This window comes from Plecotus auritus, assembly GCF_963455305.1.
Source record: "Plecotus auritus genome assembly, chromosome: 1".
NCBI classification, from domain to species: Eukaryota; Metazoa; Chordata; class Mammalia; order Chiroptera; family Vespertilionidae; genus Plecotus; species Plecotus auritus.
The window spans coordinates 177227057-177351017 of NC_137770.1; the positions used below are offsets into that span (position 1 = coordinate 177227057).

Here is a 123961-nt window from a genome sequence, read left to right on the forward strand (position 1 = left end):
AGTTCACTATGTTCCCCACTGCAGGTTCTCTCTTTTTGTGTGTGTGTGTGTGTGTGTGTGTGTGTGTTTTAAATATATTTTTAATTGAATTTATAGAGGAAGGAAGAGGGAAAGTGAGATAGAAACATCAGTGATGAGAGAGAATCATTGATTGGTTGTCTCCTGCACGCCTCCTCCTGGGTATGGAGCCCAAAACCCGGGCATATGCCCTGACTGGACATTGAGCTGTGACCTCCTGGTTCATAGCTGGACACTCAATCACTGAGCCACACCAGCCGGGCCTCACTGCAGATTCTCTTAAGGGGACATTGGAGTGGCCACACATCCATGGCCACACATGTAGCTTAACATAAATGAATATAACTCAAAGTATGTATGCTTTCAATGATGTTGCATATAGACTCTTGCACAAATATCTGCATTGTAAGCTTTATTGCTAATTATAAAATAAACATCATATTTCAGAAACCATTGAACATGTGAGTGATTTAGATAGAGAAAAACAGAGGCCTTTGATAAACTCCTAAGACTCTCAAGACTTCCAAGGAAGAAAGAAAGCCATTTCGCACACTTCCCTTCCCAGTCTTAAAGCATCTCCAGACTATGCCCAGTGCTTCAGCTCTCAGGTAACACTTTTAACAGCACCTCTCCTATGGAGGATGAGGTTTGAAAATAGATTATTCAACTTTCCCCCACCTCTCTTAACTTTACAGAGTAAGTTCCATGCTTCAATTAGATTTTGCTGGGTTGTTCAGGTACAACAGCAACGTGTTCCCTATTGAAGTAACACTCAACAACTTGGGAAAACTCAAATATTCAAGTCAGCCTTAGGGAACAGCAGGCTTTCTCTGGCCCATTTGTGTGTGTGCTTGTGCTAGACATATGAATAGTAAGAGGTTTTGAGTAAGGAAGATGTATTGAAAATGCATATTTTATTTGTTTTCTTTGGTTGGTTTGTTTTCTGATAATATTCCAAGGGGAGAATGGGGGCCGTGTGCTAGTTGGGGCTGCTATAATAGAATACCATGGACAGGATGGCTTAGACAATAAACATGTTTCTCATAGTTCTAGTATGGGTGCCAGCATGGTCAGGGTCTTGGTGAGCACTGTCTTCCCAATTTACAGCTGATGGCAGCCCTCTAGCTGTATCCTCACATGGCAGAGAGAGTGAGCTAGCTCTCCGGTCTCTTCTTATAAAGATACGAATCCCACCATGATGGCCCCACCCACATAACATCATCAAAACCTAATTACCTCCCAAAGGCCCCATCACCAAATAGCATCACATTGAAGGTGTGGGGAAGGAAGAAACTTCTAGGTTCTCCTAGCTGGCCTAATAATCAAGGTGACAGAAGAAAGATTAACATAAGAAAATATGTTTAATTGCATGCATATACTGTATATGGGAACCCCGCCTATCTCAGAAAGTCGGAAGCCCCACATACACAAGATGCTCAGAGACATAAAGGAAAATGAGGCCTAGATGACATTCTGAGCTAAGGTTGAGGTAAGAGGCCTTGAGGCTTCAGAGGGGAGGAAGGCCATTCACAAGACTGTAAGAAAAGCAGAGGTTCAGTAATTAGACATGTGCCTTACCTATAAGTAGCTCATAAAAAGTTATATATGATGATAACTCTGTTTATGGGCAAGGCCCCTAATTTAAATTCTTTAAGGGAGAGGTAAAAGTTTTGGTCTTGAGGACAAAATAAAAGGTGGGGAGGGTACATATTAAACCTGACAAGCTTAGGGGAAGCCTGCATGGTGGCCTTACAAACTCAGAGACCTAAGTAACCTCATAGGATGATCTGAAATTAAACTTTGTAACCAGAAACAGTTCTTGGAGGGTAGTCATGTCCTAGGGTGGTATTTTTCCCTAACAAAGGTCAATCTTCACCTAAACTGTGCCTGTCTATTGTCTTTTTGCATCTAAGATAACATACCTGATAACATACCTTTGGAATATCAAAGTAATTTCCTTTTTGGGGGGACCCTCAAAGCATAATCACTGAACCGAAGCAGAAACCACAAATCCCCTCATTGTTATTATCATGTTAGTTGTTAACTGTTAACTATCCTATGTCCACAAATGTAAAAGAAGTATATATGTTTGTTTTACTTATTTTTTCTTTTTTAAAATATAATTGATTTCAAAGAGGGAGAGAGAGAGAAACATCAATGATGAGAGAGAACCATCGATTGGCTGCCTCCCACATGCCGCCCACTGGGGATTGAGCCCACAACCGGAATGTGTCCCCGGCCGGAATAGAACCTGGGACCCCTCAGTCTGCAGACCAACACCCTATTCACTGAGCCAAACCAGCCAGGGCCGTTTTACTTCTTATCCAATCCCAGAGATTTTCCTGCTTTGCTTCTTCCCACCTCCCTAATCTATCACCAATGGATTTCATGTAACCCCCTTATGTCTTCCCCTATGATTCTGATGTATAAAGTAAGTGTTAAAACTGCCACTTTCTGGAGCTTTTTCTCAACCTGTTGAGATTTTGCTTCTCTTCAATTGCCTTCAGTTTGGCTCAGATAAACTCATAAAAATTCTTACAGGTTTTGCTCAGTCTCAATTGCCTTCAGCTCAAATTATTCACATGCCAAAGTGGCACCTCATGGGGAGGCCTATTGTGAATCCCTTCAGTGGTTAGGGTTTCAACATGTGAATTTTGAGGGGAAACAACATTTAGTTCATAGCAGGTAGGAGCAACAGAATAGAAGAGGCATGGGAAGTCTTAATGCTCTTACAGATTCTCTTAGAGAGGAAAGCAAGCCTAGGCCAAACACAAAGCAAATGCTTTCATCATCAGCCCTTGGATTGCCAGGGTTACTACTTGGTGGTTGTTTTTTGTTTTGGTTTTTCACACATAGAAGCCGGAAGTGTAAGTAAATGAATAAGGAAGGCCAAAAGGGGTGTATCTGAATACTTGGTAAAGGGGTGAAGGCTGTGACAAATTGGGGAGAATTTGACCCATTTACACAGGACAGCAGCTATTCAGCTCCAGCCTTGTGAGAACTTAGTTTTGTCACAGCCTCTGTTGTGTAACGGTAATAGAGTAATGTAGTTTTTATGTGAAGCCGCCTTACGATTAAATGTTGGTTTAAAATATATATAAAACACTTTCAGGCCAAGCAAACACGGCTAAAACCCAGTTTTATTTCACAAGCCACTGAATTTCAGCCTCTCTCCTACTGTGTTGCCTTTCCCAGAGATAGTTGTATTGTAATGGCTTGTAAACCTTTAAAGGGAAAAGCTCTGGTAAGTTAGATTTTCAGACTAAAGAAAAGGGAGTATATTTGGACATTGTGCCTTCCCAGTGCACCCTAAATCTCAAATGTACACTACTGCCCATTCTAACGAGGTCTAAGACTAATCTTGGTTGGAAAGCATAGTCTAAATAAGCCCTTTGGCTTTCTACACAAATCACATACATCTTCCGTTATAGTTTTATTTCATCACATGTAAGAAAGCATGCAGTTATTATTTTTGGTAAGAACATCAATTTTATTTAAAAAGTAAAGCTCTTGGTTTAAAGGCGCTTTTGCCCAGTTGCTATATTTTAAGAATATCAAGCCTCCCAGGTTTGCCCTAGACCTCACATTTGGCTGGTCATGGACTATCTGTGCTGTCAGTCACCACCCCTAATCTAAAAGGTAACAGTATAAAGGAAAAAGTAATTATCAGTTCAAGGCCTGATTCTATGGCTTAAATGCTTGGATGGCTCCCAAAAATTCCCCTGGGAACCACAGGCACAGAAATGCTAGAGCATCTCATCTCTTCTGTTGAAAAGTGAAAATAGGGCACTTATCACCATGGTTACAGAGTTCTGTGGGTAGTCTTGGTCCCTTACTAACCAAAGAGATCAGTTAAGTGACCAACGGGGAATCTGAACTGCAGCTGCACAGACAAGCTGGTTACAGCAGAGGAGCGCAGGCAACCTCAGGCGTCTTGGAACTGACACATATTCCTTCACCGAACAGGTCCACACAAGGAAAACATATTTTAAGCATGTTTTCCAATATTCATATTATAAAAATCAATGTGAATTTGGGCTCGTTTTTTACATTAACTAGAAGATACAAGTATCCATTAAAAATCTGTATAGAGAAGCCCTGGCCAGGTAGCTCAGTTGGTTAGAGCATCATCCCTACAGGCCAAGGCTGCAGGTTCAATCTCTGGTCAGGGCGCATACAAGAGTCAACCAATAGATGCATAAATAAGCGCAACAACAAACCGATGTTTCTCTTTCTCTCAAATCAATAAATAAAATTTTTTTTAATTTGCATTAACATTTGGGGGGATGGGGAAATTTTCCCTTTTTTCTCTCTTAGTTCTTCTGGTTGCTCCAATAATCAAATTGACATGAGACAGATAAAAAGAAGAAAATAACCAACTGTAATTATGTGTGTACATGTAGGGGTTTCATAAGAATATGGGGGACCCAGGACAAATCCAGCAGTCTCATCTTAAACTCGGGAGGAAAAGGGGTAGTGGTTTGTGACTTCAGAGGGGAGGAAAGAAATTCACATGGAGATGGGAGAGCAAATGTTTGGTAAACAAATGTTTGCTGGACCATCCTTAATGATGGGACACCTGAGAGAACTTTGATCAAAGGGGCTTGCTAGGTTCCTCCTTGTCACACACTATTCATTTTAACTATAGTTGTCTGTGATCATAGCTTCCTTCCCAGTAGAATGTATCCATATCCTCAAGGATTTTGTGGATAGAAAAAGCATCTCATGCAATAACTTCGTATAGTCTCTCATGCAAGAATGGGTTTGATTAATCACTTTTCGGAATTCTGAGACTCAAAGATTTGTTTGACTCTCATGCATTTTGCTTTTTAGATCCTTTAATGTATGCCCCTGAATATAGCTCAACGAAAGTGGAGATTATTTTTAAAAAGACTTACAAAAAATATCCTTTGGAAAGAAATTAATTATGATATCTATAACGTAGTCTTAGGAAGAGATATGTAAATAATAATAATAATAATAATAATAATAATAATAATAATAATGCTCTAGTATAAAAAGAGGGGGCATACAGAAAAACAGCTAAAAGGAACCCAAGGAGAGTCAGAAATGGTGTTGTGCAGTGTTACCAGGGTAACAGTAAATATTTCCTACCTTCCTCCTACACCAGCACTGCTGCACCATGAAATTTAGACAATATTTAATCACAGTTGCATTCACCACTGATCACCAATACACAAAACCCAGCAGCTTCTTGGGCCATGGAAGCTCAAAGCAAAAAGAATCCTCAAGAATTATGGCACCAGGACTTCACTCATAGCCATGTAATAATTTCCTGCTAATTCAATAAGAGACAACGATTGAATTTAATTTGAGGGGAAAAGACATGTCTGGTTTTAACCATAGCTCCAGCTACTATGCTAATCATTCACATAGATGATCTATTACAGCAAAAAACATCCTATTTTCCTATTCTACTTATGACAGCCCTAGAGAAGCTAAATAATGTTCTTAAAATCACAGAGCTGGTAAGTGGCCCAAATCAGATTGGACACATAACTTCTAATTCCAAAGATTATGCTCTTGATTAAGGAGAACTACCAATATAAGGAGAATGTCAAGTGCAAGCTGAGTAAGACAAGCAGTAAGTTCCATAGTTTTTGGAAGAGATAGCCCCCCTGTCTGGGCTCAAGGGTCAAGGACATCTTCATCGTGGGAGAAGGTAGCACTTGATCTGAGTCTTGTGTACTGGACAAGTTGAGAGATGAAGAAAGCCTATTCCAGGTCTGAATTTAATAGCAAACATGAAAAGATCTAAATCTGTAACTGATTTAGATGTACATTTGTAAATAATTATTCATTCAATAAATGTATTGTGCATCTATTATGTGTAAGGAGCTATGCTGGAGATACAGTGAACAAGAAGGTAATGTGAGGGAAACGACATTTCTTTAAAAATTGTTTTAAGTGTCCCTGCCTTACAGGGTGAGTAGGATGAACAATACAACTATAGCAAGTAGTTAATGGGGGAAAAATAATACAAAGCTGTCAAAAATCATGAAGTAATAACGTTGTAATTGTGATGACCAACCTGTTTCTATGTCATATTTAAATTATTAAATATAAAACAATTTTGAAGTGGCTTACAAAGATACCATGCTGCACAGAATGGAATGTAAGAACATATGGAAATTGGAGTAAAGAAAAACAAATATTTTTTTTAAAAAAAATTGAAAAATAAATAAATAAATAAAATGACATGAAGCTGGGGTAAGGTCAGTCAAAAAAAATCAAATACCTGCTGTAAAGGGCTGTAAATTTGAGTCTATAGTTCCTTACAGTCAATACTCCCCTCCCCAAAGAAAAACCCCACATGTTATATGAGTCTATAACACAAAACAAACCATTTAATTAAGAAAATAAAAATGAATTTCTGGTAGTAGGAGTAACAAAACAGATAACATTATTGATTATCATATGCAACTATGGGCTTAATTAATTTAAGTGCATTTTCTCATTTGATGATCACAATAACCTCATGAGATAGGTACTATTATAGTCTCAATTTTACAGAGAAGAAAATGGGAGTTAAGAAGTCCAGAATATTTCCCAAAGCACATAACCAGTAAGTGGGGCGGGCAAACTCATGCCCAGGAACTTCACCACTAGGTTATATCTGAAATAACTTTTCCCCGTAAGTCTTCAAGAAAATAAACCAAGCAATGTAGAAAAGTGTATCTCGAACTTCAATGCACATAGAAACCACCTGGGGATCTTAAAATGCAGCTTCTGATTCAGTAGATATGGGGTGGGCCTTGACATTCTGTATTTCCAACTTGCTCCTGGGAGACACTCATGCAGCTGACTCAGACCACCTGTGATTAGCCCAGCTGTGGCAAACGATATCCCTCTGGTTTCTTGAGGTTCTATCTGATAGCATCCCTCAAAGGAAGTGAATGGCATAAAACTAAAGCATCTCTTTGTAAAAGCAAAACTATACAAGGAATGTAGCTCTGGAACGACTTGGCCAAACTAAGGAAATTAAAGTATCTAGAGGGGAAAAACATGTATTCTGTTAATATATACCTATGCTCATCCTATGTATGTAAGTGCCACAAAATTGTAACTAGTCACATAAATTGCAACTAGAGACAGTTACTGATGACTAGATCTCAATGAGGTGGGCGTTAAGTGCTAATTACTCACATGGCACTGGTTTACTGCAAGAAAGTAAAAAAAGGCCAAAGCATAGGGATATTCAGAGGGAAAAGACCTCCTATTTTCATGCCTAGAAAACAGATTTGTCTAACATAACTGCTACATGGCAGCATCCAAGATAAAGAACTTCTTATTTCAATTAACAAAAGATGGGAAGGAGCTTCTGAGACTGCAACTTCAGAGCCCACAATTTTTTAACAAAACTGCATATGTTCAATCATTATTTTGCTCTTAATTTAGAATTTGTTGCCAAGGAAACATCAATATCTAAGCACATTCGAGGTAAATCTTTCTTCTTCCTGTTTTTGAAGTGAATTGTCTAGCAAGATAGCAAGTTATAGAGTTCAGTTAATCCAGTATCTAGTTGGGTTTAATCCTAATCACCATGTCCTTGCATCAGCTGGACCTCCTTATGCCTCAGTTTCTTTACCTTTAAGGTAACTATGATTATACTCTTGTACTCTCTGGTAATTTAATTCTGGGACATGGTCGCTTTATCTGATGTATAGTTTGCCATCTCATTATGCATGATCAAGAATCAGTAGATTCAAAGTCTCCTGTGAAATTACCCTGGGAAGGAAGGGGACCAAGAAATTCCATTTTATCCTTCAATAATGCAAAGCCAATGCTTGCCTTGCCCAAAGGAACTGGAGCAACGTGAAAGAAAAATGAAGTTTTTAAAAATCCTGTTCCTACTAATATTATATAGTTCTCAGTTTCTATATTACATATGGTTTCTCAGTTTCATGGTGCTTCAGAACTCAGAGCCAAGGAAAGCCCGAAACCTGGGTATGTGCCCTGACCAGGAATCAACCAGCAGCCTTTCAGTGCACAGGGCTATGCCCAACCAACTGGGCCATACTGGTCTGGGCTTTAAAAATTATTTCATAATTTCTATAGAGAGAGTAGAAGGACTGTAATATCTCTATAAGCAGTGTTATTCAATTTTTATTGATAATTTAGAAAGGCTGCTTTCAGCTTCACAACTCATTATTGTTAATTTTATATAAATTTTTATGATTGTGGTCAATATTGAGAAGGCTTTTATCAAGTTGTGTTTTTTTTAACATGGGTACTTTAGAATTTAGAAGAATTTTCTACCAGTTGCATCTAATTTAGTACATTCCCTCTGAGAATTTGGCCACACCACAAAGCTCACCTCCAGGAAATCATAGACAGGCTCCTTTTGGGGACCCTAAAGTAAGTACATGTTGCATTGTGTACCAAACCCCTCACCCCAAACAATTCCTAATGATGCACTCCCCATTATTATTCATCAGAGAAATGGAAATTAAAACCAGAATAAGATACCACTTCACAAACTAGAAGAGCTTAAAGTTAGATTGACAAAGCCAAGTGTTCACAGAGATGGGGAGAAACTGGAACTCTCAAAAATTGATGGTGGGAAGTGTAAAATGGCCCAACCACTTTGCAAAAAATACTTGTCACAACTACCTAAACTAAACGTAGGTATACTTATATTTCCCAGCAATTCCATTCCTGGGTGTATGTACAAAAGCAATAAGTGCTTGTATCCAACAAAAGAGATGTACAGGAATGGTTATAGGTACTTTTTTCATAATATCCAGAAAAATGGAAACAACCTGAAATCCCATCACAAGCAGAAAGGATATATTATGCTATAATCACAGAATGAAATAGTGTACAAAATGGGAATGAACTAACTTCCACTGCAGGCAACAACAAGGATAAATCTCACAAATAGCACATGTGAAGGAGTCCAGACACAACAGACTGTATACTATAGTATTTACAAATTTACAAATGAATACGACAGCATTAACAACACCAGTCCATAATGATAGAAGTCAGGAGAGTAGTTACTGGGGGATGGGTGAGGGGGTTTGACTAGGAAGAAATGTTGGAAATCTACTTCTTCATCTGAGCAGTGGCTTCCAAGGTGATATATATGAAAAATTCATTGAGCTCTTGACTTGAGATTTGTATATCATAAATGTTGTGTCATACTTTAACATAAAATATTTTTTATATTGACATCAATGCAGACTTGCCTTGAAAAGAAAAAGAATCAATACATCAAAGCAGCTAGCCCTAGCCAGCTTGGCTCAGTGGATAGAGCATCGGCTTTAAGACCAAAGGGTCCTGGGTTCGATTCCAGTCAAGGATAGTACCTTGATTACAGGCTCCTCCCCAGCCCGGACCCTAGTCAGGGCGTGTGCTGGAGGCAACCAATTGATGTGTTTCTCTCACATCGATATTTCTCTCTGTCTTTCCCTCTCTCATCCACTCTCTCTAAAAATCCCTGGGAAAATATCCTCAGTGAGGATTCATAAAAGGAAATACATCAAAGCAGCTAAACAGGAAACTTGAGTCTCAGCCACTGTGCCCTGGAAAGAACGTAGGGGAAGAAGGAAGGAGGACAGCAGAACCTGGGGCATCTCAGAGCAACGAATATGTTTAAGTTGTTTCTCTGTGTCTTCATCCCTCCCGCCCACCATTTCTTTTTCTTATTTCTTGCTTTTCCCCCTCAAATCTTCCCTAACTACAGAAAGAAAAGTAGAAGCAGAGCTATGGAGTCAGGGAAACCTGGTGCATCACCCTGTGTGGTTTTATGAAGCAAGGTTAGGCTTCTCCCAGAATGGGTTGGCAGGTCATCACGCCCTAACACTGGAGTCCTGTGAAAGTCTAAATGAAGGGGTTTGATAGTGAGTCCCCTGAGGTCTTTCTGATTATAATTATGCTTTTTCAATTATTTTGATTACGATATTTCAGCAACAAAGAACTTTCAGAAGGCATATTAGCAACCTAAATCAATGTTTATAGAAGATAACTGAAGGAATTTTTTAAAATAAAGTTAACACCATTTAGTGGTTATTCTATGGCATATCTCATAATGACACATTTGGGTCATCAGTGTAAACCAGGGTCTGAAATGCAACACAGTAAAGTGGATATCTCAAAGGTAAAAAATGCTCATTTGCATGAGGATTGAAAGTTATTTTCTAGTATTATGCGGAGTGCATGTGGCTCAGGGTAAAATTTGCAATGTTATATCTCAAATGACATAGATTGAAATAAAAATGATGTCTTCTGGGAAAATGTAAGAAAATTTGAAGTGGCTCTAGGGATGATAAAAATACTTCAAAGGTTCAAGGGAAAAATTCAGCTTACCGATTTTGGATTTTCTACATTGAAGAGTTCTAAATTGCTTCCTAAAATATGAAAGCAGAAAGAAAAACTTTGATCACTTTATCTACACCCTGAAAAGTTTATGTGTTCACATTTGGACAAAGAAGAGACTGACTATGATCCAGGCATCTTGCATATGCGTATACTTGGCACTCCAACTTAAAAGTGAAACAAGTAGTTTAAACACAGCTTAAGTATTTTATCGAATTCTAGTTTGACCCTTTTGTCATCTTCACATCATGTTTCTGATTTCACAGGAGAGAACTGTACTATAATATGAAGGCAACAAATCTAATTATGTTTAAGATTAAAAACACCTCTTTGGAAGAATAGGAATATGTGTCTTATGCTAAAAAAAAAAAAATAATAATAATACAGTTAGAAAATGTGACTGAGGGGAGTCCTCACTATGTACCAGTAATCAACCCAAGTCCCTGCTCTTTGAATGTGTTGTTAGGAAGGAGATATGAATAGTTTGAGGGAGTAAAGTTAGTAGAACTAGGTAAGTGGTTCAAACCACAGTCCACCACTCACTCCCCGATTCTGCACATATTACGTAACTTCTCTGCACCTTTGTTTCCACATCTGTAAAATAGGAATAACACCACTAACCTCGTAAGGCTTTTATAACTAACAAATGCTAAAATACTTCTAAAGCAGTTAGGAAAATGCCTTACACATGGCAGTACTCCATAAGTGTGAGCCCTTCTACTTGATTCTCTTCCCTTTTGTTGACAACATTCACAGCCTTTTTATTTTTCCCCATAGAGGGCTTTTTGTAACACAAAAAGCGAATACAAAAAAATACCACAGAAACTTAATAGAGCAGAAAATGGAAACGTAGAGACATGGAAACGAGTTTATTTAAGCAGAACACCGCATGTCATCGTTTAGGCTAATGACGACTTTAGCTCCTTCCGTGGATCCACAGGTGCCAACTAACACATCAAAGGAGCCAAATCTCTTAGGCGACAGGTTTATTTCCTCCGTTCCTCCCACCCCTTCATGCAGTGCTCACTGACTTGAAACTTAGCTGAGGTGAGCAGTAATGAAACTCAAATCAAATACTCCTCAGTCCAGAAGAGGTCAAACTCAGATCCCTGGCAAACATATAAGCAACACCTCACTTAAAAGATTTTGAACAGCGAATCGATGGCACAGCAGCATAAACTATAACTAGAGCAGCTTCCATTAAAAGTGCCACAAGCATTGCAAGGACCCGTGGACCACTGAGAGCAAAACGTCCTTGTGTTCCAGCAAGAGCATTCAGGACACTCGTCTGGTTTATAAAAACTCCCCATTCTTTTAGTTGGCAAGGGCCTGCTTTTAGTCCAAATAACATTCTCCAGGAATTACTGGGCCTCTTGAATCCCCTGCCTTGAGCAACATTAAGGAGCAGCTCTAGGTCCCTGGGAGAGGTGGGTTAGTCGTGTAAGGAAAGAGGAAACCGAAAGCACCTGCTTGTCCACGTGTTTAGGCTACGAGCCAGGTTAACACCTGGTTAGACTCATTGTAAGATACTGAGGGAAACACATGCCATTTCATCTGGGTTCCATCATGGATGTCTTCCTAATAAAAGCATAGCTACTCAAAGAAATAGCCCTAACAACGACAGAGTCCAGATGGATTCTTTTGCCCCATTTTGGGGAGTTGTTCCAGCCAAGATTATTAGGTAATGTCTGAGACGCCCCTTTCTCGCCAGCAAATTCTGTGTTTTGTTTTGGGAGTGGTAACTGGAGAGGGGCTCCATTTAATCTGCCCACTGTCAGCTGTAAAACTGCCAACCATCAGTTGTAAAAGAAAACATATCGTCTGTGCCATTTTGACTTGGCTGCCTCACGATGGTTATTTCAAATTTTCATTACCAAGTAATGCGTGCAACCAACATCCCTGAGTGCTATACATTATTATTGCCAAGACTCACCCATTCTGCAGCCGCTCACGGAGACACCCTCTTTCTGAACTTTGTCTTACCCTCCCTCAGCTTGGAATAGATTAAGGGAGGGAGTTGGAAGAGGGAATTGTGCACATCACTTGGTGGTGGAATATATGTCAATTTCATTACTTTAAAAAAAAATAAGCTGAAAGTGTCATGGTTTATTTTGGGGGCCCTATCAAAATGTCTCTGACTCAAAATAGCTGCCTGAAAATGTCACAGACTGTGAACTGTTCAAAAACATTAAGAAAAACTTCCCCAGAGAAAGCAATAGTATTTCTCTGGATGACCATGAGTAATCACAAAAGGGTTAGTCCAAGATGCTAGAGGCATTTGTATCCAAAGAGACCTATCTGCCTGTATGCTCACATGTTCTATTCTGCGTATAAGAAAATACCATAAGGATGTGAAAGACGGTGCTCCAGGAAGCCTTAGAAATTCACCAGGGACTTCAAGGATCATGAAATGACCTGACCTTTCATCTCAGGCTCACAGAATGCCTTAAGAATGTCATCAGTGGGCCCAGCCAGCATGGCTCAGTGGTTGAGTGTCAACCTATGAACCAGGAGGTCTGGTCGATTTCCGGTCAGGTCACATGCCCAGGTTGTGGGCTCAATCCCCAGTAGGGGGCATGCAGAAGGTAGCCAATCAATGATTCTCTCTCATCATTAATGTTTCAATCTCTCTCCCTCTTCCTTCCTCTCTGAAATCAAGACAATATATACAAATATTTTTTTAAATAAATCAGTGGGATCTATGCACATATATGAATCTTGGATTCCTTTGCTTTGTTACTATTATCATAACTCATAGCAATACAAGTACATAAAAGGAAAGAGCAGGAAGTGAGCTACATAGCATATGCTTTCGTCTGCCAATTCCAGATAATACATGGGATCAGGTTTAGAAGGAATGACATATCCGCTGAAAGGGAAAAGACAGCTAATTTCATTACTCTGCTTCCAAGGGCCTAGTCGTGTTTTTCAGTTTTCCTGCTGCAACGTTAAAGGGGATGGTCCTGCTGGGAGGCTCGTCTGAAAAAGAAAGGAAAATAAAAAGGTCCCCAATAAAAAGGTGATGGCAAGTGCAGCGGAGTATGCAATAAAAAACAAGCAAACAATCTGTGAAAAAGCATCCCCTTAATAAAACCAAGGTCAGTGCCAATAAAAATATGTAACCATTATTGGAAACCAATACATTCAACTTTTCACATACCCACGCAAATGTTAATAAGCCTCTTTCATTAAAAATGCTTCTCTTACTTGAAACAAGTATAGCACTTTTAAAAAACTAATTACTCATCTGCTCCAAATGTATTCATCAGCTTTTACAGATATTAGTATAATTATACTCTTTTCTCCAAAATACAGAGGAAATCAAAATATAAGAAAGCACTATCTGGGAATGTTAAGAATTCAATAAGGTTTTACCTCATCCTTAAGCATTATTTCCAGTTGCTGATATATACATGTAGTATACCAGTGCTATCCAATAGAACTTTCTCCAAAGATAGAAATATTCTATATCTGCACTATCCAATACAGTAGCCACTAGCTATTGAATACTTAAAATCTAAAGAGTGCAACTAAGGAAGCTAATTTTTAATTTATTTAAATTTATATAGCCGCATGTGGCTAATGGACATCATAGTAGACAGTATAGATTATATAGCTATTGCCTTGTTATTTTGCAATTCTTTTCACATTAACTATGACTGATTAGGGGAAAAAATGTTGTCAGAAGTATAAGAAAATATACAAAAGTTTGCTATCTTTAGTGCATAAAAGTTTTGGAAAATGAGTAAGAAAATAACAAAATCCAGTGGGGGGAAATGGACAAACTGAATAAATAGACAATTCTCAAAAAAATTAAAATTGCGATAGATATTTAGAAAAAATCTTCAATTCACAATTGATATCAATGAAAAAATTTAAATGAAGACATCTTCAAGTTGGCAAGGCTAACAAATGGTTACAAACAATATTGATAAGTTTATAAGCGTTTATACTAGAGCATGGACAGTCTTTTTGGTCAGTTTGTCAATATGCATCCAAAGCTTTAGGAATGGCCCTTGTCTGACCTGGTCATTTCATTGTTTGTGGGGGTTTTGTTGTTAATTCTTACCCGAGGATATTTTTCCATTGATTTTTTTCTTTTTTTTTAAGAGAGAGAGAGTGGAAGGGAGACAAGGAGGGAGAGTGAGACACATCGATTGGTTGACTCCTGCATGCGCCCTGATGAGGGCTGGAGATTGAACCTGCCACCGGGTACATGCCCTTGACCAGGAATCGAACCCACCAGCCTTCGATGTGCAGGCCAACGCTCTAACCACTTAACACAACGGCCAGGGCATTTTGTGGGTTTTTTTGGTAAGGAAATAATCAGATATACAAAAAGATGTATATAAAAGGCTCTTCCCAACAGCTCATTGTGATAGTAAGATACTAGGAAAAGTACTTGAAGTTTATGTTTATAAAATAGTGAAAACATCTTTAAGGCATATTATTCATATGTTAATTGAAAAAAGTCTGAAAGAGTATTTATTAAAATGTCAAAACTCATTTTTACTGTGCTATGGGATACAGGCAATTTTTTTCAATGATTTTCACAGTAGGCATACATTATTTTGTAATTCAAAAGCCATAAATTCTATTTTTAAAATATGCACAGGGAAATCTTGCCTTTGTAACACTTTCCCCACCCGATCCCCAACACTGGAAGGCATCACTGAAAGGTGGAAAGATTTTTCAAGCCGGTCCCATGTGACGTCTTGACTTATAAAATGTTGTCTCAAGCAGCACTTCTAAACTTTAATGCACATACTGGCCACCCTAGAATCTTGTTAAAGTGAAGATTCTGCTTCAGGAGGGCTGGGTAAGGGCCTCAGCGGCTGCGTTCCTAACCAGTGTCTGCCTGGCAAGGCTAATGCTGCGGGTGATGGCCCTACACTCCCAGTTGCAAGGGTTTCAGCCAATTATCAATCAGCAACCACAGTTTGCCACTCTGGAGCCATGCCACTCCCTTCCCAACTCTCAAAGGTATTTCTTCTGTTGACAGATTAGCTTCATCAGAATACCCACTTTAAGCTTTGTGTTGGCTTAACATGGCTTCCTCTGCTGGTTTGCATTTACTTTATAAATCACTGCAGACTTCTAGTGTTTGACCTTGCTACACATTACAGCCACCTGGGGAGCTTTTACGGCTCAATGTAGTCAATATTAATTCTGACATGACCAGCCATGCTTGTCAACCACTATTCTACAGAGAAGGAGAACATCTGAGAAAGATGAGGTCACCAATACATGAGCAATAGCAGACATAGCTGTGCTCACTTTCCTGTCAGATACCAAACCCTTCCCAGGATCATAAGGGACCCCGCACATCAGCATTATATAATAGAAACATAATGCAAACCATGTGTTATTTTTAAATTCCTGATAGCCACATTAAAAGTTTTAAAACAGCCTGGCTGGCATGGCTCAGTGGTTGAGCGTCGACCTATGAACAAGGAGGTCATGGTTCAATTCTCGGTCAGGGCACATGCCTGGGTTGTGGCTCAGTCCTCAGTGGGGGGTGAGCAGAAGGCAGCCAGTCAATGATTCTCTCTCACCATTGATGTTTCTTTCTCTCTCATCCTCTCCCTTCCTTTCTGAAATCAATAAAATATATATATTTTTAAAAAGAATTTTGAGCTATAAAATTGTGAATGGCCCATAGAATGCAATTTACTAAATGAGTCCCTGTTCTTACAAACTAGAGTAATCTCATCCTTTGACAGTTGAAAATGTATATAATTTACATTTTTACAGTCAGTGATCCATAGTTCATTTTCATCTTTGGGGGGATTGGCAGTTTCCACAGGCTTTAGCTAGGGTGCTGTGTCCCTGTTGGCTTGGAATAGCAGGAGGCATTTGTTTGTTTATAGAGGTTCTCCAGATAGAAATTACTGGTCTGGTAGGGGAGCAAGGTTGTTCTGAATGAAAAGAAAATCCATAATTTGGGTCTATTTGGGGAGAGATGCTGAAAATTTTGTCCTAATGAAGGATGAAATCATGTATTTATTTCTATTCTTTAACCTCTAGTCAGTTATTCTTACTTTCTCAAACTGCAAATATAAAATGAAATATTCTTCTGTGAGGACTCATCAGGCCAATGGTACACAATCAGAATCAAGAAAACTGTCTGAGTTCCTGTTCTTAGGGGAAATGGTTTTAGTTTTTGCCCACTGAGTATGATGTTGGCTGTGGGTTTGTCATAATGGCTTTTATTATGTTGAGGTATGATCCTTCTATTCCCACCTTGCTGAGAGTTTTTATCAAAAATGGATGTTGGATTTTGTCAAATTCTTTTTCTGCATCAATTGATATGACTATGTTGTTTTTATCTCTCAATTTGTTTATGTGATGTATCACATTTATTGACTTGTGGATATTGTACCATCCTTGCATCCCTGGGATAAATACTACTTGGTCATGGTGTATGATCTTTCTGGTATACTTCTGAATCCAATTTGCTAGAATTTTGTTGAGGATTTTGGCATCTATGTTCATGAGGGATACTGGCCTGTAATTCTCTTTCATTGTATTGTCTTTATCTGGTTTTGGTATTAGGGTAATGCTAGCTTCATAGAATGAGCTTGGCAGTGTTCCTTCCTCTTGAATTTTTTGGCATAGTCTGAGGAGGATAGGTTTAAGTTCTTCCTTGAATGTTTGGTAAAACCCCTGTGAAGCCATCTGGCCCCAGGCTTTTGTTTGCTGGAAGCTTTTTGATGACTGCTTCAATTTCTTCCATAGTTACTGGCCTATTGAGCTGTTTAGATTCTTACTGATTGAGTTTTGGAAGGTTGTATTTTTCTAGGAATATGTCCATTTCCTCCAGGTTGTCCAGTTTGTTGGAATAGAATTGTTCATAGTATTTTTTAACAATCCTTTGTATTTCAGTGGTGTCTGTTGTTATTTCTCCTCTTTCATTTCTGATTTTGTTTATTTGGGTCCTCTCTCTTTGCTTCTTGGTAAGCCTGGCTAGAGGTTCATCAATCTTCTTTATCCTTTCAAAGAACCAGCTCTTGGTTTTGTTTATCTTTGTGTTTTTTTTTTTGGTTGGGTTTTTTTGTTTGTTTTTTTTTTTTTTGTCTCTATGTCGTTTATCTCCACTCTGATCTTTATTATTTCCTTCCTTCTGCTTACACTGGGCTTCTCTTGTTGCTCTCTTTCTAACTCTTTGAGTTGTAGGGTTAGGTAATTTATTACCATTGTTTCTTGTTTTTTGCAGTAGTCTTGTAGAGCTATGAACTTCCCTCTCAAGACTACTTTTGCTGTGTCCCATAGATTTTGGATTGTTGTGATTTCATTGTCGTTTGTTGCCACGATGTGTTTTATTTCTTCTTTGATCTCTCTGGTAACCCAGTCATTGTTTAATAGCATGCTATTTAGTCTCCAGGTGTTTGATTTTTTTGGATTGTTTTTATTGTAGTTGATTTCCAGTTTTATGCCATTGTGATTTGAGAAGATGCTTGATATGATTTCTATCTTCTTGAAGTTGAAGAGACTTTGCCTGTGACCCAATATATGGTCTATCTTTGAAAATGACCCATGTGCACTTGAGAAGAATGTATATTCTGTGGCTTTGGGGTGAAATGTTCTGAAGATGTCAATTAATTCCATCTGATCTAGTGAATCATTTAGGATTGATGTTTCTTTGCTGATTTTTGTTTAGAGGATTTGTCCAATGGTGATAGTGGGGTATTAAAGTCTCCTACTATGATTGTATTGCTGTCAATCTCTCCCTTGATATCCTCCAGGAGTTTTTTTATGTATTTGGGTGCTCCTGTTTTTGGTGCATATATGTTTACCAGAGTTATTTCTTCTTGTTGGATTGCTCCCTTTAGTATTATTAAGTGGCCTTCCTTATCTCTTGTTATGTCCTTTACTTTGAGATCTAATTTGTCAGATATAAGTATTGCTACCCCAGCTTTTTTTTTCATTTCCATTCCCCTGGAAGACCTTTTTCCATCCCTTCACCCTCAGTCTGTGTGTGTCTTTTATTCTGAGGTGGGTTTCTTGTAGACAGCAGATATATGGGTCATGTTTTCTTATCCAATCCATTAATCTATGTCTTTTGATTGGGGCTTTAATCCATTTACATTTAAAGTTATTATTGATAGGTACTTGTTTGTCACCATTTTTATTCTTTACCCCTGTGTTCCTTCTTCACTTCCTATTTCTTTTTTTTCTTTTTCTTTTTTCTTTTTTTTTTTACAGCAGACCCTTTAGCATTTCTTGCATTGCTGGTTTGGTGGTAATAAATTCCCTTAGTCCTTTTTTGTCTGTGAAGCTCCTGATTCCACCTTCAATTTCGATTGATAGCCTTGCTGGGTATAGTATTCTTGGGTTCAGTCCCTTGCTTTGCATCACTTTGTATATTTCATTCCATTCCCTTCTGGCCTGGTGTGTTTCTGTTGAGAAATCAGTTGATATTCTAATAGGAGATCCCTTGTAGGTAAGTTTCTGTCTCTCTCTGGCAGCCTTTAAGATTCTTACTTTGTTGTTGGTGTTCACCAATCTAATTATGATGTGTCTTGGTGTCAGTCTTTTGTGGTTCAACTTGTTTGGGACTCTATGTACTTCTTGCACTTGCATAGTTTTTTTCTTGCCAATATCAGGGAAGTTTTCTGTCATTTCTTCTAGCAGGTTTTCTATTCCTTGCTTCTCTTCCTCTCCTTCTAGTACCCCTATTATGTGAATGTTGTTTCATTTTGTGTTGTCCCAAAGCTCCCTTAGGCTCTCCTCTTGCTTTTTAAGTCTTTTTTTCAGTTGCTGCTGTGTTTGTGTGTTTTTTCCTACCTTGTCTTCTAATTCGCTGATGCGGTCCTCAGCCTCTTCTAGTCTACTCTTTAAGCCTTCCGTTGTGTTCTTTATTGCAGCTATGTTGTTCTTCATCTCCTCTTGGTTTCTTTTCATGTTGGTGACTTTCTCATTCAGCTCCTTATAGTTCTTATTGAGTTGTGTGTATTTGTCATCCAGCCTTTTAAACATCCTTATAACCATTACTCTGAATTCTTTCTCTGATATGCTGCTAACCTCAATTTCATTTAACTCCTTTTCTGGTGATTCCTCTTTTTCTTTAATTTGGGGATTGCTTTTTTGTCTTCCCATGTTTTGCTGTAACGTTTTAATTGTAGGTCCAATTGGTTTGATACTCAGGTTCTTTTGGAGATGGTGCTAATGGTGTGATCTCTCAGGTCTCCTGGGCTTGGTAATCTAGTGTAGCTCCCTACTTGAGCTATCTGGGTTCTCTTGATGTAGCCCTGTGAGCTGGAAAGGTACAACTGCAGTGTCTAGAAGTCAGCAGCCAGGGAGGGGGGTGTCCCAATTTTTGCTGTCTTGCACCCTTGATTGAAATCACGCGTGTCCAGTGGGGACACACAGTGGCACCCAGGAACCGTCTGTGGGGGTGATGGGTCCCAGGAGGCCTGCATTCTGGAAGGCGTGACTGTGGTGTCCAGAGTTCTGTAGTTGTGTGGTGGGCAGACTCAGCTTTTGCTGCTGCACCTGTGGTGGATATGTGCACGCTCCCAGTGGAGGCTCACAGGGGCACCCACTGTGCATTTGCCAGCGAAGGGCACTGAAGTACTCTGAAAGGCCCTGGCACTGAAGCAGTGTAATTGAGGTGTTTGTGTGCAGGTATACAGGATGAATGAATTCAGAATTTCTACTGCCAGGGAGAGTGTGTCCCTGTTTGTCCAAGATCACACCCAGCAAGGACTCACAGCAGCTCCCACAAGTGCCCTGTGGATAGATGGGCTCAAGGTGCCTGCCCATTGGAAATGTGAGTGCGGACTGGCGGTGCGTTTGGTGCAGAGCTCTGATGCACTTTGAGAGGCCCTGGTGCTGAAGTTAAGCAGCTGGGGTGTATGTGGGCAGTTATTCAGGAGGAGGAAGTTCAGAATTTCTACTGCGGGGCAGCGAGACCTTGTCTAGGCAGAATCACACCCAGCAGGGGCTCAAAGCAGCTCCCCAGAGAACCCTGTGGATATATGGGCTCAGGGTGCCTGCCTTTTGGAAATGTGCGCATCTGTGGTGGTGAGTTTGCCAGCGCAGAGCTCTGATGCACTTTGAGGGGTCCTGGCACTGAAGTTACACAGCTGGGGTGTCTGCGGGCAGTTATTCAGGCATAGAAAATTCAGAATTTCTACTGCAGAGCAACGCACTCTTGTCTGTACAGAATCACACCCACCAGGGGCTCCCCGTGGCTCCCAGGCGCTGCCTACATTGTGGTCTGCCCTGGATGCCTGCGCTCGGCTGGAAATGCGCGAAAGTGGTGTCTGGAGTTCTGCCGCTGGGGAGGGGGAAGATGCACTTACTGGTGCCAGAGCAAGAGATGCACCTTTGGAGGTAGAGGTCCCAGGGTTCATGGTTCTGCAGCTGGGATAGTAGGATTTTGGCTGGAGTGGCTGCTGGGTTGTGGGCAGTGTCAAAGTCCTGTCTGGGTAGTGGTGCTGATGAGTTCCTAAAAAAGGCTGCTGTCCCGTTCAAGATGGCATGGGCTCCGTGCCCAAGTCCTGCAGTCCAGGGAGTGCCCATAGCGGTAGTAGTCTCTCCTTGTCCAAGAGAGCCTGGTCTGCCAGCCCCTGCTGTTCCTGAGAGATTTAACTATCCCTTACTCACTCACACACACACCACACACTCTCCTTTCATACCCTCACTCACTCACTTCCTCTCCCTCACCTCTGTCCTGCCAGCCGTCATCTTTCTTAATTTCAGGAATTGACTTCTATACCTCTATCACCCATGCCCGATTTGAAGAATTGAATGCTGACCTTTGCCGTGGCAACCTGGACCCTGTAGAGAAAGCCCTCAGGGATGCCAAGCTTGATAAGTCCCAGATCCATGATATTGTCCTGTTGAGTGGCTCTACCCACATCTCCAAGATTCAGAAACTTCTACAGGACTTCTTCAATGGAAAAGGGTTGAATAAGAGCATCAACCCTGATGAGGCTGTCACTTATGGTGCAGCTGTCCAGGCAGCCATTCTCTCTGCAGACAAATCTGAAAATGTCCAAGATCTGCTGCTGCTGGACGTCACGCCTCTTTCCCTTGGCACTGAGACGGCTGGAAGCGTCATGATGGTGCTCATCAAGCACAACACCACCATCCCCACCAACCAGACGCAGACCTTTACCACCTACTCCAACGACCAGCCGGGCGTGCTCATCCAGGTTTATGAAGGTGAGCGTGCCATGACCAAGAATAACAACCTGCTTGCCAAGTTTGAACTCACAGGCATACCTCCTGCACCTCATGGTGTCCCCCAGATTGAAGTCACTTTTGATGTTGATGTCAATGGCATCCTCAATGTCTCTGCTGTGGATAAGAGTACAGGAAAAGAGAACAAGATTACCATCACTAACGACAAGGGTCATCTGAGCAAGGAAGACATTGAGCACATGGTCCAAGAAGCTGAGAAGTACAAAGCGGAAGATGAGAAGCACCGGCACAAGATGTCTTCCAAGAATTCACTTGAAGCCTATGTATTCAACATGAAAGCAACTGTTGAAGATGAAAAACTTCAAGGCAAGATCAATGATGAGGACAAACAGAAGATTCTTGACAAGTGCAATGAAATCATCAACTGACTTGATAAGAACCAGACTGCAGAAAGGAAGAATTTGAACATCAGCAGAAAGAGTTGGAAAAAGTCTGCAACCCCATCATTACCAAGCTATACCAGAGTGCAGGAGACATGCCAGGAGGAGTAAATGTATTAACCACTTTTTATATGGGTGCTTGTTTAAAAGAGGCATTTGAAACCAACTGTTTCACTTTTAAAAGTATGAAAATTTCAAACATATAGAAAAATAAATTAGATATATACCTACGCATCCACCAGACATATTTGGTAGGCTTATATTTTGCCATATTTGCTCCAGATTTTTAAAAAAGAAGTAAAGCATTATAAAAATAAAAACATATCTATCCTCATCTCTTCTCTCTCTTCCCAAAGTTAACCATTAAGTCTGCATCTTAAGTGCAATAATCTAATGAATGTTTTTAAGGGATAATAGACTCAAGTTAGCTGTATCAACAAGGATAAATCTTAAACATAAATGGTAAGGGGAAAAAAGGAAGTCCCAAGTTATTTTAGCATTTCACATAGTTGAATGAAAATAAGATTTAATTACAGTAGAATTGCTAAGGCTAATCAAAACATCAAATTGCTTTACTCTTGGTTGGAATTTTTTTCAACCCCTGTGGTTATGTTTATATCAAGAATAATGATAAGCCAGAGATTATTTTAAAATTGCAGTTTATTCGGTACAAATCTGTTAAAACATGAACTTCATTAAGAGGAAAGCATCATTTTAAGAGGACCTTGTGATGAGAAAACTGGAATAATTTCTGGTTTAGGGCATATGCCTGATTACTTAATATTTCTGTCACTAACTACGGTCAATTCTATAAATTTGAGGCCATAATTTGTGCCAGCCTCCGTGGTTACAAAGATAATGGTATAATCTAGACCTTGCTCTTCAACATTTCAAAGTTGTGGAGCAGAGATATAAGCAAATTGCAAAACAGCATGATAAGCAATTTCATAACCACCCAGAATGTTCAAAGTTCCAGGGAGAGAGGATAGTATCTGATTCTACCTAGTGGATTTGTTCCAAAGGTGCTGTCACTGATATGACCAACAACATTCTTTGGCCTAGAGAACAGTTCACACACATAATTGCAAAGCTCTTTTTTTAACTGGTCTTTGAGGCACAGAGAAGAGTGCTGCATTGGACATAAAATGCTGTTGTCCCAAGTAGAGCTTAGACAATTGTCCCTTCAGCTTCATGTTATCTATAATGACAAAAGCATAATATGGTAATTAGACCAGATGGCCGAACAGCAGAACGACTGTCCGGACGACCTCCCAGATGACCTTCTGGACAAAGCCCGAGCTGCGAGGGCCGAGCCCCTTGCAAGAGTTTTGTGCATCAGGCCTCTAGTAGATAAGTAAGTAGGTGAACTCTGAGATTTTGTGTAAGCAAAGTGAATACTTTTCATATAAGTTTACTTGCCTTCATAAAGAAATAAAGAACCAAAGAAATGGTTAAGCCTGAGTGTTTTTATGCTCAGTTTGATGAAGAGTGCAGTCATGGAAAAATATAATAAGGTAGTAAACTGGGGAAAACTTAGTAAGGCCTGTTTGTTCAGATTCTTGGCAGTGTCCCTCAGTCTTGAAGATAAGGATGGTCCTTTCCTACAGGTATAGAAAGAGCATCTCTTGCTCTCACTTGTTTGGCTCAGTGGATAGAGTGTTGGCCTGCAGACTGAAGGGTCTCAAGTTCGATTCCAGTCAAGGGCACATGCCCGGATTGCGGGCTTGATACCCAGTAGGAAGCATGCAGGAGGCCGCCAGTCAGTGATTCTCTCTCATCATTAATGTTTCTATCTCTCTCTCCCTTCCTCTCTCTGAAATCAATAAAAAATATATATAAAAAAAAGAGCATCTCTCACATGAGGGTCTTATGACCAACTTCAGGGGAGAAGGGTGGTAAGAAGTCAGAGTAACCTTTTCACTTCTGCCATTTTCTCACTCTTTCAGCTTAAAATATTCAATATGCCAAGGTGCTATATTTTGGGGTAGCTTATCCTGAACGTCACCAATGCTAATTGCTCATTTCTTGAACCCTCTCTTCTCTTGATATATATGAGATTGTCTTCTCTTGCTACGCCATACATGTCCATGTTCCCTAAGGTTTCATCATCCAACCTTCTCTAACTTCAGTCAGGCACATTCCTCCTGTGACCTCAATTCACATGGCTTCAGATATCAATGTGTGAATGACACCCAAATATCTATTTCCAGAGCAAATAATCTCTTTTGTGCTCCAATTCAAATCTCCTCTTAGATATCCCACAGGCAAATAACATTCAACTTGTCCAAAATTAAATCCCCTATCTTCTCCCCCACAACTCACCCATCCTCACTCCCCCAAATAATTCCAAGTCCTGTCTAATCAGACTCCCGACGTCTTTCATACATTCACATTTCTCCTTCCCCACTGTCACAGACTTAATTCAGCCACCACCTTCTCACCTGAATTATTCAGCAGCCTTGAGCTTCTCCCAGGCCCAGCCTTGAGCCTTCCTATTCATCCCATAGACTGCAGCCAGGGATTAGATGACCCTCCTTTCTTTCAGACTAACACATACTCACCTGCATTGCAGTATCAATGATACTGAACCCCCCACCCCCCCAAAAAAAAAAAACAAAAAAAACACACGCACACACACTTATACTCACATTTTATAAATTTCAGGAAAAGATGTTTTGTTTTTCCAGTTTATTTTTGTATCCCTACTGCCCAGCTAACTGCTTCATACACTGTAGCTCCATTAATATTTAAATGGATGAATTTGAGTGGACTTAATTTATGACACTTATAGATTATCCCTACTATCCTTAGCTTCAGTTCTTAAGGAGAACCAGTATAGAACATTTAAGTATTTATTGAGAGATAGTTTAAAAACACATAATACATTGGGAATTTATAAAACCAAATTAGCTTAACTAAACATCAGCTGAGATAACAGTTTTTAATTTGGTTTTGCGGTGCTGCAGAGGTTATTAGTCCAAGCTGACAATCAGGCTCATGAGTCACAAATATGCTTTAATCTGACACTATGTTTGCTCAGCTTTATGGAGGGAAACAGGACAGGAGATACAGTAGTTACAGCCTCCACCTCTCATTGGGAGGTGGAGCCAATCTCACCCACAGCTCATAGGGCTGCCACAGAGCAGGAAGTGTGTGTGGTCATAGGCCACAGTGCAGCCACCCTTGATTTTCCACCTGTCCTCTAAACTCTTCATCATGTCAGCCTAAAGCCTGCCCTCCAACTCAGACCTCCAGCCCAGGAGAAGAGAAGAGTCATGCACCAAGAAGCATTAATCAGAGGACACCAAACGTCTCAGCACCAAAGCTGGTATCTAGAACATAATAGAACAATCCTTTCCATTTTAGGAATACAAGTACTTCAAATCTAGAATTCTGTAGTTAATCTAAGTATAAAGTAAGTGTGCTGACATTTTCATTTGCAGATACGCAAACATCCCAAAGTTAACCTCTCATGGAATCTTACAGGAACCTACTAACTAGAGGGCAGGCTCCCCTTAAATGAGAGAGTAAACCAAGGAGGAGGGAGTCTAGGGGTCCAAGAAGGAGGGACCCAGAGTAGGAGGAAGGTGAAGGAAATTTCCAGGATGATGTGATGGAAAATCCCAGGAAGGCAGCTGAGGAGAAATGGAGAGGATAAATATTCGAGACTGGAGCAACAGGATAGAAGATGTGTCTTCAAGAATATGGAGAAACTGTGAGGTTACCCAAAGTATTAGAATATGTTAAAAGAAAGTCAATACTTTATGAAACAACACAGGATGAATTGGACATGGCACATAGAAAACTAAGCAAATATAAAAATGAAATTATAGTTCTTTAGAAAACAAAAGTGCAGAAGAGAGTAACTAAAATCATATTGGTGAGGTTCAGGACAGGGTACCCCCAAATATGGCACTTTGGTATATTGAGTATCTTAAGCTGAAAGAGTTTGAGAGAACAGTAGAAGCAGGAAGGTCTCTCTGACCTTCTCCCATTTTTCTCCCCTGAAACAGGTCCCAAGACCCTCACGTAGAGGAGCCCTTCCTATACCCACAGGAAAGGACCATTCTTACCTTCATGACCCAGAATCTGAATGAACGGGCTTATATTCTTTGTCCTACCATTTTCAACTGTCCACTCTTCATCAAACTTAGCATAAAAACAATCAGGTTGAACCATTCCTTCAGGTCATTTCCTTATGAAGGCTCTTGTATCACTAACACTTGCATTAAATAATTTGTATGCTTTTCTCTTGTTACTCAATCTTTGTCAATTTCATTTTCAGACCCAACCAAGGACGCTGAGAGGACCAAGGAGAACGTTTTCCTCCCCTGCAATGTACTACATGGGTAAACCATGGACAATATTTAAATGATCATAATAATGAAAACTGCATATTGATTTATCAAAAAATGAAGCTGAAGCTATACCGGAAGAGGAGAGGGTCACTTCGGGTCATTTGAGGAGCAGGAGGGCAGGGTTTAAAAATAAGGAATTGACCACTAGAATATAAAATTGAACAAAATTGCATTAAGTCAATTTATTTCCAAATATGGCAGGAAACGCCAAGAAAAGAAGCTGAACGTATTTTTTCTGAAGAGTAATAATCAGGGGAAGGGAGCTGGAGAAGCTTGTTCTTTCTAAATTATAATCTTTGTGAAATACATGGCTTTTTAAACCATGTATGTGCATAGTTTTGAAATAAAAATTTGGTTTAAAAAGTAGAAGAAACATGACTGCTTTATCTTCAGAAATTCAAATTTAATTTATGGATAATAACAAATCAATATGTCTTGGATGGTTGACCTAAGAAAGTAAGTATAAAACAGGTTTAAATTTCCTGCTGGCACATACAGGGGTGGGGGGAAAGTAGGTTTGCAGTTGTTCATAAAAGAAATAGTACACTAGTTAATAAATAATGCAAGAATACATTGTTTCCTGGTCTCACAACTGTAGACCCACTTTTGCCCTAGCCTGGACTAAAGGCATAATTCTTTATAGCGAGCAATACCATTAGAATACATTGTGAGAGGTGATATTCACATCTTTTTTTTTTCTAATATATTTTTATTGATTTCAGAGAGGAAGGGAGAGAGAGAGAGATATAGAAACATCCATAATGAGAGAGAATTGTTGATCGGCTGCCTCCCACACGTTCCACCCCAGGGATCGAGCCTACAACCCGGGCATGTGCCATGACTGGGAATCGAACCACAACCTCCTGGTTTATAGGTAGGTTGATGCTCAATGACTGAGCAACACTGAATACCATCTTGAATACCATCACTGTATAACTGTTCTGCCAAAATTAAATGGTTCAGCTAGCTGCAGACTCCTACTTGCCCCCAGCAGTCCTCCTCCTGGTCTGCCACATGCACCAATTTAGGTGTGAGCAGAAAATGAAAATTTTCATCATTCATTGTCATCATGGCGTGTTTGTCACAATTGTTTCAATTTAATCTCACAGATATAGCATTGAGAACTAACAGGGTGCTGGCATTTAGTTAACTCTGCTGTAGATGCCAAGCAGAACTTTGGCATCATAAGAGCCATAGATATATTGCTGAGGACTTTCTACTGTACCACCCTGGTAAGCTTTAAATGGTTGCAAACTACAGATATTTTGGAGACATTATCAATTTTAAAGTGCTTAGAACTCAAAGGTCTCTTGCTGAATTATTAATGACTGGCATTTTATAGAGACAAGGTAGTCTTATAAATGTATCAGCACTCTGCATGGGAGTGGGAGGATGTGGAGCCTCTGCCTGTCTTTTGTTATCAATGTATTTTCATGTGGCTGGTGATAATTCAGCCAAAGCAAATAGGAAACCTTGGACATAACAACAAAAAACAAAAAGCAATCTGCTTCCTTTCACAAGCCAGGGCCACCCATATCATTCAACTTATAAGAGGGAGTCACACTCACTTTACATTTTTATTTGGATTCAGCTATAATTACTGGGCAGTGAACTAATGACACAGAGCCCATTAAGGGAGGACAGATCCCTAGGAGTCGGCTATTTATCTTGTTGCCATAGGAAAGAACTCTCTGCTAGGGGAGAGAATCAGGACCATCCTGGGTATGTCCAGCGAGTTTTCAGTTACCTGGACTTATCAATGGAAGTCTTTTCCATATGGGAAACAAAGACGACAGTTCAATTTTGTTGTTTGAAGTCATGAAAAATTGAATATCTTAAGTTTCAACATGGGGACAGGAGAATTTTTAAAATCTTCCATATAATGCCTCCGGAATACACAAGATATTGATAATCGCGGTTGCCTCTAAGGAGGATTGGGTGGGTGGAGGTTAAGAATGATAAGGTTTGGGCCTAGTAATAGGAGGTTAGGGGCTTTCGTCTTACTACATAACTCTTGAATTTTACACCATGTGCATAAATTACCATTTTTTAAAAACTAACTATTAAAAACACTGTACTGAGAACTAACAGGGTGCTGTGAGTATGTATCTATAGTCTTGTAATCTTAATTGCTCTTGCTCAGACATCAGTGTTGCCTGTTAGACCAGCAATCACAATACTTTCTGTTCAAGAATATTCTGTAAAACTTATGTTCTACAATAATATATTCCATGGCTTTTCTTTTGAGTACATCATAGCTTCTCCCTACCTCCCTTTGGTTTCTGGTGTGTGTGTGTGTGTGTGTGTGTGTTCACAGCTGGAAGCTGAATTATTATGCTCCCTGAAAGTCCATCTAGTTTCATTTCTTTGGGGGATATCAGATGTGCCATGTCCATTAGCCATCAAGTAAGAGAAAAGAAATGTAGAAAACAGAGTGGTAATATTTAAATGGAGCTATAGAGAGTGTCAACGTAGAAATGTTCAAACCTGTAGCGAATTTTTATGAGTTTATATGAGCCAGACAGATGACAATTGCCCGGAAGTAAAATCTCGACAGATTGAGAAAATGCTGCAGAAAATGGCAGTTTTACCACTTATTTTATACATAAGATTCAAAGGGAAATACGTAAGGGGGTTACATGAAACTCATTGGTGATAGATTAGGGAGGTGGGAGAAAGCAAAACTGGGGATAGGGAGGGGAGGGGGTGTGACCTCTGGGATTGGATAAGAAAGTAAACCATAGAAGAATAGACAGGTACTTTTTTTACATTTGTGTTGGTATAGGATAGTTAACAGTCAACAATTAACACAATAACAGTAACAGTGAGGGGATATGTGGTCTGTGCTCTGATGTGTGGTTGTGCCCTGAGGGGTGAGTTGGGAGATTACTCTGATATTCTAAAGGTATGCTATCCTAGATACAAAAAGACAATAGGCAGGCTCAGTTAAGGGAAAGACTGACCTTTGTCAGGGAAGATACTAGCCTAGGACATGACTACTTGCTATGGCCTGCTTTTAGTTAGGAAGTTTTAATTTCAGACCATCCTATTAAGTCTCTGAGTTTGTAAGGCCTGCCATGCAGGCCTCCCCTGAGCTTGTCAGGTTTAGTATGTGGCCCCTTTTTCATCCACTTTTTCTTCCTTAAGGAGCTTAAAGTTGTAGTTGCAATAATGTCTAAAATAACAGTTAATTTGCACTTTTTAATCTATTGATAAACATATTTTCTTTACTTGGTCATCACAAAACTATTCAGAGTCTCCCTTCCACCACCTCTGCAGCCCCATCACCTTTATTTACCTGTATTTAAATAATCCACTCTCTAATGCATTAAGGCAGAATATGTTAAAATGTAAAATGTGAGTGAGCCGAGAACACTACCAAGCAAGTCTGATAGTAGGACTTTATTCTTCTCATGCAGAATTTCAGACTTTTAAAGTTGTAAATTTTTAACACCAAACTTAAACTAATTTTCAAAAATAGAAACAACTGAAATTGATACTTGTTCTCTATTTTTCCAGCTAAGTTTGTATAAATTGGACTGTGTTTACATGATTCCTAGCAGCTGGCTTTAAAAAATAAAAAAAATGCAGAGCTAGCTATCAGGTATCAAAAATTATTTTGACTAAATTTTAATGAACTTTTTGTTTTGTGAGTTGTTTTTAAATAAATGAAGTAGTAAATTCAGGAAGTCCAAATTTGTGTGAACATATAAATTTTGAGAATTTTTTTCATGTGTATAATCTTGAATAATTCTATCTACAAAAACTGAAATATTTTATATAAACTCTTAAATATGGAGCACTGTGGAAAAACAGTGTGGTTCCTATTTTAAGTAATTATGATCCACAATTATTAGAGATTTTCCTCTCTCAGTTCTGTCTCGTGTCCTGGGTTGAGCACTTACCTCCCATGTATTCCATGAGTCCGGAGCGTGCGCCTTGTACTTCCAGGGCAGACGCACTGCCACAGCGCTTATGTCACTTGCCTGGGATCTTCTTTTCTGCTTTTGGGCCATGAAGGGTTTCATCTTTCTCTTCCCTACTTGGCTTCTCTGTTCTACCAGTGCTCACTGGACTAGCAGAGGACTTTTGTTTGTTGTGTTTGACCTAGCAGGGATTCTCTAGGGGTCTTTTATTCTTCCTTTCCCCTTCTCTCCCTTTCTCTTTCCTTTCATCTCACCCATCCACCTCCCCCACCCCCGCTTCAATGGGCAGCTGGTTTTGCTCTTCTGATTTATGCCTGAGGTAAAGCAGCTGCCTTTTAAAGATAAGAACCAGAGAGCAGAGATATCAAACTGACACAAGAATAACAGAGGAAAGACAAAAGGCCCCTTGCCCTAAAAATAGCTTTGTCATTAGCTTTTTTTTTTTATGTTGAGCACCAAGATTTATTTCCCCTTGTGCCTCTGTTTGAATAAACCAGTCAGTCAAACTACCTCCACCTGAAGAAAAATGAAAAGCAAGTCCTTGACTCCAGGCTGCTATTACCAAATATGAGGAGGTGAAAAGTGGCTAATTTGAATCCTCTTTGTTTTTAGTAACTGTTAAAATGGTAGTACTACCATGAAAATGAATTGTTTGGGGGCCAAAAAGAAAGTATCTGTGTATATAAAAGCCTAAGCGACTGAACTACTGAATGACTGGTCACTATGACACACACTGACCACCAGGGGGCAGACGCTCAATGTAGGAGCTGCCCCCTGGTGGTCATTGCACTCTCACAGCAGGAGTGCCTCTCAGTTGACCGACCCGTCCCGGTGGCCCACCAGACCGGCAGCAGCCACTCACTCCCTCAGTAGTCCTGCAGGTCCAATCTCCGGAGAACAAGCCAGGCACCATGGCTGCTTCCCCTCCATAGATGCTCCGCAAGGAAGAAGTGATATAAAAGCAGCTGCCATAAACAACATAAACTGATGAACAAAAACAGATCCAGAGACAGAGAAACATCAATCAGATGCTCAAACCTCAGAGGGAAGGCAGGGGAGGATGGGGGTAAGGGGGAGAGATCAACCAAAAGACTTGTATGCATGCATATAAGCCTAACCAACGGACACAGACACCAGGGGGTTGAGGGCATGAATGGGAGTGGGGTGGGGTGGGGGGGCAATGAGGGGATAAGGACACATATATAATACCTTAATCAATAAAGAAAAAAAAGCGGCCACCAGGCGGCTCCTGACAACAGGCATGCACGTCAGTGGTACGGATCCAGATCCCGGGCCAACAAGGGTGTCCCACCGCCCTCCTGGAGAGCCGATCGCATCCCAGCCAGGCGCCAGACACAGGGCTCATGGCTGGTGAGCACCGCTGTGGCAGAGCAAGCCTCTCCCAATCAGGACTGACTGGGCGCAAGCCCGCAGCAGGCGCAGGGGGACCGGGATGAGCCGAGTGGCAGGCAGCTTGGGACTGCCGGTTTTGGCCCAATCCCTGCAGGCCATGCCGAGGGACCCCACCTGTGCACAAATTGGTGCACCAGGCCTCTCGTAGGAGGATAAAAAGACAAATCAGAAGAAAATGGAACTATGAACACCAAAGGAAATTGGAAGCAAAGTAAAGTAAGCTAAAAATTATGAAGCAAGTGTAATACATAGATTATATTGATAAAGTTAACGCATATATTGGGACCCACAAAAAGGAGGCCATCCCAATGGCCTGGCCAAGTCATAAATCTAACCTCAATCAGCCTGCACTTACAGGAAATCCAACCTACACCAGTCACAATCCTCCCCCTCAGTTCAGTCAGCTGACCTTCCCCTAGAACAGCAGTGGCCAACCTTCGGACCTCACGGACCACCAGTGGCCCGCGGACCACCGGTTGGCAACTGCTGCCCTAGATAACAGGACCTGCTGGCCTTACAAGGCAATCCCGGCCTCCTAGCCAACCATGCTGTTCCCGCAGTGCCTCTTCTAAGCCTCTAAAACATTCCTCCCCAAACCCCGCAGGAGCAGTGCTGCACTGCTTGTGAGGCTCCACAAGCCATTGATTATTTTCCCTTGAATAATGAACGTGAAACCTGTTTCTAAATTATTTATTTTTGTTATTTGACAACATATGTATGTTTATATGTGTGTATGCTATATGTATGTTTATATTTACACATGTGTGTGTGTGTGATGCATATTTGGGCATAGAGGAATAAGACAGTGATGGACAACTCCATTCACTGAGCAAGAGAAACCCTGTGACTCAAAAGCAAAGGCGAGGTGGCAGCTGCCACTGCCCCCTGTATTTTTCCTCCAGGGAGCAGTGGCCCTGGAAAAGGCAGATATTCAGTTGTGTTTTGTTTCTCTGAATATCCTCAAGGGTAAAGTTACATCACAAATGTACATGTAGCAAGAACTGGCCTCACTCCTCTATCTGTAAAGCATAATGTAATGAAGAGAGAGGCGAACACACACTCTGCGTAGGGGTTCAGTGCCTGGGCTTTGGCGTCAGACAGTCAGAGTTAAGACAGTCTGCCAGGTACTATGTCGTGAACTAAGACCTTGCTACTCAGTATGGTCAGTAAGCCCACCGTGTTGGCCTATACCTGAGAACTCGTTAAAAATGCAGAATCTCAAGTCTCACCCCAGACCTATAAATCAGAATTTACTTATTAACAAAACTCCCAGGTGATTCTTTTCATAGAAAAGTTTGAGAAACATTGGTCTAGGAGGGTGAGTTACCTAATCTGTGCATGTCCCAGTTTCCTCCTTTATAAAACGGACACACCAGCACTTACTCCCAGACATGCAGACATAGCGAGTGTCCAGTAACTGTTAATAAGGACAAGTCATCAAATATGGCTCAGGATTCTGGGATTGAATTCTATACACCAGTGCAGGTACGATTAAATGTAACTAAAGTTGGGTTTTCATTTTAAATGTTAACTGACTTTCCCCCAATGAAATGGTCATTTAAAATTGAGTAGTTTCAAAATGTCCATCCATACTAATCGCCTAGGGAAGCAAGTCATTTTACTTTTCTAGAAATCATGGATTGTTTGTTTGTTTGTTTTTAATCTGGGCATAAGAGCAGGTCAGCTAAGCTCCTTTCTAATTCTAAATTTTTATTTTAAGGTATTTACTATAAAAACCAACATTTATTAATTCATTTGGAATGTCACAAATTAGATATAATGATAGTATAATTCTTAGTCTTTCTAATTTATGAGTATTTTACCTTTGAGGGAAAGGAAAAGAACCAAAAAGGAAAGATGACCAGAGTTAAGAGGCAAAACCTACAGGAGGGACTGAGAGATCGTGTGGATTTCTGATTTCTTTTCTATAAATCTATGCTAAGACTGCATTCAGTGAAATATGTTAAGCCAGATATTTTTTAAGCATCATGGTGCATAAAAGTCATGTGAGCCTCTTGTTTAAAAATGCTAATTCCAAGGATCCCACCTCTTGAGATTCTGATCTGGAAAGTCTGAAGAATGAAGCCCCAGAATCTGTATTTATAACAAACACGATCCTCGTCCTGACACTGACCAGTCCTGACACTGACCAGTCGGTGGAGATCACAGCCCTGGAGGAGCACTCCTAAAAAAAACTGATGAATATTCTGCTGAAAACCTCCCCCGACACCCCCTTAAGATTCCCTCCTGTGAGAAAGAGATAAAGCCTCCAGACAAAGGACCCAGCACATTCTGTCCCTTTGGGGAGCAGCCCCTGCCATTCCCTTTCTCCTCTTCATCCCTCACGTTTTCCCCACAAAAGGCATGCATCTCCTGAACTCTAAGGAACCCCATGAGACTTGCACCCAGGGGAGCAATGGGCAGTGGCAGGTCATCGAAAGCTAGTGCCCTGAACCTGTTCCCAAGGCCTCCTTTTCCCTGACTTCGCGGAGAGCTAAGGCAGCCCAGCCTAGGCTCTCCTGTCGCCTCTTCAATACCAAGCCCTTTCTTGTTTCACTGTCCGCAGCTTTAACAAACGTTCCCTCATAGTCACCTGGACCCGTGCTGTGAAATCTTTCCCGCACGAAGTCAAGAACCCACACACTACCGGCCGGCCCCAGGCAGACCCACTCAGGGTCAGGTCCCCTTTCCAGTAACAGTATAATATAAACACTTTTTTTTTACTCACAAATACATACTCATAGGCACTCCACACTGTTGCATATAGATAGAACTGTCATTTGGAAAATATATATATGAGTTTCAACTTTGATATAAGTTCTATGTTGAGCATAATAAGCAGCAGTTAAAAAAATTAATGTCTAGCCCTAGCCAGTTTGGCTCAGTGGATAGAGCGTCGGCCTGTGGACTGAAAGGTCCCAGGTTCGATTCCGGTCAAGGGCATGTACCTTGGTTGCGGGCACAACACCAGTAGGAGGTGTGCAGGAGGCAGCTGATGGATGTTTCTCTCTCATCAATGTTTCTAACTCTCTATCCCTCTCCCTTCCTCTCTGTAAAAAGTCAATAAAATATGTTTTAAAAAAAAAATTAATGTCTATGTTTCTTTTTGTCCCTAACTACAAAATAGGACTAACCTAAATTATTCTTATAAGGATCACTGAAGTATTTCAGAAACGCTAAAGCAATTTTATTTATTTATTTATTTATTTATTTATTTATTTATTTATTTATAAATGTATTTTTATTGATTTCAGAAAGGAAGGGAGAGGAAGAGAGAGCTAGAAACAGCAATGATGAGAGAGAATCATTGACTGGCTGCCTCCTGCACACCCCCTACTGGGGGTTGAGCCCGAAACCCAGGCATGAGCCCTTAACCGGAATCGAACCGGGGACCCTTCAGTCCGCAGGCCAATGCTCTATCCACTGAGCCAAACCAGCTAGGGCTCTAAAGCAGTTTTAAATATAATGTTGATGATAATATTTCTTCAGCTCACGATTCTTCTCACTTTTATAAAGTCCTTGAGGGCAGGGACTGTATCTTTTAAATTGAACAGCTATTGTTTGTGCTTGCCTAATATTCCTTCCCCCTTTTGTTTGGTAACAGAATCCTGATTTTCCTTTGGGAAATCTCTGTTCTTGCATTTTCAGTCCACGTGGCTAGAGGGGAGGAAAGTGGCTTGAGTTTGGGTCTAGCCACCTGCTTGTGACTGGCCTAACAAATCTGGTACTTCACTCCTTTTTCAGGAATTTGTAAGTGACCCAAGACTGGCCAATGGGAGTCAGCCCCAGAAGTTTTGCTGAAACCATTGGGAAAGAGAAATCTCCTCTTCCTGAAGTAGCAAAGCCCTCAGTTAATATACTCTGGAGTCATGTTCACCATCACAAAAGAAAGACTAGGTGAAAAAGAAGCCAATGTAGAAGAAAACAGAGCCAAGAAATTCGGGGCCCTGAGTTAATCACACTTAGATTTCTTCCAACAGAAGAACCTCTCTCTTCCTCTCTCTTTCTCCCTCTTTCCTACCAAAACCATTACCTACCATGCAGTTGGAGGTTTTCAACAAATGTTCATTAATTTATATGCAAATGAAATAAAACTCCTTAGTCACAGATAACAAGGCAGGGAGGTTGTTCACTTTCATCATTGCAATGTTTTGGTGATTTGTTTAAAAAAATGCATAACACATACGTGCATATAACTGACAGGGTTTTAAATTCAATCAGCAGAACACCCAAAAACATTTTGTATAACTACTAGACATTAAAATTAGTCACATCCTAAGTTATCATTCTCCTTTGTACAATTCGCCAAATAATTGACTCACTTGTTAACAGAAGGCACTCAGCTTGAAGGATGAGTCACAACCCACTTAAAGTCTCAGAACTCGGCTCTCTGTCCTCTCACTCCTTATTGTTTTTGAGATCTCAAACCCGTTACTTACCTTTTACTCCTGCATCTGTGAGAATCCGCTAGAAAAGGGGTTCTCTAAGTAGGTAGATCTGAAGTTTCCCTCTTTGTTCATATAGATTTTTTAAAATTAAAAGGATGGCTGCAAGTGAACAATTCTTTATTCTTTTAACATGCTGCCATCATGTGGTTGCTTTGCTCATTCACATTCAAATGTTCCAAGAACAATGGTTATTCATCAAGGTGCAGAGGAGGAAACTACCAAAGAAAATGGATGCGAATGGGATACCTTCTTCCCTTAAACTTAGTGCAGAGTACGGTAACAAATATGTACAAGTTGCCAAAGTTGTGGATGATACCTGTAATTTGCCAAAACGCCAGCTGAAATGTGCTGGGAACCTAAGAAGACTTAGACGAAGTGCCAAGGAGACTTCCTCCGAGGGAAGTGTCTACTGTCTCAGACTTCAGTCTGTTTTTAAAATCCGAAGGCTGTAATTTTAATAAAGCTATCTAATAAAATGTAACAGTATTTTCTTATACTACAACCCCTTCCAACATAGCTGCCATCTCCATTTTAATTCTGAGGTCCTGGAGGCCAACGGAGAATTTGCCATAGGGTCTCAATAACGTAAAAGCAAAAGCAAGACTCGTTGCTCATAATTTGGTATAAAAATACCTCGGACTTTTAGAGCTTCCTGTGGAAGCCTACACTGTTTTTTTTTTTTTATTTGTGTGTTTCTTTTCTTTTCCTTTTTTTTTTTTTTTTTTTTTTTTTTTTTTTTTTTACTCTTGTGAGACAGATTAGGCAGATACATTAAAAAAGTTTCCATAAAAATTTTCTGACTCTCATATATTTCTCTATTGCATTTTGCTTTATGGACAGGTGTTCAAAACTATGATTTCATTTGATTGTATGAATCCATGTGAAAATACTCATGAGTTTTGAGGTTTTGTATATGATGGCCCATAATCAAAGAGTCAGTAAAATTAGTAGGATTCAGTTTTACTGCAATATTGTCAAATTGTTTTCAGAATAAATTTTAGCACCTAGAGAGAATTAGAGAAGTTGTGCGTTTTTAAATCACAAAATATATATAGTTTTTTTTGGTGCTGCATACAGGACAAAAACTACCAGATTCTACTTGCATTTAATTACCTAGATTATGTCTGCAGATTATTCTTTTAAAACATTACAACCATGGTTTGTATACTGAGAGGTCTTCTTGGGCCTGCCCATATTTGGAAACGCCATTACCTCAGACTCTTGACCCTCAGACTGCTTTCTTCCCAAATTAGAAGCCAAGACAGTCCTTTATAGTCTCCTTTTCTCCTCTCCTAGACACAAATTTTATTAAGATTAGCAACCAGATTGGCACTGATGTGTCTTCCTCAAAATTTTGAGGTCCTCACCCATAGTAGCTCAAAATGAGACCTTATTTGGAAATAAGGTCTTTACAAAGATAAGCAAGTGAAAATTCCGTCATTTGTATGGGCCCTAATTCAATACACCTGGTGCTGTCCTTATAAAAATGATAAATTCGGACACAGAGACACATACAAGGGAAGACAATATGTAGACATGGGGAGAAGATAGCCATCTATAAGCCAAGGAGAGAAGCGTGGAATGGATCCTTCCCTTGCTGACTTCAGAAAGAAGCAACCTTGCTGAAGCCTTGATCTTGGCCTTCTTGTCTCCTAAACTATGGACATTAAATTTTGTTATTGTTTAAGCCACCCACTCAGTGGTACTTTGTGACAGCAGCTCCAACAAACTGATACATTTAGCCCGAGGGAAAGAGGTTCTATTAACTTTTCTTCAGGCCATGTGTCTATCTATGGCTAGCCCTAACTTAATTGTTGTAATACTAGAAAATATAAAAACAATAAACTTATTCCCATTCAAAAAATAGTGTGTTAAATAATTTTTTATTAAAAGTAAGCTAGTGAAAAAAGATTGTATAATTTAAAAAACAGATGAATGGATTAAAAATTGGAACTTCCAGGAACAAATTTTAGCTTTGGGGGCTAATTCTCCAACTGCACCCTTTTATATCCTGTCCCACCCAAACCTCTGATCAGGTTATGTGACTAGAGGACCAATTATTTTCCTCCTTAGCCCTTAGTATTTCAGGCCAAGAGAAATAGTGGTTTATCAGTCTTGATTCTCAAGTATCAGTCTTACAAAGACCTCTGCCAGGAGAAGAAGAAAATCAGTTGAGAAATACTGATGACAACTGTCAATATTTTTGGCCACACAGAATCAAAACACCCTTCAAATTATAAAGCCTCCTCATCCTGTGAGGCAGAAGATGAAAATGCCTGGTACTGGTTTCCAGAACTTCCTTCCAGTGAGAGCATAAACACCTGACCCAACAAACCAGACATACCCAAACTGACCAAAGCAGATGTTTGGGTCCAAAGAAGCAGGGATTGCTCCAAATCTACGCGAGGTGAGCCAATAGCCGTCACATCCAGTGTTTGGGGTAACAGGAGCAGCTGTGCTCCAGCAGCCCTCAGCGTCTAGTATCAGTAGTGATCAAGCCACCGAGGATAGCGCTCAACAACTGTGATGGATTCATGATTGTGTAATGTGACTCTAACCACAATTCAGAGATGAATAGCCTGGTTACCTGCCTGCAAAGGTTCTAGAGTCACTGCATTTCTGTGTAAATCATCCATAGTTCTGTTGCTTCCAACTATGAACTCTGACGTAAAGAACATGGGATTTTTAATTTATCTTTTTTTTTTTAAGAGAAACTTTTTTTAAAATATATTTTTTTATTGAATTCAGAGAGGAAAAGAGAGGGAGAGAGAGATAGAAACATAAACGATGAGAGAGAATCATTGATCTGTTGTCTCCTGCAGGCCTCCTGCATGCCTCCTGCATGCCTCCTGCATGCCTCCTATGGGAGACCAAGCCTGCAACCCAGGCATGTGCCCTTGACCAGAATCAAACCTGGGACCCTTCAATCCACAGGCTGACGCCCTATCCACTAAGCCAAACTGGCTAATTTATCTTTTAATAAATATAGAATTCTCTAATTATTTTTCTTTTTACACAATACGAAAAGGGATTCCAACATTTACTCTAAATGTATATTTAAATTCTTCAGGAATAGTTAAGAGAGAGAAGGGCCAGAGGCAAATAGAAAAAGGAAGATAGAAAATGAAATGCAGAAGGAAAGGTGATCATTAAAAATTCATCTGAAGTTTTAAAAAAATATTTTAAGATTAAAAACCTGTCTTGACATAGGATGGGGGGTTGGAAGATGGCGGCTGGCAGGAAGGAGGTGAGGGAGAGGATGTGAGGGAGTGAGTGGGGGAAGGAGAGTGTGTGGATGTGTGTGGTGTGTGTGTGAGTGAGTGAGGGACAGTTAAATCTGGCAGGAGTAGCAGAGGCTGGCAGACCAGACTCTCCTTGACAGGGAGAGACTACCACCGCTGCGGGCACTCCCCCGGCTGCAGGACTTGGGCATGGACCCCATGGCGTCTTGAAGGGGAGAGCAGCCTCTTCTAGAAACTCATCAAAAGCACCACCCAGACAGGCCTTGGACGCTGCCCACGACCTGGCAGCCACTCCACCAAAAATCCTGCTGCCCCACCCACAGACCCGCAGACCCTGGGACCTCCACCTCCAGAGGTGCACCACTCGGCAGCAGTAAGTGTGACTTCCCCCCTCCCCAGCTATAGACCTACAGACGCCACAGTCCCACGTTTCCAGCACACAGGCCTCCTGACCCCACCGCTCCACAGGCTGCTCTTGAGCCCCTGCTGGGCACGCTCTTATACAAACAAGGGCATACTGCCCCAGCAGTAGAAATTCGGAATTCCCCCTTCCTGGATACCTGCCCACAGACACCTTGGTTGCGCCGCTTCAGTGCCAGGGCCCCTCAGAGTGCGTGAGTGCGCTGTGCTGGCAAACACACTGTGGGTGCCTCTTTAAGCTCCCACTGGGTGCTCGCAAAGCCAACCAAGGGCACAAGGACCCTGGCTGTAGAATTTCAGACTTCCCCCACTCCCAGCTGCCTGCCCACAGACAACTCAGTCAAAGCCTCTCTGAGTTACTCCTGGCAAACAGCCCCTGGGTACATCTGTGAACCGCCACTGGGTGTGCGCATATCCAACCATGGAAGCAGCAGCAAAAACTGAGTCTTCTTACCCCACAGCTGCAGAACTCTGGACACCACAGTGGTGCCTTTCCGGAGCGCAGGCCTCCTGAGCCCCACCACCCTGACAGATGGCTCCTGGGTGCCTCTATGAGCCCCCACTGGGCACATGTGATTTCAACCAAGGGCACAAGGCAGCAAAAATTGGGACATCCCCCTCCCTCCCTGCCTGTTGACCTATGGACACCGTGGTTGCGCCTTTCCAGCATGCAGGCCTACTGAGCCCGCTGCCCCTATAAGTGGCTCCTGGGAGCCTCCTTGAGCCCTGGCTGGGCATGCTTATATTCAAACAAGGGTTCACAGCCCAGCAGTAGAAATTTGGACTTCCCCCTTCCCGGCTGCCTACCCACAAGACACCATGGTCTCATGGTTTCAGCATGCAGGCCCCCTGAGGCCACCGCCCCAGCAAGTGACTCCTGGGTGCCTCTGTGAGCTGCTACTAGGCACACTCCTATCCAACCAAAGTCTCAAGACCCCAGCAGCAGAAACTCAGACTTTCTCCTCAGCTGCTGACCTCTGATCACTGCAGTTGCACAGATCCAGTGAGCAAGCCCCCTGAGCCTGCTGCCCCGGCAGGTGGCCCCTGGGTGCTTCTCTGAGCTGCCGCAAGGCACAACCCTGGCCACTGGCATCCAGTCCTTGCAGTAGGAACACTCTAGCACAAGGGCCCCTCGAGCCCACTGCCCCAGCAGACAGCTCCCGGGCACCTCTGCAAGCAGCCATTGGGGGTGCATATCCAATCAAGGGCACACATACCCCTGAAGCAGAAACTGGGACGTCTCCCTCCACGAGGCCAGTGGCACACCACAATCACTCCAATCCAGTGTGTGGGCCCCACGAGCACACACCCCTTGCAGACAGCTCCTAGGTCCCTCTGTGTGCTGCCATCAGGCATGTGTCTCTCCAACCAAGGGAGCATGGCTCCCTCAGTAGGATCCACGACATCCCCCTCCCAGCTATCTACCTCTGGACAACCTGGTGAGTTACTCAGGACTTGCCTCCCTGGACAAGGCCACATTGTTTCAGCCACAGACCTTGAGATTCTCACAACCCCAGTGCTGGATCCTGAACCCCTTCGAGATTCAGAGAGGGAAATCACTTTGGCCAGAGTACCACTGCCTCAACCACAGACTATGAGACACTTGCTCCCCACTGTCACAAGCTCTAGGCCCTCATAGTGAGTTTCAGAGTGACACTAATCTAGCAAGAATCACCGGCCAAAGTCACAGTACCTGGGCCTCAGGCCCTGAGACTCCTTCTTCCCAGTCCATGGACTCTGGGAACCCACAGTGGGCACATACCAGTGAGACCTCAAACAACCTTTTCCACAAGAGCTGGAACCACAATCACATACAAAACAGCTTGCACAATGAAACTGGGGGTGAGTCACATTGCCAACCTGTGACGAGACTTCATCCATGAATAAGAAACTAACATTTAAGATCCAACTACATCAAGAGAATGCAAATAGAGCTCAAGTAGGGAGCTCCGCTAGATGACCAAGTCCAGGAGACCTGAGAGATCACACCAGTAGCACCACCCCCAAAAGAACCTGGGTAGCAAAGCAGTTGGATCTAGGACACAGAAACAATAAAAATGTTACAGCAAAACATGGGGAGACAAAAAACAATCCCCAAAGGAAAGCAAAAGCAGAATCACCAGAAAAGAGGTTAAATGAAATGGAGGCAAGTAACATGTCAGAGAAAGAATTCAGAGTAATGGTTATAAGGATGCTCAAACAATTGGATGACAAATATACACAACTCAATGAGAATTATAAGGAGCTGAATGAGAATGTCACCATCATGAAAAGGAACCAAGAGGAAATGAAGAATGACATAGCTGCAATAAAGGAAAAAACACACAAACACAGCAGCAACTGGAAAGAAGACTTAAAAAGCAAGAGGAGAGCCTAAGGGAGCTTTCGGACAACACAAAACAAAACAATATCCACATAACAGGAGTACCAGAAAGAGAGGAAATGGAGCAAGGAATAGAAAACCTGTTTGAAGAAATAATGACAGAAAACTTCCCAGATATTGGTAAGAAAAAAACTACACAAGTCCAAGAAGCACATAGAGTCCCAAACAAGATGAACCCAAAAATACCAACACCAAGACACATCATAAATGAATTGGCAAATATCAATGACAAAGTAAGAATTTTAAAGGCTGCCAGAGAGAGACAGAAAATTACCTACAAGGAATCTCCCATTAGAACAACTGATTTCTCAACACACCAGGCCAGAAGGGAATGGAATGAAATATACAAAGTGATGCAAAACAAAGGACTGGATCCAAGAATACTATACCCAGCAAGGCTATCATTTAAAATTGAAGGTGGAATCAGGTGCTTCACAGACAAAAAAAGGGCTAAGAGAGTTTATTACCACAAAGCCAGCAATGCAGGAAATGCTAAAGGGACTGCTGTAAAAAGGAAAAACAGAAAGGCAAGAAGAAACACAAACATTAAGAATAAAAATGATGACAAAAAAGCACTTATCAATAATAACATTAAACATAAATGGATTAAATGCTCCAATCAAAAGACATAGGGTAGCTGAATGGATAAGAAAACATGACCCATATATATGCTGTCTGCAAGAGACCCACCTCAGAACAAAGAATTCATACAGACCAATAGTGAAGGAATGGAAAAAAATTTTTCAGGCAAATGGAAATGAGAAAAAAGCTGGGGTTGCAATACTTATATCTGACAAAATAGACATCAAAGTAAAGGCCATAAAAAGAGATAAGGCCACTACATAATACTAAAGGGAGCAATTCAACAAGAAGATATAACTCTGCTAAACATATATGCACCCAATACAGGAGCACCCCAATACATAAAACAACTTCTGGAAGATATCAAGGGAGAGAGCAATAGCAATACAGTCATAGTAGGGGACTTTAATACCCCACTGACACCATTGGATATATCCTCTAAACAAAAAATCAGCAAAGAAACAGCAATCCTAAATGACTCACTAGATCAGATAGATTTAATTTACATCTTTAGAACATTTCACCCCAAAGCTACAGAATATACATTCTTCTCAAGTGCACATGGCACATCTTCAAAGATAGACCACATATTAGGACACAAGCAAAATCTCTTCAAATTCAAGAAGATAGAAATCATAACAAGCATCTTCTTAGATCACAAGAGCATAAAACTAGAAATCAACGACAATAAAAACAATGAAAAAAATCAAACACTTGGAGGCTAAATAGCATGCTATTAAACAATGATTGGGTTACCAAAGAGATCAAAGAAGAAATAAAAAGCATCCTGTAAACAAATGATACTGAAAAAACAATAATCCAAAATCTATGGGACACAATGAAAGCAGTCCTGAGAGGGAAGTTCATAACTGTACAGGCCTATCTCAAAAAAACAAGAAGAAATGGTAATAAATTATCTATCCTGCAACTTAAAGAATTAGAATGAGAGCAACAAGAAAAGCCCACAGTAACCAGAAGGAAGGAGATAATAAAGATCAGAGCAGAAATAAACAACATAGAGACCAAAAAAAAAAAAAAACAACACAATACAAAAGATCAACAAAACCAAGAGCTGGTTCTTTGGAAGGATAAACAAGATTGATGAACCTCTAGCCAGGCTCACCAAGAAACAAAGAGGACCCAAATAAACAAAATCAGAAATGAAAGAGGTGAAGTAACAACTGACCCCATAGATATACAAAGGATTGTAAAAAACAAACAAACAAAAAAAAAAACTATGAACAACTCTACTTCAACAAATTGGACAACCTTGATGAAATGGACACATTCCTAGAAAAATACAAGCATCCAAAACTCAATCAGGAAGAATCATAAAACCTGAATAGTCTGATAACTACTGATGAAATTGAAACAGTAATCAAAAAAGCTTCCAACAAACAAAAGTCCTGGACCAGATGGTTTCACAGGGGAATTTTACCAATCATCTAAAGAAGAACTAAAACCAATCCTTCTCAGACTATTCCAAAAATTCAAGAGGAAAGCACACTTCCAAGCTCTTTCTATGAAGCCACATTACCCTAATCCCAAAATCAGATAAAGACACCACAAAGAAAGAGAATTACAGGTCAATATCCCTCATGAACATAGATGCTAAAATCCTCAACAAAGTTCTAGCAAATCAAATCCAGCATTACATTAGAAAGATCATACACCATGACCAAGTGGTATTTATTCCAGGGATTCAAGGCTGGTACAATATCCACAAATCAATAAACATGATACATCACATAAACAAATTGAGAGACAAAAATCACATAATCATATCAATTGATGCAGAAAAGGTATTTGACAAAGTCCAACACCCTCTTCTGATAAAAACACACAGCAAAGTGGGAATAGAAGGATCATACCTCAACATAATAAAAGCCTTATATGACAAACCTACAGCCAACATTGTACTCAATGGGCAAAAACTAAAACCATTTCCCCTAAAAGCAGGAACAAGACATGGATGCCCACTTTCACCACTCCTGTTCAACATAGTACTGGAAGTGCTAGTCACAGCAATCAGACAAGTATAAGAAATAAATGACATCCAAATTGGAAAAGAAGTAAAATTGTCATTATTTGCAGATGACATGATACTATACATATAAAACCCTAAAGACTCCATCAAAAAATTATTAGACTTTATAAATGAATTTAGCAATGTATCAGGATACAAAATTAATGCCAAGAAATCTATGGCATTTTTATACACCAATAGTGAATTTATAGAAAGGGAGATTAAAAAAACAATCCCATTTACCATTGCATGAAAGAAATTAAGATACCTAGGAATAAACTTAACTAAGGAGGTAAAAGACCTCTACTCAAAAAGCTACAGGATGTTGAAAAAAGAAATAGAGGAAGACATAAACAGATGGAAGAACATACCGTGTTCATGGATTGGTAGAGTCAACATCATTAAAATGTCCATACTACCTAAAGCAATCTATAGATTCAATGCACTCCCCATTAAAATACCAACAACATATTTCACAGACCTAGAACGAACTCTCCAAAAATTCATCTGGAATAAGAAAAGACCCCGAATAGCTGCAGGGATCCTGAGAAAAACGAACAAAGTAGGAGGGATCTCAATACCAGATATCAAGCTGTATTACAAAGCCACTGCTGGATGCTAAGTACAGTAGTTAGCATAATAAATGTGAGAAGTTCATCAGAAGGCTGATGGACACCTTCAGCAGGGCTGAAGATCTGCATATTATTACCTGCTGCCAAACAGCTGAGAGCAATTCCCCTAACCTGATAATTTTTTATTGTTTACCAAACCTTACCTTTGATATGTGTATCTGCTTTGCTAAAAGGCAAAATGTGTAAATAAAATGCCGTGGGTGTGGACATTCGGAGAGCTTAGTCACTAGAGCTAAGTTTCCGTCTGGCTCCCCCAATATGCCCCCCAAATTTATATTTCATATCTAGTCTTTATCCATTTATGCACAGCCCTTCTCCAGATTCCTGAACCCTTGCTGCAAAAATACTGCAGCAAGCCACTGTTCTCAAAACTGCCTGGTACTGGCACAAAAACAGACATATAGACTAATGGAATAGAATAAATAACCCAGAAATCAACCCAAACCATTATGCTCAATTAATATTTGACAAAGAAGGCAAGAGCATACAATGGAGTCAAGACAGTCTCTTCAATAAATGGTGTTGGGAAAATTGGACAGATACATGCAAAAAAAAAATGAAACTAGACCACCAACTTATAAAATACACAAAAATAAACTCAAAATGGATAAAGGACTTAAACATAAGACGGGAAACCATAAAAATATTAGAGGAACCCACAGGCAGCAACATTTCAGATATATGACGAAGCAATATCTTCACTGATACAGCTCCTAGGGCAATGGAAACTAAAGAGAAAATAAACAAATGGGACTACATCAAAATAAAAAGCTTCTGCACAGCAAAAGAAACCACCAACAAAACAACAAGAGAGCCCACTGCATGGGAGAACATATTTGCCAATGTTATCACCGATAAGGGTTTAATCTCCAACATTTACAGGGAACTCATACAACTTAACAAAAGGAAGATAAATAACCCAATCAAAAAATGGGCAATGGACCTAAATAGAAACTTTTCAAAAGAAGACATAAGGAAGGCCAAGAGACATATGAAAACATGCTCAAAGACACCAATCATCTGAGAGATGCAAATCAAAATGACAATGAGGTACTATCTCACACCTGTCAGAATGGCTATCATCAACAAATGACAAGTGCTGGTGAGGATGCGGAAAAAAAAGAACCCTGGTGCACTGCTGGTGGGAATGCAGACTGGTGCAGCCACTGTGGAGAACAGTATGGAGTCTCCTCAAAAAACTAAAAATGGAACTCCCATTTGACCCAGTGATCCCACTTCTAGGAATATATCCCAAGAAACTAGAAACACCAATCAGAAAGGATATATGCACCCCTATGTTCATAGCGGCACAATTTACCATAGCTAAGATTTGGAAACAGCCTAAGTGCCCATCAGCAGATGAGTGGATTAGAAAACTGTGATACATCTACACAATGGAATACTATGCTACTGTGAAAAGGAAGGAACTCCTACCATTTGCAACAGCATGGATGGAGAGCATTATGCTAAGCGAAGTAAGTTAGTCAGAGAAAGATAAATATCACATGATCTCACTCATTTGTGGATTATAATGATCAGCATAAACTGATGAACAAAAACAGATCTGGAGACAAAGAAGCATCAATCAGATGCTCAAACCTCAGAGGGAATGTAGGGGAGGGTGGGGGTAAGTGGGAGAGATCAAAGAAAGGACTTGTATGCATGCATATAAGCATAACCAATGGATGGAGACACGAAGGGTTGAGGACATGAACAGGTGTGGGGTGGGGGTGGGGTAGGGGCAATGGGGGAATAAGGACACATATGTAATACCTTAATAAAGGAAGAAAAAACCTTCTGTCTTGATTTCTGACAATTACTTAGCTATTATTTTATATAATTTTAAAAATCTGTGTCAAATGTGTCTTTAAGTTACCTAAATACTATAAACATTGGCAAGTGATATTAACATATAATTAAACACATCAAAAGATGGTCAACCTCACTCACAATTTAAAACAACAGTGAGATACTGCCTTTCATCTGTCAAATTGGCAAAACCAGAAAAGTTTGATGATACACTGTGTTGGAATGAGTGTAAGAAAACGGGCCCTCCACCTGTGGGAATATAAATTGGTCTTTTTTATGGAGGGAAATTCAGAATCAACCATCAAGATTACGCATGCTTCTGTCCTTTGACCCACCATTTCTATTTTTAGGAATAGGTACTGTAGATAGATACATGCACAAAACTACAAAAATAAAAAGATATTAATTGCAACTGTAATATACATTTTACTAAGTCAATGCTGATATAGCCAAACAATGAAATGTTATGAAGCTGTTAAAATAAACCAGGAAGCTCTCCAAATGCTGCAATGGCAATCAGAGCCAAGACTTATTCAGAAGTACTGGTAGGAGGAAAAAAATGCATAGCATGTTACCATTAGGGAAAAAACAATAATTATAATTATCTCTGTATTTATTACTATGCTTGTGTTTATATGCTGTATATAGCTAGCATATTTCTAGAAGTTCTCATTTTTTAAAAAACTGCTAATACAAGTAGGGATTGCTTCTGAATAAGGAAAATAAGTGTCCAGGAAATAGGGCAAACAGGTAGATTAGACAGTATATATGCCTTTTTCCACATTTTGAATTTTATGTTTCTGCATTATCTACTTAAAAACGTTCAATAGTCAACTATATATCTCATAGTATTTGTGTAATACTATTTGTTTTTAAAGCTCTATCATTGCCATAGCACTAAATTATATTTATTATTTTGATATTTTTATTGATTTCAGAAAGGGAGAGAGAGAAAAAGAAAGAGAGAGAGAGAGAGAGAAACATCAATGATGAGAGAGAATCATTGATCAGCTGCCTCCTGCACGCTCCCTTCTGGGGATTGAAAGAGGCTGATGCTCTATCCACTGAGCCAAACTGGCTAGGGCTTATTTTGATTTTTTTAAATAAAATTTTAAAATTGTGTTTTAAATGATATTGATAATATATGCACACATCATACTACTGTAATTTTAATGTCTTCAGTATTTACTATAAATAATAAATAATTTCAAGGGAAATGTGCTATTTCCATCATTCCAGATCCAGATTTTTCTATGGGTAAGTGAAATTTCTAGAGACCAGGAGTTGGCAAACACTTTCTCTGAAGGTCCAGATAGCAAATTCTTGAGACTTTATGTGCCATATGGTCTCTGATATAAATAGTCAACTCTGCCTTTGTAGCTCATCATGGGCTGAGTTCCAATAAAACTTTATTTACAAAAGCAGATTGTGGGTCATAGTTGCCGACTCATACTATACACAATAAGAACTAATAACAATTAGAGAACAAAGTCATGAATGTGGACTATAACTGGAAGGGTAGGCAATGAATAAAATGTATTCTTCGCAGTAGAAACGGAATGTGTCAAGACACAGACATAGGACTGTGCATTAGTAGAACCTCCAAACAGGTCTCCATGGGGAAAGAATTCACTTGGGCCTGGGGCTAAGAAATTTGGAGGATGTATAGATGAATGTTATAAGTCATGGTGGGCAGATTATTAATGGTCCTGAAAGTCTGTTTGGTGGAGCAGTGTGAGGCAGAAATCAGCATAATGGGGCTGACATGCATCAGGTGTCAGAGCGCACAAGGAATGAGAAAGGCATCCACATTGGGAGAGGGATGGTCCCGTTTGGGTATCAGAGTATGAGAAGAATGAGGTGAGCATCCATGCGGGAAGATGAGCCTAGAGGGAGCTGTCAGTTCCCACGTGGAGTGAGGAGAGCCCCATGCTAGGCAACTTGGAGCCCAAAAGAGTGAGGTTGACATGCTTGAGGGAGAGCAACCTGACATCAGGTGTCAGCGCCAGAGCAGAGTGAGAAGGGTTTTCACGTGGGGTGGGATGGAGGGAGGATGTTAGAGCCTGAACAGGCTAAGGAAGGTGTTACACAAGGGAAATACGTGGGCGGGAGTGTCAGAGCCTAAGCAGAGTGAAGAGAGCATCAACCTTGCTGAGCAGCCCATGCAGGAAGTCAGTGTTTGAGGCGGGCATCCCTGCGTGGGGACCACTTGGTATGGGGTTTCAGAGCCAGAGTGGGTTGAGGAGGGAGTCCACATGGGAAGAAGACTCAGCTTGAGGTGTCAGAGTTCATGCAGGAAAAAGAGGCCATCTGTATAAGAAGAGGCCCAGTGCAGAGTACTGAAGCCCAAGGGAGGTGAGGAAGTCATCTGTGCACGGAAATGCCCTGGAGTGATATAAGCGCCTGAGTGAGGAAGGTGCATAGCAGTGGGGGTGCCTAGCCCAGTGCAGGGAATCAAAGCCTGAGCATGAGGCGGGGCTGGGAAGCTTCCACACTGGAGAGGGGCTGCAGTAAACAGACCAAATACATATGAAAAGGGAGAAAACCAGATTGAATTCTCTGTTGCTTAATTGGAATCGAAGGTATCAATGTAACCTCATGAATTTTAATATTGTAGATATATGTAGACATTAATGTAGTTGTAAATGTATAGTATGCATGTATGCATATGTATGTGTACATATATTCCCTACCTCTAACCACTGATAGGGCCTTGCAGCAGGGACCACCCTCAATCTCACCCGTCTCCAGTAACAATGAGTACTCCAAGCACCCAGAAGATCAGGGCTCATACATCTGTTTCCCCTCAAAAAGGAGCAAGAACTCCTTGAAGAAATGACTGACTTAGAGGATAGGATGCACAAAGTACAAGACTGGGTATCTTGTGCACCCAAATAAGGAAGTGGTCCAGAATAATTAGTGTCAAGGTCCTAAAATTCAAAGATAAACTGATGGTTATTTCAGACTGAGATGAAAATGACCTGGTGACTAAATGCAATTCGTATTTCTGAACTAGATCCATTGGCAACAAAAGACATATTAAGGAAACAATTACATAAGCAAAGAAACTTGAATGAGGTCTGTCAACTTGATATAGATTTGATGATAGTGGTGTAGGAATGGTGATTTCCTGGTTTTGATGGCTATCCTGTGGTTATACAGGAGAATAACTATGTTTGTAAAGAATATACTCCAAAGTATTTGCAAGTGATGAGTATTAGGTCAACTATACTATCTAATGGTTTCAGCCCTAAACTTTAGGGGAAAAAGAGTACTGTACTTGTAACTTTTCTGTAAATCTAAGATTATTTCAAAAAAAATTTAGAAAGTGTTTGTGTGTATTTTAATACTTATCTCTTTCATGACTCAACTATCACTTTCTCAGTGAAGTCTTCCATGACAATCCTGTTAAAACTTCAACCTTAGCTCAGCACTCCCTATTCCTCTATCCTGACTTATTTTGTTCATAGGGCTTATCCTCAGATATAATACAATCTATATAATTTTGTATTTGTTTTTTATCTGTGTCCCTACTCACGTCCATCCCACTGCCAGCATGTAAGTCCCTTGAAGGCAAGGCTCTGTTTCGGTCCCTATTGTAACCATGTCTAGAACAGAGGCTGGTATATAGCGGGTATTTAATATTCATTAGGTTACTGAATGCAGTTCGTTGTTCAGGGACAGAGTCTGTTTTTGCTGTATAAATTGGTGGCTCTTTTGGTCTTCAAAAACCAGAAGGCATTTTGTTCCACTAAGTTTTGGTCTAAGTATGTTAAATAAGATAGGGGGCTAAGGATCCTTAAAACTCAACTAACTCCCTCATTCCAACTTCTAATTTTAAAAATTCCAAAAGTGTTCTAGTATGAGTAGATATGAATAAAGCAATAAAAGAGATCTCACAAGTTTGTAATAAAATATATTGCCATATCTCACATGTTTACATGTGGTTCATTTAAAAGTCATGCATAGTATTTTGTACATGAATGGATAAATTGATAAAGAAAATGTGGCATAATCTGACGCTGAACACCAGGACTAAAGGGCAATAATTCAAGGATTAAGGAAACAATTACATAAGCAAAGTGCCTCTTGGCATCTAGGACAGCATGAGGCCAACATTTTGAGAATCTCCACCTTAGGTTTGAGAGTGCAGATCTAGATTAAAGCAATAAACCCCAAAGTGTACATGATTATGGAATAGAGACAGGACAAGAGAAGAACAAAAAATAAAATAAAATGAAGAAAATGTGGTATATACACACAGTGTAATATTATTGAGCCTTAAAAAAGAAGGAATCCTGCAATATGTGACAACATGGAGGGACTTTGCAGACATTATGCTAAGTGAAGTAAGCCAGTCACATACTGTATGATCCCACTTACGTGAGATGCCTAAAATTATCAAACTTACGGAAGCAGAGAGCAGAGCAGTGAATGCCAGGGGCAGGGGGCAAGGGAAAGGGGGAGTTGCCAAACAATGTGTATAAAGTTTAAGTTATGCAACATTAATAAATCTAGAGATCTGCTCTACAACATTATGTTTATGGTCAACATTATTGTATTGTACACTTAAAAATCTGTAAAAGGGGTAAATCTCATGTTAAGTTTTACCCACAATAACATGAAAATGAAAACGTTAAAAAAATGCATACATATCTTGCTTTTATTCAGATTTTACCACATAATCATTGATATATATATATATATATATCTTCCTGAATATAATTATTTCTTAATATGCCACACACCACTCTTAATTAAATAAAAACATTGCCTTTGTAATATTTATGAATTTACCTTGTATTGAAAATGACTGTTGAATATATTTTGAGTCATAAAATTAGACCATTATGCATACTTAAGCCTATTTTGAGTAAAGTTGTTATAAAAAGTATAATTTAATTACAAATTAACATCAATAATTTATGGGGAGCATTTGAGATCTTGCTCCCCAGCTTATGTTATCAGTTTGGCTCAAATAAACTCTTATAAAAATCCGGTATAGGTTTGGACATTTCTTATGTCAACATTTACTTGGCATAGTCAACAGGATTCTGAAGAAGCCCACCCAAGACCACCCTGTGGGCCCAGCCCCGATGCTAGGTACAAGCAAGGGCCCACCAGCTCAGCTCCCTGCTCCACATCTGATGACTTGGGTGAGTCTCTCTCAGAACCCCAGGCCTCCTTGCTTTAAATAACAGGCCATGACTTTATTTGAGCTGTTCTTAGATAGAAAATCCTCCAGGTGGATAAGGGTTGAGATAATCCAGGAGGAAATAAATGGGTTGCTGCTTTTAATTTTGGCTTTTAATTGGATTGCTTACTGAGAGTCTGAAGAAAATCTTTGCTGGTTAAATGAGAGACTGAACTCTCATTAGTTCCAAAAGAGAAAGGACACTTGCTTCCCCGACCCGAATAGCCAATGTGGTGAAGAGAGTCCTTCAGATTCCAGAATTTGGAGCTGGAGTTGTGGAGATGGGTGCTGGGAGTCGTCCAGTGCGGTAATGAAGCAGATCCCAGAGAAGCCAGCAGGAACTCCAGGGAGAAGGGCAGGGTGCCCGAAATGGTTGCACCCCAAGAGTGGGGCCTGTGCCTTGGAAAGTGTCATGGTTGTGTCAGCGTCTGGTAAGAAAAGAAAAGAATGTTTGTGGGGCTGTGGCCAGTGTGGTTCAGGTGATTGGAGCGTCGTCCCCTACCCCTAATTTTAGCATGCATGCTTAGTAAAAGCTGGCTCTAAAGTTTGTCTCTCAATGCTTCCAAAAGAGGATTTGGATATGGATATTTATATAAATGGATCAACCTGTGATGTCATTTAGGTGTCAACCCAATTCTCTGAGGAATTAAAAATGGTTCTCCTTATTTTAAAAGATGGGAGGACATTTGGAACGTGACATAAATTTTAAATGCTTCCAGGGCAAAATTTGGATTCGATTTTTCTTTTATAAACTAGTGAGTTTTTCTCATGGCTAAAGGGTCTTTGTGTTTTGTCTGTCTGTGCATGTCTATATATGTACAGGGATAAGCAAAATTAGCTTTACAGTTGTTCATATGGAAAATAATACAATAATTAATAAACAATAATATAAGAGTAAACTCTGTTTCAGGTACTCAAAACTGTAAACCTACCTTTGCCAGCCCTTTATGGTTGTAAATGTAAGATAATTTTTTTACCACCAAATGGCATTCTTAAAATTAACTTAAAGACAAGTGCTTGTGAGGATTGGATATTCTATAATTCTCAGAAATGTAAAAACTAATTAAAATGCTTTTCAAGTTCACATTGTCTAAGATTAATCCTCAGTAAATAAAAGTTAGCTTAAGTTTGTTGGTTTAGGTAAAACAGACCTGTCTTTATTTTGCCTGGGTTTTACCAAGTAAATCCATGTTAATAATTGACTTTTATGTCTATGAAAAATGTTTCTAGAGGTTATAAAATGTCTTTATAAAATGCCCAAGCTAAAGAATGCTAATTGATTACTTCTTAGTTTTCATTAGACTGAGGTTTAAAGGGTTAAAACCTCAATATATGTAGGAAAAATTTTGTGATGTCTCAGAATGGTTCCTGGGACCCCTTGAAAGATTTGAAATTGCATGGGAAGCATTGTAAAATAAGTGACGAAAACTTGTAGGGTACATTGTATAGGTAAACAATGGTTGGAAATTAAACAAATAGGCTTATGGGAAATCCAAGATGGCCCCTTGGTTCTTCCCTACTCCCTGGCACCCCATTTTCGGTTTTTGCATTCCTTCGTGCATCACAGTGCATTTAAGCTGGACTTAGATGAAGGAACTTATGAGCTGACATTATTGAAATGTCACTGTTGTCATTATTGAAAACCTTACACTATTGTTAAGGTTTGATAGAGTCACTTCAAGAAAATGCCAAGTTGTAAATGAGCTCCCAGGAGACAAAGGCTGTAAAGATTATTGACTGCCACCCGGAGATTTTTTTTTTTTTTTTTTTTTGAACGAACATCAAATAAAAGCACTCTCCAACCTCCTTGGAAGGTACTTTATCAGATGCTTAAAAAAAGCTGCAGTACTGTTACACTGCAGATCATTTGAGATCTTACTCCCTAGCATATATCAGCAGTTCTGGCTCAAATAAAATCTTACAAAAATTAAAAAAATAATAATAATTTATAGACACTTAAAAATTTATTGGTGAGTAGATAAGTATTTTTAATCCATTATCTCAAATATTTGGGACATTTCAAAATATCCACATTTGCCTTCTACCATATAACTCTAAGAAAATAGAGATTTGACTTTGTTTCTTATGTCCTAGAAATATACTTCTTTGTTTAGAAATAGGGCTCTTTGTTGTTGCATCAAATATCTACAAGGCAAGTCTGAAACCAGGGCAATGCAATAGTTTCTTACATGACAAAATATTGTTTCCCAGTAGAGACTAGTGTACACTTTTTTGCTTTGTGTGTGTGTTTCATTTGTGGTTTTATCAGCTCACAAAGTAGCTGATAATGATAATCACCACAGTTGCACATGGTAGCTGAAGAAAAATTTTTATTATGTAAGTCATATAACTATTGAATATGTAAGTCTAGATAGAACATCAGTTAATTCTTTATATTACTATCCAGATTTAAATGTTGCTTTAATAGTCAGGATAAATCGCAGTATAAATAATGGCAATGCAATTTTAAGTATTTTGTAAAATCTTATGGGATATCAATACTTTATCATATAAAAACCCATTACAACACTTGAAGATGACATGTAAAATTCATGATTCCTTATCAAATCTAAGTATTACTTTAAGAGTTCTATTAAAAATATAGATATTATATGGACACATATGTAATACCTTAATCAATAAAAAATCAATTAAAAATATAGGTATTATTGCTGCAGCAGAGTGAAGCTTTGCCCCATTCAAATGAATTTTAAAAACTATCAAAAAGTTTCAATGAATCACAAAATGTCTAATTTGACAAACTGTCAACATATATTAAATGAAAATATTTATCATAAGTATTTTTCTAAAATGAAAATAAGAAAAACAATTATTACAGAGTAAGTATATAATAACTTATTAATTGCATATATCTTTATACTACCCAAACATCACTGGCCTATTCACAGAAGGCCAGACATGCCAACCATAATTAAAATCAGTCATCCTTTACATTTTCTGAGTTAGAGTTATGTAAAAACAACATAGCTCTTCACACTTCTATTTTTGTCATTGTAAATGTAATTTTTCAATGTAGGAGGATAATGCATATATTTATTTAACAATGTTAGATTAATTTTTAACATGTAAATATTCAGAAATATAGTATATAAGCCTCCACAAATGCAAGGGCTGACTTATTAAAAGTTGTTACATAAATGTCTAAAGCAGGTACTGTTTCATTCTCAAGAAACTAAGAATTTATGTATTATTTACCTGCCCCATTTATAGTTTGTCAGCAGATAGAGTTTGTGATGCTGAAGAGATGACCATTGAAAACTGCAAAACAAAGCAAAAATGTAGCAATCCTATATAACAAAAGTGTAATATGCAAATCGACTGAACAGCGGAATGAATGGTCGGCAGGGAGGGGGGCCCAGAGCAGGTGGTGCCAGGCCAGCCAAGGCGCGTGCCAGCGGGCAGAGGTAGGAGACAGCCATGGGGTAGGGGGGACTGTGGCGACCAGTGGCAGGGCGATGGGGGCCAGTGCCATCCCCTGATTGCCCACTCAATCACCTCCTGCAAAGGGAGGCCACAGGCGGTGGAGGCGGTGGGGCGATTCGGAGTGGGGCCAGCAGCTCACTGTCCCCAGATCGGCCCGGCTGGGTCACCTCCTGTAAAGGGAGGCCACCAGCAGCAGTGGTGCAATGGGGGGTGGGGCCGGCTGCTCACCGCCCGCACCATCCCCTGATTGGCCCGCCAGTCACCTCCCGCAGAGGGAGGCCAGACTGCGACTTAGACATACCTTGGACATAGTACAAGCCATTAGTTGGACATACTTTGAGGGTTCACAGACTGAGAGGGCGCAGGCCAGGCTAAGGGACCCTCCCCCCTCCTGAGTGCACGAATTTTTGTGCACCAGGCCTCTAGTAGGGATAATAATAAAAATTGGTTACTCATTGTTATTGACTTCTGTATTGTCTTATTTCCTGTCCTTCTGAAACAGTATATTTCTTGGAGCTTTATTATAACTAACTAGAGGCCAATGCACAAAATTTGTGCAAGGGCCTTGGCCCCTGCTGCTGCCACGGCCACCTCTGCCTCAGCCCCCGCCCACCACTGCCACGGCCGGGGGCCTCTGCCGCCTCTGCCGTGGCCCCTGCCTGCTGCAGCTTTGTCCAGAAGGAAGGACGTCCAGTCTAATTAGCATATTATACTTTCACTATTATAGATAGACATAACTATAGATACTAATAGAATTATTAGCTACATTATATCATATTAGACATTATTATTATGTCAGCGTTAAAAAAGACTAACAGAACTATTAGTGAATAATAGATTTATTGTATCATATCTATTCTGTCAATATTTATATATTGACAATGCTTAGTCCTATTGAATATTTTAAATAAGTTGGTGCTTGAGATGACAGCTTTGATGTCTAGGTGCTTTTGAGACTCCCTGGTTCTTAAAGTATACCAGCATTTCTAAATGTGAATTATTCTAGACACTTACATAATAAAAACATATTTGAGACAGACTTTATTATTTAAACTAGTGGCCCAGTGCACAAATTCATGCACATTGAAATGAAATTAATTAGAAGAAATATTTTAATATTGCTATTCGCCCTTTCTCTATAATAGAAGTGTCAACTATATTAATGATCGACAATGACAGATTGAAACACACGCATGCGATTGGCACCAGCAAGAGTTTTATATATATCGTGCATGCACGAGTCAACTTAGCCTTTTATAGATATAGAATAAACTTGCTTAATTAGACCTGCTTTCTGATTTAGCTTAACTTTTTCCAACCCAGTGAAGCACCTCAACTTCCTCTTTCAGGTAATTGTCAGCAACATAGCAGTAAATATCAACATGAAGCAGATTGTTATTGTAAATCACACAGGGAGAACAAAGGGTAAAATATTTAACTGCAGCAGTGTTTGACTATATTCTGCACAGTGAGAAAACCTGAAGTCATTTTCAAGGTCCACCATTTCTTACTTCTTTTCAGTCAGGTCAAGTTTCTAAGCGTTCTAAATCTCCATTTTCCAGCTAATGAAAAGAAGATAGAATTCCACCCAGTCTCCTATCTATCTACTCCAAGACTTCTGTAAGAATCAAATGAGATGAGGCATGGGAAAACACTTCACAGACATTTGGTTAAAGTGTGAAATGTCTGCACCTGGCTATAAAGCAAGTCGTGTTCCTGGGCTGAAGAAACTTCAAGGAGGCTAATCGCTAGGGAGAGGAAGCTGGGTGTTACTACGTGACATCATTACCCGGACAAACACTTAGCATATTAGCCTTTTATATATATACTAGAGGCCCGGTGCATGAAATTCGTGCATGGGGGTGTGTGTCCCTCAGCCCAGCCTGCACCCTCTCCAATCCAGGACTGCTGGCTCCCAATTGCTTGCCTGCCTGCCTTCCTGATTGCCCCTAACCTCTTCTGCCTGCCAGCCTGCTCACCCCCTAACCACTCCCCTGCCAGCCTGACTGATGCCTAACTGCTCCCCTGCCAGCCTGTTTGCCCCTAACTGCCCTCCCCTGCAGGCCTGGTTCCCCCCAACTGCTCTCCCTGGCAGGCCTGGGTCCCCCCCAATTGCCCTTCCCTGCAGGCCCAGTCGCCCCCAACTTCCTTCCTCTGCCGGCCTGGTCACCCCTAACTGCCCTCTCCTGCTGCCCTGATCACCCACAACTGCACTCCCTTGCAGGCCTGGTCCCTCCCAACTGCCCTCCCCTGCTGGCCATCTTGTGGTGGCCATCTTGTGTCCACATAGGGGCAGCCATCTTTGACCACATGGGGCAGCCATCTTTTGTGTTGGAGTGATGGTCAATTTGCATATTAATCTTTTATTAGATAGGATAGAGGCCTGGTGCATGTGTGGGGGCCAGCTGGTTTGCCCTGAAGGGTGTCCCAGATCAGAGTGAGGGTTCCCTTGGGGCGTGGGGTGGCCTGGGTGAGGGGCCTGTGGTGGTTTGTAGGCTGGCCATGCCCCCCAGTGACCCAAGCTGAAGCCCTGATATCTGGGATTTATTTATCTTCTATAATTGAAACTTTGTAGCCATGAGCGGAACCAAGCCTCCTGCTCACTCCTTGGCCGCAGCCATTTTTGTTCGGATTTATTTATCTTCTTTAATTGAAACTTTGTAGCCTTGAGTGGAGGCCAAGGCAGGCCAGGGCTGCGGGAGCTTGGCTTTCTCCATCGCTGGGGGCAACTCAAACCTCCTGCTCTCTCCAGCTCTGTGGCCACAACCATTTTTGTTGGGATTTATTTATCTTCTATAATTGAAACTTTGTAGCCTTGAGTGGAGGCCTGGGCCGGCCAGGGCGGGCAGGAAACTTGGCTTCCTCCATCACCGGGGGCAACTCAAGCCTCCTGCTCGCTCCGTGGCTGCAGCCATCTTGGTTGGGTTAATTTGCATACTTGCTCCTGATTGGCTGGTGGGCGTGGCTTGTGGGTGTAGTGGAGTGATGGTTAATTTGCATATTACTCTTTTATTAGATAGTATATACATTTTTATACTACTTTATTGCCCCATCTCTTTCTTCCCCAGAGTCCTCCTTCTATGTCAAGTAAATTTTCTACGGTTTCCTTGCAATATATGTATTGCCTATTTTGAAGACTTTCCTGTAGGTGAATTATAACTTCTCAATACAAGCAATTTCCATACAGGGTGTATTATCAGCAAGAAGTGTTTCCACTGGAGGTGAGGGGGTGTGGGGAGAATGGAGGCAGGAAGCTGGAGACTATGTTTAGGGAAAAATCTAAAGAAAAGGGGGAACCTAGCAGTTGATGGGGAACTTGGGAAAGAGGGAAGATAGCTGTGATCTGAAGAAATTTAGGGAAAGAAGAGAGATGTGTAAAGGGTGTTTTATGGTTTTCAAGATGATTTGCTACTTAAACTCATTCCCCTTCACTTTATAGTCTTTTTTTTTTGACAGATAACTGTTTTGTTTTTATTTCATAATCATAAACTTAACTCTGCAATCCAGCTAGACTGGGAAAGGGTAAGGAAATTATGGAACCCAATGAACTGTGGCAAGAGCACGAAGATTATACAACATTCCAAGCAAATCAGGGTGAAGGGGTGCTCTCCTGAGCTGCAGAAGGAATGGTTTGGTGGTTAAGATAAAACACAAGTCAAATTTATTGGAGTTGTCCACAGTCAGCAATGGAGATCTTCTTGCTGGTCTTGCCATTCCTGGACCCAGAGCGCTCCATGGCTGTCACAATATCCATGCTATCTTTCACCTGGCCGAAGACCACATGCTTGCCATCCAACCACTCAGTCTTGGCAGTGCAGATGAAAAACCGGGAAGCATTTGTGTTAGGCCCAGCATTTGCCATGGACAAGATGCCAGGATCTGTATGTTTCAGGATGAAGTTCGCATCCTCAAATTTCTGCCCATAGATGGACTTGCTGCCTGTGCCATTATGGTGTGTGATGTCTTCACCCTGGCACATAAATCCTGGAATAATTCTGTGAAAGCAGGAACCTTTCTAACCAAATGCTTTCTCCCCAGTGCTCAGAGCACAGAAGTTTTCTGCTGTCTTTGGAACTTTGTCTGCAAACAGCTCGAAGGAGACGCAGCCCAAGGGCTTGCCATCGATGGCGATGGCGAAGAACACGGTGGGGTTCACCATGGCTGGTCACGGGCGGCTTCGGGGCAGCAGCGTCTGCAAAGCCCACTTTATAGTCTTAAAGTGAGTTTGACATGTAGGTTATAGTCTTTTCTAGTATCACTGGAAATAAACATTTATCTAGTAAGGTACAAAAAAAAAAATCAACTACTTACTGTTTGAAATCATCTTTATATACAAGTTATCCATGGAAATGGGTGGAGAAAACAGAGGGCTTAGGACCATGCCCTGGGAAGCTGTCACTTTGAAACTGCTACCTTGAAGTCAGGTAGTGAAGGGGCAATACAAGGGGAGAAGGCAATAGAGGGAGAGAAGGAGCAGCAATGTGGTATCCTGGGAATCAAGAAAAGAGTGTTGGAGCCAAGAGTGCTCGTGCAGCTGAGAGGTAGAAGGCGGAAGACTGGCCCTGGGGTCTGGCTACATGACAAGAACATTTTTGGAGGCCTGATGGGAATGAAAGCCAGATATAAGTTGGTTGAAGAGAAACTTGGAGGTAAAAAAATGACGACCATCTGTGTAGCAAAGCCTTATGAGGAGGTTTTCAGGGAAGGAGGGCAAAGAAAATGTGGCTACTGGAAGGAAGCCTGTGGGAGGAAGGGGAGCTCTGTGTTAGCCACAAGGGGTGCAAAGCAGGAGAAGGTGGGTGCATATGCAGGAGGGACTATGTTGACATTGGTAGAAAGAGCATTTCTAAAATATGTTTTTTATTGATTTTTAGAGTGAGAGGAAGGGAGAGGGATAGAGAGAGAAAAACATCAATGAGAAAGAAACATCATTTATTGGTTGCCTTCTGCAGGACCCCTATTGGGGATCTAGCCTACACCCGGGCATGTGGCTGGACCGGGAATCAAGCAATGATTTCTTTTTTTATTTGTTTTGTTTTTGATCAATCCTCACCCGAGGATATTTTCCCATTGATTTTTTTAGAGAGAGTGGAAGGGAGAGGGAGAGACAGAAACATCAATGTGAGAGAGATACAGTGACTGGTTGCCTCCTGCATGCATCTCAACCAGGGCCAGGGAACCTGCAACTGAGGTATGTGCCCTTGACCAGAATCAAACCCAGGACCCTTCAGTCTGTGGGCCAATGCTCTGTCTACTGAGCCAAACCTGCTAGGGCTCAAGCAGCGATCTTTTGGTTCCTGGGTCGACACTCAACCATTGACCCACACCAGCCGGGCAGAAAGAGCATTTTTAAAACTTTTTTATTGACTCTATTACAAATGTCCCCATCCCCCCTTCTTTGTCCACCTCCCTCCAGCCCCCCACCTCTTCCCTTGGTCATCACCACCCTGTTATCTGTGTCTGTGGGTTACAGTTAATCCCTTCACCTTCTTTCATCCAGTCCCTCCCACCCCTCCCTTCCCCCTCCTCTCTGACAGCTGTCAGTCTGTTCCAAGAGTATGTTCTCATGAAATAAGATAATCAACTGAGATGAGTGCATGGAGGTGGGTTAGGTTACTGATTCTTAAACTTAGCTGCAGGTTGGAGAATTTTAAATAGCACTCATGCTTAAATCCCACCCCCAGATTCTGATCTAATTGGTATGGTGTGAAGACAGGGCATTCTGAGTTTCCAAACCTCTGCAGGTAATGCTAATAGCAAATTTTGAGAATAACCAGGTAAGGATTTCAGAGGCTTGATAAGGTATAAGATCTCAGCTACTTGCATAGGTCCAGATTGTGTGCTATGTGGAGAACAAAAGAAATATAAGTCATTGCTTGATTTTGAGGAGCCTAAAAATCTGTAAGCTATTTGGAAATATAAAATCTATTCAGGAAATATAAAAATAATTTAGGAGCATTAGCAAGTTTAAGCATATTAATGAAAGCAGGGTACAAGTCACATTTGATTATGCAGAATAAGGAATCAATTATAAAGATGATGGTTTAGAAAAAAGCTAATTAAAAGAGAGTATTAAGCTACATTTTGAAGATGTGAAGGGCAGAAACTGAAAGATGTTTGAAGGACATTTCAGATAAGGATAGCAACATGAACAAAAATTAGGTGATCAAGAAAAATATGGGGAAAGCACATATTTCTAGGTAACTGAAGGACAGGATTGGAGAGAATTTTCACTACATACCTCTTTTTTAACCTTTAAAATACTGAAACATGTAAAAGTTTAACCTTTTTCAAAATAAATAATAATTTTAATGGAAAAAGATCAATCTGGATTGAAAAACAATTAAAAATAGTCAAAGTGAGGACAAGGAAATATGGAAAAGCTACTCGACAAAGGTATTGGGAGTGCTAACAATATCCACAACAATATAATGTTTTCTCTATCATTTCATCTGAAGAGACAGAATAATAATTTAACTCCATAAGGTCCCACATCACTTAGTGAAATGAGGTTTAGCAGGCATAAAGTGAAAAGCCATTGTGGAGCTGTGTATTTGTTGAGCTGATCTAATCCTTGTCCTGATGGAAATATGGAGAGTCAGATGAAATGTGTTTCTTATTGCTGTTTACTAGGAGGCAGGGGGACTCTTTTTGTTTGTTTTTAAAGTACTTTATGGCTCTTAAGTCATCACTTACTTTGAGGAAATATTCATGTTCTTTCATGTGGCATTTTTTTTTTTCTGAAAAGAGGGTAAAGGAAAGGTTATTTTTATAATTACATTGAAAGAACAACTTTTCATTAATGCAGGATGCTTACGTGCCTTATATGATTTAGGGGAAAACTGTGTTGAAGGGCATAAGAAGCATAACAACCTGAGTATTTACTGCAAACTGAAATTATAAATGACTGAAAATAATCTAAGTCAGTTAATGCTGCCTGTTGCTCCTCAGAATGATACTAAATTTACCTATAAGTCTTTAAAATAAATTTTTATTGATTTCAGAGAGTAAGGGAGAGGGAGAGAAAGATAAAACATCAATGATAAGAGAGAATCATTGATTGGCTGCCTCCTGCATGCCCCCTACTGTGGATCCAGCCTGCAACCTGAACATGTGCCCTGACAGGGAATCAAACCCTGACCTCCTGGAACATAGGTAGACACTCAACCGCTTAGCCACACAGGCCGGGCACCTATAAGTTTCTGAAGAGGTGGAGCTTACTAGGTGAAATTAAAATAAATACACACAGCCCTAACCCGTTTGGCTCAGTGGATAGAGCATTGGCCTGCAGACTGAAAGGTCCCAGGTTCGATTCCAGTCAAGGGCATGTACCTGGGTTGCGGGCACATCCCCAATGGGAGGTGTGCAGGAGGCAGCTGATGGATGTTTCTAACTCTCTATCCCTTTCCCTTCCTCTCTGTAAAAAATCAATAAAATATATTTTAAAAAATAATAAAATAAATACAGACAAAAATCATGATTATTAACGATTAGAGGCCTGATGCACAGATTCATGCACTGGTGCGGTCCCTCGGCCTGGTCTGCAAGGATCAGGCCAAAATTGACTCTCTGACATCCCTCAAGGGGTCCCAGGTTGCGAGAGGGCAGTTCTCAGGTGATGCACCCCGGAGTCGGGCTCCCTCCTCTCTGGTTCCGGGTGGGTCACCCAAGAACCACCACTGCCAAGTCACCACAGCTCGGGAGCTCCTGTGTTGAGCATCTGCCCCTTGGTGGTCAGTATGCATCATAGCTACCGGCCGGTCGGCTGGTTGGCTGGTAGCTTAGGCTTTTATATATATAGATAAGGCATAAAACTGAGGCAATTATCTGTATTATGAAATTATTATTTCTTTAGTATATTTTAATGGAGAAGTTTGGCATGTTTATTTAAATTATTTTTAAAAATCAATTTAGATAATTTTTCACTTTTGTAAAGTGAAAATAATCATATTAAATATTGCCAGTATTCATCATTCATGCTAATAATGTTTATCTTGGTATGATGCTTTAGAGTAGAAAAAGCATCTTGCATAGTAGCTCATGCAGTCTTTACAATAGTCCTATTACCATTCCCATGTTGCCCAAGAGAAATGTAATATTCCCAGAGGTTGATTTGACCAATGACTGTTAGCTGGGAAGTATCAATATCAAATGCATGTTGTCTGAATTCAATTTTCCTCTTTTTCCCCACTAATGCTTAATTGTTCCTTATCATTTGTGGCCCACATTGGTACCCTGTGAACTCATACAAGTTCCTGCATGTTGTTTTAGTATAACCAAAGCAAAACCAAGTTTACAACAGAAACACTTATACAGATAAACATATCTGTTAGAGACAGTTAAACACAACCTGAAACAATAAAGTCTCCTTTACATGGTGAAACCACAGTGGCTGAGAAGTCAACCCTGCTCATTCAAATCAGAAAAAAAATACACAAACAAACAAACAAAACAAAAAAACTTTTTAAAGGGCAAACTATGATGCAAAGCATAGTTTTGGCTCCAAACAATGGGCAAACTGCATAACTACAAAGCAAAGTTTATGATTTATTTCCTCTCCTACATGAAGATGACATTTATAATAGTTTCTTCACCATTAAGAAACTTTTTTTCAACTTTTCCTGAATTTTTCAAAAGGTAAATATTCAATTTCAACAATCATCAGTATTTTGACATATTTTTTTTTATCTATCCTGAATCTTTTAAAAATTCTTTTTTATTGTTGGAACATTTTAAAACAAATTCCAGAAAAATCATTTTTCCCCTAAATATTTTAGTGTTCATCTTTAAAAGTAATAAAATAGCTTGGCAGATGTGTCTCAGTGGTTGAGCATCCAGAGGTTGCTGGGTTCAATTCCCAGTCAGGGCACATGCCCGGGTTGTGGGCTCGATCCCCAGGGTAGGGCGTGCAGGAGGCAGCTGATCAAAGATTCTCTCTCATCATTGGTGTTTCTCTCTCTCTTTCCCTTCCCTTCCTTCCTCTCTGAAATCAATAAAAATATTTTTTAAAAACAAACAAAGAGGAAAGAATAAATATACAGTGGAGAAAAGAAAGCTTCTTCAATAAATGGTGCTGGGAAAATTAGAAAACCACATGCAAAAGACTGAAACTAGACTACTGTTTGTCCCCATATATAAAAATTAATTCAAAATGAATCAAAGACCTAAATAGAAGACCTGAAACAATAAATTACAAATCTCACTACAGTAAGTCATTCTATAATGAACTGGGGAAAACTCCTTATAGCAGTAATAATACCTAACAAGATGACTCTCAGATGTACTGTTAGCTGCATTAGTTAGCTTTCACTAGGTTATTCTGTACTAACAAACAATTCCAACCCTACACACACAGCACCATGCACAAAAATGAAATTGGGAGACTCTAAGGGAATGGAAAAGCCTTTAGATTATTCTCTGAGATATTTTCATCCAATTGAGGGGACAGGTGAGTCACAGTTACCTACACAGGTTGTAATAATAGGTGCGGTGGTCATACCTTTTCATATGGTTTTTGCCTTGGGGCTGAGTCTGTGGAAGATTGTGAGCATATGTTGTATGATTTTAGATTCTTGTCTTCTTTTGTGGTGCCTCCCTTTCCTCTTCAGGATGAAGGTAGTATCTGGAATCCCTCTAATACTAAGAATGCTGCATGGAATTTCAAACTTACAGAATTTAGCCACCAGGCTCTGTTGTAACACTGGGCATAAGAAATTTATATAATGACAAAGAGTGTTGATAAAATCAGATTTAGTCACAGAATCTATGGCAATATCATCTTTGATAAACAGAAGAGAGTAGTAAAGATAAAAAATAGATTACTATTTCTTACTCAGAGCTGGCAATACACGTGTGGAAACATTCTCAACATCACCTTGTTAGATGTTAGGATTACAGGAAGTTTTCTAGTTTGATCCGAAATCATTATGCTTAGTGAGACACTACACTTTACTTCTCTGGGTCTTTTTCTTTGCCTGCTCTTCAGCTTTCAGTTGTATTCACTCTTTTCCTTAGAATTCTCATCTATGGTGTTATTAAACAAGGGGGCCATTAGGCTGAAGTGGCTCTAATGCTGTGGGCCTATGGAAGCAAGCCAAAATTTAAGGTTACAAAAGCAAAACCACAGGACAACCAATGACAAACAGCCAACTAGGCTTTAAGCTTATAGCCAATCAAATAATGTCCTTGCTTTGCTTCCACACCATTCTATATAATAAAAGCATAATATGCAAATTGACTGAATGGCGGAAAGACTGGTCGCTATAACGCACACTGACCACCAGGGGGCAGACGCTCAATGCAGGAGCTGCCCCCTGGTGGTCAGTGCACTCCCACAGGGGGAGCGCAGCTCAGCCAGAAGCCCGGCTGACAGCTGGCCAGCGCAGCCGAGTCACAGGAGCCTCTCCCACCTCTGCTGCAGGCGGGTGGTAAGGAGCAAGGGGTCTGGGACTGTGAGAGCAAGAGGGATGTCTGACTGCCAGCAGGTGGACATCCCCTGAGGGGTCCCAGACTGTGAGAAGGTGCAGGCCGGGCTGAGGGACCCCCGCCCAGTGCACGAATCACGTGCACCAGGCCTCTAGTCTGTGTATAAGTCTCTTCCCCAGCTCCCATCAGCAGAGCACTCCAGTTTGGCACTGCCTGGTTGGGATCAGTGTTTACACAAAGAAACTCTTAAAATTTTTAATATCCCTCAGTTTATCTTTTAATAATTCTGACATCATCACTTAACTTTGTTAGGAATACTTCTTCAGATATATCTTTGAAACACTTACCTTTCATAAACTCCTGACTTTATTGCCAATGTACCTACTAGAAAATTCCACTTGGATTTCTATAATGTCAACTTACAATACATATTTCATAACTTCCCTGACTTACCTCTTCCTCTTTCTTCTCCCCCATCCACCCACATTTACCCTCTTGGTTTGCCTATTTCTATAGATACTATGTTATACCCCAGATCATGAATATTAAAAAAACTGGGTATTTTCTTTGATGCAATTTTTCACTTACCCATGTCCACCCCCTATGCCTTCCTAAATGTCATACCCAGTCAGTTACCAAATATCAGTGATTCTTCCTTCAAGATGTTTTATATCCTTCTCTTGGTTTCATCATTTCACTGGTTTCAGGCTTTATACCCAAATGACATACACCATTTTTACCAGCCTTTCAAAAATTTTCCTTATTGTGATTTGCATCATACCTGATGCTATATTAGTATCCTAAAATTGAGTATTTCCCCCTTCTCAGAAATATTAGTTGGTTTCTTAGTACCTCAGGGTAAAGTTTGCTATCTTTCTCCAAGTATTTAGGGTGTTGACTTACTATGATGGTTAAGATTGGGTTCAGCTGCAAGTGACAGATAATCTAAAATAAAAGTGGCTCAAACAAAATAGATGTAAAAGTTCAGAGAGATCTAGGTTAGGTTTGATATTCTATAGTATCAAAGATGCTTGATCCTTCTATCTTGTTATTCCTTTTTGTGTGGCCTACATTCCCAATGTCATTTCTTGTCAGCAAGTACCTACCACGGCTGCTTATACCTTTTAGTCAAAACTTAACTCCATGGCTAAATGTACTTATATTCTGATGACCAAGGGTCCCACTAAAAATTAGAAGTTCTGTTACTGAGGGAGATGGGGAAATAGACATAGGGTTATATCCAGAAATCTCTGCCACACTTACCTTCTAACAGCATCTTCCTTAAACCAACCTGCCCTTCTAGACAAACTCTCTCCTAGTCCATTTAAACATAAATTCTCCCAAAGAACTCCAACCCCCAGCTGCCTCTGTCCCTTAAACTAGAGGAACAGTCTATTTGGCAGCCAGTCAGGTACTTATTTTGTAACAGCCCTTATTAATGTGATCATTTTTAAAATTTATCTTTATTGTTGACAGTATTACGGAGGATCCCCTCCTTTCCCCCATTGACTCCCTTCACCCCACTCCTGCGCCCCCCAATAATGTGGTCTTAATGATTAAAGCATTGTTTAAATTTTCCTCCTTGTCTAATCCTCTCATCCAGTCTGTATAAAAGTATAACGTATCACATATGTATAGTACATAATACTTGATCATGATGATAAAAAACTATGTTATTGGTTTATGTATTTAATATACATTGTATCATTATTTTAGAGGGTGCTCTTTTTACTTACGAAAAAACTCTGCTGTAAAACAGTATGCCCTGTTACACCAACAGCAGCCTCATACATCTCATGTTTAATCCCTCTCTTGATTACATCATTTTCTCTCGTGTTTGATTTAAGCTCCTGTTGTTTTGTACAGTAACATGCTGTAGCCTAGGAGCAACAGGCTGCATTGTATAGCCAAGCTATGTAGCAGGCTATACAATCCAGATTTGTGTACATGCACTCTATGATGTTTGCACAAGGACGAAATCCCCAAAGAAGCATTTCTCAGAACACATCCTTGTAAGCAGCACATGACTGTATTAAGGAGCTAGTTGGGCATGACACTGAACAATAAGAATTATATAGCTCGGGCCCTCTATATATTATATACGTATATTAGCATAAATGCAAGTACAGGAGAGATAAGCCAAGAACATTAACATATGTTCCCCTTACCTTTTCAGAGCAGCAAAGAGAGTAAGTAATCTTACAACTGCTGTGAAAAGTGGAGAAACTGATACTGTCCTTTTCTTCAGAGGAAAACTATTCAGTGCATTAAATCAATTTGGGGATTTTAGTTTGTATGTTGAATGACTTGGTCATGTTTACTTTGGGCAGGTTTCAGGCTTGCTGCTTTCATGTCAAAGGAAGACAATGTAGTAAATACTAAAAAAGATTCAGGAATTGGATACTTTATCCCAGTATCCAATGCATAAGATAATAGCAATTATCCATGAGTACTTATTATGTGACAAAACATGCTAGAGTGTACACTGCATAACTCTCCTCAACAACCACATGAACACAGGTGTGACTCTTTTTGCAGAAGAGGAACTGGAAGCTCCAAACGGTTATTAACTAAGATGACACAATAGAAAGGAAGCAGCGCAGAATTCACATCTACCTGCTTCTGAGCTCATTCCCTTAACTACTAATCAGGGATGCAACAGTGAATTCCTTTAGTCTGGCCTAATGGTAAAGAGTACATCTATATGCTGTATATAAAACGTTATGACCGAATAACTGGAACTACTGGAACGATTGGTTGACCAGTCACTATGACGTGCACTGACCACCAGGGGGCAGACACTCAACGCAGGAGCTGCCTCCTGGTGGTCAAACCGCTCCCACAGACAACCTCCCCGCCTCTCCCCGAGCAGGGGAGGGACTACGGGAGGTTGGCTGGCCAGCCCCCTAATTGGGGCTATGGGGGAGGGGGGGTTGACATTGAAACCCAGTCCAAAGTACTTAAAAGTACTTTTTTGCCCAGCTGGCATGGCTCAGTGGTTGAGCATCAATCTATGAACCAGGAGGTCATGGTTGGATTCTGGGTCAGGGCACATGCCCAGTTGCAAGCTTGATCCTCAGTGGGGTACATGCAGGAGGCAGCTGATCAATTATTCTCTCATCATTGATGTTTCTATATCTCTCTCCCTCTATCTTCCTCTCTGAAATCAATAAAAATATATTTTAAAAAATGAAAGAGTACTTTTCCATAAAGTTTCTTCATGTCAGAAATATGTTAAGTGTAATACACTAATATACTATTAAGCACTACAAATGTGAAAGATTAGATCACTACTATTTCCAAGCAGCTGGGGATATACACGGGTGTTATTAATCTATTAGTTGGAAGACTAAGTAACAGGCATTATGATAGTATTGTGCATACAATACAATTTTTTAAACCCACCATTTTCAGTTGTTTACATAGACCATCTGTAACTGCCTGTGAATCATGTTAGGAGTTATCCAATGACATTTATATAACATGTGTCATGTAGCAAAATGTGTAGTATAGAAAAATTGACACGTAATAGCTTTAAGGTATCACTAAATCAACTTTAGACACCAGATTATAGGTGCAACCCACTGATGTGTAGTCTCCAGGTAAATATAGTTTATGATTTGATTAAAGAAAATAATAGCACCTCACTCCAAGCCCTCCGTGCACAGACCAAAAGGTCTTTTGCATCCAGCAGGGCGACTTTGCTACACCATTTGTTCCCGTGCAATTATCCCGTGGGGAGTTTCAAAAGTGGTGAGAAGGAAGAGGTGGGAGATACCGCTGCAAAGGAAGTGGGGTCACAGGGTCCTGATCAGTCGGTGGCTGGGGACTCGCCGCGGTAAAGTAATGCAAAATCTTTACGGAGGCTGTGGTTCGCGGAGGAGGCGGGACGCATTAGCACTATCTGTCAAACCTAAGGGATGGATGATAGTAGGGTCATCCATCCGGAAGAAGGATGTATGACAGCGGGTCTCCGCCGGCGAAGCGCTGGGGTGTGTGGGGTGGGGAACAGGAACGAGAGCGCCTTAGACCCGGAGGCAACTTCACGCAGTCACCAGCACCCAGCTAGAAAACCAGGGGGCGCTACTGCGTGCTCCTCCCCAAAGCCTATCAGCTCCTCCTCCCAGACACGTGACCACAATCGCAGGCTGTCCTCGTTCCCGCAGCGTAGCTCGCTCTGTTTCTTCCTCCCGCCGCTGTGCCCTTCTTTTCCCCGGTTCCCATCCCTCCCTTCTCCCCCCTCCTTTCCCACGTCCCAATAGCGGATCGAGCTGCGAAGCGCCCGCCCCTCCACCCTTTTCTGCGCTTGCTCATTGGCTGAAGCCTCAAGGACGCGTCCCGAGGGCGGGAGGCGGCCATTGGTGGGATGAGCAATCCGAGTTCCCGGATGAGGGAACATTCTGCAGTATAAAGGGAGCGGGGAAGGCGGGAGACAGCGCAGTTTGAATCGCGGTGCGAGGGAGTAGGCGGTGGGATCTCGCTGGGTGTCTGACTACTCCTTTCTCTGCCTTGCTCGCTTGGGCTTCAGCAGAATTCGAAATGGTAAACTTCGCAAGGGCTCTCGAAGGCTCCGCGGGTTTTTACCGGAGGAGAAGACCCGTAACACACGGAGATGGGGGTGAAGTGGCGGCGGTTGGGAACGCGCGGAGACAGTATTTGGGAGAGCGGGGGGGAGGCGATTTGTCGGTGGCGAGCTGGCCGCCTCCGATCTCGCGGCGGGCGGCGACGGTTGAGTGGCGCGCGCAGCGCCGCTGGGGACTAGCGGGCGCGAACGGGCGGACGGAGGCGCGCGGCCGCGGCGGGCGCGCAGCGGGGGGCGTGCAGGCGGGATCGCCCTTGCGGCGCGCGGCGGGCCAGAGACCCTGGCGGGGCGTGGGTGCGCGCTGGAGCGGGGCCGCGCCGCGGTGGGGGAGGGGCGCGCCGCCCCAGTAATCCTATATTCTCCGTTCCTCCTTCGCTGGCGGGCGTGTGCGCGCCGTAGGCTGGCGGTAAGGCTGGGAAAGACTCCGGAAAGGCCAAGACAAAGGCGGTTTCCCGCTCGCAGAGAGCCGGCTTGCAGGTCAGTGGTGGTACCGTGCAGTCTGAGGATCGTGGCGTTTTCTTATCCTTTTCTTGCTTATCATTGCTCTAGATGAGCGTTTCGTCTTTGCGTGGGTGATGCGGTGTCGCGACTTGTTTTGCGGATTCGATAAATATCGGGGCGGGGGGGCGATCACGTGTGTCGATACGGGGGCCCGTTGCTGCACCAGCGTCCTTGCTCCTTGCTTTGGCGCGCGTTTGATTTTATCATCTTTGATTCATATCTTTGTGCATTTGTTTTTGCTTAAAATTAAGTTTCCGGTGGGCCGTATTCATCGACACCTGAAATCTAGGACGACCAGTCATGGACGTGTAGGCGCCACTGCTGCTGTGTACAGCGCAGCCATTCTGGAGTACCTCACCGCAGAGGTAAATGTGGGTGTACGCCTATAATCTGGAAATGGTTTGCGGGGGGTGGGGGGGAGCGGTAGGTGGCGAGAGGGAAGGAGGAAAGTGATGCAAGAAAACTCCCAGGCCCTAAACGCGGCGAGAAGCCTCTGGGAACGCTAGAGGGAGCTGGTGATCATTAAGGGATCCTATTGAGCTTGAGCTGCTCTTGGAAATAAAATTGCGTGCCCCCTTTATAGCTTATGCCATTTTGACATTCAGGTAGTCAAGGGGAGAGGAGGGAGACAATTGCTAGATTTATGTTCATGAAGGTTTGTTTGCTCTGGATCTTGGCCTAAAGAATAGTTGGAAGAAAATTGATTAGTCTTTGCCTTCTAGGTACTTGAATTGGCAGGAAATGCATCAAAAGACTTAAAGGTAAAGCGTATTACCCCTCGTCATTTGCAACTTGCTATTCGTGGAGATGAAGAATTGGATTCTCTCATCAAGGCTACAATTGCTGGTGGTGGTATGTGAATACTAAAATTTTACTTCAAATTCCTTTAAAGAAAATAATTCTTAGCTTTTAAAAAATTCCCATTAGTAATTTCTAATCTAAAAGAGGACCCCTGAGCAAAATTTCACTGATGTGTTTTATGGTTCCATCATGAATATCGATGTATGGAATAACTTAATGAGTTTTTACTTTGCATACTTGACTCACTTCATTGAAAGACATCTGCCAAGTTGAACAACTGTTCTGGTTTAAGTATAGTGTGATTTTTTAAATGTGTTAAAAACTAGAATTAATCCCTGTCCCTCTCCTAGGTGTTATTCCACACATCCACAAATCTCTGATTGGGAAGAAAGGACAACAGAAGACTGTCTAAAGGATGCCTGGATTTCATATTATCTCAGGACTCTAAATACTCTAACAGCTGTCCAGTGTTGGTGATTCCAGTGGACTGTATCTCTGTGAAAAACACAATTTTGCCTTTTTGTAATTCTATTTGAGCAAGTTGGAAGTTAATTAGCTTTCCAACCAACCAAATTTCTGCATTCGAGTCTTAACCATATTTAAGTGTTACTGTGGCTTCAAAGAAGCTATTGATTCTGAAGTAGTGGGTTTTGATTGAGTTGACTGTTTTTAAAAAACTGTTTGGATTTTAATTGTGATGCAGAAGTTATAGTAACAAACATTTGGTTTTGTACAGACATTATTTCCACTCCGGTGGATAAGCTCAATAAAGGTCATATCCCAAACAAGTTGTGTTTTTAAATTTGCTTGATTGTAATAGAAACACCTTCCTTTTGAATAGGTATTTCATCCATCAATAACTTAAGCATATATCTTCTCCAGAAATTAAACTTAATTTTCTATGTAAACAGGCCAAACTGTAAGTTAATATTGTGTAATTAGCTATTAAAGATTTTAAAACTTTGGCAGGAACTGGAATGGGACAAGTTTTTTAGGCTCTTTGTCCATCTCAGTTTGCATGTTGGCCAAACTTGCTGTATGTGACAGCACTGCACTGGTGCAGTATTGCTGTGGTGGACTTGGGGAGGAGGAGGGCAAATCCTGTATTTAGCTACCTCCACAAAAGGAACTTCCAGTTTAGACCTCAGATATTTTCTGTGCTGCACAGTATAGAAAGCTGAATTATTTGATACTTGGTAACATCTTTGGGGAATACTATTACATTTTACAGAAGAAAATCGGGATTTATTTGGAAGTCTTGTCTGAATTTTGGTATTTCCAACAAGGGTAACAATAGCTTGAGTGAACATTGTAAAAATGGTTATTTTGTGATTGGGTTGAGTGGGTTATTTTGGTTTCTGGCAAGTTGTCTTAACCTTTTAAAATTTGGGTTATGACTTTCCCAAACAATAAGTTGGCCCCCTCCCCAGGAGAACATTTCGCTGGCAATGTCATGAAAATGAGATTAGGGAGGAAACCCAAGTACTTTTCTTCTGTGACGGTAATACATTCCCATAAAGCTGTTTCCTTCTGTTTTGGTCATAAAAAAAATTCGGGTTAAGACCAGAATAATTGCAGACAGTTGGCTTTGAACCTCACTGGTATCCTAAGAGACAATTTAATGGAATCTGGGTCAGGGGAAATGGTATGTAGCTAAAATAAGGCAGGTAAAACAAGCCCTAGAGTTAGGTTCCAACCATGCTCTGCCGTGTTCCTCTACACCTGCTCCGGAAGCGCTGCGTCCGGGACTGACAGCCGGTCGTCACCTGACCGAACCCTCCCTAGGCTACGGGGTCCGGGGGCGGGGCCCTCGACCTCTGGGAATTTTCTTGAAAACCATCCCCACCTCCCATCCGTCCACCCAGCCGCCTTCACGGCGGGCTGCGGCCAGCGTGGGGAGGTCAGGGCGCGCGGCGCGGCCCTTGCGGCGTCGTCCCAGCCTCGGCGGCCGCCTTCGCCCCCTCGGGGTGCTCGGCTTGGAGCTTGTGGGCGCCGCGCGCAGACCGCCGAGGGGGCTCGGACGCCCAGGTCTGGGGGCCAGGAGATGAGGCTCGCGCCTTAGCGGCCCGCGGGGGGCGGGGAGGCCTCCGCGAGGAGGCGGGGCTGCGAGCCCGCCAGTGCGCCCGGGCCGCCGCGGTCTGCGCTCCGCCCCGCACGCCCCCACCCGGCCGGCCTCGCCTCCTCGGCCGCCACGGCGGCTTCCGCCCGGGTCAGCGCTCCCGGAGGAAACGGAAGAAGGCGCAGGCAAGCCATGGAGGGAAACCGGGATGAGGCGGAGAAATGTGTCGAGATCGCCCGGGAGGCCCTGAACGCCGGCGACCGCGAGAAGGCCCAGCGTTTCCTGCAGAAGGCCGAGAAGCTGTACCCGCTGCCCTCGGCCCGCGGTGAGGCCCTCTGCGTCCCTCCCCTCCCGGCGGCCCCCGACCGCCGCCAGCCCGCTCCTGCCCCCACCCTCGCCCGCACGGGCTCCGCGTTCCCCCGACCCTCCGGGGGACACTGGGAGGAGCATCCCGACACCCCTACCGCCGGGGCCTCAACCGTCCCGGGCTGGGCACTGGCTTGGGATGGGCTGCCCGAGACTCCCTTGCACCAGCGGCCTGCGAGATGCCCGCTCTCAGCTGACAGGCGAGAGTTGCTGGTTCCCTGGTCCGTTTTCGGAAATGTCTGGCTGCCATTCTACCAGGAGAATGTCCCTGGGAGACTTGTCTGGTCCCGACATAGCCTTACCAGAGTGGGCTTTATTTCTCGTGTGGGGTTGTGCGGCCCTCCCTCCCTCCCCATCCTCACCCCCAGAGGCCTAGGCCCCCAATGAAGTGAAAGGAACTGGGAACTCTAGTTGCTAGTGTACAAGTCTCAGGTTCCAGCATCTCTGGGTAAAACATTGTTCCCAAAGCAAACGTTTTCGAATACCTGAGATGACATTGCTTTTCCCTGGGAGGGAGTTACTTTAGGAGAGAGGAGCACAAATTAGACAAGAATGATAAAGCATCAGTAATGATTTGCAAAATACCATTTGATTTGCTAACACCATAATTATCCACAAATTAGGCAGATCTCTAAGGAACAGAGTACTGGACTCTTAGTTGAATTCACCCTGTTCATGTCCTAGGCTTTACAGTACTAATAATAGCAATGTTTATTGAGCACTTACAAAGTGCTAGACCATGTGCCTAGTGTTTTATATGAATTACTTCATTTATTCCTCAGAACAAGCCTATGTAGAGGTACAGGATTCATTTGAACAGGTTTACCCATATGGAAACAGACTGTCTTTTGGATGGATGGATGGATGGATGGATGGATGGATGGATGGATGGATGGGTGGATGGGTGGATGGGTGAATGAATAAATGAATGAATGAGAATATCTATACAAGGCTACATAGTAATTAGCAAAGTCAGACTAGTACTTGTGCTTTCTAGCTCCAAAAGGCCTTTAACCACTACACATAGTGCTTTGCAATCTATACTAATAAAAGGGTAATACGCAAATTGGTTACGATGCCCTCACAGTAACAACAGAACAGCAACCTGCGTGGGGCGACCAGGCCGGCAGGGGGTGGGCAGTGAGGGGTGACCAGGCCGGCAGAAGGGGGTAGTGAGGGGCGACCAGGCCACCCCGGGGGGGGGGGGGGGGAAGTGGGCAGTTGGTGGCGACCAGGCTGGCGGGGGGGAGCAGTTGGGGGCGACCAGGCTGGCAGGGGGGGCAGAGAGGGGCGACCAGGCTGGCGGCGGGGCAGTTGGGGGCAACCAGGCCAGTAGGGGGGGCAGTTAGGGGCAATCAGGCTGGCAGGCAGAGGCGGTTAGGGTTGATCAGGCTGGCGGGGGGGGGCAGTTAGAGGTGATCAGGCAGGCAGGCAGGTGAGCAGTTAGGAGCCAGCGGGCCCAGATTGTGAGAGGGATGTCCCAGGGATCGGGCCGAAACCGGCAGTTGGAAATCCCCCAAGGGGTCCCAGATTGGAGAGGGTCCAGGCTGGGCTGAGGGGAACCCCCCACCCCCGTGCACAAATTTCGTGCACTGGGCCTCTAGTGTGTATATATATATATATATATATATATATATATATATATATATATGTATGTATATATATATGTATGTATGTATATATAAAAGCCTAATATGCAAATTGTCCCCACGGGAGTTTTCTTGCTTGCTATGATGTGTGCTGACCACCAGGGGGCAGCGTGGAATGAAGGAAGGCCCCAGCTGGCAGCCCAAAGGCCCAGATCGGCCGTGATCGCCATCCAGTCCTAGGGACCCATGCATGAATTTCGTTCACCAGGCCTCTAGTAGGATAATATTTCACTGGAGACTTAGGTATTTCCAAGTTAAGGAGAAAATTGATAATGAGTATGTGGAGTTCTCTTAATTTGTTTCTACATTGTTGAAGCATTTGTATTCTTTGTTTTTCTCTGTCCTTTCATTATATCACTATTGAATACTATTCCAGAGAGAACAGGAAAGGGAAGTGAAAGAAAAGAGTTAATGTATTTTTTTAATTTGGCAAAAAACACTTAATATTTACCTTTTTAACCATTTTTCAGTGTGCAGTTTAGCAGTGTTAACCATTTTCACCTTGTAGTGCAACAAATCTCCAGAATTTTCCATCTTACAGAACTGAAACTATACCAGTTAAACAGCTTTCCATTTTCCCTACCCACCATCCTCTGGCAACCACCATTCTATTTTCTTTTAAAATTTGGCCACTTTAGATACTTTATACAAGTGGAATTATATACAGCAATTCCTCACTTAATATAGTCCATATATTCTGCAACTTTAACCAAAAGGATGTATAATGAAAGCAAATTTGCCACAGGCTGATTAATATAAACAAAAATTAAGTTCCTGCCCTGGCTGGTGTGGCTCAGTTGGTTGGATGTAGTCCACAGCACCTAAAAGTTCCTGGTTCCATTCCCAGTCAGGGCACATGCCAGGTTTCAGGCTTGATCTTAGTAGAAGATGTTCGAGAGGCAGCTGATTGATGTTTCTCTCTCACATTGATGTTTCTCTCCCTCTCCCGCTTTCTAAAAAAAAAAAAAAAAAATCAATAAAAAATCTTTAAAAAAAATTAAGTTCCTATGGCATCTCATCAACCTTATAACAAAATGAAGTTGAGCAAAACAATGTTATTTGAGGACATGTCTTTTTTTAACTGGCTTATTTCACTTAGCATGATGTCCTTCAGGTTCATCTATGCTGTAGCATGTAGTAGGATTTTCTTTTTAAAGTTGCACAATATTCCATTGCGTGTGTATACCACATTTTCATTATCCATTTATTTGTCAATAGACACCTAGATTGTTTTTATATTTTGGCTATTGTGAATAATGCCGCTATGAGCATGGGTGTGCAGATGCCTCTTTGTGATCCTGCTTTCAATTCTTTTGGGAATATATGCAGAAAGGGAATTGCTGGATTATATTGAAAGTACTATTTTTACTTTTGGGGGGACTGCTATGCTGTTTTCCATACAAATTGCACCATTTTACATTCCCACCAACAGGGCACCAGAGTTCCATTTTCTCCACATCTTCTATTTGCTTATTTTGTTGTTGTTTTATAGTACCCGTCCTGCCCAGTGTGAGGTGATACCTCATTGTGGTTTTGATTTGCATTTATCTTATGATTAGTGGTGTTGAACATCTTTTTATGTGCTTGTTGGCCATTTGTATATCATCTTTCGAAAGATGTTTGTTTAAGACCTTTGCCCATTTTTTAATTGGGCTATTTTTTTAGTTGTAGGAGTTCTTCATAAAATCTAGATACTAACTCCTTATCAGATACATGATTTGCAGTTTTTTCTCCTATTCTGTAGGTTGTGTTTCACTTTCTTGATTGTGTCCTTTTATGCACAAAAGTTTTTAAGTTTGGTGTAGTCCCATTTGTCTATTTTTGCTTTTATTGCCTGTGCTTTCGGTGTTGTATCTAAGAAATCAGTGACCAGAGTTAAATTTTTTTTATTCTCCCTACAGTATGAATACATTTCTTTTAGTCACTATCTAGTCCTAGAGGGACAGTTGGAACTTTAAGCAAGTAACCACTTGAGACAATACTGTGGCTTTTGAAACCTAGCTCCTCCACCTACTAACGTGTAACCTAAATCTTGGGCAATTTAGAGAAACTCTCTAAGCTTTAGCTTTTTCCTCTGCAAAATGGGACAATAATGTACTGATTTCATAGGGCTGTTGTGAGGATTAAATGAGTTAATACATGGAAAGCATTCACAGTAAGCACTCAATTTTTAGGTATCATTTTTATTTTACAAGTGTAAGGCCCTGAGAATTTTTAAACTTGTAGTCTGGCATTCTTCTGTCATACAAGCAACTTGAATCAACAAACTAAAGGGATACTACAAGATATTAAAGCCCAAACAATTGTTGCTCTTAAAGACATGAAAATGGGAAAAATTAAGAAATATAAAGTGAAAGTAGTACATTGTATTATAAGGCAACGGATGTAATTACCAAATAAAGTGATAGTATACAGTTGTGGTGTAGTCTGAAAACCTTAGTTCAGATGCAGACTTTGCCTCTGACAACTTTGTAACTAGGGACAAGTTATTTAGTTTCTCTAAGCCTTGTTTAGTTATGTGTAAATACTTAGCAAAGTATATTTTACATTGAATATTTTCAGAAGATGTTGATTGAAATAATTTAAGATTTAAGAGGAGGGCCGAAACCGGTTTGGCTCAGTGGATAGAGCGTCGGCCTGCGAACTGAAGGGTTCCGGGTTCGATTCCGGTCAAGGGCATGTACCTTGGTTGCGGGCACATCCCCAGTGGGAGGTGTGCAGGAGGCAGCTGATCGATGTTTCTCTCTCATCGATGTTTCTAGCTCTCTATCCCTCTCCCTTCCTCTCTGTAAAATATCAATAAAATATATTTTTAAAAAAATAAAAAAAGATTTAAGAGGAGGGAAAGATCTAGAACACTTTGTAAGCTTTTGGTAAAATGTTTAGTGTAGAAGGAAATTGAAGCTACTGGTTAAAATGAAATTTTATATTTTTATTCCTGAATTTCACTTATTCTAGATTACCATCAAACCCTTATAACTCAGAGCCCTAACTGTTTTGGCTCAGTGCATTGGCCTGCGGACTAAAGGGTCTCAGGTTCCATACTCATCAAGGGCATGTGCCCCAGTAGGGGGCGTGCAGGAGGCGGCCAATTGGTGATTCTCTATCATAATTGATGTTTCTATCTTTCTCTCCCTCTTCCTTGCTCTCTGAAATCAATAAAATAATATTTTAAAAAACCAACCAAACAAAAAAAAAACACACCCTTATAACTCAGAATTTGACTCAGTGTTTTCATAGTAAGATGGAACATTGCATTTCAATGTTCATTAATCTTATACAGTGAATGGGAAGATATGAAACTAAATTCCAGAATCTTTGTCCTCTGTACATTTCATTCTTGCTGGGTGAGAAGTCTGATTGAAAAAACACTTTTAAAAATTGGCAATAGTTTTCCTTGAGGAAAAACTTGATCTTCAAATGGATCTAGGATATTGTTGCTTTCTATGTTTTTAGTTGAGAATATTATTTTACAATTTATTTATGGCAGTGAACATCTAAGTGAAACAAATTTACAGCTTTCACATATTTTCATATTATGTGTTTAGTTGAAAAGGATTGATATACATACTCAGTAGCTACTACATAAGAAATATAAATATTCTGGAAAAATAATGTCAGCAAGCAGAAGTAAATTACATTTGTTTCTTAAACTATATTTATTTATTTAAAAAAATTTTAATTTATTTTATTTTTGAGGGAGAAACATCTGAGCCACCTGGCCCGGGTTGGTGAGCCACATTAATTTTGTAATCACACAAATAAAATCACTTCTAGTTTATGAGGAGGGAGGGTGAAATTTGTTTTTCAAATTATGTGTTCTTATTTTAGACTAGTGGCCTGGTGCACGAAATTTATGCACATTAAAAGAGGATTAATCCGAGGAAATAATTTAATGTTGCTATTTGCCCTTTCTCTATAATAGAAGTGTCAGAGACGAAAGGAAATTAGTAAAATGTATATGAAAACCTTCCTCCTGTCAGAGTCTGGGGCACACCACGGGACCCAGAGTCAAGTCCCCGCCCACCCACATTCGCCTCAAAATCGCGTGAGATCCAGACCCAGCCGCCCACCCCCCCATTGGGCTAGATCCAGACCCGGCCATTCCACCCTTGTCAAGCCCCGCCGGGCAGGGGACGTAGCCTCAGGTTCCCTGCCCCTGCTCCAGGATGGGGGGCATGGCCTGAGGTCCCCCAGCCCAGATCAGGATGCGGGGTGTGCCTTGAGGTCCCCCGTCAAGCCCTGCCAGGTGTGGAACATGGCCTGAGATCCCCTGTCAAGCCCCGCTGGGTGGGGGGCATGGCCTGAGGTCCCCCGTCAAGCCCCACTAGGCGGGGGTGTGCAGCCTCAGGTCCCCCAGCCTGGCACCGGGATGGGGGCACAGCCTCAGGTCCCCTGTCAAGCCCCACCGCAGGGGGGTGCAGCCTCAGGTCACCTGGCCCAGTACTGGGGCGGGGGGCACGGCCTGAAGTCCCCTGTCAAGGCCCACCTGGTGGGGTGCCCGGCCTGAGGTCCCTAGCCTGGTGCCAAGGCGGGAGGCGCAGCCTGAGGTCCTCTGTCAAGCCTTGCCGGGTGGAGGACATGGCCTGAGGTCCCCTGTCAAGCCCCATGGGGGCGGGGCCAGCCGTGGGCAAACTACGGCCCGTGGGCCAGATCCGGCTGTTCTATCCGGTTCTCTTGCTCTCCCCTCCGCTCCTTTACTTTGAATTTATATTAGTTCACACAAACACTCCATCCATGCTTTTGTTCTGGCCCTCTGGTCCAGTTTAAGAACCCATTGTGGCCCTCGAGTCAAAAAGTTTGCCCACCCCTGGATAGCCTCAGGTCCCTGCTGATTGCTCGTTAAGGCTCCTTATGGGAACTTGGCCTCAGCTGTGGGTGTAGCCATCTTTGTGATGGAGTGGTGGTTAATTAGCATATTCCCTCTTTATAAGATAGGATTCTGCTAATGATGGACATGATATATAACAGGTGTGTGACAGAAAATCCTATCTAATAAAGAGGGAATATGCTAATTAACCACCACTCCATCACAAAGATGGCTACACCCACAGCTGAGGCCAAGTTCCCATAAGGAGCCTTAACGAGCAATCAGCAGGGACCTGAGGCTATGCCCTCCCCCGCCCCCGTGGGGCTTGACAGGGGACCTCAAGGTGTGCTTCCCGTCCTGGTGCTGGGCTAGGGGACCTCAGGCTGCTCCCCCCGCCCCAGCGCCAGGCCAGGGGACCTCAGGCCACACTCCCCACCAGGTGGGGATGCGCCCCCCACCCCGGCACCAGGCCGGGGAACCTCAGGCCGCACCCCCCGCCCCAGCACCGGGCCAGAGGACCTGAGGCTGTGCCCTCCTGCCTGGCGGGGCTTGACAGGGGAACTCAGGCCGTGCTCCCCACCTAGTGGGGCTTGACGGGGGACCTCAAGGTGCACCCCCAGTGCTGGGTCAGGGGAACTCAGGCCGCGCCCCCCGCCCAGCGGGGCTTTACAGGGGACCTAAGGCTGTGCCCTCCTCCCAGTGCCAGGCTGGGGGACCTGAGGCTGCGCAGCCCCGCCAAGTGGGGCTTGATGGGGGACCTCAGGCCATGCCCCCCACCCAGCGGGGCTTGACAGGGGATCTCAGGCCATGTCCCACACCTGGCAGGGCTTGACGGGGGACCTCAAGGCATGCCCCCCGCCCTGGTCTGGGCTGGAGGACCTCAGGCCATGCCCCCCATCCTGGCGCAGGGCCAGGGAACCTGAGGCTACGTCCCCTGCCCGGCGGGGCTTGACAAGGGTGGAATGGCCGGGTCTGGATCTAGCCCAATGGGGGGGTGGGCGGCTGGGTCTGGATCTCACGCGATTTTGAGGTGAATGTGGGTGGGCGGGGACTTGACTCTGGGTCCCGTGGTGTGCCCCAGACTCTGACAGGAAGAAGGTTTTCATATACATTTTACTAATTTTCTTTCATCTCTGACACTTCTATTATAGAGAAAGGGCAAATAGCAATATTAAATTATTTCCTCTAATTTATCCCCTTTTAATGTGCACGTATTTTGTGCACTGGGCCACTAGTTATTAAATAAAAACAGACCTTCGAGTAACTTGCTTTTTTTTTTTTTGGATTCTGTTATTTTATTTTTAATTTTAAATGAATGTGAATTCATTCCCTTTTGCTATTGTACAGAATTAAGTAAAAAGGAAATGGCACAACTTATCCATTGTTCCATGGGTAGGTCATTTTTAATTTTCCTATATAACAATACACATCCTTGTGAATATCTTCATGAACACATATGCCAGAGTTTTTCTAGGGTCTAATCTAAAAGTGGAATAACTGAGTTTTTCCACTTCTGGATTATCCACAAAAACATTTTAAATATTGTATTTACTTTTCACTGTTTCTTTGCTTTGATTTGAGAGAGGAAGGAAGAAGGAGAGAGAGATAGAAACATCAGTGATGAGAGAGAATCATTGATTGGCTGCCTCCTGCATGCCCCACACTTAGGATTGAGTCCACAACCTGGGCATGTGCTCTGACCAGGAATCAAACCTTGACCTCCTGGTTCATAGGTCAACGCTCAACCACTCAGCCACGCTGGCCGGGCCTTTCACTGGTTCTTAATATGGAGTATACTTAATGCAGATTACATTAAACCCCTGTCAAAGCAGTATGTCAAGAAAGTGAATGCATAAAATAAGGCTGAATAGTTTAAACCAAAAGTAATGTAATCTGGTTCATAATCACTGTATTTGCCCAACCAATGTTTGTAATACTGCACATTATTGTAAATGAGATTTCATGTGATAGCTAAGACATTTAATAAATCAGGAAAATCCAATGTGCTAAAAATTCTGGCAGTACTTGAACTGTATTATATTACCTTCTCAGGCATTGGTTCCAGTGATTACTAATACAGAAAACCTTGCTGATTCCATTTTTAAGATGACAGAAATGGATATTGAGACCCAGAGGTAATGGAACTTGTGCAAATTTTAACTCTGTGTAACTAGTGTTTGTTGCATGTGCAACACAGTCATTGTTAAGCAGAATCCTTATGTGTGGAATTGCAGAAAATTTTTCAGTATCATAATTGCTGTTGAAAATCTAAAACAATTATATGATACTGCTTTAGTGCAGTCTTCAGCATGTAGCAATTAACATGGGAGGTGTCCCAAAAAACATGTTTGTGCTAAGAATGAAAGGGAATGTACAGATAACTTCTAACTGGCATGCAAGGGAACTTCGTGTCTACCTGTAAATACTAAACACATGTAACCACTTTCATATCTGGCTTCACAATTTTAAAAAATAATTTATTTAGCTGAAATACTGCTATAAAGAGACACTTCCCCCTCACCTGTCTTAGAGTTGCACAGTGGTGCAATTCATATAGGAAAGGTGGGATAAGTGCTTGATTGCCTTGATCAGTTTTCAAGAAAAGGAGTTGGTTCTTTTTATTTTCCAAAAGCAGTGGGATCCCCTTTAGGTTAGCTGTGGAGTACTGGACACACTCCCAGTGGTTTTTAGCAGTTACCTTGCTCTTCAGTATAGTATTGTTTCAAGCTCCTCTAGTATATTTCCTGTACTAGAAATTGGAATCAACTATATTTCCAATAAGTCGTAGTTTCTTTTAGTGGAAAAATGGGGTTTTAGCATCACAATCTGGCATTAAGAGTGCTGTGGATACTAAATTATTTATTGTTTCTGGGCTTTTTCAGTGTACAGAAATAATTTCTTCCATAGCAGTAATTGTTTCTGAAGGCCATGGTACGTGGTAGATATGTCATAATTATTTATCTGCTTTATGCCACATCATATAGATAAAAGTTTCAGAGTAATATTACCAACACTCCTACTAACATAATTATTGAAAATAGTTAAATTGCCTTTGCATAGACACCATTTCCCTACCCATTTTATATTTTTTTAAATTTTGAAATAATTTCAAATTTAGAGAAAAGTCACAGAAGAGTGCAGACTTCCCATATGCATATTACTCAGGCTTTCTATTGGGTAAAATTTTGCCACATTTGCTTTATCATGCACTTCTTCTCTCCCTCTCTGGTATCACCCCCTTATCCCCAAATCCCACACACAATTTGTTCTTATTATATTTTTTCCTGAACTAAGAGTAAGTTGTAAATATGATGTCCTATTAACCTTAAATAATTCAGCATATATTTTCTAAGACAAGGGCACTCTCAACATAACCATCAGACTCATGAAATTAATGCATGTACTTCATTCAAATTCTGCCACTTTTTTCAATTATATCTTGGATAGCAAAAAGGATACAAGTTGCATTTATGGGCATGCTTTATTCTCCAAATACAGCTTTTCTCTTTTCTTCTTTAGTTTGTCCCTCAATTTGTCTTTGGCGTTTACACATATAAATTTTTGGCAGAAATACCATAGCAGTGATGTTTCTTAGTGTAACGTGTAAGGGAACACGTTACGTTGATTTGGTACTTACTGGTGAGATTAACTTTGATCACTTGATTAAGTTGGTGATGCCAAGTTTCTCCACTCTAGACTTACTTTTCTTTCACTTTATAATTAATAAATATTTTGTGGGAAAATACTTTGAGACTATGTAAATGTTCTCTTACATAATATATTTTCACCAACTCCTTTTAGCATTCATTGATGATTCTTTCCTGGGTAGATTGCTGATGGTTGCTAATTCTATCATTCCTTCTACAATTCATTAGTTGGCATTCAACCTATTCAATTTATTAGTATGGATTTATGGATTCCTATTTAATCCATTACTATCATTTCTTTTGATGCTCAGATTGCCTCAGATTTAGTCAGTAGGAGCCCTGTGTCTTCTTGACATGTCCTCATCATTCTTTCAGCATCTCTACTTTATGGCACAAAAGATTTTTCATCCCCACTTTATTTGCTATTCTGGGAATCAGTTGTTTCTCTAAGGAGCCCTGATTCTTTTTAGTGGACAATGGTACTTGGAAACAGATATAAACACTAGATAAGCTCATTGGGACAGGTATGCCCCTAGGTCTCTTCAGGAGACAGAGCTAGGAAATATCTGTATGTATGAATACATATATGTCTGTGTATGTGTATGTGTATCTCTGTGTTATATGTGTTTGTATGTGGGAATATACATATCTATAGTAATTTAATCTATGTTAATTTTTATATCTGTATAAGACTTATACACCTCCCTTTATAGTTCACCAGAGTTCATTCTAGCCTGCTCCGTTTCCATATTTGTAATTCCATTCTCTGACAGTATGAAATGTGGCTCCTGTTATCTGCAGTTACTTGTTCAGTTTCTTCTGTATATACCCGTGTTTCCCCGAAAATAAGACAGTGTCTTATATTAATTTTTGCCCCCAAAGACACGCTAGGTCTTATTTTCAGGGGATGTCTTATTTTTCCATGAAGAAGAATACGGTACACATTTATTGTTAAATGAAAATAAAGGAAATTTATTACCTGTATACGGTACGGTAGTACGGTAGTTGTCAACACAAACCAGACAAACTGTGAATCCTACAGTATCAAGAATTTACTCATTTATTCAATGACAATCATGTCATCATCTTCTGGAACATCATCATAACAATCCAATTCCTGAATTTCCTGGTGAATTTCTTGTGACTCCATTTCTTTCAGAATCAGTGGACCAAATCTCTCATGTTTAGCAATAGCACTGTCTTTAAATGAGTACTTCTTGTCAAGGTAGCCTGCTCGCAGTGCATTTGCAATGCAACTGTCAGTGATTTTCTCCCATGAATTCTTCACCCAAGTCACAACTTCTTGCAGTTTAGGTTTCACAAAGTTTCCACACTGATTTCTCTCCATTCTATTTTCAATGTAGTCATTAATTTCCATGCGCAAATTGTCTTTGAATGGCTTGTTTATTGCAATATCAAGAGTCTGGAGATAGGCCGTCATTCCTGCGGGAATCATTATCTGATCTATTTTTCTTTCGTGAAGAAATGTCTTCATGTCTTTAGCGCGGTGAGTGCTGGCTGCATCCCAGGCTAGCAGACCTCTTTGGCTCCCTCGCATAACAAGCGGCAGCATTAAATCGACCCACTTCCTTATAACTGCTTGTGTGGCCCAGGCTTTTTCAGTTTCAGGAATAAAAATGCCCAAAACACGTTCAATCTTTTCCTTCTTGCCCTTAGAAATGATTAAAGGTGGGATTTTAGTGCCATCCAGACGAATTGCCAAAATACAGGAAACACGTGCACTTTCGTAAGCAGTGGAGGGAATGTACGCTAAGGAGGCACCCCGCTGTTCAATTGTTGTTTGAGATAATTGGCCCATAAACACTGCAGTTTCATCCATAGCAATCATGTTGGAAAGATTGTATTTAGAGAAGTCGGCATCATCAATAAAGGACTTGAATGCAAGTGCTCGCTTAATAACTTGAGTATCTTCCAACCTAAACAATGTTGTAGATCTTCTTAAAGACAGTTCACTTCGCTGAAGGAAATTATCCAGCCAGTGTTGTGATGCTTTGAAGTCTTCGGGGGCTATGTCAAACTGTGGTGCCATTGCAAGGGCAAATTCTTGAATCTGAGCCCTACTCACAACCAAAGCCTTTGCTCTCCTCTCAACAACCCATTCACAGATCAGGTCTTCCAGCTTGGAAAATAATGGTTGCCGACCTGATCCACACTTGCGCTTTTTAGCATTTCCCTTGTCCACTTGTTCAATGAGGTTACCATACTCTACTCGCCATTTTCGGACCAATCGGATACTCAACATCTTCTCTTTGCAGAAAGCAGTAAGATTTTGGCCCCAAGAGTCTTCCACGATTCCTTTCTTGTACTCCACGGAGTAGCTTTTTCTTTTTGCGCTCATTTCTAGGGGTAAAAAAAAAAGGAATTGGGGTATCAAGGTGGGGGGAGGGGGATCACTGAAAATGACACATGGGGGATCAGAGGGGGGAATCAAATGGCACAGGAGAATCAGAGGGGGCATTACCATTTTAGTAACCCCTTTTGATCCTCCTGTGTCATTTTGATTGTCCCCTCTGATCCTCCTGTGTCATTTTGATTGCCCCCTCTGATCCTCCTGTGTCATTTTAAGTGATCCCCCTCCCCCACCCCTGTGCCACTGAACACCTTCACCAGACATCCCCCCCTACCCCTTTATCAGACATTTATCCCCTGGGGACTGTCACTGGGCTTGCTGGGGCCTGGATCTGGGCTGGAGCAGGGTCTGCCACTGACTGAGAACCTTCAGTCATTATGAAGGCGGCCGCGAGCATCAGGTAGTGTCACCAGAGACAGACCAGCACTCACCACCTTCACCGCGTCCCGTCCGCTCTAATCCTCCTGTTCTTCTACACGCATCTGCGAAAGTCTCCTCCTCTCTCCCGCCCCGCCCTCACCGCTCACTCCAACCTCCGCTCTGCCTCCACACAGCAGTGATGTCAGGACTCCACGTAATGTCACTGGTTGCTAGACGCCAGTCGGGGTGGCCCTAGCGACCAATTTACGGTAAATTAATTTTCATTCTGAGACAGAGCCTGGGGTCCTTATTTTCGGGGGGATGCCTTATATTTCACTCAGAAGGAAACCTGTAAGTAGGTCTTATTTTCGGAGGATGTTTTATTTTCGGGGAAACGTGGTAATTAGTTGCCTCCTTGAACCCATTGGTGCAGGCCCTATCAAACTCAGCCTTGTTTTTGGCTATGACTCCTTGCTTGGTCCAGGCCTCAGCTGCCAAAAGGAAGAGAAGGGAAGAGCAGAGAAAGTCAATAATTTTTTTCAAGGAAAAAGCATAAGACCACCATTTAAAAAATATTTCAACTTATTTACAGTGTCAGAACATATCATTACATACTATCTGCGCTCTCTTTTAATCATCATTTAGTCTTATCTTTGTAGATTACTATACATTTAATTCTCCCCATCAGTCCCTATGTATCTCTAATTACTTTGGAATCCTGAAGCTTGTCAACTAATAGGTTTCCAGGAAGGGCCTATGGGAATTATGCTAAATTCTGGAATATTGAAAACAGTTCATCTGTCGTCTTAGTGCTTGTAGTTAGGTAGATATAAAGTCCTTGGCTCCAGTTTTCTTTCTTTGGCTATCTAAGTATGTTGTTTTGTACAAGTACTTTTGATGAGCAAAATCTGATAACAATCTTATTATTCTTTCCTTTACAAGTCAGTTGATATTTTTGTATAGAAATTCAGTAATTTTATTAGAATATAGCTTGGTATTCATTAATCTGGGTCAGTATTCTTAGGTATGTGATTTGCCCTTTCACTATATGGCTTCAGATGTTTCTGTTTTTATATCAGAAACATGTTCTCCAATTATGGTTATATAAGTTTTGTTTTTCTTCATCAAGCATTCTATTGTATGTATGTTGGATCTTTAACTATCTTCATTATTTGCCTTTTTCTTTTTAATTTTTGTCTTTTATATTAAAATTTTTTTACTTCTTTTAGTTATATAATATGTCTTGTTTATAACTCCCTGTTTCTTCTAATTTATTCTTTTTAAATTGATTTTTATTTCTTATAAAAAGGTAGTTTTGGAGGTTGTCCTAATTCTAATTTATGTTATTTGTATTACGCTTAATTTCTTAAAGTCTTCAGCTTGATTTGAAGTAGTAGGTTATAGTGTTTACCTGTTTTGTCAGCAAGTCTTTGTGGTATGCTTTCATTGTCTTTAGATATTTATTTTATTCTTATTCTCTTTTTTCTTATAATAACTTTGTTTCAGATTTTATTTCTTTCATTTTCTTTTACACATTTTTATGTGTAGTTAGCCATTCTAAGTACACAGACACCCTTCTTCTTTTTGTGTAATGGTTGAAAATATTTCACCTTATTATGTAAGATCTCTTCACTCCTTTCTCCTTCCCAATGTTATCTGGAGTTTCTCTTTTCTTTTTTCCTATTGCTTCTGTTTTCTTCAGTCTAGGCCCTGTTCCCTGTAGTTTCTCTTAAGTGTGGCTTAGTTCTGGAAGAGAGCTTTGAGTGTTTAGTTTTGAGAGTTTGTAGTGACTGGAGTGTTCTATGTCCTAAAGAGTTTATTATGAACACTTTCACTCACATTCTATTGTAGTGAGAAGAACCCATTCCTTTTTATATACTTTTCTCAATTTTGCCTACTGTGCTATATATATAGAATCCCTGTTGGTAATTTTGGAGTTCTTTTGTTCTGTCGAAGGGCAAATGCCCTATTACTATCCTCTTCTTTGTACTACCCACATAGATCTATTGGTGAGTTGTTCCCACCTTCTTGTATTTTGGAATATTGTGCATGAGGTTTTGATTTTGCTATTTAATTGCTCTGTTTTTATGAGGGAATTTGCAGAGATTTAAATTTTAAGTTGCTGTCACAGCCTACTTCTAGAATTCTCATAAAATTTTTCATATTTAAAAGTTGTGAACCACTACCTCGTGGACCATGCAGTCTTCTGATCTCAAGGTTAACATTGTGTTTGCATTAAATAAGAAACTGCAGTTAAAAACTGTCCATATACTACAACATGTCCCCCAAAAAATATATACACACTTCTACAGCTGATAGCTGTAGATTCTATTACATATTGAAAATGAAATATCTATATATGTAAAAGCCTAAGCGACCATTATGACCAAATGACCGGTCAACCGGTCACTATGATGTGCACTGGCCACCAGAGGGCAGATGCTCAAAGCAGGAGCTGCCCTCTGGCGATCAGTGCACTCCCACAGCCAACCTCCCGTGGCTGGCCAATCTCCTGTGGTCCCTCCCCCCCGGCCAGCCAATCTTCTGCAGTACTTCCAGCCAGCTGGCCCCAATCGGCCCCAATTGGGACTGGGCAAGACGGCTCCAATCACCGGCCAGGCCGAGGGACCCCACATGTGCACGAATTTGTGCACCGGGCCTCTAGTATTTTAATAAACTGACTTTATAGTGTGTATACATTTTGGGGGGACACCCTGTATATATTATACTTACCTTGTTAATAATTAATAAATTGTTGTCTAATTAGGAGCCTTTCTGTACCATCTACTACTAGATTGTTATAAAAACTCAATTTCTTATGTCTTTGGTGACCTCTTAAATGCATTAGCTAGGGAAAATATGGAAGAAAGAAGTTCCCATATAATGTATATGTATATATATAGGAGTGGGCAAAAGTAGATTTATAGTTGTAATACAAATAATATGACAATTAATAAATAATAATATAAAAATAAAATTTTGCATACTAGCAACTGTAAGCCTATGTTTGCCCACCCTATTATCTACACTAATAAAAGAGAAAAATGCAAATTGACCATACCTCTGCGATGCCCACCAGCTAATCAGGAGTGAGTATGCAAATTAACCCAACAAAGATGGTGGGTTAATTTGCATATGCAGGTGCCCAGTGACCTGGGTCCCGGGAACATCCTCGGGACCCAGGCCGCTCAGAGCCTGTAGGCCCGCGCGTAGGCCTTGAGTGGCTGGTGTCCCAGAACGCCCCTAGCCACTCCTGGCCTACAGGCCTTGGCGCTGAGCGGCCGGGGCCGGGGCGGCAGAGGCTTGAGCAGGGCTGGAGCGCGGAGCTGGGGGGACCCTGCCCAAGCCCAGCACAGGCTTGATCAGAGCCGGCGGGCCCTGCCCAAGCCACAGCGGCGGCTGGAGCAGAGCCGGGGGGCCCTGCCCAAACCGCAGCAGAGGCTTCAGTGGAGCGGGGGGGCCCTGCCCAAGCCACGGCGGAGGCTTCAGCGGAGCAGGAGGTCCCTGCCCAAACCGCAGCAGAGGCTTCAGCGGAGCCACGGCGGAGGCTTGAACAGGCCTGGAGATGGGGGCGGGGGTGCCAGCCTCTGCTTGCCAGGAGTCCTGCCTCTGTGTGTGAGCTGCAGAGGAAACACCTTTTCTGACTACTCATTGGCTAAGCTCCCTGTATTACCCAATTGGTAACTTGGGTAATAAGAATTCAAAAAGGTGATCTAGGGTTTTTCCACCTCACTCCTGGAGGAGAAAACGAAGACCCACTGCTGGAGGGCTAACAAATGTCATATCCTGCCCTAGCCGGTTTGGCTCAGTGGATAATGCCTCGGCCTGCCGACCGCAGGGTCCGAGTTCGATTCTGATCAAGGGCATGTACCTAGGTTGCAGGCCCCTCCCTGGCTGGGCCCAGGTCAGGGCTCATGCAGGAGGCAACCAATCAAAGTGTCCCTCTCACTTCGATGTTTCTCTCTGTCTTTCTCTCTTCCACACTCTCTAAAAATCAATGGAAACATAACCTCAGGTGAGGATAAAAAAAAAAAAAAAGAAAGAAATGTCATATCCTATAAAAGACACATCTTGAAAATGCCTAAAGAAAGTTGTCATATTTTTATGGTGAAGCGACTGGAGTCCATGTTGATGAAAACACCTTGGCAGCAGCGGTGGCTGGCAGTGGCTGCAGGAGCAGGGGATGGGGCTAGCGCCTTCCCCTGATCAGTCTGGTCACCTCCCGCAGAGGGCGGCCAGACTGCGGCTTAGGCCCGCTCCCCATTAGTGGGCCTAAGCTGTCAGTAGAACATCCCCTGAGGGCTCCCATTCTGTGAGAGGGGGCAGGCTGGGCTGAGGGAACCCCCCCCAGTGCACAAGTTTTGTGCACTGGGCTCCTAGTATATATATATATGTTTGCAAATTTGCCACTGACTCTGCTAGGATTTTATATATGTACTAGTGGCCCGGTGCATGAAATTTATGCACAGGGGAGGGGGTGTTCCTCAGCCTGGCCTGCACCCTCTCCAATCTGGGACCCCTTGAAGGATGTCCTACTGCCGGTTTACAGGTATCGGGCCTAAACCGGCAGTCGGACATCCCTCTCACAATCTGGGACTGCTGGCTCCAGCCGCTCATCTGCCTGCCTGCCTGATTGCCCCTAACCACTCTGCCTGCCAGCCTGCTCACCTCCAACTGCCCCCCCTGCTTGCCTTCTCACCCGCACCTCCCCTCCCCACTGGCCTGCTCACCCCCAATTGCCCCCCTGCTCACTCCAAACTGCCCCCTCCGCTGTCCTGATCACCTCCAACTGACCCCCACTGACGGCCTGCCCATCCCCAACTGACCCCCCTGTTGGTCTGCTTACCCCCAATGGCCCCTGCTGTACCATCCTGGCCTGAGGATGGCAACCCAAGGTCCCAGCCCCTCCTTTTTTTCTTTTTCTTTTTTTTTTTTTTTTCAGCGCCTCAAGTGGAGGCCAGAGCTGGCTGGAAGCAAGTATCAAGGATTTATTTATCTTCTATAATTGAAATTTTGTAGTCTTGAGCGGAGGCCAGGGCCGGCCAGGAAGCTTGGCTTCCTCCATCGCCCAGGGCAACCCAAGCCTCCTGCTTGCTCTTGCTCCATGGCTGCTGCCATTTTTGTTGGGATTTATTTATCTTCTATAAATGAAACTTTGTAGCCTTGAGCGGAGGCCAGGGCAGGCGGGACAGGTGGGAAGCTTGGCTTTCTCCATTGCCGGGGCAACCCAAGCCTCCTGCTTGCTCCAGCTCCATGGTCAGCCGCCATCTTGGTTGGGTTAATTTGCATACTCACTCCTGAGTGGCTGGTGGGCATTGTTTGGCATAGCGGAGTGATGGTTAATTTGCATGTTTCTCTTTTATTAGTGTAGACTAGAGGTCCAGTGCACGAAAATTCATGCACTGAGGGTGAGATTCCCTCAGCCCAGCCTGCACTCTCTCGCAGTCTGGGAGCCCTCGGGGGATGTCCAACTGATGGCTTAGGCCCGTGGGGAGCAGGCCTAAGCCAGCAATCAGACATTCTTAGTGCTGCTGCGGAGGCAGGAGAGGCTCCCGCCACCGCAGCTGCGCTCGCCAGCCAGGAGCCCAGCCAGGAGTGGCACTTCCCCTGTGGGAGCTCACCACCAGGGGTCAGCTCCTGCATTTAGTGTCTGCCCCCTGGTAGTCAGTGCGTATCATAGCGACTGGTTGTTCTACCATTTGGTCAATTTGCATATTAGCCTTTTATTATATAGGAAAAGCTTTATTGAGATACTAGAGGCCCGGTGCATGAAAATTCATGCACTGGAAGGGGGTCCCTGAGCTTGGCCTGCCCCCTCTCACAGTCCGGGAGTCCTCAGGGGTAGGCGGCGACCTGGTGATCAAGGGAAGGCGATGCCCCCATCACACCTCTGCTACTGTCACTGCCAGCAGCGCAAGCCTCGGCCGGCCCTGGTTACCTGAGCCTTGGCTGGCCCTGGGCAGCCGCCATCCGAGGCTTGCCTGAACCTTGGGCTGGCCCTGGGCAGCTAGGCAGCTGCCATCCGAGGCTTGCCTATACATTGGGCATCGGCTGGGCACCCGCCATCTGAGGCTTGCCTGCGCCCTGGGCCAGCCCTGAGGGGCTGGGAGGCTGAGGGGTCTGAGGGACTCCAGAGGAAGGCGTGTGGAGTGGCCATGCCTGCCTGGGGAATGGCCTGGCTGTGCCGCGTGCCTGCTCCCCCAGTGGGGCTGAGGGACTGGGCACTGCCATCTTGTGGCTATAGGCACCACCATCTTTGAGGACGTGACAGTCAATTAGCATATTCCCTCCTTATTGGCTGTGGCCGCCATCTTTGTGAGGGCATGACGGTCAATTAGCACATTCCCTCTTTATTAGATAGGATAATTCACATACTATACAATTACTTCTCTTAAAACATACCATTTAGTGGGTTTTAGTATATTCACTGAGTTAAACAACCATTACAACAATCGCTTTTAGAACATTTTCTTTACCTCGAAAGGAAACCCCGTGCACATTAGCAGTCACTCCTTATTTCTCCCTAATTCCACCCTTCCCACTAGCTCATTTTTTTTAAATATATTTTTATTGATATAGAGGAAGGGAGAGGAAGAGAGAGAAACATCAATGATGAGAGAGAATCATTGATAGGTTGCCTCCTGCATGACCCCTATTGGGGATTGAGCCTGCAACCCGGGCATGTGCCCTTGACCAGAATCAAACCCGGGGAACCTTTCAGTCCGCAGGCCGATGCTCTATGCACTGAGCCAAACCAGCTAGGGCCCCACTAGCTCTTGACAATAACTAATCTACTTTCTGTCTCTGTAAATCTCCCTGTCCTATATATTTCATATATATGAGATCATGCAATATGGTCTTTAGTGACTTTTTCACTTAGCATGTTTTCAAGGTTTATCTATGTTGGAGTTCAGGCGTCCTCAAACTACGGCCCGCGGGCCACATGCGGCCCGCCGAGGACATTTATCCAGCCCGCCGGGTGCCGCTGCCTGTCCTGCTTAGCAGCCGACTCGTCCCGGGCCCGCAGTGCGCATAGGAATTTGTTCATAGTTTTTTTAAAAAAACTATAGTCCGGCCCTCCAATGGTCTGAGGGACAGTGAACTGGCCCCCTGTTTAAAAAGTTTGAGGACCCCTGTTGTAGTGTGTATCAGTAGTTCATATATTTTCATTGTTAAATAATATTCCATTGTCTGGGCATATTGCATTTTATTTATCAGTTGATGGACATTTGGATTGTTTCCATTTTTTTTCTACTATCAACAATGAAATCTTAAAAGCAAATTTTTTGGTCTTGTTTGTTTGAAAATGTTTCTAACCTTCTGCATTTTTTAGAAAATTAGTGTAGAACTTGAGTTGAAAGTTACTCTTTCTGAGCATTTTGAAGATATTATTTCATTGTCTTTTAGTTGCCATTTTTGCTGTTGAAGAAATAGGAAATCTAATTTCTGTTTCTTTGTAGATAATCTTATCAACTACTTTTTCTTTGGTATTCTTCAGTTTTATCATGATATGACAAATAAAAGTGTCATAAGTAACTAAATGATAGTAATTTTGAGCTATTAGCTTTAAATTTCTTGTTATTCTTCTAAATTGTGATCAGTGTTCTGTAAACAGTTAAATACATAGGGAACACTTGCTCTCTAAAAAGATGCTATGGAGAATTTTTATGGAGTACATGATTCTTAATTCGTCAGCTTTATAACTTCTCAAGATCATGTGTATGTACCATAAACAGACATAGTGTTTTTTGTATCTCTCTACAGCCCTATTGGAAATAATTATGAAAAATGGAAGCACAGCCGGGAATAGCCCTCATTGCCGAAAACCATCAGGTAGTGCTGATCAAAGCAAGCCTAATTGCACAAAGGACAACACGACTGGTAGTGGTGACGGAAAAGGCTACACCAAAGACCAAGTAGATGGAGTTCTCAGGTAGGAATAAATATGACTTATATTTCAACTACAGTTGCTGCTAATGTAATTTTTAAATGGTATAGCACCTAAAAAAGTGTGTGAGTTATAATTCAGTAGAACAGACATCAAGGAATTGAACTCTGGGTATGTTATGTTTTATCTATATTATAAAAGGTCTTTGGCCCTAGTGCCATAACGACCAAAGACCGGTGTAGGTGGGTGGGGCTGCGAGCACGGCGAGACACACGCAGGTGGGCGGACTGCACAATTTCACGCACTGAGCTTCTAGTATTCTTTATAAAATCTGTGTGTAGCCCTAGCCGATTTGGTTCAGTGGCTAGAGCATTGGCCTGCAGACCCAAGGGTCCTGGGTTCAATTCTGGTCAAGGGCATGTACCTCGGTTGCAGGTTCCTCCCCAGCCTGGACCCTAATCTGGACTAATGCAGGAGGCAAGCAATCGATGTGTTCCTCTTACATTGATATTTCTCTTGGTCTTTCTCTCTTCCACTATCTCTAAAAATCAATGGAAAAATATCCTTGGGTTAAATAAATAAAATAAAATCAGTCTGTAAACTACCATCTTTATATTCTTTGTAAAGTAAGATTGTACAATACCAACTCTATGGAAGGCTCCATCTTTTTTGTTTTTGTTTTTTAGTACTTCTAGATCATTATTTATAGTCTTTACTAAGGTTATCTTTATATATATACTAGAGGCCTGGTGCACGAATTCATCACAGGTGGAGTCCTGATGATCGGGGCTGATTGGGCTGCCCCATGGTGGTCAGTGCGCGTCATAACCACTGGTCGTTCGGTTGCTTAGGCTTTTATATATATAGATTTATAGATAGATAGATAGATAGATAGATAGATAGATAGATAGATAGATATAGATATGCAAACACCATAATGTTCTTTTAATTTTTGTGAATTTATTGGGATGACATCCCGCCCACTCCCGCCAGTCGGCCGGCCCTGATTGGTCCTGATTGGCTCCGAATGTCAGCCAGGCTGAGGGATCCCACCCATGCACGAATTTGTACACCAGGCCTGTAGTTGCTTAATAAAATTATACAGATTTCAGTATATAATTCTATAATGCATTGTGTGTAGATTGTATTGTGTGTTCATAAACATCTTCTTTGATCATCATTTATCCTCCTTTTTACCCTCTTCTACCTCCCTCCACCCACATTCACCTCTGGTAACCACCATATTGTTGTCTGTGTGTATAAGTTGTTGTTTTTTATTATTATTACTAGAGGACCAGTGCACGAATTCGTGCACAGGTGGGGGTCCCTTGGGGTGGCCTGCAGGAATCGGGCCCCAGCTTGCTTCTCCAGCCTTGCAGCCCCAGCTCGTGCCCCCAACTTCGCAGCCCCGTAGCCCTGCCTGGCACCTTTGCCTGGTGCCGCCCTGTCACCTGCTCCACCATCCCACCTGCAGGGCGATTGATTGAGGCTGGACCCCCCTGCCTGGCTCCCTCAGCGCCTAGGAGCTGGATGGTGACCCCGCCCCTGCCCCCCATTGCTGCTGGTCACCATCTGCAGGGCAATCAGTGGGGTGATAGGGCCCCCGCTTGCACCCACCTCGGCCTGGTAACACCCACTCACCTGCTCCACCATCCTGCCGTGGTCCTGCTCTCGTCGGGGCCCATTGGGGTTGGCAGCAGCCCTCCACTGCCGCCCTCAGCCAACGCCGTGTCACCGACGCCTGCCATGTTCTGCGTCACCCCCTGATGGTCAGCGCACGTCATAGTGAGTGGTCGAACTCCCGGTCAGATAATTTGCATTAAGCTTTTATTATATAGAAGAATTATTATTACTTAATCCTTTCACCTTTCTCACCCAGCCCCCCAACACCCTAATTTTATTTTTTTAACTGACTATTCTCTCTCCGTGTTTTAGTTTCACTTCATGATACACTTCCACTGAAAGCAGAATTAGATAGAGTTGAAAAATTATGAACTGGGTTTTAGAGATTTTACTAATTTTATAATTAAGAAAAATTTTCTGGAAATCAGATGAACCTCTGAGTATGACACACTAGAGAAAATACTGTTTTGCTTCCTGCTACAACTTTAGGGAACTATATTGATGTGTTAATGTTGCTCTCTAGAGAAACTAAAGTATAAGGACAAAGGACTCTGAACAGTGATTAATCAGTTAATTCACACAGATAGTGAATTAAATCAAGTGAATTAGCTAAAGTGAAGAGTCGGTAAAACTAGTTAGTCTTTTTGCCTTTTATCTCTTTTATTTCTTTTCTCTTTTTTCTTCATTCTTGCTTTTTAGTTTATTCTATTTTTACTCAACCATAATTTGAAATTAAAATAAAATAAAATAGCAATTACTTACATATTTTGCTTTTTTCCTTATATATTTAGATGCTAAAACTTGATTTAAAAGAATCCCTAATTATGGTAAAGCCATGATAAAGGGTATTTGATTAGCATGAATGGTAATGAAACACTTTAAGAATATGAGTAATGTTGCCCAGCTGGTGTGGCTCAGCAGTTGAGCATCAACCCAGGAACCAAGATATCACCAGTTAGCCAAAACCGGTTTGGCTCAGTGGATGGAGCGTCGGCCTGCGGACTGATGAAGGGTCCTGGGTTCGATTCCGGTCAAGGGCATGTGCCTTGGTTGCGGGCACATCTCCAGTGGGAGGTGTGCAGGAGGCAGCTGATCGATGTTTCTCTCTCATCGATGTTTCTGACTCTCTATCCCTCTCCCTTCCTCTCTGTAAAATATCAATAAAATATATTTAAAAAAAAAAAAAAAAAAAAAAGATATCACCAGTTAGATTCCTCATCAGGGCACATGCCCAGGTTGCAGGCTCGATCTCCAGTAGGTACATACAAGAGGCAGTCGATAAATGATGTTTCTCTCTCATCAATGTTTCTATCTCTCTGTCCCTCTCCCTTTCTCTTTCTAAAAATCAATAAAAACATTAAAAAGAAAAAGGATATAAGTAGTGTTGTTAACCACACTTTTATAACTATAGTATTTTATCAGGGATGGCTAAGACAGTAAGATAAGTGAATAAATGAGACTTGCTTTTGAATTTCTTTAAGAAAAAGCTTTAATTAACCAATGGGTTGAAATGCACTCCAAGAAAACATCTATTCGAAAAAAACGTGTATTTTTTGTAGAAATTGCTCTTTTGGGGGAGAACATGTCCTCAATGAAAGACCTAAATAAAGTTAATTGTATACATGTCATTTTTATTTAGAATCATCTCGTGATTTTTTTAAGAAAGACTATCGAATCACCTATATATTTGAAAATGTAATTTAAACATACAGTTGAAAATTTTGGAGAACAGGAATATTCTAAATCTGGTGTTATTCAAAAAAAATCTTTGTTTAAAATTTTCTCTAACCTTGAAGGGAGGAGTACGTCAGAGCGAGCGGTCAAACTCCCAGTAGAAATGAGGCATGGTAGAAATGAGGTAGGGAGAGCAGGGCTTTTTTTTTTTTTTTTTTTTTTTTTTTTTTTTTGCCATTTCTTTGTTCTGGTATTTAGGGGACATCTTAAGAGTGGAAGAAAGAAAGATGATTGTGAGTACAGATACATTTGTATATGGTCAGAGTTGGCCAGATGGAAACATAAAATGTTGAGAGAGTTTGTCAGTTGGCTTCTATACTTTCTGAAATTGGAGATGAGGTTTTATCTTTTGAGAGTTATGAGAAAAGAGATGAGATTGAAAGTTTGAGGAGAATGGCAAAAGTATGAAATATTTGCAGAGCAGAAAAGCAGAGGGAATGGAAAGATTGTTGGTTAGCATTCAGGACCCAGCTATGTTTGAGACCATGAATTCTTATCTGGAAGAAGTATTAACTTAGTAGTATACCTACATTAGAAATTATTTCTCTGGTCAATAATTTTATTATACATTTTTTATTAAGAAATTTAGTTATTTTTCCCCTTTGGGGACTAAATATGATTGAAACATCCTAATATATAAAAACCCTGGGTCCATCACATCTGTAACGACCGGGAAGCTCGACCAACTGGAAGTCCTTCAGTCAGCTCTGGGTTGCCGTGGTGACCCAGCGCTGACTGCTATGGCTGCAGACATGGTGACCCAGCACTGACTGCTGAGGGGGCTGCAAATCAGGCCCAGAGAGAGGCCTGAAGAGAGAAGCAGGGTCTGAACCGTAGCCACTGTGGCAGCTGCTGATCAGCACTTGCCTCTCTCTTTAGCTCTGAGCCTGGTCAGCAGCTGTGCCTCCATTTCCCTCCAGGCCTCCACTGGGGCTGCTGATCAGCCCTTCCTTTCTGATCAGGCCCCGTTGATAGGCCCAGAGACCCTGACTGGCATAGAAACCGACCAATCAGAGCCAAATCTGGGTCAACTGTGAGGAACCAATGGCTGCCTAGGAGGCGGAGCTGTCTGGCATAGAAACCAACCAATCAGAACCAAATCTGGGTCAACTGTGAGGAACCAATGGCTGCCTAGGAGGCGGAGCTGTCTGGCATAGAAACCAACCAATCAGAACCAAATCTGGGTCAACTGTGAGGAGCCAATGGCTGCCTAGGAGGCAGAGCTGACTGGCATAGAAACCGACCAATCAGAACCAAATGGGCCGGCAGAGAGCAATTGGGGGCGAGTTCAGGCTGGCAGGGGAGGGCAGTTGGGGGTGAGATCAGGCTGGCAGGGGAGGGCAGTTGGGGGCTATCGGGCCAGCAGGGGAGTGGTTAGGGGGTGATCAGGCTGGCAGGCAGAAGTGGTTAGTGGCAATCAGGCAGGCAGGTAGGCAGGCAGGCAAGCAGTTAGGAGCCAGCAGTCCCGGATTGTGAGAGGGATGTCCGACTGCTGGTTTAGGCCTGATCCCACAGGCAGTCAGACATCCCCCAAGGGGTCCCAGATTGGAGAGGGTGCAGGCTGGGCTGAGGGACACCGGGCCTCTATTTCTTTAATAGAATCCCTAACTTATTCAAAATACTTCAGTTAATAACTTTATAAGAGTTGATTAGCTTAATAATGGAACACTTATTCATTTTATTAGTCTTCCTAAGTGTTGCTTTAGTGAGGTAACAGATCACCAGCAAACACTTACATGCTGTATGTTTTTGTTTTTGTTTTACTTATACACAGGGGATTTTTCAAAAGAAAGTTATCTTGTTGTTAGCACGATTATGCAAACAAGTTGCTCAGTGATGATTTGGCTCAATGGGAGAAGCCATGCAATAATGCTGCATCCATTACATAAGTAAGCCTAGCTTACAGTAAGATGGGAAAAAAAGGGTATAACTTTGTAAAAGTAACTTTCTGTGAAACTAAGCACATTGTTGTCCTTGAGTTGAAATATATTGAAAAACTGAGGAAAAGGTGTCATGGATCTAATATGAAAGATTTTTAATATCTCATTTTTAAAAGCCCATCTATTTTAACAAGATGAGTGTGAAATCATTAACTGGACTGTCTTTATAGTTATTTATTCAGAACACTTCTGTACAGCTGTTAAGTAATTTGAATGATGGGGATTTTATTAGGATTTGATTTAAATTGTAATTCTTTAAATGAAAATAAATTATTTTGCTAAACTTATAAAATAAATAATCCTTTGCCTCCAAGAATAAATGTTTCCTTAAACACTAATAAACATGGAATCTATTTAAATAACCAGCTATTTTATATAAAAAAATTGAAAGAAGACCCTCTTCCCCTCCCCACTATGCTTTTATGCACATAAAGGAAGACATGAAGGCTGAACCAGACATACTTCTCTGATGTTGAGCTCCCAGACAGATCTTTCTGTCTGTGTTGCACAATGTTTCCTTCGAGGGTAGTTAATGGGTTACCTCTTTTTAATGTATTTTCTTTTTGCTTTCTTCTTTCTTTTTTAAATTCCTAGGTGAGGATGGAGAAAAATATTTAAATCTTTCAGTAAGAAGCAAACTGTAAAAAGTGTGACAAATGCGTTTTAGCTGGTGAAAAGAAGCATAATGAACAAATAATATGAATTTAAATATATTTTATATATATTTCTCATTCAGGTATGAAAAATTAGGTAAATGAGTATATTTGGAATATTGAAATACGTAGCCTTCCGCTTTCCATTGGTGATTGTAGACTTTATACCTCTGTGTTGGTTTCTCAACGATTTCTGTAATAAATGATGAAAAATTTAATACAGAGAAGATATGGCAGAGCTAGATAGAGCTCAGAATTAGTGAAATAATTGATTTTCTTACTTTTTTCCTCCTCATTGTGGTAATTCTTTTACCTTTATGACCCATCTCTAGAGGATTGTGAATTCCAACCTAATTTTTCCTAGGCTGCTTTTTTCTATTGTCTAGCCTTTTGTTGTCAGAAATTATCAACAAAACAAGTTTAGAGGGTTAATCTGGTACATAATTAAAAATCTTATGCATTCTAACCAAACAGTAATGACTTTAGGATAGTTCAGTGTTTGGTTTACTACCGTTTGTTTTCTGCATTCCTGTAGTATGGCATATTTTTAGCTCTATTCCTTGTTTCATAGTCTATTCTCTATTCCAAATTGAGTTCTGGTGCCAGCTACATTTTCATTATAGCACTTATCACCTTTGGCCTAAAAATTACTTGGATTCTCACCATTTCTGCCCTCAAATTGAATCAGTCATCCATCTGTCCATCTATCCATTCAACACACATGGTGAATAAGACACAGTGCCTGCCTTCAAGAGACCTAGTCTAGAAAGAGTAGTCAGATGAGTACACAGGTAGCAGCAGTACAGTGTAATTGCTGGGATAGGACTAAGTTCCAAGAGCTTTGAGAGGCTATAAGAGGGTCACCAACCTAGTCTTTTCTCTTTTTGAGAAGAGAAAGAGCCAAACTGAGGTTTGAAGAAGTGGTGGAAACTAAGCAAAAAGGGAGGCAGAGAACACATGTTCTGGGCACCAGAAACAACATTTGAAAACATCTAAGAGGGAAGAAAGTGTGTTTAAACACAGAATGGAAAAGCAAATTGCAAGGAAGGAGATGGTTAGTTACTCTGGAGTCTAAGGAGGTTCCTTTTCTTCTTTATTCTGGTTCTCAACAGGATTTTCAAGTTGTACAAACTGATATTTGAATCCTTACTTGTGCCTTTCCTAATCACTGTAGCAGGCCTCCTCTTCCATTCCCCATTGCCACTTTATTTTTCTCTAAATACTTATCACCATGTGATGTACTTTACATTTTACTTGTATATCTGTTCATTGCGTGGTCCTGTCCCAATTGTAAATTGAATGTGAGCAGGGATTTTTTGGATTGTTTTATTCCCCACTATTGCCTCTGAAACATCATTTAGCAGAAAGTAGATGTTCAGTAAATTTTTGTTAAAGAAATAAGTCCTGGTTTCTTCCCATCTATTACTTGGTTATGTGACTTTTGGCAATTTACTTAACCTCTCAAAGCCTTGATTTCCTCATTGGTTAATTAGGAATAATATCTACCTAACGAGGAGTAAATGATATAATTTGTGTAAAATAATCAACATAATAAGATTCTACAATTCTCTATGTGAAAACTTAGTGGACCAGATATAGTTTGTAATTTGAATCATTAATATTTAGAAAGGTAATAAGAAGTATGCATTATACGTTACATAACTGGTAAGCAGCTCGGACCCTATGGTAACATTTCTGCCACAAAACATACAACTATACACTTAAATGGGATATATGAAGACTGTGTAGCAGTTTCACATTTGTTCAGGTCAAATTTTATCTTTAAGTGTTCAAGTCAGGTTTTTGCAATCAGATTATTTATAGAATAATTTAACGTTTTTCAGAGCTTAATGGCTATTAGAACATGGATATTCTTAATGGATATTAGAGCATGGATATTGCTTCTACTATAAAAGCAATTTTACTATACTCTTATTAGAAGCCTGTGCCTGACACACAGTAAGTGTTCTATAAATGTTCCCTTCCCGTTTTTTCTATTGCACAGTTTCTAATCATATTCAGGAGAGTGAGTTTCTTCTATGGTGGGATCATTCTCTGTTTTGTTCACTAATATATTTCAAATGCCTGAATACTATCTGGGACATAGTTGGTACTCAATAAATATTATTGACCAAATAAAGAAAATGTCATATTCATGAAATAAAATGGACTTGTGTTAATATTTGTTATCTAAAGTAGAAAAATCCAATTATTATTATCATTATTACAAAGAAAGATTGGGTATCAGATTTTAATTTATGTGATATGGAAAAATTTCTATAATTTGCCGAAACCGGTTTGGCTCAGTGGATAGAGCATCAGCCTGTGGACTGAAGGGTCCTGGGTTCGATTCCGGTCAAGGGCATGTACCTTGGTTGTGGGCATATCTCCAGTGGGAGGTGTGCAGGAGGCAGCTGATCGATGTTTCTCTCTCATCGATGTTTCTAACTCTCTATCCATCTCCCTTCCTCTCTGTAAAAAATCAATAAAATATATTTTTTTAAAAAAAAGAAAAATTTCTGTAATTTATATAAGGTCTTCTCTCTTCCCCCCCCCCCCCATTTCATATACCAAATGATAAATGATTTCATTATAAAAGAAGAGCTTTAGGCTCATTTATTCCAGAAATATTTACTGAGAGCCTATCATGTACCAAGCAGTATGATGATTAATATATTTAGCAGATTAAAAAAAAGATCAATCCCGTCTCTTTTCTTTGAAAACTTTGAGTCAGTGTTTGAAATACTTTTGCTGCCAGAGAACAATTATGCCTCAGATATCTTTTTACCTGTGACTACCTCTGTCATCAAGCCACTTACACATGGAACACATCTAGAGTCAGCTACAAAAATGTATACGATGTAACTGGATTTTAGTGAATAAAAATTTTTAGGTTGTGAGAGAATGTTAGGATCCAAAAGTATTAATGTTCTCTGTTCCATTTAGAGTATTTCTTAAGACTCTGGCTTTAAATCAATTACATCTTTAGGATTATAAACTATGTAAGTACAGTAGGTCCTAGGATAATGATTCATTATAACATTGCTGAGATGCTGTAGGAACTTAACTCTTGTTTATGTAAATTAGCCTATGGTAAAATTTGTTTTGTTACACATCATTTTGCTAAGACACAAAACCACATCAAGTGAGGACTTACTATAATCTTTAAGAATATGCTTATCACAATGAAAATGGGAGTAACAAACATTTTTGTGTCCCATGATATATTTTATCATGAGATTTTATCTTTCACCAATGGATTCTCTTTAGCATGGCCGAGATGAATTGACTTGCCTTGACATTTAAACCATAGTGTGCTGTGATTGTTTTTACATGCATTAAACTGTTGCTTTGATATTTGGTTAGGTATACATTACAGGACAACAAAACTCTTGAGTGTAACGTATACTATTCTTTAGCTGCAATGTACTTGTGAGGATTATTGAATTTCTTTATGCTTAAAAGTTGTTCTTATCCTCTGTGCTCTGTCCTTCATCCACAGTTGTTATGGATTTTGCTTTACTTCTATGTAGTTGTGATAAATTGCACCAAGGACATTCTCATGGTCAACTCTTCTTAGACTGGGAAGAGGTTGGAGGAATGATCTGGTCAAAAAACAGATCAAAGCATTAACCCTTAATAAGATAAGCTATCATTTGATATTGAGGAAACAATCCACAGACAGTTCTTTATACTCTTCTAATAAATAAAACATTAGAGCTATTACATAAACTTCTTCCTTGAAATTTTCATTATAACACACTCTCTTGTTCACAGCATAAACAAATGTAAAAATTACTATGAAGTACTTGGAGTTACCAAAGATGCTGGTGATGAAGATTTGAAAAAAGCTTATAGAAAGCTTGCTTTGAAGTTTCATCCAGACAAAAACCATGCACCTGGAGCAACAGATGCTTTTAAAAGTAAAGTAAACCCTTTAAAGCAATTTTACCAAGCTCTTCTTAGAAGCCATTTAGTGTTTCAGAATATTAAATTCTGCCTTTAGACTGGTGCCTAGAAGCCAGCATAAGTAAGGGTCCTCAAAATCCTTTAAAACTTCACTATTAACTTGTTGTTCTAAGAGCCAAACAAATGCAGTTTGGTTTTGTGAAAGCAACATGCTTTCTAATTTACTGTGCACGCTGTGTAATGATTATGCATGAGCCTCTAGCATATTACCATCTGGTTCTAAGGGAACTAAAAGGAAAATATAGATTTTGTGAGTTTTTTAGATATTAGAAATATTAAGGTATTAGAATTGGGAAATTACTTGGAATTGCTATCTGCCCAGTGGTTTTATATTTCTATTAACTCTGGCCAAGTTTTGTATTTTTTATAAGTAGTTCTAACTAATGTGACTTTTTCTTTTTAATTATTAGTTTCATTTCTCTTGCCTACTCTTTATTTGTCTTAATTTATCAATATTATTTTTGTTTTTTTGGTCAATTTAGTAAATAAACATAAAATAACTGACTTTGTAATTTCATATTTTGCTACATAGAAATTACTCATAATAATTAACCTCTAATTCATAAGAAAATGCTTAAATTTATGATTGTTTTTATGAATTTGGCATTTATAGAGCCAAGTATAATGCTTACAATGAAATAAATGCTGGGATCTTGGATAGGAAGGAAATACTCATTTTTAAAATATTTCTAAAAGATAGAGGACTCAATTGATCTTTTCTACAAAACAGTTTCCAAACTGTTTTATTTCTTAAAGGAAGTGGCCAAGCAAAATGTGTTTGGGGATTGTTAATATATTCCAATGAAAACAGCTGCCAAAGTGGTTACTAAGTGAAAGTAAAATAATCACCGTGACTGAGCCTTCTCTGTTTGTTTCCTTAAATTAATGGTGTCTTGGGTAGTACAGGAAAATTTTATTTACTTAAAAACACTAATTTAACTTTAGCATATATGCCCCCAAAAGTTAAGGCAAAATTTTCACATTATGAATTAAAATAATTTAATATTTTTTGTTTTTAAAATGTTTAAAAACATAGCGGCAGTGAGTTATTTGCATGTTTGTGATCTGCTAGGTGATAACATTCTTCACGTTGAGAATGTTAAGCTGCTTTTTTCTCCCATTTCTGCACTGAAGTCATGTTAGCATTATTGGTTTTGGAATAACAGTAAGTAGATCTACCAATATTTTTATAGCCTGTGATGCATTTTGAAGTGGTGAACAGCATAAATGTTACCCCAGCTAGACACCCAGAAAGGGTTTAACAAACGTGATTGGTTGTCCTTTGGTTTTAGTATATTTTAGATTTTAATGTTTTGCTTTACAAAACTAGAAAGTTAATGTTTATCAACATGCTAGAAGTTGATTTATCTCTAGAGGAAAGATTATTCAGTATACAGGAGATTATCTATAAATCAGAATGCCAATTAATCCCAAAGAAGATCAGAATAGGGAGTTTGTTGTGAGTCCATTTTTCATTGAGTGAAAACTGCATAGAAAACCCAGGTTGTAATCTATAGATGGTTGGTGAATAAAGGCAGTTAATTAGAAAATATTACATCTAGTGTCATCATACAGAAATGACAAGTTTCATTCATCCAGCACACAGGATCTTTTCATTACCTTCTGGGTCATCTTACTTTAATTTTAACAAGTTGAACTTCTGTTTTGGGGTACCAAGCTGTTTCTTCTAAGCAAGACTATAGTTTTTTCTTTTGTATAAAAGGTAAATATAGGTTGATTGCTCTGTAATTACCAAAACACTTTTTGCAGAACATGAAACCACTTGCTTTTAATTTCCTCTTAGAAAAAGAGGGGGTAATTGGTTTAGGGAATTAAATTCGATAGAACAGATATTTTCATTTGTGTGTTTTGTAAAGCTTTAAAAATAAAAGGTTCCAACAAGGAGGGTAGAGTAAATGGACTTTCAAGTTCATGTGGCGGTTTGTTCTTTACAGTTAGGATTTTAAGTTTCTCAGAGCATGGAATATTTTGTTTATATTTTGAGAGTGGCTTGCACAATATGTGTAAGCACACTTTAAAGCAATACTTGACTGAAATACTTCCCTTCTGTCTGACATGGATATTTTCAAAATAGTAACATTGTCTTTAGAGACTCATAAGTATTTTAGACACTATCTGAATAGTATTTGTGTTTTTTTTTATGTATACATGAATGTAATAACAAGGGACATGAATTAGCTGTATATGTTTGCTTGGTAAATAAGAATGGATCAGAGATATTGCCTAGGTCTGGTAGTTCAATATTTTTAATATCTAGAGTGTATCTCTAAACATAAAGAAGTCAATTCTGTTCTTTGGCCTAGTTCTTATAGACAATAAGAGAATATGAAACACCCTCTTACTCAAAGAATTTGTCATTCATAAAGGGGAGTCAAGTCTCATAGAGTACATTTGAAATAATAATAATACCTAACATTTGGCAAGCATTTTATAGTTTTTTATTTAATGCTTATTAAATACTAGTGACCCAATGCATGAATTTGTGCACATTGAAAGGAAATTAAGTAGAAGAAATACTTTAATATCGCTATTCGCCCTTTCTCTATAATAGAAGTGTCAACCAAATTCATGATCAACAATGACAGGTCGAAACACATGCGTACAATTGGCGGCAGCGAGAGCTTTATATGTATCGTTCATGCACGAGTCAACTTAGCTTTTTATAGACCTGCGTTCTGATTTAGCTAAACTTTTTCCAGCCAGTGAAGCACCCCAACTTCTCTTTCAGCACAGCAGTAAATATCAACACGAAGCAGGTTATTATTGTAGATCAGGCAGGGAGAACAAAGGGTAATATATTTAACTGTAGCAGTGTTTGACTATATTCTGTGCAGTGAGAAAACCTGAAGTCGTTTTTAAGGTCCACCATTTCTTACCTCTTTTCAGTCAGGTCAAGTTTCTAAGCTTTCCAAATCTCTGTTTTCGGGATAATGAAAAGAAAATAGGATTCCACCGAGTCTCCTCTTTACCTACTCCAGGACTTCTGTGAGGATCAAATGAGATGAGGCATGGTTAAGTTCTAAAACTGATATTATTAGGGGAAGTACAACTTGGCACATATTGATAGATATGCTTTTTTGTAGGTATGGGTTAAAACCTTGGTGTTGTTTGTCAGTACATTGTTTGGATCTCTGATTACTAGTATGCTTCCACATTGGAGCAACTTTATAAATGATAGCTATATTTCTAAGTCATAGATCTATCTGAAATCTGAAGAAAGTTTTGTACCATCTCTTCAAATAAATGGATCATCCACCTAATTTTTCATACATTAGAGTTCACATACCATCACAGACATATCTTTGAAATCCAGATTTAAGAAGCCCTATCAGAAGAAAAGTTCCAGAGTATCTGTGTATCATTAATTTCAGTGTGATAGGTGATCAGCCCAAAACAACTGCCTAATGAGCATCTGTTTGCTTGCACAGTACCTATGGCAGCCACCACAAGGGACTCAAAAAGTATTTTTAAAATATCCCATATTGCAAGAGGTTTATGTGATCTAGTTTAAGGAAACTATATTTATGAAATGATTATTAGAAGTGTCAGAATGAGAATAGGGTAGTTTCTGCTTTTCTAAATTACCTTAAGACATTTTGATAACCTATGTACAGTTGCTTCCTTTTTAAAATAATTTTTAAAAATTCTTCCATTACAGTTGACATACAATATTATATTAGTTTCAGGTGTACAACATAGTCATAAGACATTTATATAACCTATGAAGTGGTTACTCTGATACCGTTGCCTCTTTTGGATACGGGAGTATGAGAGAGAATTCTTTCTAAATAAATATGAAGAAAGTAACAAAGTGAGATGGGAAAACTAGAGACTATCTGGATTCATTCAAAAGTGGCTCAGTGGGTGAGCGTCAGCCTATGAACCAGGAGGTCATGGTTTGATAACCAGTCAGGGCACATGCCCAGGTTGTGGCTCAATCCCCAGTAGGGAGCATACAGGAGGCAGCCAATCAATAATTCTCTCTCATCATTGATGTTTCTCTCTCCCTCTCCCTCTCCCTTTGTCTCTGAAATCAATAAAAATATATTAAATAAAAACAAATTTAGACTTTATGCTGAACTATTGGAATAATGCAATGAAAACATAGACATAGTTTCTTCTCTCATGAAGTTTACAGTTTTAGGAGGAATAAATTTAACTCATTCTGGGCTGGAGTGTGCAAAAAACAAACAAAAATATTATGTAGGTTGGATAGAGTTTACTTGCTAAAAAAAAGCTTTTTTGACCTTGAACAAGTTTCCTAACCTTCTTGAGCCTTGTGGGGCTCATCTGTACAATAGGCATAATAATGAATAATATATTAAGGTTTGGGGTTCAGAGCCTGGCAGTAGTACCTACTACTATTATTATTGGTCTGAATGGCACTAATGAATGACTAGATCAGATACTCAAAAATGAAGAAGACTAATGTTAGGGGATGAAGCCCAATAATAAGAAAGTAAGATGGACATTTCCTTACATTTAAGGCAGTAGGGAGACTTGCCTGTCTACTATAAAAAATTGTATTGGGAGGTAATAAAATGTGTAATTGCAAGCAAGTATAATATCTTTACAAGAAAGTGTTACTGTTTTACTATTTTGTTGATGAGCCTCAAGTAGTTTTTGTTATTGTTAACATGACAGTTTTTATATGGGGCAGTCTTTCGTAATATAAAAACTTTACTTACCAACTCTTACTCATTACTTTTTCAGAGATTGGAAATGCTTATGCTATTTTAAGCAATCCAGAAAAACGAAAACAGTATGACCTCACAGGCAATGAAGAACAAGCATGTAATCCACAAAACAATGGTAGATTTAATTTCCATAGAGGTTGTGAAGCTGATATAACTCCAGAAGACTTGTTTAATATATTTTTTGGTGGTGGATTTCCTTCAGGTATTTTAATGTTAATTATAAGTGTTATACTTTTTGAAGCTAGAGATTCTTACTTCCAGATAGGCTATTTAGTGATTTATCTACCTTCTTGCCTGTATTTCTTACAGCATTATTATCCTGTGATGGTTTTTTATGAAAGTAGAAGAAAAATGTTATACTCACTACTTTTACTATAAGTCTGCCTTTTTCCTAAAACATATTTTAATTTAAATAAAAAGTAAAAAATGGAGAGTACCAATATTCTGTATTTTACATGAAGCTGAAAAAGGATATAAGTAGGAAATCCAGTGATAATGTCTTAGTTAAGTGCAATTATGGCTATGGATGACTATTTGACATTGATTCTCTGGAAATCTTTGTATATATTTTAATATTATAGATTGCTAATTTTGATATATGTGGAAGTGCTTTCCATTGAAATATTAAAATGTCTGATAGGTTATATAAAAAGTGAGTGGGTTTTAAAAATTATATTGGAATAGAAATAATTACTTGAACTAGGCTATCAAAGTAAAATATAGAGTAATACTAAATGAATAGATTTTATAATACTAGCATAAGTAGTATTATGCTAGTTTATGTTTACTGTGAGTTGTTGTATGGAAATTAATTTTCTTTAAGAGCAGCTTCTAAGGTGTTTATAATTAAAGCTCCAGTCTTTTTTAACATTTCCTTAAGGTTCTAAGTTAAACATCCCATTCAAAATTAGGAGAACTTTTATAAACACGGCAATATAATTTGGTCTGGTGGCCCTGTCTGAATTTTTCTGAGAAAGATTGTAGTCATAGATAGGACATTTTATAAAGAATCCTTGAAGGACAGAGAATGTGTAAATACAAATTAATGACTGAAAATATAACCTGCATTTTTAAATATTAGGATATATAATTACATCTCATAAAAAACATTCAGACTAAAAATATGCTAGGAACAAATAGATATCTTTTAGGTAGTAGTGAATTTTCTGATAGTATTTTCAGTTCTTTTGCCTTTGTAACATAGCTTGTTTTGTCAGTTGTAGCCATTTCTGGTTGGTCACCTTATTTGAAAACAACTTGAATATCCATAAGGAGAATATTTGAATAAATTGTGGCTTACCTCTACCATAGTGTATTCTACAGCTATTTTTTTTAAATAATTTTTGATTTTTAGATATATTTGTGATTAGTTGATAAATGCAGAATGCAGGCTTTCAGAGAAGTGACCCAAGGTTCATAAAAGCAAGCAACCACAACAAAAGTTCTTTGTGCGTGCATATTACGGAGAAACTTATATTCAGGTTTTCATAAAGAGAGAATTCTACTTTACTTGAAAGGAAGCAAAGTCTGGGAAGAATTATTCCTGTTTCCCTTCACCCTTCACTCATAAAAGGAGAAGCCAATTAAGCATTCACTGCTCAAACATGTATTTAGTAATTTTAAAAAATTTAAATATTACAAATATAAATAAAACTAAAAGTATTTTCTTTGTAGAAGAAAATATAATTTTTTAAACTCATAATTGCTCTCCCTAATTTAACCTTTTAATTTTCTCTAGGTAGTGTACATTCATTTTCAAATGGGCGAGCTGGTTATAGCCATCAACATCAGCATCGGCATAGTGGACATGAAAGAGAAGAAGAAAGAGGAGATGTATGTTTATGATATGACTAGAGGCCCGGTGCACGAAATTCGTGCACAGGGGTGTGTGTCCCTCAGCCCAGCCTGCACCCTCTCCAATCTGGGACCCCTCGAGGGATGTCTGAGTGCCCATGGGATCGGTCCTAAATGGGCAGTCGGACATCCCTCTCACAATCCAAAACTGCTGGCTCCCAACTGCTCGCCTGCCTGCCTTCCTGATGGCCCCTAACCATTTCTGCCTGCCAGCCTGAGCACCCCCTAACCACTTCCCTGCCAGCCTGATTGATGCCTAACTGCTCCCCTGCCAGCCTGTTTGCCACTAACTGCCCTCCCCTGCAGTCCTGGTCCCCCCCAACTGCCCTCCCCTGCAGGCCTGGTCACCCCCAGCTGCCCTCTCCTACAGGCCTGGTCACCCCTAACTGCCCTCCCCTGCAGGCCTGGTCCCCTCCAACTGCTCTCTCCGGCAGGCCTGGGTCCCCCCCAACTGCTCTCCCCTGCAGGCCTGGGTCCCCCCAACTGCCCTTCCCTGCAGGCCCAGTTGCCCCCAACTACCCCCTCTGCCGGCCTGGTCACCCTAACTGCCCTCCCCTGCAGGCTTGATCGCCCCCAACTGCCCTCCCTTGCAGGTCTGGTCCCTCCCAGCTGCCCTCCCCTGCTGGCCATCTTGTGGTGGCCATCTTGTGTCCACATGGGGGCAGCCATCTTTGACCACATGGGGGCAGCCATCTTGTGTGTTGGAGTGATGATCAATCTGCATATTACTCTTTTATTAGATAGGATAGAGGGCTGGTGCATGGGTAGGGGCCAGCTGGTTTGCCCTGAAGGGTGTCCCAGCTCAGGGTGGGGGTTCCCTTGGGGCGTGGGGCGGCCTGGGCGAGGGGCCTGTGGTGGTTTGCAGGCTGGCCATGCCCCCTGGCGACCCAAGCGGAGGCCCTGGTATCTGGGATTTATCTTCTATAATTGAAACTTTGTAGCCTTGAGCAGAGGCCAAGGCAGGCCAGGGATGTGGGAGCTTGGCTTCCTCCATCACCCGGGGCATCTCAAGTCTCCTGCTCTCTCCGGCTCTGTGGATGCCACCATTTCTGTTGGGATTTATTTATCTTCTATAATTGAAACTTTGTAGCCTTAAGCGGAGGCCAAGGCAGGCCAGGGCAGATGGAAAGCTTGGCTTCCTCCATCACCGACGGCAACTCAAGCCTCCTGCTCTCTCTGTAGCTGCAGCCATTTTGGTTGGGTTAATTTGCATACTCGCTCCTGATTGGCTGGTGGGTGTGGCTTGTGGGTATAGCAGAGGTATGGTCAATTTGCATATTACTCTTTTATTAGATAGGATTAGAAATTAAAAAATGGCAAATTTCAGCTCAGGAAAAGCAATTAGAATTGTCTGAAAATAGAGCAAGTTTTTCTAAAAGGAAGTAAAGAGTTTTCTCTGACCAGAGTTGTTCAACAGAGACTAGAATATTCCTTAGAGATATTAGGGGAGCAGGAGGGTGGTTGGACAATATGAAGCCTTTAAATTTGGTATTCTATGATTCTAATGAAGGTAACCTGCAGTGTGCATATTTTGAAGGTTACTTTTCATTGTTAGTTCTAAAGAATTTGGAATTTATACTGAAAAACTTAAGTTGGATGTAACAGTTATACCTGATTGTATACAGCAGTTAGATCACATGAAGTGGAAAGAGCACTAGACTAGAAATTAAAAGGCCTGGGCCCCTACTCTGCCATTCAAGCTTCCAGTGCTCTCTCCACCTTCAAATCCAGAGTAGAAATGCAACCTGTTGCCTATTGATAGAGTCTGTGGGTATGAAAGAGAGAAGTTCTCATCTATAAAATAAGATCAGGTTGTTTCAGTGTTTTCCAAATTAGAATCACTAGGTGAAGCACCTAGAAAGCTAAATTTTTAAGAATCACCTCAGGAAGTTATGTTCAAGCAGATTTGAAAGCACTGAACCAGATTACCTCAAATGGCCCTTCTGCCCCTAAAAATGCATGACAACTGTTGGATTATTGACAACTAGTTATAATTTGTTATTCTTTGATGATTTTTTTACAGGGAGGCTTTTCTGTGTTTATCCAGCTGATGCCCATTATTGTATTAATCCTTGTGTCATTATTAAGCCAACTGATGGTCTCTAATCCTCCTTATTCCTTATATCCCAGATCGTAAGTAGCTAAGTGAATTTTGTAAAAAAGAATTGTTTTTATCTGGTTTTCATTAAAAGGCCTTGTGATTTTTTTAAAACTTTTAAGTGCCAAATCTATGACTACAAGTATACCAGGTCTTAAAATGTCTAATTTTTAAAATAGTTATTCAAGTGATAAATTTATATTATGTTGTTAGTTTATATCTGTCCCATTGTGGATAAGGACAGTACTATATTTGAACTTGATAGCAATTTCATGTAATAAGTAATGGCATTAAAGGCAAAAGTATTTTGAAAGACAAAAATAGAATTGTCATTAATCTTACATAGATTTGTGTTAAGGAGGGAATGATTTCACTCTTGTTTGTTAAATACTAAGTAAAAACATATTTGTTATATGAAACATTTTTTCCATAATATACTTGATATATGAGGTCCGTACATGAAAGAAATTTAATGCAGCATCTATTCTAGAAAACTTCAGTGTAATACAATGAACATATAGGAAACTTTGTAAAATCATACTGCCAGTGATTTTACAGTATTAAAAACATTGGTCTAAAAACAAGAAATAACTTTATATTTCTTCCAAATAAGATTTTTATTAACTAAAAATTGAGAGAACTTATAAGAACATAGTATATTAAAATATTACTTTTTTATTACATGCATGGTAGTAGTTGTGAATTTGAGATAATGTAAATAAATGATTACCAATAATTTTAATTCTTTTAAATTATTTTTGTTAGCTTGGTTTATAGTAGATCAACATGTAAAATTTTAATTAAAAATAATGATCAAGCATTTCTTTTACAGTGGATCAGGGCAAACTATTAAAATGCAGACAGAAAACTTAGGTGTCGTTTATTATGTCAACAAGGACTTTAAAAATGAATATAAAGGAATGTTATTACAAAAGGTAGAAAAGAGTGTGGAAGAAGATTATGTGACTAATATTCGAGATAATTGCTGGAAAGAAAGACAACAGAGTAAGTTGATCAAATGTTTAACATTTAAAAACTTATTCAAAATCTTGGAAAGTGATTACTGTAGATTTTCTTAAGGAATGTTGTAGAATTGTCTATTATATAATCAGAACTCAATTCTTAAATGAGACAGTATGTTTTAACATACATGTGGCCTGTAACAGTATTCAGCATATAGCAAGGACTTAAATGGTATTTGTGTTACTGTTGTCATCAATAAATATTTGGTTGAATAAGTGAATATCATCATCATTGGGACAATTGTTGAAATTGAATGTGGACTACATATTAGCTGGTATGATATCATTGTTAACTTTCTGAATTTGAAAATAGTATTGTGGTTATATAAGAGAGTGCCATTGTTCTTAAGAAAAATATGCTAAAGTAATTAGGAATGAAAGGTCATGATGTCTGTAACTTATTCTCAAATGGTTCTACAAAGTAATAATAACCACCACATCAATCACAACAGCTTTTACTGTAGAGACAGTAAAAACAAAATTGACAAAATGTGAGGATAGGTTTGAAATTTTCAAAATAAAACCCAATAAATTCAGTACATCTATCTATATGTTAGTGATTTTGAATGAAGATGGAAGTGAGAGGGGCTCAGTATAACATTAATTAACCCATTGATTGAATGTTTTACTAGTTAAGTAAAATGAGATTATCTTCTTTTATAAATTAATACCATCAAAAAGATTTTTAAGCCCTAACTGGTTTGGCTCAGTGGATAGAGCATCGTCCTGCGGACTCCAAGGGTCCTAGGTTCGATTCCGAACAAGGGCATGTACCTTGGTTGCGGGCACATCCCCAGTAAGGGAGTGTGCAGGAGGCAGCTGATTGATGTTTCTCTCTCATCAATGTTTCTAACTCTCTATCCCTCTCCCTTCCTCTCTGTAAAAAATCAATAAAATATTTTTAAAAAAAAGATTTTTGGCCAATGAATATTCTTTTGCCAGTGTTTTTCTGTTTTGGAGTCACTTCTAACACTCTCTAATGCTTAAATTGGTAAAATAGGTGTTTTATGAAATACAAGAAATAATTTGAGGTAATGGAAAGAATATTAGACTAAGATTGGGAGATTTGGATTGGAATCCAGGTTCTGCCATTCACTAGCCCTCTGAACTTTGGGTGTTAACTACCTCATTTGCGAAGAACCAGCTGCAAATGGATTTTCTAAGTGCCTCATTTGTAAATATATTAGTTGTTAAATTCAAACCTGAATGATTGAATAAAGATCATTCTTGAAGATATTTAAAAATAGAAAATACTCTTACTTTGGGTATACTGTTTGTGGTCCTGGCTGATGTCCTCTACTTTGGTCACTGTTTCCCCCTTTTTTTGGGTTAAATCTTCTCTAAGTACTGCCACCCTTTCGAAGTGGTAACAAACAGTGAAATGGCTGAGAATAACAGGAAAATAATAAGGAAAACTCTGAAGAATATTTGATACCTACTTCATTTATTTTTCTTTAGTAATGCATTCCACATACTGAAGGCAGCCTCAGAAGTATTTATTGCTGAATGTCACTGCTATAATTGTAGAGGAAGCTTTTTTTCTCATTTGTGTTCCTTCAATGCAGTTATTGTGTATATATATATTTTAAATTCAAGCAAACTCAGAACAGATTTCAAAATTTTCTACTTCCAAGTCTTGGAAATAATCAAATAATGTGAAACCTTAACAAAAGGTCACAGCAAAAACAACCAGTAGCAGAATAGCATATGGATTCAAGATGCTGCTTTAGAGCAGTAGTTCTTAAACCATTGGGGACAGGAGTGGAGGGGAAAGGTTGACAGGACTCCATCCTTTTTTCTCTTCCAGAGCAGTTCTGTGTTTGTTTTACATGCTAGGTTTCCAAGTAGCTTTTAGGAGTAGCACTTGGACTTCTTTCTTTAAAAAAAAAAAAGTCAACTAACAGAAGTACATTGAAGGGTTTCTATGAAGCATCATTTGTGTTAAAACTTGGTGATTTAAATTATTATTTACTTAGCAAAATATTTTTGTTTATGAACAGAAATAGATATGCAATATGCAGCAAAAGTATACCGTGATGAACGACTTCGAAGGAAGGCAGATGCCTTGAACATGGACAACTGCAAAGAACTGGAGCGGCTGACCAGTATTTATAAAGGAGGATGAACTGGAATTTTATTTATATCTTTTAGCATATTATTTATTTTTTCTGTGAGTTTAGTATCATCATGAGAGCTAAAGAAAAAGATTTGTTGTTAAAAATTAAACTGAATAGTTGGTCCCTGAAATTTTGGACTGTTTATGACTTACTACTTTAAATAGTAATAAACTGAACACTAACATTAATATTTTAGTAATGCTTCTGTAATTATTTTCATTTTAAAAGCTTTTATGATTACTAACTAAAAATGTCTCAAGAAAGGGTTATCACACCTGTAGTAGTTTCCAGTTTTATGTAAATATTTTTTCCCATTATGTAAATATTTATGAAATGATCATTTTGTGTATATGTAAGTTATTGCCTTTTTATTTAAATTCTTTTAGTGTTTAGCTCCATGAGACACTTTAGTTTAAATTGGTGGAATAAATATTCTGTGACAAAATTACATGTTACTTGTTAGATGTGGAATGTGTAGTTTAAACACTGAAACTTTTTCAAAAAGAAAAAATCAAAAGATGTTTAAATTAATTTTCTGTAAAATCTTGAGGCATTATTTGCTATTTTAATATTGCCATTATATTCCAAAATATATATTGAGGTAAATGAACTGGTATAGAGTATCAATTTGCTATTTATTTAATTTTATGAATTGCTAAGCCATGCATAGAAATGAAATGCTATACTGATAGATTTTAAAGAAAATATGAGGAAATGGCTATCTAGATATTAAACAAAAAGGGACTTCAACAGTAAATTGCATTTATGTCATTTGCAATTCCAATTATTAAAATGCCCCCAAATGTTCATATACAGGGGAGGGCAAAAGTAGGCTTACAGTTTTAATACAAATCAATAATACATAATTAATGAATAATAACATAAGAATAAACTGTTTTGAGTACTCACAACTATAAACCTACTTTTGCCCACCCTTGTATATGTCTTTGAAAGCTGCTAAACTTTATGAATAGAACCAACATGTTTCCTCCACCCCCAGGGAAATTTGCAGTTTCTTCTTAGTGATAATTTAAGCAGAATTCAAAAGTAAATGGATTCTTCTACAAATAAGTAATAGGAAAAATTACTACTTTGCTTTGTGCCTTTTAACCTGATTGCCAACTCTGAAATATATATGTAGATCACAGCACACTTATTTGATCGGGGCATGATCTGTTTGGCCACATGCAACAGTGAGCAGAAATATAGCAGCAGGTAGAATAGTGATTTATAGCAAGTTATCCTTATAAAATTCTGAGCTCAAATCTATTCACCATTGAGAATTCAGTTAATCCTTTAGGAATAAGCTCCTTGTAATTAAATCCATAATATAAATTTGAGAAATCAGATGGAAATTGAAGTTTTTAGTGCCTGTATGGGGTATGAAACTAGTTGATTTCTAATCTTCTATGTTTAACATAGTAATAATACTTCATTCTCAGTTAATGGAACATGAACCACATCTTTGGTAATTTTTTTATGTGTGAGAGAATGCTAATTAAAGTGTTCCTTATAGCATCTGTTAAAACTTTTAAAATGACCATTCTTTAAAAAATGTGCTCTTGTATCCCCTTTCCAGATGAATCAATAGAAATACCTGATTGAATTAGTAGTTTAAACTAAACAATATATTGTCCTAGGGAAATTAGACAGCTTAACTTTCTTTTAGAAATGCCACCTTTAAAAAAAATAGCAGTGCTTAAAAGAAATACAATTTTAAATATTTTCTTGAGCCCATATAATGAATTTTTTTAAAAAGGCCACAGCATTCTAATTAACTTTGCAAGTTCATATGCATCAGAAAACTTACAAATGAAAATTTTCATCCATTTATTTTTCCTTTCTTTTAAAATATATTTTGATTTTTTTTTTTTTTACAGAGAAGGGAGAGGGATGGAGAGTTAGAAACATCAATGAGAGAGAAACATCGATCAGCTGCCTCCTGGGATGTACCCAAAACCAAGGAACATGCCCTTGACCAGAATCGAACCTGGGACCCGTCAGTCCGCAAGCTGATGCTCTATCCACTGAGCCAAACTGGCTAGGCTATTTTTCCATTTTATTGGGATATTTACACGATCGTGGTTGATGCACTAGACTCTATTGCCTGATTCTTTTTCCCTTAATCCTGACTTTAAGGAGGCAGATGAAGTTATAAAAATAAATGAAATATATTAAGAAGTCATACATGGCTTTTGGACAGTATTATATTTCAGTTGCTTTTCTACATTCCATTATATTTCATAAAATGTTCGGGGAAATGTGTTTGATAAAATTTTCGAACTGTGGGAAATGACTGAGTGCCTGACAACATAAGCTACATATAAAATATGCAAGTAAAGATTAAGTCCTTAATGTTACCTGTATCATGGTGTAAAGGCCCAGCCAAGTGTGTTAGAATTTTTGGTTAATTCTACAAAATAAGACGTTAGCTATTTTAACACATTGCGGACGGATCACGAGAATTCTCGCTTCATATTACAGTGTTTTACAAAGTATCATACTTTAAAAAGATACTAGCTTGTAAGAACATGTAACTTCAAAATACAATGGGTATTTAATTTTAAAGCATGCTTTTAACATTTATGTAAAACATTTTTTGTACTTGTTCAATAGAAACTTATCTGGCCACTGGGTAAAGCTAGCAATAAAACTACTGGTCCGCAATGTGTTAAGATGTAAGATTTTCATATTTTTTGCTACTTTTAAAAATCCAACGTTTTGTCATCTTAGTTTTACCTACATGAACCTTGCAATTTCATTTGAAAACTTGTACTGTTCATTTTAATCATTGCCTAATAGCCCTCTTTAAGTATTGCTTTATTAGCTTTTCTTACTGGTATTTTAGAAGTTTGGCAGCAAGTGTATTTATTAATGCTTTACATTTTTATCCTTCTTTACAACACACACATAAACATTATCCTTGTGAGGATTTGGGGGAAAGTAAATAATACCTTTTCTTCTACTTTTTTTTAATTCTTTAGTTCTCACATAGATAGGTGCTAGACATTTACAAGTTTCGGAATTTATTTTAATGAAATCTGATCATTCTCAACAATGAAATTTCAAAGTATAATCCATCTAATAAATGAAAACAATATATTTTAGGAACAGATTTCATTTGAATGCTTAAATAAGTAGTTGTTTCATAATCATTACATGCTTATTTATGATTTACAAAGATTTGGTAGAGAAAAGAAGGTCCTTAAGGCATATATATATGCCAAGGTATTAAGCCACTCTGCCTTTGTGTCACCTCAGGTGTTCACAGGAACAGGAAATGTAAAATTCCAGCCCTTTACTTTAATTGCACTTTTATGCTTAAGTTTTCTTCCTGTTAACTCTTCAGTTACACTAGTATATAAAATAGATACCAAGAAATATGATTAACATCTTGATTTCCTTTGTTGATCTTTATTTTCAAATGCAGCTGTTATTTAATACACTTGACATGTTAATATTACCTAATAATACATTCCTATATATTCATTAAAAGTAAATTTCCCACTTTTGTTAAGGCAGTGAAATATTTTTTGATGTTGGCCTGTGGACCAAATTAGCCATTTTTCCAGTTCAGTAAGTATTAAGTCAGAGGACTAAGTGGTTCAAAAGGAAAATTAGTGCATTTAGCTTCCCCATATGAAGTTTGGGTTTAGTACTACTCATATAACTCTCTTTATACTTAAAGTGAAGCAAACTAAAAGGGCATTCATAGTCTTTTTTCTTATCAGAAGAGAAAAACTTCCAAAAATGAACAATAAACCAGAATTTTAATTTTGACTAAATAGCTAAAAAGCCTTGTCTTTTGGCCACAATGGGTTACTGCCCAGTTAAAATCCATAAATTTTTCTATAAACCAGTGAAGAGTCATCTGATAACTTCCCAAATATTTTAATGTAATTTTTAACTACAAAGAAAAAGTGGGTAGAATGAGGATCTTCAAGGAATTCTTGCATATTCCTTTAATAATCTGGGAGGCAATACAGTCCTAGAATTCAGGTTTCCTTTTTTGTTTTATTACTATTTCAATAGGTACTTTCATATAAATGGAAACATTTTCCCTCAAACATTAATTCAAAACATACTCCTTATATTAAGGATTACATAACCACTTTTTTTGTAAGTTCCTGTGTGTAACTTTTATCTGTGGTACGTGATTATTTGATTTTATTATCTGCTGGTTTGGGGGCCAATAGATTTGTGAATAGTCTGTGGATGTGTCCATGTATAGCTGTATATATTTTCCAGCTAATACCTCAAATGTGTGATTATTTTAGACCACACTATGTTTGCACAGAGCAGAGCTTCCATTAGCCGTGGATATTCTTATTTCTAACTTTGAAAGCAGTTCACAGAATTTCATTGGTGTGAATTCTTTCATTGGTGTGATACTTTTCATATTTTAAAACAGTTTCCTAATGTAAGGCCCATACTTCAAATATAATTGTGTCTTTCTATATCTAGCAATCTGGAAATATGTAGGTGGTAAGAAGTGTTTCTTGAAATGTCTTAGTTTAGTATGTTATTGAAAATTGGGATTACTGGTTGCCAAGCTGTCTAGTAACTGCATAGCAGATGACACCCGGCATGAATGTGAACAAGTCTCCACTTCAGCACAGGAATCGGGACATTCCTATCTGATATTTGCCATTTAAGAGCACTTCTAAAATGATAGGGATTTCTCAGTGACATTGGAGTATTTTAAGCACCAATTTCAAAATGAATTGTTTTGAGTTGGATAACTATGCCAATGAGAAGAAACTCACACATAAATGATACTGTATAATTTATTTGTATTAAGAAATGCTTCTTACCTATTTTTGTTTTTTTTTTTAGATTGCTACATAAGACTTTCCATTTAAGTTTAAGTCATGTGTCTTTAAAAGCTGCAGGTAATTTCCAAGGTGTGGTGGAATTTTAATGGAAGCCTTGGATTAGTTAAATGAAGTGAAACTGGTAAAGGAAATCTTTAATTTATTTGTCTATAGTGCACTCGAGATTATACGATTAGATTTAAAAATGAAATGTCTGATTTGTAAAATATTTAATGTTATATCAGACTTACATAAAAAAGAATGAATTTTAATGAATGTTCTGCTGAATGATTTATAATTTTTTTTTCTTTCAGTCTCTGAAGTTTATCTCAGTATATGAATAAAAAGGTCTGTTCTCACTCTAAAGCATTTATCATGTTTTATATTCTTAACTAGAGGCCCGGTGCATGAAATTCGTGCGGGGGGGGGGGGGGGGTGTCCCTCAGCCCAGTCTGCACCCTCTCCAATCTGGGACCCCTCGAGGGATGTCCGACTGCCCGTTTAGGCCCGATCCCAGTGGATAGTCAGACATCCCTCTCACAATCCAGGACTGCTGGCTCCCAACTGCTCACCTGCCTGCCTTCCTGATTGCCCCAACTGCTTCTGCCTGCCAGCCTGAGCACTCCCTAACCACTCCCCTGCCAGCCTGATTGATGCCTAACTGCTCCCCTGCCAGCCTGTTTGCCCCTAACTGCCTTCCCCTGCAGGCCTGGTCACCCCTAACTGCCCTCCCATGCAGGCCTGGTACCCCACAACTGCCCTTCCCTGCCGACCCAGTCAACCCCAACTGCTCTCCCTGGCAGGCCTGGGTCCCCCGCAACTGCCCTTCCCTGCAGGCCCAGTCGCCCTCAACTTCCCTCTGCCTGCCTGGTCACCCCTAACTGCCCTCCCCTGCAGGCTTGATCGCCCCCAACTGCCCTCCCTTGCAGGCCTGGTCCCTCCCAACTGCCCTCCCCTGCTGGCCATCTTGTGGCAGCCATCTTGTGTGTTGGAGTGACAGTCAATTTGCACATTACTCTTTTATTAGATAGGATAGAGGCCTGGTGCACGGGTGGGAGCCAGCTGGTTTGCCCTGAAGGGTGTCCTGGATCAGGGTGGGGGTTCTCTTGGGGCATGGCGCGGCCTAAGCAAGGGGCCTGTGGTGGTTTGCAGGCTGGTCACACCCCCCGGCGACCCAAGCAGAGGCCCTGGGATCTGGGATTTATCTTCTACAATTGAAACTTTGTAGCCTGGAGTGGAGCCAAGCCTTCTGCTCGCTCCATGGCGGCAGCCATTTCTGTAGGGATTTATGTATCTTCTATAATTGAAACTTTGTAGCCTTAAGTGGAGGCCAAAGCAGGCCAGGGCTGCAGAAGCCTGGCTTCCTCCATCGCCATGGGCAACCCTAGCCTCCTGCTCTCTCCAGCTCTGTGGCTGCCGCCATTTCTGTTGGGATTTATGTATCTTCTATCATTGAAACTTTGTAGCATTGAGTGGAGGCCTGGGCCGGCAAGGGCAGGTGGAAAGCTTGGCTTCCTCCATTGCCAGGGAAACCTAAGCCTCCCTCCTGCTCTCTGTGGCTGCAGCCATCTTGGTTGGGTTTATTTGCATATTCCCTCCTGATTGGCTGGTGGGTGTGGCTGGTGGGCATAGCAGAGGTATGGTCAATTTGCATATTACTCTGTTATTAGATAGGATATGCCCTTTCTTTCAACCATTCAATAAATGAATGAATGCCTACTATCCCCAGGGAGGGAGCTGAGTGCTGGGAATTAATCACTGAACAGGACAAAAATCCTGAGAGGACCAGGAAAGATTTCCCTGACAAAGTGAGTTGAAGCTGAAACCTAAAAGATAAGAGCAGCAGTGAGGTGAATCCTAGAGAAATATTTCAGGCAGAGAGTGTTAAGTTGATAAAGTCATAGAAACTTCACAGCAGTGAAAACAAACTTTTATGGTTTTGGCATAAGGAAGACAGGGTAAGTTAGAAAATTACGATAGGGGTCAGATTCCATAGGACCATATATAAACCATAATGGTGATAATTGGACTCTATCTTAAGTCAGGAGAAAAGCTTTGTGATTTTTAAGGAAGGGCTTACATTATGAGATCTGAGTCTTTAAAATATCATTTTAGTTGCTGTGTGGAGAAGAC

At 40.5% G+C, this 123961-nt stretch overlaps 2 protein-coding genes and 2 pseudogenes across 5 annotated transcripts; 3 read left to right on the forward strand and 1 right to left on the reverse strand.

The window, feature by feature from the left end:
• Nucleotides 1-20610: 20610 nt before the first annotated feature.
• Nucleotides 20611-36547, forward strand: LOC308241752 (heat shock cognate 71 kDa protein-like; annotated as a pseudogene). Its single transcript has 3 exons — nucleotides 20611-20697; nucleotides 21045-22057; nucleotides 36296-36547. The product of its transcript is annotated as a heat shock cognate 71 kDa protein-like (transcript).
• Nucleotides 36548-59488: 22941 nt separating this feature from the next.
• On the reverse strand, nucleotides 59489-59986 carry LOC308241755 (peptidyl-prolyl cis-trans isomerase A-like; annotated as a pseudogene). Its single transcript has one exon. The product of its transcript is annotated as a peptidyl-prolyl cis-trans isomerase A-like (transcript).
• Nucleotides 59987-70391: 10405 nt separating this feature from the next.
• H2AZ1 (H2A.Z variant histone 1) lies at nucleotides 70392-73107 on the forward strand. Its single transcript, XM_080679294.1, has 5 exons — nucleotides 70392-70794; nucleotides 71234-71311; nucleotides 71587-71700; nucleotides 72058-72187; nucleotides 72487-73107. Exons 1-5 carry the CDS (start codon nucleotides 70792-70794, stop codon nucleotides 72546-72548), a joined length of 387 nt encoding a protein of 128 aa, XP_080535420.1. The 5' UTR covers nucleotides 70392-70791; the 3' UTR covers nucleotides 72549-73107.
• An 884-nt stretch (nucleotides 73108-73991) lies between these two features.
• On the forward strand, nucleotides 73992-119198 carry DNAJB14 (DnaJ heat shock protein family (Hsp40) member B14). 2 transcript variants are annotated; one of them, XM_080670699.1, is made up of 8 exons: nucleotides 73992-74520; nucleotides 95163-95331; nucleotides 105014-105159; nucleotides 109940-110125; nucleotides 111662-111756; nucleotides 113801-113910; nucleotides 114708-114880; nucleotides 116898-119198. In XM_080670699.1, the coding sequence occupies exons 1-8, from the start codon at nucleotides 74388-74390 to the stop codon at nucleotides 117020-117022; spliced, it is 1137 nt and encodes a 378-aa protein (XP_080526825.1). In that variant the 5' UTR covers nucleotides 73992-74387; the 3' UTR covers nucleotides 117023-119198. The 2 variants fall into 2 exon arrangements, with proteins under 2 accessions (XP_080526825.1, XP_080526826.1); XM_080670700.1 differs by lacking the exon at nucleotides 95163-95331 and having other exon boundaries at nucleotides 74296-74520; nucleotides 116898-118531.
• Nucleotides 119199-123961: the final 4763 nt, after the last annotated feature.

What these genes read in the sequence shown, in the direction of transcription:
- H2AZ1 (XM_080679294.1), top strand. An exon ending in CGCAGAGAGCCGGCTTGCAG is followed by an intron (nt 71,312 to 71,586) that starts GTCAGTGGTGGT and finishes CTTAAAATTAAG; the next exon opens with TTTCCGGTGGGCCGTATTCA. An exon ending in TGGAGTACCTCACCGCAGAG is followed by an intron (nt 71,701 to 72,057) that starts GTAAATGTGGGT and finishes TTTGCCTTCTAG; the next exon opens with GTACTTGAATTGGCAGGAAA.
- DNAJB14 (XM_080670699.1), top strand. Translation starts at nt 74,388, where the DNA reads ATGGAGGGAAACCGGGATGAGGCGGAGAAATGTGTCGAGATCGCCCGG. An exon ending in CCCGCTGCCCTCGGCCCGCG is followed by an intron (nt 74,521 to 95,162) that starts GTGAGGCCCTCT and finishes ATCTCTCTACAG; the next exon opens with CCCTATTGGAAATAATTATG. An exon ending in AGCAACAGATGCTTTTAAAA is followed by an intron (nt 105,160 to 109,939) that starts GTAAAGTAAACC and finishes TTACTTTTTCAG; the next exon opens with AGATTGGAAATGCTTATGCT.